At 41.6% G+C, this 144179-nt stretch overlaps 1 protein-coding gene across 1 annotated transcript; it reads left to right on the forward strand.

Moving 5' to 3' along the window:
* Window positions 1-25837: 25837 nt before the first annotated feature.
* LOC128659698 (zinc finger protein 783) lies at window positions 25838-97870 on the forward strand. Its single transcript, XM_053713269.1, has 5 exons — window positions 25838-25977; window positions 40155-40281; window positions 77229-77330; window positions 91780-91854; window positions 97723-97870. The coding sequence occupies exons 1-5, from the start codon at window positions 25963-25965 to the stop codon at window positions 97806-97808; spliced, it is 405 nt and encodes a 134-aa protein (XP_053569244.1). The 5' UTR covers window positions 25838-25962; the 3' UTR covers window positions 97809-97870.
* Window positions 97871-144179: the final 46309 nt, after the last annotated feature.

A 144179-nucleotide genomic window follows, 5' to 3' on the forward strand; every position in this document is an offset into this window, starting at 1 on the left:
TGCTGACCTTGAAAACCATACAAAGACATGTTCACATGGTAAGTGCAAACTATTTGATAGAATAAGGCTGTGGAGACATCCTATTGGAGACACTTAGATGATTTTCTATTTTGTAGATGGTATTTCCCAGTCCTCTATTTAATGAACTGATGAATAAGACACCTATTGAAGATCAACTGTTTACCCCTGAATTGACATTCAAAGACCATGCATTGTCCAGGTTGGTGTACCAATGCATGCTAGTGAAGACTGTAGAATATTAGTAGCTTACATACATTAGTCATATTTAGTTCTTAATTAGATATTTAGGGATCACAATCAGACACTTAGATGATTTTCCTTTTTAGATGGTATTTCCCAGTCCTCTATTTAATGAACTGATGAATAAGACACCTATTGAAGATCAACTGTTTACCCCTGAATTGACATTCAAAGACCATGCATTGTCCAGGTTGGTGTACCAATGCATGCTAGTGAAGACTGTAGAATATTAGTAGCTTACATACATTAGTCATATTTAGTTCTTAATTAGATATTTAGGGATCACAATCAGACACTTAGATGATTTTCCTTTTTAGATGGTATTTCCCAGTCCTCTATTTAATGAACTGATGAATAAGACACCTATTGAAGATCAACTGTTTACCCCTGAATTGACATTCAAAGACCATGCATTGTCCAGGTTGGTGTACCAATGCATGCTAGTGAAGACTGTAGAATATTAGTAGCTTACATACATTAGTCATATTTAGTTCTTAATTAGATATTTAGGGATCACAATCAGACACTTAGATGATTTTCCTTTTTAGATGGTATTTCCCAGTCCTCTATTTAATGAACTGATGAATAAGACACCTATTGAAGATCAACTGTTTACCCCTGAATTGACATTCAAAGACCATGCATTGTCCAGGTTGGTGTACCAATGCATGCTAGTGAAGACTGTAGAATATTAGTAGCTTACATACATTAGTCATATTTAGTTCTTAATTAGATATTTAGGGATCACAATCAGAAAAAGGAATACATATTATAGTTGATATAGAGGTATTTGAATGGACATGAAATATTACATTTATGTTCAGCATACATATATTGTTTACATGTGATATACATTATTATGTATAAATTTAATTTTTGAAATTTAAATATTATTTTTAATCAACAATATAATGGTGTATGTATTTCATTAATTTAAAATGAATGTAATGATTATCTTTAAAAAATGTTGATCAAAGTTAGAGCATAGACACCATATGATTTTAAATGTATTTTATGAATATTTTACAACGTGTGTATTAACTTTGTTCCATTTTTATTATTTGTCATTTCAGATTGGCATCTGATGAGTTCATGGAATATTTAATTATTTTCTATTAAATATATATTTTTTTTTAGCAGATTCTAATATATATCAATATAATCTGTAAATAAATAAAACTTGGACTCCCATGACTGATAGTTGGCTATTTGACAAGCACATGCATAAGAGAAAATAATGCATTAATAGTAGAAAATAAAATTCTTCAGAGAATATTAAAAGATATATTTTAACATTAATTGGGGAGTCATATTCTTCAATGCTTTTATATTGAAAAAGTATATATTAAAAATATTTAGGATATGTATTAATATTATGATTGTTTTAACATTTAATAAGGTGAAGTGGTTCAATTACATGAAAGTGACAGTGTTGTTGAATGTAAAAAGAATTGTATAAGATCATGTATCTTCCTTAGGTATCTCAAAACATTATTAGAAAATATTTTACAATTATTACATTTATAAATGGTAGGTCATTTAAATTTATAATTTTTAATAATTAGTTATTGGATGCCAGGTTAATCTATGTAATTTTCTAGTGGAGTCATTTAACTATACTTAGTAATATTATGTATTTATTACAATCTTACCTCTTGGGTTAGACATCAAATATCTATATAGAATGTAATTTCCCCTTTAGTTTATTTTGTCAATGTTAAATCAAAATACAATATGTTTGGGTCCTTAAAGGGGTCATTCAAAATGTATATTTTGTATACATTGTTACAAATATCATACAAGAATTTAAACATATTTAGAATGTACTATAGAATTACATTCAGTCTTTAAATATACTTGTTAAAATAAAAATAAATGCACATATCTTAGTCAATGATATAAGGCATCTATATGCAAACAACAATCAGCATCAAAATAGCCTATGTAGAGATGTATTTAATCCACGAATATATATAATTACAATATAATAATTGAATAACAAAACATATTAAGTTGGTCAAATATAAGATTATGATACAAAATGCATACATAACATATAGCTTAATGTCCCTCTACGCTGAAGGCTAAAAAAGACCTCATTTAATAAATATATTTCAGTCAGTGTGTAAAACAATCTAGAAGTTAATCTAAATTTGCTTTACTCATATGTTAGACTCATTTAGCAAAAGGAAGGTGCCTAGGTTTATGATATATTAAGCATTATTGTGAAATGTTTATTTAAAGGGACATGAACTCAAAATATACTTAAAGGTAGCCATTTAAAAAAACAATGATTTATACATTCTGAATGAGTATTCTATTTTAATCAACTTTAAAACTTGTCTCATATTATGAATGCTCATTGTGATGTTGCTATCATTACTTTAGAAATAAGGCAGTAAATAGCTAATTTATTTGCTTCAGTACTCTGGACAGAACTTGATTGTTTGGAATAATTGATGCAACAATCGTCAAGGACAACCCAGGTTTTTATTAAACAATTGTCCGTAATATAAAATATCATTATTGATTTTCAAAGAAACATAACAAGATAACTTAACATTTGATAATCGTATTAAATAATAAAGTTGATTAACATTTAATGCTCAATCACCAATGGTAAATTTGTTTGGACAGTGTCCCTTTAAGAGCTTGAAATAGTGTATTTACTTCTCTTCCTATCTTGACATACTTTGCTTGAAAAGCATATCGAGATAGGCTCAGTAGATGAAGATTGGTGGATGCACAGAGATGCCTTATGTGATTGGCTCAACCATGTGCATTTAAATTTCTTATGTTGAGGATATATAAATACTAAGAGAAAATGATTTACATTTTAAAGTCTAAACAATCTTCTATCTCTACAGATCATTTGATACAATTGTTTGTAATGTCTCTTTAAAACTAAAGACGCCATTGCACAATAACATATATGAGCACTTCAGAGAAATACAAGCTCGAGGTTTATTTGCGAATAACAAAGCTGTAGTTTAACATTTATAAACAGATTATCAAAGTTACTGACATTCTTCCCGGAATTTTAACATTAATAAATATTGCGTGGGAAACGCATCTTCAAACACCAGATTAGCATATTTAAACATTAGTGTAATGTCACGCAATAGCACACAATCAATGTGCATTATAAATACATTTAATAGAGCAATGTCAATACTTCACAATAAATTTATTTAAAGAACAATAAAGACATACAATATTAAATGTGTATTTGTATTAAAGAAACAGACCGTTATTAAACCGAGAAATGTCTACAACATTAATAATGTGACAGTATTAGATTTTAAAGAGTATTTAATCATTAATATTTCACGGATCACGGATATTAAATCTGCGTCACACATATCCGCATGACAGGCCCATGAGTTACAAATAAGTCTACATGAAAAATGAAGTTACAGCACCACCAAGCGGTATGTGTAAGGAAGTTACTAAGATATGAAACATTAAGGAACGGCCAATCAGAGTTCATCACACAAACACAACTTGAGTCAGGATGGTCTCACAGACATTATAACAATATTTCAAACTTTTATCCAATCAGATGTACAGATAAATTGTCCCATGGTGCATCTCATGTTTACTTCACCATATAAAAGTCCATTACACGTTGCCATCTTTGTCAGTTCTCTAATGCCTGCAGGCAATATATATTATTATTATACAACCCAGCAGGCATGTCAGTTCCCAGGTTCACCAAGGAGGAGAGCGCTGCACTGGTCCACGCCGTCAAGGACTTTTATCCCCAGCTGTTTGGGAACAAGAGGAGCTCGACAGATGCGCCTGTTAAGAAGGCCCTCTGGGAGTCTATCACCAATGCGGTTAGATTGGTGTGTGACGTCCAGAGGACCCAGGATCAGATCATGAGGAGATTCGGAGATATGAGGTTGCGTTTATCGAAAAAAGTCAACCTCATAAGGGACTGGGTACAAGCCCGTAAAAGAGGGGGCCAAAGAAAGGCCCCGCGGAAACTGTACCTACTCCCTTATGAGGTGACTTTATGCGAGCTCCTCAATCTCCGGGTCCCCAAAAGATTTAGATCCTCGCCATCCTCGGCCTCCTCTTCTTCCCTCCCAGCTGCGGGATCTGAAAGTCCTGACGCGGGGGACAGGGCAGATGCTTCTCCGTCCGGTGGCCTGGGAGGACCCGATAGAGAATCTGAACCAGGTAATTATCCAACTTCATATAATATTTATAATGTTAAAAATCCAAAATGTGTATTTAGTCAGATACTAAACCTATACAGATCTCACAACATACACTACATATGATGTTTAGATATCTGATTTTACATTAGTGATACATGAAATTGGAATGATGTTTCTTGCGCTCTACAGAATATGCGTCAGAGCGGAAATGTAATTTCGCATCCACGTTAACATGGGTTTGCGGAAAGTGGCATTGCTTTATACATGTTGGTCAAATGACGGATGCGTAATTCCGCTTGGAATCATTGCGCAATGATCGCGAAAATGGCATTTCTCATCCACGTTAACATGGGTTTGCGGAAAGTGGCATTGCTTTATACATGTTGTTAAAAATTAAATGGAAAATCTTAGATTAGTGAAGAATACAGTATTCTTATTTTAAATATTATATCTAATAAAAAACGAATAATACTAATAAATTATAACATATGGCCATCAATTGATGATTATGTAATAACAAGCATATATTCTTAAAGATAAAGTAAACAACACAACTGATTGAAAATAAGAGTCCAGGATATATTTATCATTCATTTAATTGCGGAAACTATTAACTCATGGGACTACCAAAGGATTAATATTTTTCTATTGATTTGTTATTAATGTAAATATTTTAAACATGGCATGATTAGTATTAATGATATGCAATCCTCATTTAATATATTACAGATATGGATGTGGCTGCTGGATCCTCAAGCCAGGGCTTGTCACAGTATGGTATGTCTCATTTTAATTGACATTTGTCTTAGAAACATGGAATGAACATTACATACTAAATACACATTGTTCTATATTTATATGTAATGTCTATTTAATAGATGAAAATTATATAATTATTCGGATATACTTAAATAACATATTTGATTTTAATTGCATGCTCAATACCATTCATTACATCAACATATGGAGTAGATAATTCATTAACAAACAACAACATTGTGGAATCTATTTAATTTTAGATTAAAGGGATACTGAACTACAATTATTAATATTGTCTTTCACATACAGTATGCAATATTAATAAACATAAAATATAATACTATCATCATATGTGACATATTCTATTGCTAAATGTATTTTAAAATAAAGAAAGTACGTTTATGTGCATCTAAATATTTGTTGACCAACCTGGGTTTATATTGATGATTGGTGGATACCTTCAACAAACAATATTTATTGAATCCAATATTCCTTATCTGCCTTTAAGATTAATATCGAACAACATTCGAATTATAATAGGAGTCAATGTTAAATCATTTTTTACAGTTTGAACATAGAAATCAATTATTTAAATTAATCATGTCAGTGTCCCTTTAAGACAAAATAGATTCATTCATCATTACATTATTTTTATTAAAAACTATTGATATATAAATCTAATTATCTGTTGGAGTTACTTTATATATATCTGCATACTCTAACAGCACCATGATTACATATTAGTAATAATAAAGTTTGTTATGTATTGTGATAAATATGTGTTGTGTCCTAAACAAGATTACTGTACATTGAAAAAATGGCTCGATGTGACACATGTTTGTTTAGATTTGTCAACAGATGCTCCTCAATATGTGGTTTGTGTGTATTCTTGTAACTTCTTAAGGACATGTGACGGAATTATTCCGTCATAAAACAATTGAGCTAAGTGAAAGCTGTGTCCTTAAAGGGTTAAGAACATTGATCATTGGGTATATTTAGATATGCAATAGCAGCATCTGAGATGAATTTGATGTCTAATGTAGTCTGACATTAAACATATGTTGAATACAGATATGTTTACAGAATCCCCTTGATTCAATCAAGCATTTTCTGGTGTAATGACTGCTCTATTATTCACATTTTAAAGTTGATTAATGTTAAAATTCTAGACAGATGTGATTTAGTGATATCCAAAATGTGTTTAATAATATATATCTATATCATTCATAGAGAGAGTTGGTGTGGGGAGCCCACAGGAATCCAGCAGTGACATAGAGCCGCCTTTGCGGTCTCCTGGTAAGTCCATTGACTCATTTATATGTAATTGAAGGTGTATTGCTAATCAATATTATGATCATGATTCCGATGAAGCATAACATTATAAAAAATCATAGAATTTATCTTCTGATTATATATTTATTTTTTATATTGAGCGATTAATAATTTCTACTTTATTATTCTACACATTTGTTATTCATAAGATGTCTAACATATGTTTTTTTCATTTTTTTTTTTTTTTAACAACAGTCATCAAGTGATACACACATGAGAAATCTTAAATGTTCTATGTACTATGCTTTTATGAATTTAACATTAAGACAAACAATACATTAAGATTCTGATTTATTGACAATAACAAATCTATTGTCATTTGTATGCTCCATCAAAATGATGTAAATCATAACTTTGTGTGTGTATATCTTTAATGCAACATTGATGTGCGTATTTGAGCAACAGTAACATATGTTATAATATCTGATCTTAAGGTGTACACAACATGTTATGTTTTACAGAGATTGATGTCACATGTGGGATGGAGGAGGAAGAGGCTGCCTTGGAGTCTGATGGTATGTGAAATATATCTATCATGTTTCCAACATGTTTCTTTTTTTGAAATCATTTTATTGAAGACATTCAAAGTCTACAGCTTTTTCCCTTTAAAAAGGAATATTATTTGTCTGTTCAAATACACTACTGCCCCCTTTCTATATCAGGCAGCATGAAAATCTGCTTGTATATATTTTGTTAAGAATATATAATTCATGCCATCATTATGTCACATGCATATTCCATGCCAAAACACAATAATAAGTTTCACATTGTACAGACAGTCATTGAGATTCATCTGAGTGCCTATATAGATACCATATCCTCATTTCAGAATAGTTTACAGATTCAAACACACTTCGAGGTATATTGAAAACATAATCAATTTTAAATGCGTTGATTTGATGTCAGGATGTATGAGATGTTAATATATTTCTTTAACATTTTCAGATGGATCCACCACTTCTGGTCATCTGGATTCCGCCCCTGCCCAGTCACAGACCCCTCCCCGTGCACACACCCCTGACCATGGCCACACCTCTGCACACACCCAGAGCCCTTCCCATCACCAAACCCATGACCATGCCCCGACCACTGCCAGCCCTTCCCATATTTCATATCCTGTCCCTCCCAAAAAACGCCCATACACCCCCCTTCGCCGCTCTCCCCGTATTCTGGCCCGTACAGCTGCCCAGACCCAAACTCCCCACTCCCCAGCTGTACGGCCTACCCTGGAGCAGCAGCTCACCACTCCCCAAGCCATTCCCATCCCTCCCCGAGCCAATCCCATCTCTCCCCCCTGTTTCAACCTTCATTGTCCTGGGTGTCAGATTGTCCTTCCCAGGCACAGCTGTAAGTATCATTCTAAATACACTTTATAAGATACTTAAAGGTACAGTGAAGTTAAATTGGTTAAATTGTGATTCAAATCCAGCATGCAATGTTAAGCCAATGTATAATAGAATACTCTTATGAATTATTCGTCATTCTCTTGATATATTTATTGAAAACAACTTATTCCTATAATTAGTTTAAACAATAAAATAAATGTGGCCATCATTTCTTTATTGTTGGATGAATGTATCCATCAACCAGCATGCACAAACAAGGTTCATCAACAAATATTGGCTTCCATAAAAACCAACATTCTTGCATTCAAAATATAGCTTGACAATTAAAACATATAATGAATATGTGTAATTTCTAAAGATTTGTCATGTCATGCTCTATCTGAATCAGTCCATTAAATATTTAGGTTCAGTGTCCCTTTAATTGGATATCACTACATATACCAAACACCACTACTTGGATCCAAAATTTTATGTCCAAATGTGGATACATTATCTCTTGTCTAACCCAGTGGGAATGTAATTTCTTCTGGTTGCTATGTTTACACAGCTTGTCCTCAATGCCAAAATGTTTAAGGATAGGTGTGCCTACCACAGTCTAAATTGAATTTTTAAATTGCTGATGTAAGTACAATGTAAATCCTTTAACAAGATTTGATACACTCAAGCTGTATAAGTGGATCATCTAAAACCAATTAAAGGGTTCAACATGTTTGAGTAACATGAGCCTTTAATGATTTCTGTCTGTCTGAATAACCTAATTCATGTGTAAAGAATATATGAAAAATAATTGATGTAAATAATTATTTGTCTTTATGATGACAATGTATGTATTAAAATCTTTTATTCTGTTGTGTAATTATCCTTAATATTAATTTTTATTTTATTTTAGGCTGTGACTCAGCATGGCTCATGCTAGAAGGGATAGCAAGAGTAGAGCAGGCCGTGTTGAGGAACGCAGCTGTCCTGAGAGGGATGAACGACACCATGCAGGCCCAGCTCCGGGTTCAGGACTTGACTCTGCGTGAAATTATGCAATTACGTTCAAGGCCTGAATCTGGAGCTGGACATGCACAGGACAATGAAGAGGATGACCAGTAAGTGGAGGATCTGGATATGCTCCATGGTGGCAGATAATAATCCTCCGTCCACATGTTGAATTTGTATTTATATTGTTGCCCTTTGGCCTTTTTATCAGTTTTTTGTTGTGCCTGTTGCACTCTTTTACCTTGTCATGTGTCTCCAATGAGGCTATGCTGGCCCTTGGCAACTCTCTTCATGGACTGTGATGCACTGTGTTACCTTGTCATGTGTCTCCAATGAGGCTATGCTGGCCCTTGGCAACTCTCTTCATGGACTGTGATGCACTGTGTTACCTTGCCATGTGTCTCCAATGGGGCTATGCTGGCCCTTGGCAACTCTCTTCATGGACTGTGATGCACTGTGTTACCTTGCCATGTGTCTCCAATGAGGCTATGCTGGCCCTTGGCAACTCTCTTCATGGACTGTGATGCACTGTGTTACCTTGTCATGTGTCTCCAATGAGGCTATGCTGGCCCTTGGCAACTCTCTTCATGGACTGTGATGCACTGTGTTACCTTGTCATGTGTCTCCAATGGGGCTATGCTGGCCCTTGGCAACTCTCTTCATGGACTGTGATGCACTGTGTTACCTTGCCATGTGTCTCCAATGAGGCTATGCTGGCCCTTGGCAACTCTCTTCATGGACTGTGATGCACTGTGTTACCTTGTCATGTGTCTCCAATGGGGCTATGCTGGCCCTTGGCAACTCTCTTCATGGACTGTGATGCACTGTGTTACCTTGTCATGTGTCTCCAATGGGGCTATGCTGGCCCTTGGCAACTCTCTTCATGGACTGTGATGCACTGTGTTACCTTGCCATGTGTCTCCAATGAGGCTATGCTGGCCCTTGGCAACTCTCTTCATGGACTGTGATGCACTGTGTTACCTTGTCATGTGTCTCCAATGTGGCTATGCTGGCCCTTGGCAACTCTCTTCATGGACTGTGATGCACTGTGTTACCTTGTCATGTGTCTCCAATGGGGCTATGCTGGCCCTTGGCAACTCTCTTCATGGACTGTGATGCACTGTGTTACCTTGCCATGTGTCTCCAATGAGGCTATGCTGGCCCTTGGCAACTCTCTTCATGGACTGTGATGCACTGTGTTACCTTGTCATGTGTCTCCAATGGGGCTATGCTGGCCCTTGGCAACTCTCTTCATGGACTGTGATGCACTGTGTTACCTTGCCATGTGTCTCCAATGAGGCTATGCTGGCCCTTGGCAACTCTCTTCATGGACTGTGATGCACTGTGTTACCTTGTCATGTGTCTCCAATGAGGCTATGCTGGCCCTTGGCAACTCTCTTCATGGACTGTGATGCACTGTGTTACCTTGTCATGTGTCTCCAATGGGGCTATGCTGGCCCTTGGCAACTCTCTTCATGGACTGTGATGCACTGTGTTACCTTGCCATGTGTCTCCAATGAGGCTATGCTGGCCCTTGGCAACTCTCTTCATGGACTGTGATGCACTGTGTTACCTTGTCATGTGTCTCCAATGGGGCTATGCTGGCCCTTGGCAACTCTCTTCATGGACTGTGATGCACTGTGTTACCTTGTCATGTGTCTCCAATGGGGCTATGCTGGCCCTTGGCAACTCTCTTCATGGACTGTGATGCACTGTGTTACCTTGACATGTGTCTCCAATGAGGCTATGCTGGCCCTTGGCAACTCTCTTCATGGACTGTGATGCACTGTGTTACCTTGTCATGTGTCTCCAATGGGGCTATGCTGGCCCTTGGCAACTCTCTTCATGGACTGTGATGCACTGTGTTACCTTGTCATGTGTCTCCAATGGGGCTATGCTGGCCCTTGGCAACTCTCTTCATGGACTGTGATGCACTGTGTTACCTTGCCATGTGTCTCCAATGAGGCTATGCTGGCCCTTGGCAACTCTCTTCATGGACTGTGATGCACTGTGTTACCTTGTCATGTGTCTCCAATGGGGCTATGCTGGCCCTTGGCAACTCTCTTCATGGACTGTGATGCACTGTGTTACCTTGTCATGTGTCTCCAATGGGGCTATGCTGGCCCTTGGCAACTCTCTTCATGGACTGTGATGCACTGTGTTACCTTGTCATATGGCTCATATATTCCTTATTTTTACAAGATTATTTATAAACGTTGTGTATGTTTTCTTACATACTAATAAAATAAATTTTATTTCACAAATCTTTGTCCTCATTCTTCCTGTTATTTTTTGCAAGCTCTAGTTTATGTTGTTTATCCTTAAAGGGACCTAACAAATCTATTTGTTATAATGAAATCATATATGTAAGACAATAGTAAATGACTTTAAGATTAACATCTCCAATGTAATCTTATTATTTGTGTTTATATTATTTTCTCTTAGCTCTATCATTGCCTGATTATGATTAGCAGAGTAATTTCTTTATATATGTATATATATTTTTGTATTTGTGTATATATGTATATTTAAATGTTCATATCCATGTGTGTATTTATAAACTCTGCATGAATTGATGCACCTTTACAAAATGATCTGAGTATTGATACAATGATATAATCCCTGTAAAGTGTTCATTTTATTTAAATAGTATTGACTATGTGTATGCTCTTTTTAAAAACAAAATAATGTCCCTTTAAGTGATGTTGATCACTATTGTAAATGAATGTATTTCCATTTGTAAAGCGTTTTTGTCCTTTTTACAAGAACAAGGACATATAATTTTATTAATAAACAATCTTATTGTAATGTTGACAGCACCTGTATTTCATTTTCAAATCTATATTATTGTCAAAGTGTAACCAAATCAATCTCTGTGTGTAATACAAATAATGTAGATGATGAATATTAGTTAACTAATATGTTAACAAAATACATCTCCTCCCATATATGGCTATAGGTAGGCTGACCATAATTAAACTTGAATAAATGACACGTTTAATCAATACATGTATAACTATTGTTATTCAACAACAATCCAAACATATCTTAAAACATCAATGGCATATGTATTTCTCATGTGTATCTTTTAAATGTTAAAGATATACACCATAGCTATAGTTCAAGGGACAGTCAAGTCCGAAAAGATGATTCATGATTTGGTGACATTCCTAGATAGCAATCTACACACATACTAGTTCCTAAAATATAAATACGTTTCTTAATGATATGCCAAGATGTCACTGAGTCCTTGTATTGTCTGCGGTTTTTCAGCGATCTCGGATGCGCCATGTTGCTTAAGACGTCACCTGCCAGGCTGTCCAATGATTCCTTGTATTGACTGACGTTCTTACGTGATCAGGAATATGCCTTTTATTGGATTGCGTTTTGACGCGATCAAGGATGCGCCTTTTTTTTTTGTGCGTTCTTACGTGATCAATAATGTGCCTTTCATTGGATGGCGTTCTTACGTGATCAAGGAAGCGCCATGTTAAGACGGCACATGTAAAGTTAAAAAAACGTGTGATTGGATTGCGTAGTCCCGCAATATTTGTGCACGTTAAAAACGTTTGTGACTGCATGCAATTTTAAAAAGCTTGCGAATATGTATTATTTGCATCATGTTACATTGTTGACCCGTAGCTGATAAAGACCAACACATTCTCTTTTGCTGGATGTCTGGTTGAATCAACGAACGAAAGCAAAATGTTTTCATGCATAGGATATTTCTAGGCAAGTGCAAATCTCTACAGTCCATGTTTAATATGTTTGTCAACAATGTTCCTTTTTCTTAAAAATTAATGTTGTGTTTAATGTTGAACATATCTAATTAATAAATATGCGCTATTGTGTTTGAATAAAGTAATCAATATGCATTTATCATATGCTAAATATATGATGCCGACTTCTTCTAAATGTAATTTCGTTGTATATTTTATGAAAGGTTCATTAGACACTCACATTATAAATAAAAATATTTGATTTTGTCTCTAGTTAGATAGTCCATTGTTTAACCAATAGGTTTATTTTGTCTTGTGTTGTAAGAAAATGTAAGTTATTTTCTTACTCCTCGCAAAGCCAATGAGTTTCATGTGAGTACCATCTCCAGCTTTGTCCAGTTTGTGTAAAGGTTCTTTTCATATGTTAATGATGGGGTATTGTGTTTTACGGTTGTAATGGTGGTTCATCTATATTTAAAATATAGCTAACCCTATTTTATTTGCAAGTGTTTGAAGCTTTTTAATATTGCTATCAGTATATGTTAATCTTGTTGTTTGTAGTAGTGTCTATTACATACAGTTATGTAAAAAATATAGGATACTGTCCCTTGAATGCAAATGTTGTTTTTTTGTATCATGTATGAGATCCACATAGTTTAATCTTCAAATATATTTTTGTTAGCATATTTCACCCCCCCACTCCTAAAAGGAATTTAAACCATATTCATTGTTAAAATAAAAATAGTTACAATAAAATATTAACACAATAATGTCTCTTAAAGAAAATAGACTTTATTTAACACGTCAATATAAATGTGATTTTCAAATTTTTTTTTTGAAAAAGTACATGTAGATATAGCAACAAGCTTAAAATGTGTTAGCATATGTAATGTTGTTAAAGGGACAGTTTCGAAAAAAAATTTTTTAACATTATTCGAAAAGTCAATTCTGTAATAACAAGGATATCAAATGTTTCTCAACAATTGAACATTTGTCTGGGTTTATTTAAATTTGCTATCTAAACCTATGAGGTTGGTGTGCTCATTTCTTAAATCTTGAAGAGTGCTTGTAATCATTATACAATTTGAGCACTAGAGGGCATTTGGATAGCATTTGTATATGTAAAACCTTGTGCTCATACAGCATATTATTGACCATGTATTGATCATTGATATCTAAAATGTTGTTATGTCAGAACAACAAATAAGTGGTCATTTTTCATAGTCATAGATACAAGGGTAAGCACATAAGTCACACATGTATTTCTCCATGTTTTGTTGTTTCAAACTTTATAATGCGTAATACAGTGTTTTCTTTGTAATCAATAATTTTCTGACTGTCCCTTTAAGCTGTGTTATTGGCATTCAAACAGTAATATGCCATCATGGATAATTGTTATGGTAATTTAGTTAGCGATTCGGGAAACAGTTTGGACATCACATCACAGAAACCAATCAATATCATGAACAAGGATAGGTATGTGATGATGTGGTTTTCACACACTTATAACCCACACTCTGCAAAGAATCTTCCTCCATGGACCCGGTCCCATAGAAGTCGATTATATACAGAGTGTGGTCCACAAGTGTATGAAAACCACATCATCACATACCTATCCATTACCCAAAAAAAATAATTTAAGATGGAAAAAAATACTTACTTCCTCTTCCTTCCCCTCTTCCCACGGGGCTGAGGCTCTGGGAGAGGCAACTGCCGACTCCGAAGAGTCCTCCTTGGAGCTGTTGTGGGAGGAGTGGAAGGAAGAGTACTGGGACGACCAAGGTGAGGAGTAGATGGCTGAGGAGGAGGAGGAGAAGATGGATGAGGAGGAGAAGATGGCTGAGGAGGAGGAGGAGTAGATGGCTGAGGAGGAGGATGAGATGGGCCGGCAGGAGGAGATGGCCCAGCAGCAAGAGGCCCAGCAACAAGAGGCCCAGCAACAGGAGGTAGACCAGCATGCGCCTCCCGGAAAAATGTGAACATTTCCTGATGAAGATTGAACATTCTTGTTTGTCCTTCTTGTATTGTATTCAGTATACTGATTATTTCATTTTGGCCTTGAATTATTTGATTCTGCCCATCAAGTATTCTGCGTCGTCCTTCTATGTTTTCTATCCGGGAGGTACGCATCTGGTCTATGTACTCCAGTAGAACCCGCACCTCCGCTATTTCTTCTTGTTGTGCCTGTTGAACCCGTGCACGGCGGGGTGCCCGTGCACGGCGGAGTGCGGGTCTTTGAGGGACCTCGGGTTCCGCGGGTTCAGCGGGATCCTCCTGTGCTTCCGGGGCCTCTTGATCATCTCCCGTGCGCTGTTCGTCACGGGGGGCCTCTTCCCTCCGAAGTGGGAATTCCTCACCACCACTCTCATCCCGGGGAGATGCAGGAGGCTGTGCTGCCTCGTCCCCAGACTCTGTATATTAAAAAAAAAAGAAAAAAAGAAATGTATATATTAGCATATTTGCAAATAAAGGTTTAAATGACTTAGCTTACGATACAATTACAAATGCAGAATCATTAATCCACTTTGAAATCTAACAAACAATCAATTCTATTTCCGCTTTTTCTAAACAGTGTTTGTGATATCTGGTCAATGTGAATGTTTTTGCGTTTGTTTTCAGTCTGTTTAAATGCACACCTAACCTATAGCCTAGATACTGATGTAACCGCTAAGTAATAGAATGCGTGTAAACAGCGTAATAGCATTAATCTGATCCTTAACACATGAAACCCAATGTTTTATCTTTCATGATTTATAAGCATACATTTAGTATCAACTTTCGAATGTACTTTTGTTATCTAATTAGCTTCATTCTCTGGATATTCTTTGCTGAAAAGCATATCTAAATATGTTTATAAGATTCTGATTGTTAGCTGAATATAGCTGCCTCCTGTGATTGTTTCACCGTGTGCATGGCTATTTCTTCATTAAAATATATCTCAAGAATGAATCAAATTATGTAATATAAGTACATTTGAATGTTTTGTCAAATTGTATTCGCTACCTCAATCATGAAAGTAAATGTTTGCGTATAGTGTCCATTGAAATACATTCGTATGTGAAATTATTGTTCAATGAGCTTACCGTCAGATGAGAGTGGCAGGTTCCCGGTATCGATTCCTCCGATACCGACTACTTCCACCTCGGAGATGCTGGGCCGCAACATTTCCTCCCATCTGCAGTACTCCATTTCAAGGGCAGGGCCGCCACCGGTCCCTGCGGCATGTCGGGCCTCCAGGCTTAACTTTTTTTTAAGTTCAACTTTACAGTCCCGGTACCGATGTTTGATGGAATCCATATCCCGGTTACGGCCACCCACTGCATTGACTGCATTCCGAATCTCGTTCCAGAGCCTCCTCCTGTCAGTCGGGGTAGTCTTCTGGTGCTGCAGCATCCTATACCTGGCCATATAGGCCTCTACGAGGGCCTCCTTCTCCTCCATCGTAAACCTCGCCTCCCTAGTCGCCTTGGCCTTCCCCTGTGACGATGCCCTCTGTTTCCCGGACTGTGAAGCCCTACTCTGACCGCCACTGGGCCCAGCCACTTGGTCATCTTGAACCAAGTGGCTGGGTCCACCCACCGCTTCCACCCCCGCTTCCTGCCCCCCTTCCTGCCCTGTTCCTCTCCCCCTCCCTCTACTCCCCCCTCTACCTGTCCCCTGACTGGCCTCCATCTCCTCCCTAAACTAAACCCCAAATAATAAAAAAAAAGTGAGTGTGATGAAATGAAAGGGGGTCAAAATAAAGAACTAAAAAGACAAAAAAGGTGCTTAAAGTGTGAGGGATGTAAAAAAAAAAAAGAGGGTAAGGAGTATTTAAATAAACGAAAAGAATAAGACTAAAAGGAGGATATGTAAACTAAATGTAACTAGGGGATGGGTATGGGATGGGTATGGGATAAGAGTAAATGGGATGAAAGGGAATGGGACTACAAGGAATGGGGTATGGAGTGTAGTATGAGGGGGTAGGGGGTATGGAGTGTATGTAGTGTTATTGATAAGTGTATGTATGTATTGAATGTGTTTGCGTGTAAATGTGTTAAGTGTACAGATAAATCACTCGCTCGCTAACTCACACTACTTCTAATTCTCAATAACAAACACTCCCACTAACGCTCACTAACTACCACTAACTGACGCTCACACTAACAACTATCACTAATAACTCCCACTAACTCACTCACGCTCCCACTAACAGACTCTCTCCCACTCCCGCTAACTCCCACTAACTCACTCACTCTCTCACGCTAACACTACCAACTGACTCTCTCACGCTAACACTACCAACTGACTATCTCACGCTAACACTACCAACTGACTCTCTCACGCTAACACTACCAACTGACTCTCTCACACTAACACTAACTCACTCTCAAAAATTCGCAAAATCTCTATTCTTAAATCTCCAAAGACCCACCAGCAACACAGTCAAAGAAGCCCTGCTTGTGTGGTGCTTATATACCCTGTGTAAATGTTTAATGATGTCCCAATTTCCATTGTAATTAGTGTTCAGGTGTGCTTTATTAGCAATTAATATTATTGCAATGTGTATTAGGTGTGTTAATTTGCGCATGCTCATTTTGAGTTGGTATTTGTGGAATGTGTAGAATGCGATGATGTCATAGTGGTCGTTTTCTCTAACATTGTCCAATAGTATTCTTTTTAAATGTGAATTTGCGATGGTGTGTTCTTCGTGAAGTGTTGTATATGTATGTTTTTCATAATATATAATGATATTGAATGCGATTTTTTTTTTAGTGTATGTATATATTTTTTAATCCTTGTTGTTATTGTGCGATTTTCCGCATCTTAAAGTATATGCGTATTCCCCGTATAAATAGTATTAAAACTTCCCCCGCTTGTGAATGTGTAATGCTTGTGTGCTTTGTTGATTGATTGATGTTGTGACATTTGCGGCGTGTTATTGTTGTGCATGATGTGGTATGCGTCATATGACCGAGCTGTGCGTATTCTCGCGAGATCGAGTGTTAGGTAAAAAAAGCTATTTTTTGACTTTCCCATTGATCTCTATGGGAGACTGTCTAACGCGGGCAGGATTACGCGTGTGACATACACGCGTTAGGAGCATCGTTAGATGGTCTTATATTAACTCTAAATACCGGAGTCAAACAATGACGTGCGTTAGACATAAAACACGCGTGGCGTTAACAGCCCATCTACCGCCGAACTCTAAATCTAGCCGTAAATGTCCGTGTGCCAGGATTTATATAGGTGAAACTAGCAGGGAGGTAAGAACAAGAATCACTGAACACAAATCCAACATCAGAAATAAAAATACAGAGGCACCTGTTTCCTGTCACTTCCTCTCCATGGGCCATAACATCAGTCAACTGAGATTTCAAGTCATTGAACAAGTTGACAGACCCAGGAGGGGAGGTGACAGGGACCAATTGCTTAAAAGAAGGGAGATGTATTGGATTAATAAGTTAAATACTATGATACCTGAAGGTTTGAATAAAGAATTTGAATGGTCATTATTTTTCTAATTGATAATTGCAGCATTTATCTGTAGTAGCAAATTTGATTCCAACTTTTTATGTGTATAGGTTTTATTTGTAGATGTATTAGTATTTGGTTTTAATGTTGCATGTGATAAACACACATAAAAATCAAGAAGAAGATGGCAACTAACTTAAAAATTTAATTTGAGATGTATAAGAAGTTGTATAACTGAAGATTTTTATTTATCACTTGTAATTTTAAATTTTGACCACATGATGGCACTGTTGTGCAATCTTATAGGAAATGGACAGGTATAAAAGACACACCTGTACACTATTCTATAAACATGATTAAGAACCTGGTATAGGTTTGAAACGTCGTTGTTATAATGGACCCTGTAAGAAACTAATAAAGGTCTTTTAAAATTTACTGGAGGCTGGAAAATTACCTTTTTGAGATTGACATTGGGGTTTGGCTAACCCTTTCCTGTGCCCCTGTTTGAAAAGGTGCTGTCTCTCACCATTTATTGTTATATTAGACCACAGCTACTGACATCACTATGTAAAACCTTATTGCTAATGACATCACTATGTGAGACCTTATAGCTACTGACATCACTATGCGAGACCTTATAGCTAATGACATCACTATGCGAGACCTTAGCTACTGACATCACTATGTGAGACCTTATAGCTAATGACATCACTATGCGAGACCTTATTGCTAATTACATCACTATGTGAGACCTTATAGCTACTGACATCACTATGTGAGACCTTATAGCTACTGACATTGCTATGTGAAACCTTATAGCTAATGACATCACTATGTGAGACCTTATAGCTACTGACATTGCTATGTGAGACCTTATAGCTAATAACATCACTATGTGAGTCCTTATAGCTAATGACATCACTATGTGAGTCCTTATAGCTAATGACATGACTATGTGAGACCTTATAGCTAATGACATGACTATGTGAGACCTTAGCTACTGACATCACTATGTAAGACCTTATAGCTAATGACATCACTATGTGAGACCTGATTGCTAATGACATCACTATGTGAGACCACAGCTACTGACATCACTATGTGAGACCTTATAGCTAATTACATCACTATGTGAGACCTTATTGCTAATGACATCACTATGCGAGACCTTATAGCTAATGACATCACTATGCGAGACCTTATAGCTAATGACATCACTATGCGAGACCTTAGCTACTGACATCACTATGCGAGACCTTATTGCTAATGACATCACTATGTGAGACCTTATTGCTAATGACATCACTATGTGAGACCTTATAGCTAATGACATCACTATGTGAGACCTTATTGCTAATGACATCACTATGCGAGACCTTATAGCTACTGACATCACTATGTGAGACCTTATAGCTACTGGCATCACTATGTGAGACCTTATAGCTAATGACATCACTATGTGAGACCTTATAGCTACTGGCATCACTATGTGAGACCTTATAGCTACTGACATCACTATGCGAGACCTTATAGCTAATGACATCACTATGTGAGACCTTATAGCTACTGACATCACTATGTGAGTCCTTATAGCTAGTGACATCACTATGTGAGACCTTATAGCTAGTGACATCACTATGTGAGACCTTATAGCTAATGACATCACTATGTGAGAACTTATAGCTACTGACAACACTATGTGAGACCTTATAGCTAATGACATCACTATGTGAGACCTTATAGCTAATGACATCACTATGTGAGACCTTAAATCTACTGACAACACTATGTGAGACCATCAAGCAAATGACATCACTATGTGAGTCCTTAGCTACTGACATCACTATGTGAGACCATATAGCTACTGACATCACTATGAGACCTTATAGCTAATGACATCACTATGTGAGACCTTATAGCTACTGATATCACTATGTGAGACCTTACTGCAACTGACATCACTATGCGAGACCTTATAGCTAATGACATCACTATGTGAGACCTTATAGCTACTGATATCACTATGCGAGACCTTATAGCTACTGACATCACTATGCGAGACCTTATAGCTAATGACATGGCTATGTGAGACCTTAGCTACTGACATCACTATGTGAGTCCTTATAGCTACTGACATCACTATGTGAGACCTTATTGCTAATGACATCACTATGTGAGACCTTATAGCTAATGACATCACTATGTGAGACCTTATAGCTACTGACATCACTATGCGAGACCTTATAGCTAATGACATCACTATGCGAGACCTTAGCTACTGACATCACTATGTGAGACCTTATAGCTAATGACATCACTATGCGAGACCTTATTGCTAATGACATCACTATGCGAGACCTTATAGCTAATTACATCACTATGCGAGACCTTATAGCTAATGACATCACTATGCGAGACCTTAGCTACTGACATCACTATGCGAGACCTTATTGCTAATGACATCACTATGTGAGACCTTATAGCTAATTACATCACTATGTGAGACCTTATTGCTAATGACATCACTATGCGAGACCTTATAGCTACTGACATCACTATGAGACCTTATAGCTACTGACATCACTATGAGACCTTATAGCTACTGGCATCACTATGTGAGACCTTATAGCTACTGGCATCACTATGTGAGACCTTATAGCTACTGACATCACTATGTGAGACCTTATAGCTAGTGACATCACTATGTGAGACCATCAAGCATATGACATCACTATGTGAGTCCTTAGCTACTGGCATTACTATGTGAGACCTTAGCTACTGGCATCACTATGTGAGTCCTTATAGCTACTGGCATCACTATGTGAGACCTTATAGCTACTGGCATCACTATGTGAGACCTTATAGCTACTGACATCACTATGTGAGTCCTTATAGCTAGTGACATCACTATGTGAGACCTTATAGCTACTGGCATCACTATGTGAGACCTTATAGCTACTGGCATCACTATAAGAGACCTTAGCTACTGACATCACTATGTGAGTCCTTATAGCTAGTGACATCATTATGTGAGACTTTATAGCTACTGGCATCACTATGTGAGACCTTAGCTACTGACATCACTATGTGAGTCCTTATAGCTACTGACATCACTATGTGAGACCTTATAGCTAGTGACATCACTATGTGAGACCTTATAGCTAGTGACATCACTATGTGAGACCTTAGCTACTGATATCACTATGTGAGACCTTATTGCTAATGACATCACTTTATGAGACCTTATAGCTACTGACATCACTATGTGAGACCTTATAGCTAGTGACATCACTATGTGAGACCACAGCTACTGACATCACTATGTGAGACCTTATTGCTAATGACATCACTATGTGAGACCTTATAGCTAATGACATCACTATGTGAGACCTTATAGCTACTGACATCACTATGCGAGACCTTAGCTACTGACATCACTATGCGAGACCTTATAGCTAATGACATCACTATGCGAGACCTTATAGCTACTGACATCACTATGTGAGACCTTATAGCTACTGGCCTCACTATGTGAGACCTTAGCTAATGACATCACTATGTGAGACCTTAGCTACTGACATCACTATGTGAGACCTTATAGCTAATGACATCACTATGTGAGACCTTATAGCTAATGACATCACTATGTGAGTGTCATGTTCTGTCTCAGGATATCATGTGAGAGCCTCATTGTCTGGAACAGTTGCTTTAAAGGAAGATTAGTAGAAGCCATACTGATTGAAAATGAAAACAAATTTATTTAAACAAAATACTTTGTTTAAGCAATTACTTGCAGAATATTTAAATATGCTACTCAGGTATGTTAAGACCACATACAGCAGGAGTGAAAATAAAGGAAACTAGTAAGCAGAGATGCAGATTCAAAAAGGAAAGTCTTTCTCTTGGTAATAACTGAAATGTAAGATTTGCACAAGGCAGAAAACAACTTGTAAACAGGTAGCAGGTTTAAAGGTAAAGTCTTTCTCCTTGTAATTGCTGAGTGCAGGAATTGCACAATGCAGGAAACAACTTGCAAACTGGTAACAGGTTTAAAGGTAAAGTCTCTCTCCTTGTAATTGCTGAGTGCAGGAATTGCACAATGCAGGAAACAACTTGCAAACTGGTAACAGGTTTAAAGGTAAAGTGTCTCTCCTTGTAATTGCTGAGTGCAGGAATTGCACAATGCAGGAAACAAACTTGAAGATTGGTAACAGGTTTAAAGGTAAAGGCTTTCTCCTGGTAATACCTTGTAAACAGGTGCAAAGGAAATCTTTCTCCAAAGAAATACAGGAAACAGGTTCTGACTTGACAAAACAGATCCAATGTGAAGACAAAAATGCAGACTAAAAGCCATCCTTAAATAGGGAGGTTTTGCACAGGGTTGGGTCTGATTAATTCCAGAATTGAGAACACCTGTGTGTTGCACAGGTGTAATAACAAGTAAGGCAAATAGTTATTTATCAGATCTTTTAAGATCCATGCTATTGCTAGAACTGGCTGTGGCTCAACATGTAAGCAAACAGAAATAGCAACCACAGAGCCACAGGTTCAAATCCCCACACAGCCCTTCTTAGCAGAATGCCTCCCAGACCTTTTCTTTTTCGTCTGGAGGCTTGGTTCATGACAGTGAGACCTTATAGCTAGTGACATCACTATGTGAGACCTTATAGCTAGTGACATCACTATGTGAGTCCTTATAGCTAGTGACATCACTATGTGAGACCTTATAGCTACTGGCATCACTATGTGAGACCTTATAGCTACTGGTATCACTATGTGAGACCTTATAGCTACTGGCATCACTATAAGAGACCTTAGCTAGTGACATCACTATGTGAGTCCTTATAGCTAGTGACATCATTATGTGAGTCCTTATAGCTACTGACATCACTATGTGAGACCTTATAGCTAATGACATCACTATGTGAGACCTTATAGCTACTGACATCACTATGTGAGACCTTATAGCTAATGACATCACTATGTGAGACCTTATAGCTACTGACATCACTATGTGAGACCTTATAGCTAGTGACATCACTATGTGAGACCTTATAGCTAATGGCATCATTATGTGAGACCTTATAGCTAATGGCATCACTATGTGAGACCTTAAAGCTAGTGACATTTTTATGTGAGACCTTAGCTACTGACATCACTATGTGAGACCTTATAGCTAATGACATCACTATGCGAGACCTAAGCTACTGACATCACTATGTGAGACCTTATAGCTAATGACATCACTATGCGAGACCTTATTGTTAATGACATCACTATGTGAGACCTTATAGCTAATTACATCACTATGTGAGACCTTATAACTACTGGCATCACTATGTGAGACCTTATCTAATGACATCACTATGTGAGACCTTATAGCTAATGACATCATTATGTGAGACCTTATAGCTAATGACATCACTATGTGACACCTTATAGCTAATGGCATCACTATGTGAGACCTTATAGCTAATGGCATCACTATGTGAGACCTTATAGCTACTGACATCACTATGTGAGACCTTATAGCTAGTGACATCATTATATGAGACCTTAGCTACTGACATCACTATATGAGACCTTATAGCTAATGACATCACTATGTGAGACCTTAGCTAATGACATCACTATGTGAGTCCTTATAGCTAGTGACATCACTATGTGAGACCTTATAGCTACTGGCATCACTATGTGAGACCTTATAGCTACTGGTATCACTATGTGAGACCTTATAGCTACTGTCATCACTATAAGAGACCTTAGCTAGTGACATCACTATGTGAGTCCTTATAGCTAGTGACATCATTATGTGAGTCCTTATAGCTACTGACATCACTATGTGAGACCTTATAGCTAATGACATCACTATGTGAGACCTTATAGCTACTGACATCATTATGTGAGACCTTATAGCTACTGACATCACTATGTGAGACCTTATAGCTACTGACATCACTATGTGAGACCTTATAGCTAATGACATCACTATGTGAGACCTTATAGCTACTGACATCATTATGTGAGACCTTATAGCTACTGACATCACTATGTGAGACCTTATAGCTACTGACATCACTATGTGAGACCATATAGCTACTGACATCACTATGTGAGACCTTATAGCTAGTGACATCACTATGTGAGACCTTATAGCTAATGGCATCATTATGTGAGACCTTATAGCTAATGGCATCACTATGTGAGACCTTAAAGCTAGTGACATTTTTATGTGAGACCTTAGCTACTGACATCACTATGTGAGACCTTATAGCTAATGACATCACTATGCGAGACCTAAGCTACTGACATCACTATGTGAGACCTTATAGCTAATGACATCACTATGCGAGACCTTATTGCTAATGACATCACTATGTGAGACCTTATAGCTAATTACATCACTATGTGAGACCTTATAGCTAATTACATCACTATGTGAGACCTTATAGCTAATGGCATCACTATGTGAGACCTTATAGCTACCGACATCACTATGTGAGACCTTATAGCTAGTGACATCACTATATGAGACCTTAGCTACTGACATCACTATATGAGACCTTAGCTACTGACATCACTATGTGAGACCTTATAGCTAATGACATCACTATGTGAGACCTTATAGCTAGTGACATCACTATATGAGACCTTAGCTACTGACATCACTATGTGAGACCTTATAGCTACTGGCATCACTATGTGAGACCTTATAGCTACTGGTATCACTATGTGAGACCTTATAGCTACTGGCATCACTATAAGAGACCTTAGCTAGTGACATCACTATATGAGACCTTAGCTACTGACATCACTATATGAGACCTTAGCTACTGACATCACTATATGAGACCTTAGCTACTGACATCACTATGTGAGACCTTATAGCTAATGACATCACTATGTGACCTTATAGCTAGTGACATCACTATATGAGACCTTAGCTACTGACATCACTATGTGAGACCTTATAGCTACTGGCATCACTATGTGAGACCTTATAGCTACTGGTATCACTATGTGAGACCTTATAGCTACTGGCATCACTATAAGAGACCTTAGCTAGTGACATCACTATATGAGACCTTATAGCTAGTGACATCACTATGTGAGTCCTTATAGCTACTGACATCACTATGTGAGACCTTAGCTAGTGACATCACTATATGAGACCTTATAGCTAGTGACATCATTATGTGAGTCCTTATAGCTAGTGACATCACTATATGAGACCTTAGCTACTGACATCACTATATGAGACCTTAGCTACTGACATCACTATATGAGACCTTAGCTACTGACATCACTATGTGAGACCTTATAGCTAATGACATCACTATGTGAGATACTACATTACAGTGGTGTCAGTATTTGAAAGCAAGCATCACGATGGCGTCATTATGTGAAACCCTATAGCTAACTACATCACTATGAAATAGCTACATCAGTAACGTCATTGTTTTAAGCCTAGCAACATGATGACATCATTGTGTGAAACAGTATATCTACTTACAACACGATATAACATAGCTACGTCAGTGACGTCATTAATTTAAGCCTAGCATAATGATGACGCTATTGCGACCTCTTCAACTATAAACATCACAATGACGTAACCAGATGTAATACAACAACTTAGAATAAAAGCTTTTTATCGAAATGCCGGATTAAGGTTGTATAACTAGACTTCTCACACCGAGACATAAATACACCGTCCGGAACACCCCGAGCACCAGGCAGACGGCGATATCGCTACCACACGGGAGCCATTACTAACAATGCGCGCGCTGCTTGCCGGGACTTGTTGTTGTCAAATGCGTGTTTACAACTGTGGATTATTGAACAGGGACAACATTTCCCAGAATGCATTGTGGAGTAAGGATTCAGGCCGCAATATTATGGTAGCCTGAGAGTCCGTGCGGCTCAGCCTCAGAGCCGGACATGCTGCAGTGCCAGGTGAGCAGGGGGCACTGTGTGTGAGTGCCAGGTGAGCAGAGGGCACTGTGTGTGAGTGCCAGGTGAGCAGTGGGCACTGTGTGTGTGAGTGCCAGGTGAGCAATGGGCACTGTGTGTGTGTGAGTGCCAGGTGAGCAGGGGGCACTGTGTGTGAGTGCCAGGTGAGCAGGGGGCACTGTGTGTGAGTGCCAGGTGAGCAGTGGGCACTGTGTGTGTGTGCCAGGTGAGCAGGGGGCACGGGGTGTGAGTGCCAGGTGAACAGGGGGCACTGTGTGTGTATGTGAGTGCCAGGTGAGCAGGGGGCACTGTGTGTGAGTGCCAGGTGAGCAGGGGGCACGGGGTGTGTGTGAGTGCCAGGTGAGCAGGGGGCACTGTGTGTGTGTGAGTGCCAGGTGAGCAGGGGGCACTGTGTGTGTGTGAGTGCCAGGTGAGCAGGGGGCACTGTGTGTGTGAGTGCCAGGTGAGCAGGGGGCACTGTGTGTGTGAGTGCCAGGTGAGCAGGGGGCACTGTGTGTGTGAGTGCCAGGTGAGCAGGGGGCACTGTGTGTGTGAGTGCCAAGTGAGCAATGGGCACTGTGTGTGTGTGAGTGCCAGGTGAGCAGGGGGCACTGTGTGTGAGTGCCAGGTGAGCAGTGGGCACTGTGTGTGTGTGCCAGGTGAGCAGGGGGCACGGGGTGTGAGTGCCAGGTGAACAGGGGGCACTGTGTGTGTATGTGAGTGCCAGGTGAGCAGGGGGCACTGTGTGTGAGTGCCAGGTGAGCAGGGGGCACGGGGTGTGTGTGTGAGTGCCAGGTGAGCAGGGGGCACTGTGTGTGTGTGAGTGCCAGGTGAGCAGGGGGCACTGTGTGTGTGAGTGCCAGGTGAGCAGGGGGCACTGTGTGTGTGAGTGCCAGGTGAGCAGGGGGCACTGTGTGTGTGAGTGCCAGGTGAGCAGGGGGCACTGTGTGTGTGAGTGCCAGGTGAGCAGGGGGCACTGTGTGTGTGAGTGCCAGGTGAGCAGGGGGCACTGTGTGTGTGAGTGCCAGGTGAGCAGGGGGCACTGTGTGTGTGAGTGCCAGGTGAGCAGGGGGCACTGTGTGTATGCGAGTGCCAGGTGAGCAGGGGGCACTGTGTGTATGTGAGTGCCAGGTGAGCAGGGGGCACTGTGTGTGTGAGTGCCAGGTGAGCAGGGGGTACTGTGTGTGAGTGCCAGGTGAGCAGGGGGCACTGTGTGTGTGAGTGCCAGGTGAGCAGGGGGCACTGTGTGTGTGAGTGCCAGGTGAGCAGGGGGCACTGTGTGTGTGAGTGCCAGGTGAGCAGGGGGCACTGTGTGTGTGTGAGTGCCAGGTGAGCAGGGGACACTGTGTGTGTGTGTGTGTGAGTGCCAGGTGAGCAGGGGCACTGTGTGTGTGTGTGTGTGCCAGATAGGCAGGGGGCACTGTGTGTGGGTGCCAGGTGAGCAGGGGACACTGTGTGTGTGGGTGCCAGGTGAGCAGGGGGCACTGTGTGTGTGTGAGTGCCAGGTGAGCAGGGGGCACTGTGTGTGTGTGAGTGCCAGGTGAGCAGGGGGCACTGTGTGTGAGTGCCAGGTGAGCAGGGGGCACTGTGTGTGTGTGTGCCAGATAGGCAGGGGGCACTGTGTGTGGGTGCCAGGTGAGCAGGGGACACTGTGTGTGTGGGTGCCAGGTGAGCAGGGGACACTGTGTGTGTGAGTGCCAGGTGAGCAGGGGGCACTGTGTGTGTGTGAGTGCCAGGTGAGCAGGGGGCACTGTGTGTGTGTGAGTGCCAGGTGAGCAGGGGGCACTGTGTGTGAGTGCCAGGTGAGCAGGGGGCACTGTGTGTGAGTGCCAGGTGAACAGGGGGCACTGTGTGTGTATGTGAGTGCCAGGTGAGCAGGGGGCACTGTGTGTGTGAGTGCCAGGTGAACAGGGGGCACTGTGTGTTTATGTGAGTGCCAGGTGAGCAGTGGGCACTGTGTGTGTGTGAGTGCCAGGTGAGCAGGGGGCACTGTGTGTGTATGTGAGTGCCAGGTGAGCAGGGGGCACTGTGTGTGTATGTGAGTGCCAGGTGAGCAGGGGGCACTGTGTGTGTATGCGGGTGCCAGGTGAGCAGGGGGCACTGTGTGTATGCGAGTGCCAGGTGAGCAGGGGGCACTGTGTGTGAGTGCCAGGTGAGCAGGGGACACTGTGTGTGTGTGTGTGTGTGAGTGCCAGGTGAGCAGGGGCACTGTGTGTGTGTGTGTGCCAGATAGGCAGGGGGCACTGTGTGTGGGTGCCAGGTGAGCAGGGGACACTGTGTGTGTGGGTGCCAGGTGAGCAGGGGGCACTGTGTGTGTGTGAGTGCCAGGTGAGCAGGGGGCACTGTGTGTGTGTGAGTGCCAGGTGAGCAGGGGGCACTGTGTGTGAGTGCCAGGTGAGCAGGGGGCACTGTGTGTGTGTGTGCCAGATAGGCAGGGGGCACTGTGTGTGGGTGCCAGGTGAGCAGGGGACACTGTGTGTGTGGGTGCCAGGTGAGCAGGGGACACTGTGTGTGTGAGTGCCAGGTGAGCAGGGGGCACTGTGTGTGTGTGAGTGCCAGGTGAGCAGGGGGCACTGTGTGTGTGTGAGTGCCAGGTGAGCAGGGGGCACTGTGTGTGAGTGCCAGGTGAGCAGGGGGCACTGTGTGTGAGTGCCAGGTGAACAGGGGGCACTGTGTGTGTGAGTGCCAGGTGAGCAGGGGGCACTGTGTGTGTGAGTGCCAGGTGAACAGGGGGCACTGTGTGTTTATGTGAGTGCCAGGTGAGCAGTGGGCACTGTGTGTGTGTGAGTGCCAGGTGAGCAGGGGGCACTGTGTGTGTATGTGAGTGCCAGGTGAGCAGGGGGCACTGTGTGTGTATGTGAGTGCCAGGTGAGCAGGGGGCACTGTGTGTGTATGCGGGTGCCAGGTGAGCAGGGGGCACTGTGTGTATGCGAGTGCCAGGTGAGCAGGGGGCACTGTGTGTGAGTGCCAGGTGAGCAGGGGGCACTGTGTGTGAGTGCCAGGTGAGCAGGGGGCACTGTGTGTGAGTGCCAGGTGAGCAGGGGGCACTGTGTGTGAGTGCCAGGTGAGCAGGGGGCACTGTGTGTGTGAGTGCCAGGTGAGCAGGGGGCACTGTGTGTATGCGAGTGCCAGGTGAGCAGGGGGCACTGTGTGTATGCGAGTGCCAGGTGAGCAGGGGGCACTGTGTGTGTGAGTGCCAGGTGAGCAGGGGGCACTGTGTGTGTGAGTGCCAGGTGAGCAGGGGGCACTGTGTGTGTGAGTGCCAGGTGAGCAGGGGGCACTGTGTGTGTGAGTGCCAGGCGAGCAGGGGGCACTGTGTGTGTGTGTGAGTGCCAGGCGAGCAGGGGGCATGGTGGGTGTGTGAGTGCCAGGCGAGCAGGGGGCACTGTGTGTGAGTGCCAGGCGAGCAGGGGGCACTGTATGTGAGTGCCAGGCGAGCAGGGGGCACTGTGTGTGAGTGCCAGGTGAGCAGGGGGCACTGTGTGTGAGTGCCAGGTGAGCAGGGGCACTGTGTGTGAGTGCCAGGTGAGCAGGGGCACTGTGTGTGAGTGCCAGGTAAGCAGGGGGCACTGTGTGTGAGTGTCAGGTGAGCAGGGGGCACGGGGGGTGTGTGTTAGTGTCAGGTGAGCAGGGGGCACTGTGTGTGTATGTGAGTGCTAGGTGAGCAGGGGGCACTGTGTGTGTGAGTGCCAGGTGAGCAGGGGGCACTGTGTGTGTGAGTGCCAGGTGAGCAGGGGGCACTGTGTGTGCGTGTGAGTGCCAGGTGAGCAGGGGCACTGTGTGTGCGTGAGTGCCAGGTGCGCAGGGGGCACTGTGTGTGTGTGTGAGTGCCAGGTGAGCAGGGGGCACTGTGTGTGCGTGTGAGTGCCAGGTGAGCAGGGGGCACTGTGTGTGTGTGTGAGTGCCAGGTAGGCAGGGGGCACTGTGTGTGTGAGTGCCAGGTAGGCAGGGGGCACTGTGTGTGGGTGCCAGGTGAGCAGGGGACACTGTGTATGTGAGTGCTAGGTGAGCAGGGGGCACTGTGTGTGTGAGTGCCACGTGAGCAGGGGGCACTGTGTGTGTGAGTGCCAGGTGAGCAGGGGGCACTGTGTGTGCGTGTGAGTGCCAGGTGAGCAGGGGGCACTGTGTGTGTGTGTGAGTGCCAGGTAGGCAGGGGGCACTGTGTGTGTGAGTGCCAGGTAGGCAGGGGGCACTGTGTGTGGGTGCCAGGTGAGCAGGGGACACTGTGTATGTGAGTGCTAGGTGAGCAGGGGGCACTGTGTGTGTGAGTGCCACGTGAGCAGGGGGCACTGTGTGTGTGAGTGCCAGGTGAGCAGGGGGCACTGTGTGTGTGTGTGAGTGCCAGGTGAGCAGGGGCACTGTGTGTATGTGAGTGCCAGGTGAGCAGGGGGCACTGTGTGTGTGTGTGAGTGCCAGGTGAGCAGAGGGCATTGTGTGAGTGCCAGGTGAGCAGGGGGCATTGTGTGTATGTTAGTGCCAGGTGAGTAGGGGGCACTGTGTGTGTTAGTGCCAGGTGAGAAGGGGGCACTGTGTATGTATGTGAGTGCCAAGTGAGCAGGGGGCACTGTGTGTGTTAGTGCCAGGTGAGAAGGGGGCACTGTGTATGTTAGTGCCAAGTGAGCAGTGGGAACTGTATGTATGTGAGTGCCAAGTGAGCAGGGGGCATGGTGTGTATGTGAGTGCCAGCTGATGAGGGCATGAGCTTTATATGTGATATTGAGCAGGAGAGGACTGGATAGTGTGTGAGTGCCACTGTCTCAGCACCATCTACACCCAGTAACAGAGGGCATAAGGTTTATATGTGAGAGTGATCAGGAGAGGGCTGGATAGTGTGTGAGTGTCACTCTCAGTACCATCTACACCCAGTAACAGAGGGCATGAGCTTTATATGTGAGATTGAGCAGGAGAGGACTGGATAGTGTGTGAGTGCCACTGTCTCAGCACCATCTACACCCAGTAACAGAGGGCATAAGGTTTATATGTGAGAGTGAGCAGGAGAGGGCTGGATAGTATGTGAGTGCCACTGTCTCAGCACCATCTACACCCAGTAACAGAGGGCATGAGGTTTATATGTGAGAGTGATCAGGAGAGGGCTGGATAGTGTGTGAGTGTCACTGTCTCAGTACCACCTACACCCAGTAACAGAGGGCATGAGGTTTATATGTGAGAGTGATCAGGAGAGGGCTGGATAGTGTGTGAGTGTCACTGTCTCAGTACCACCTACACCCAGTAACAGAGGGCATGAGGTTTATATGTGAGAGTGATCAGGAGAGGGCTGGATAGTGTGTGAGTGCCACTGTCTCAGTACCATCTACACCCAGTAACAGAGGGCATGAGGTTTATATGTGAGAGTGATCAGGAGAGGGCTGGATAGTGTGTGAGTGTCACTGTCTCAGTACCACCTACACCCAGTAACAGAGGGCATGAGGTTTATATGTGAGAGTGATCAGGAGAGGGCTGGATAGTGTGTGAGTGCCACTGTCTCAGTACCATCTACACCCAGTAACAGAGGGCATGAGGTTTATATGTGAGAGTGATCAGGAGAGGGCTGGATAGTGTGTGAGTGCCACTCAGTACCATCTACACCCAGTAACAGAGGGTATGAGGTTTATATGTGAGAGTGATCAGGAGAGGGCTGGATAGTGAGTGAGTGTCACTGTCTCAGTACCACCTACACCCAGTAACAGAGGGCATGAGGTTTATATGTGAGAGTGATCAGGAGAGGGCTGGATAGTGTGTGAGTGCCACTCTCAGCACCATCTACACCCAGTAACAGAGGGCATGAGGTTTATATGTGAGAGTGATCAGGTGAGGGCTGGATAGTGTGTGAGTGCCACTGTCTCAGTACCACCTACACCCAGTAACAGAGGGCATGAGGTTTATATGTGAGAGTGATCAGGAGAGGGCTGGATAGTGTGTGAGTGTCACTCAGTACCACCTACACCCAGTAACAGAGGGCATGAGGTTTATATGTGAGAGTGATCAGGAGAGGGCTGGATAGTGTGTGAGTGTCACTGTCTCAGTACCATCTACACCCAGTAACAGAGGGCATGAGGTTTATATGTGAGAGTGATCAGGAGAGGGCTGGATAGTGAGTGAGTGTCACTCAGTACCACCTACACCCAGTAACAGAGGGCATGAGTTTTATATGTGAGAGTGATCAGGAGAGGGCTGGATAGTGTGTGAGTGCCACTGTCTCAGTACCATCTACACCCAGTAACAGAGGGCATGAGGTTTATATGTGAGAGTGATCACGGGAGGGCTGGATAGTGTGTGAGTGTCACTGTCTCAGTACCACCTACACCCAGTAACAGAGGGCATGAGGTTTATATGTGAGAGTGAGCAGGAGAGGGCTGGATAGTGTGTGAGTGCCACTGTCTCAGTACCATCTACACCCAGTAACAGAGGGCATGAGGTTTACATGTGAGAGTGATCAGGAGAGGGCTGGATAGTGTGTGAGTGTCACTGTCTCAGTACCACCTACACCCAGTAACAGAGGGCATGAGGTTTATATGTGAGAGTGATCAGGAGAGGGCTGGATAGTGTGTGAGTGCCACTGTCTCAGTACCACCTACACCCAGTAACAGAGGGCATGAGGTTTATATGTGAGAGTGATCAGGAGAGGGCTGGATAGTGTGTGAGTGCCACTGTCTCAGTACCACCTACACCCAGTAACAGAGGGCATGAGGTTTATATGTGAGAGTGATCAGGAGAGGGCTGGATAGTGTGTGAGTGTCACTTTCAGTACCAGCGACCAGTGAGCAGGGGGCACTGTGTGTGTGTGTGTGAGTGCCAGGTGAACAGGGGGCACTGTGTGTGTGAGTGCCAGGTGAGTAGGGGGCACTGTGTGTGTGAGCGCCAGGTGAGCAGGGGGCACTGTGTGTGTGAGTGCCAGGTGAGCAGGGGGCATTGTGTGAGTGCCAGGTGAGTAGGGGGCACTGTGTGTGTTAGTGCCAGGTGAGAAGGGGGCACTGTGTATGTATGTGAGTGCCAAGTGAGCAGGGGGCACTGTGTGTGTTAGTGCCAGGTGAGAAGGGGGCACTGTGTATGTTAGTGCCAAGTGAGCAGTGGGAACTGTATGTATGTGAGTGCCAAGTGAGCAGGGGGCATGGTGTGTATGTGAGTGCCAGCTGATGAGGGCATGAGCTTTATATGTGAGATTGAGCAGGAGAGGACTGGATAGTGTGTGAGTGCCACTGTCTCAGCACCATCTACACCCAGTAACAGAGGGCATAAGGTTTATATGTGAGAGTGAGCAGGAGAGGGCTGGATAGTGTGTGAGTGCCACTCTCAGTACCATCTACACCCAGTAACAGAGGGCATAAGGTTTATATGTGAGAGTGAGCAGGAGAGGGCTGGATAGTATGTGAGTGCCACTGTCTCAGCACCATCTACACCCAGTAACAGAGGGCATGAGGTTTATATGTGAGAGTGATCAGGAGAGGGCTGGATAGTGTGTGAGTGTCACTCTCAGTACCATCTACACCCAGTAACAGAGGGCATGAGGTTTATATGTGAGAGTGATCAGGAGGGGGCTGGATAGTGTGTGAGTGTCACTGTCTCAGTACCACCTACACCCAGTAACAGAGGGCATGAGGTTTATATGTGAGAGTGATCAGGAGAGGGCTGGATAGTGTGTGAGTGTCACTGTCTCAGTACCACCTACACCCAGTAACAGAGGGCATGAGGTTTATATGTGAGAGTGATCAGGAGAGGGCTGGATAGTGTGTGAGTGCCACTGTCTCAGTACCATCTACACCCAGTAACAGAGGGCATGAGGTTTATATGTGAGAGTGATCAGGAGAGGGCTGGATAGTGTGTGAGTGTCACTGTCTCAGTACCACCTACACCCAGTAACAGAGGGCATGAGGTTTATATGTGAGAGTGATCAGGAGAGGGCTGGATAGTGTGTGAGTGCCACTGTCTCAGTACCATCTACACCCAGTAACAGAGGGCATGAGGTTTATATGTGAGAGTGATCAGGAGAGGGCTGGATAGTGTGTGAGTGCCACTGTCTCAGTACCATCTACACCCAGTAACAGAGGGCATGAGGTTTATATGTGTGAGTGATCAGGAGAGGGCTGGATAGTGTGTGAGTGCCACTCAGTACCATCTACACCCAGTAACAGAGGGCATGAGGTTTATATGTGAGAGTGATCAGGAGAGGGCTGGATAGTGAGTGAGTGTCACTGTCTCAGTACCACCTACACCCAGTAACAGAGGGCATGAGGTTTATATGTGAGAGTGATCAGGTGAGGGCTGGATAGTGTGTGAGTGCCACTGTCTCAGTACCATCTACACCCAGTAACAGAGGGCATGAGGTTTATATGTGAGAGTGATCACGGGAGGGCTGGATAGTGTGTGAGTGTCACTGTCTCAGTACCACCTACACCCAGTAACAGAGGGCATGAGGTTTATATGTGAGAGTGAGCAGGAGAGGGCTGGATAGTGTGTGAGTGTCACTCAGTACCATCTAAACCCAGTAACAGAGGGCATGAGGTTTATATGTGAGAGTGAGCAGGAGAGGGCTGGATAGTGTGTGAGTGCCACTGTCTCAGTACCATCTACACCCAGTAACAGAGGGCATGAGGTTTATATGTGAGAGTGATCAGGAGAGGGCTGGATAGTGTGTGAGTGCCACTGTCTCAGTACCACCTACACCCAGTAACAGAGGGCATGAGGTTTACATGTGAGAGTGATCAGGAGAGGGCTGGATAGTGTGTGAGTGTCAATCAGTACCATCTACACCTAATAACAGAGGGCATGAGGTTTATATGTGAGAGTGAGCAGGAGAGGGCTGGATAGTGTGTGAGTGTCACTGTCTCAGTACCAGCTACACCCAGTAACAGAGGGCATGAGGTTTATATGTGAGAGTGATCAGGAGAGGGCTGGATAGTGTGTGAGTGTCACTCAGTACCATCTACACCCAGTAACAGAGGGCATGAGGTTTATATGTGAGAGTGATCAGGAGAGGGCTGGATAGTGTGTGAGTGTCACTCTCAGTACCATCTACACCCAGTAACAGAGGGCATGAGGTTTATATGTGAGAGTGATCAGGAGAGGGCTGGATAGTGTGTGAGTGTCACTCAGTACCATCTACACCCAGTAACAGAGGGCATGAGGTTTATATGTGAGAGTGATCAGGAGAGGGCTGGATAGTGTGTGAGTGCCACTGTCTCAGTACCATCTACACCCAGTAACAGAGGGCATGAGGTTTATATGTGAGAGTGATCAGGAGAGGGCTGGATAGTGTGTGAGTGCCACTGTCTCAGTACCATCTACACCCAGTAACAGAGGGCATGAGGTTTATATGTGTGAGTGATCAGGAGAGGGCTGGATAGTGTGTGAGTGCCACTCAGTACCATCTACACCCAGTAACAGAGGGCATGAGGTTTATATGTGAGAGTGATCAGGAGAGGGCTGGATAGTGAGTGAGTGTCACTGTCTCAGTACCACCTACACCCAGTAACAGAGGGCATGAGGTTTATATGTGAGAGTGATCAGGTGAGGGCTGGATAGTGTGTGAGTGTCACTCTCAGTACCATCTACACCCAGTAACAGAGGGCATGAGGTTTATATGTGAGAGTGATCAGGAGAGGGCTGGATAGTGTGTGAGTGCCACTGTCTCAGTACCATCTACACCCAGTAACAGAGGGCATGAGGTTTATATGTGAGAGTGATCACGGGAGGGCTGGATAGTGTGTGAGTGTCACTGTCTCAGTACCACCTACACCCAGTAACAGAGGGCATAAGGTTTATATGTGAGAGTGAGCAGGAGAGGGCTGGATAGTGTGTGAGTGTCACTCAGTACCATCTACACCCAGTAACAGAGGGCATGAGGTTTATATGTGAGAGTGAGCAGGAGAGGGCTGGATAGTGTGTGAGTGCCACTGTCTCAGTACCATCTACACCCAGTAACAGAGGGCATGAGGTTTACATGTGAGAGTGATCAGGAGAGGGCTGGATAGTGTGTGAGTGTCACTGTCTCAGTACCATCTACACCCAGTAACAGAGGGCATGAGGTTTATATGTGAGAGTGATCAGGAGAGGGCCGGATAGTGTGTGAGTGTCACTGTCTCAGTACCATCTACACCCAGTAACAGAGGGCATGAGGTTTATATGTGAGAGTGAGCAGGAGAGGGCTGGATAGTGTGTGAGTGTCACTCTCAGTACCATCTACACCCAGTAACAGAGGGCATGAGGTTTATATGTGAGAGTGATCAGGAGAGGGCTGGATAGTGTGTGAGTGCCACTGTCTCAGTACCACCTACACCCAGTAACAGAGGGCATGAGGTTTATATGTGAGAGTGAGCAGGAGAGGGCTGGATAGTGTGTGAGTGTCACTCTCAGTACCATCTACACCCAGTAACAGAGGGCATGAGGTTTACATGTGAGAGTGATCAGGAGAGGGCTGGATAGTGTGTGAGTGCCACTGTCTCAGTACCATCTACACCCAGTAACAGAGGGCATGAGGTTTATATGTGAGAGTGAGCAGGAGAGGGCTGGATAGTGTGTGAGTGTCACTCAGTACCACCTACACCCAGTAACAGAGGGCATGAGGTTTATATGTGAGAGTGATCAGGAGAGGGCTGGATAGTGTGTGAGTGCCACTGTCTCAGTACCACCTACACCCAGTAACAGAGGGCATGAGGTTTATATGTGAGAGTGATCAGGAGAGGGCTGGATAGTGTGTGAGTGTCAATCAGTACCATCTACACCTAATAACAGAGGGCATGAGGTTTATATGTGAGAGTGAGCAGGAGAGGGCTGGATAGTGTGTGAGTGTCACTGTCTCAGTACCAGCTACACCCAGTAACAGAGGGCATGAGGTTTATATGTGAGAGTGATCAGGAGAGGGCTGGATAGTGTGTGAGTGTCACTCAGTACCATCTACACCCAGTAACAGAGGGCATGAGGTTTATATGTGAGAGTGATCAGGAGAGGGCTGGATAGTGTGTGAGTGTCACTGTCTCAGTACCATCTACACCCAGTAACAGAGGGCATGAGGTTTATATGTGTGAGTGATCAGGAGAGGGCTGGATAGTGTGTGAGTGTCACTCTCAGTACCATCTACACCCAGTAACAGAGGGCATGAGGTTTATATGTGAGAGTGATCAGGAGAGGGCTGGATAGTGTGTGAGTGTCACTCTCAGTACCATCTACACCCAGTAACAGAGGGCATGAGGTTTATATGTGAGAGTGATCAGGAGAGGGCTGGATAGTGTGTGAGTGTCACTCAGTACCACCTACACCCAGTAACAGAGGGCATGAGGTTTATATGTGAGAGTGATCAGGAGAGGGCTGGATAGTGTGTGAGTGTCACTGTCTCAGTACCACCTACACCCAGTAACAGAGGGCATGAGGTTTATATGTGAGAGTGATCAGGAGAGGGCTGGATAGTGTGTGAGTGTCACTCAGTACCACCTACACCCAGTAACAGAGGGCATGAGGTTTATATGTGAGAGTGATCAGGAGAGGGCTGGATAGTGTGTGAGTGCCACTGTCTCAGTACCATCTACACCCAGTAACAGAGGGCATGAGGTTTATATGTGAGAGTGAGCAGGAGAGGGCTGGATAGTGTGTGAGTGTCACTCAGTACCATCTACACCCAGTAACAGAGGGCATGAGGTTTATATGTGAGAGTGATCAGGAGAGGGCTGGATAGTGTGTGAGTGTCACTGTCTCAGTACCACCTACACCCAGTAACAGAGGGCATGAGCTTTATATGTGAGAGTGATCAGGAGAGGGCTGGATAGTGTGTGAGTGCCACTGTCTCAGTACCATCTACACCCAGTAACAGAGGGCATGAGGTTTATATGTGTGAGTGATCAGGAGAGGGCTGGATAGTGTGTGAGTGCCACTCAGTACCATCTACACCCAGTAACAGAGGGCATGAGGTTTATATGTGAGAGTGATCAGGAGAGGGCTGGATAGTGAGTGAGTGTCACTGTCTCAGTACCACCTACACCCAGTAACAGAGGGCATGAGGTTTATATGTGAGAGTGATCAGGTGAGGGCTGGATAGTGTGTGAGTGCCACTGTCTCAGTACCATCTACACCCAGTAACAGAGGGCATGAGGTTTATATGTGAGAGTGATCACGGGAGGGCTGGATAGTGTGTGAGTGTCACTGTCTCAGTACCACCTACACCCAGTAACAGAGGGCATGAGGTTTATATGTGAGAGTGAGCAGGAGAGGGCTGGATAGTGTGTGAGTGTCACTCAGTACCATCTACACCCAGTAACAGAGGGCATGAGGTTTATATGTGAGAGTGATCAGGAGAGGGCTGGATAGTGTGTGAGTGTCACTGTCTCAGTACCATCTACACCCAGTAACAGAGGGCATGAGGTTTACATGTGAGAGTGATCAGGAGAGGGCTGGATAGTGTGTGAGTGTCACTGTCTCAGTACCACCTACACCCAGTAACAGAGGGCATGAGGTTTATATGTGAGAGTGATCAGGAGAGGGCTGGATAGTGTGTGAGTGTCACTGTCTCAGTACCACCTACACCCAGTAACAGAGGGCATGAGGTTTATATGTGAGAGTGATCAGGAGAGGGCTGGATAGTGTGTGAGTGTCACTCTCAGTACCATCTACACCCAGTAACAGAGGGCATGAGGTTTATATGTGAGAGTGAGCAGGAGAGGGCTGGATAGTGTGTGAGTGTCACTGTCTCAGTACCAGCTACACCCAGTAACAGAGGGCATGAGGTTTATATGTGAGAGTGATCAGGAGAGGGCTGGATAGTGTGTGAGTGTCACTCTCAGTACCATCTACACCCAGTAACAGAGGGCATGAGGTTTATATGTGAGAGTGAGCAGGAGAGGGCTGGATAGTGTGTGAGTGTCACTGTCTCAGTACCACCTACACCCAGTAACAGAGGGCATGAGGTTTATATGTGAGAGTGATCAGGAGAGGGCTGGATAGTGTGTGAGTGTCACTCTCAGTACCATCTACACCCAGTAACAGAGGGCATGAGGTTTATATGTGAGAGTGAGCAGGAGAGGGCTGGATAGTGTGTGAGTGTCACTGTCTCAGTACCAGCTACACCCAGTAACAGAGGGCATGAGGTTTATATGTGAGAGTGATCAGGAGAGGGCTGGGTAGTGTGTGAGTGTCACTCTCAGTACCACCTACACCCAGTAACAGAGGGCATGAGGTTTATATGTGAGAGTGATCAGGTGAGGGCTGGATAGTGTGTGAGTGTCACTGTCTCAGTACCACCTACACCCAGTAACAGAGGGCATGAGGTTTATATGTGAGAGTGAGCAGGAGAGGGCTGGATAGTGAGTGAGTGCCGCTGTCTCAGTACCAGCTACACCCAGTAACAGAGGGCATGAGGTTTATATGTGAGAGTGATCAGGAGAGGGCTGGATAGTGTGTGAGTGCCACTGTCTCAGTACCATCTACACCCAGTAACAGAGGGCATGAGGTTTATATGTGAGAGTGATCAGGAGAGGGCTGGGTAGTGTGTGAGTGTCACTCTCAGTACCATCTACACCCAGTAACAGAGGGCATGAGGTTTATATGTGAGAGTGATCAGGAGAGGGCTGGATAGTGTGTGAGTGCCACTGTCTCAGTACCATCTACACCCAGTAACAGAGGGCATGAGGTTTATATGTGAGAGTGAGCAGGAGAGGGCTGGATAGTGTGTGAGTGTCACTCAGTACCACCTACACCCAGTAACAGAGGGCATGAGGTTTATATGTGAGAGTGATCAGGAGAGGGCTGGATAGTGTGTGAGTGTCACTGTCTCAGTACCATCTACACCCAGTAACAGAGGGCATGAGGTTTATATGTGAGAGTGAGCAGGAGAGGGCTGGATAGTGTGTGAGTGTCACTCAGTACCACCTACACCCAGTAACAGAGGGCATGAGGTTTATATGTGAGAGTGATCAGGAGAGGGCTGGATAGTGAGTGAGTGCCGCTGTCTCAGTACCACCTACACCCAGTAACAGAGGGCATGAGGTTTATATGTGAGAGTGATCAGGAGAGGGCTGGATAGTGTGTGAGTGCCACTCTCAGCACCATCTATGCCCAGTAGCAGAGGCTTGGCACTGTTTGGGGTACAGAAGGCTAAGCTTGTGCTGTTGCTGGGATAGCTCACAACCTTTCCCTATCATCATGGTGCTAAGCCTCGGCTGTACCACCAGATGGTGAGCGACTCCTCTCTGTTTCAGATGCCGGTTCAGTTTGATGATGTTGCAGTATATTTCTCGGAGGAGGAGTGGGATTCTCTTGAAGAATGGCAGAAGGAGCTGTATAAGGACGTGATGAAGGAGAACTATCAGACGCTGGTATTTGTGGGTAAGGTTTATTTGCCTTTGCCTTGTTGTATAAAATGACAACACAAACACTTTATATCTAAATTCCTATTAGCTTGTCTGAGCTGTAATGTTCCTCATAGTGAATATGTTTAGCTCTGAGTAATTCAAAACAAACATCCGCCAGCACACGCTGCTCATGTCAGCGCATGCGCTACCTGCATCAGAAGAGAGTAGCTCTGTTATACACTGCCCAGTGCTTATGTCAGTGCATGCGCATCAGATGAGAATAGCTCTGTTATACACTGCCCAGTGCTTATGTCGGTGCATGCGCATCAGATGAGAATAGCTCTGTTATACACTGCCCAGTGCTTATGTCAGTGCATGCGCTACCTGCATCAGAAGAGAGTAGCTCTGTTATACACTGCTCAGTGCTTATGTCAGTGCATGCGCTACCTGCATCAGAAGAGAGTAGCTCTGTTATACACTGCCCAGTGCTTATGTCGGTGCATGCTCATCAGATGAGAATAGCTCTGTTATACACTGCTCAGTGCTTATGTCAGTGCATGCGCTATCTGCATCAGAAGAGAATAGCTCTGTTATACACTGCTCAGTGCTTATGTCAGTGCATGCGCTACCTGCATCAGAAGAGAGTAGCTCTGTTATACACTGCCCAGTGCTTATGTCAGTGCATGTGCATCAGATGAGAATAGCTCTGTTATACACTGCTCAGTGCTTATGTCAGTGCATGCGCTACCTGCATCAGATGAGAATAGCTCTGTTATACACTGCTCAGTGCTTATGTCAGTGCATGCGCTACCTGCATCAGATGAGAATAGCGCTGTTATACACTGCTCAGTGCTTATGTCAGCCTATACGCTACCTGCTTCAGAATCATGGAAACGCTCACTTATGCTCATTAAACAGCAAGTTTATCTGGAGGTGACACTGGCATGAAAGTGAATCAAAAGGACAGTAACACCTTGAGATTTTTATTTAAAATATTTAGCAGTAACCCTGCTACATGTATGTCCCTAACTTGCATTATCAGATAACAGCAAAACTAACATAATGACTGTGGCTTGCCTTCTGTTCTCTAGAACCAAGTATGGACTGACTCTTGCAAAAAAGGCAAATAGTGCTTGGCTATTGAAATATAACTGCAGTAAAAAGGATGTTATTTTGCTTTAAGAATGATCTGATATGTTATTCTATAGCAACACCACAGAAGTGTATTATAATTAGTGTTTACTGACCCTGTAAAGTGCTATAAGTAAATGTTACAAAGTCACAAAGCACAGTTGCTTCAGTGCCTGGAACCAGTAATAAAACTCCATCATATACATATATGATCACCTATGTATTCATCAAGATATGGCCAGAAAAATTTACAGACAGGGAACCTGACCCCCAACAATTGCCACCAGCAGTGCAAGATCAGCTGGCGAAATTCTGTGTAATCTGCACTAGAAGATCGAGGATCACACAGAATCCCTCTTCCCCTGAGGAGATCCGATATACAACTAGACTGGGACCTCCCCCTCTGACCTCCTGTGTAATCTGCACTAGAAGATCGAGGAGCACACAGAATCCCTCATCTCCTGAGGAGATCTGATACACAACTAGACTGGGACCTCCCCCTCTGACTTCCTGTATCTGTGTAATCTGCACAGGAAGATTGAGGAGCACACAGAATCCCTTCTCCCCTGAGGAGATCTGATGTGTAACTAGCCTGGTACCTCCCCCTCTGACCCCCTGTATCTGTGTAATCTACAAAGGAAGATTGAGGAGCACACGGAATCCCTTCTCCCCTGAGGAGATCTGATGTGCAACTAGCCTGGGACCTCCCCTCTGACCTCCTCTATCTGTGTAATCTGCACTGGGAGATTGAGGAGCACACAGACTCCCCCCTCCCATGAGGAGATCTGATATACAACTAGACTGGGACCTCTCCCTCTGACCTACTGTGTAATCTGCACATGTAGATCAAGTAGCACACAGACTCCCCCTCCCCTGAGGAGATCTGGGAGGGACCTCCCCCTCTGATCTTCTGTATCTGTGTAATCTGCACTGGAAGATTGAGGAGCACACAGAATCCCTTCTCCCCTGAGGAGATCTGATGTGTAACTAGACTGGGACCTCTCCCTCTGACCTACTGTGTAATCTGCACATGTAGATCAAGTAGCACACAGACTCCCCCTCCCCTGAGGAGATCTGGGAGGGACCTCCCCTCTGACCTCCTCTATCTGTGTAATCTGCACTGGGAGATTGAGGAGCACACAGACTCTCCCCTCCCATGAGGAGATCTGATATACAACTAGACTGGGATCTCCCCCTCTGACCTCCTGTGTAATCTTTACTGGGAGATAGAGAACACAGACTCTCCCTTCCCCTGAGGAGATATAAATGTGCAACTAGATTGGGACCTTCCCCTCTGACCTCCTGTGTAATCTGCACAGATAGATTGAGGAGAACACAGACTCACCTCCCCTAAGGAGATGATGTAATGTAGAGCTAAACTAAGCTGCAAAGTAACAGTAACCCCATATCTGTTATTCAAAACCCTGGATTTTTTATATAAAAGTGTTGGCAGCAACAAACCAGTGCAGTGTTAACGGTTTTCAGTGACAGGCATTTTGAGCTTTTAACCCTTAGCTGCCATTACACTGTTACTACCCTGCTCATACTCATGGTTAGTGTTGGCTAGTATTTAGAAAGGAAGCTTTTGCTTGTAAGTAATGGCTGTATTTACCGTTATTTTGTCATATTTAATATCTATTTTTGCTTGCTGAAACCACCGCCATTACTGACCTTATAAATTCTGCAGTATCAGCTTTAAGATGACAAAGAGAAGAGTGATGTCCTTCCAGCTTCCTGCTTTCTCTCTGATTGGAATTCCTTTTAGTTCTTCCAGAGATAGATGGGATGAGGTTTGCAAGGGAAATACATGTGTACACACAAAGGAAAATAGTCCTTACAATTAAAGCGCTGATGAATCATTTGGCGCTCTACAAATAACAGATAATAATAATAATATAAGGTGTTTGTGAAACATCTTGTAGTAGGATAAGCCCAATTTCTTTATTTTATACACCAATAGTATGTGCAGTCTGTTTTTCTATGTTTTTGTCTGTATGTCTATCATTATTATTATTATTACTATTATCAGGTATTTGTAGAGAGCCAACAGATTCTGCAGCATTAGTTTATAGTCAGCAGGTCAGATTCTCTGCAGAATGCTTACCTGTGCAAGTTAATGTATTTGCTGCAGATTCAATCTTACCAGTTTCATCCCAAAGTACAAGGTGACCTGCTTTGCTTTCAGTGTTACTGTGCTCTCATGCCTCCTGCTTTCTCTGCCAGTGTTACTTGCTTCACATTTACTTATTATACATGTTAATAGTAAAAGAAAATTACACTGACGCCTTTTGGCAATAATTTTAATTTAAATCACATTATCATGAGTAGATGCTAAGATTGTTAAGTGGGTAGAATGCTGGCTTAAAGATAGTTGACAGAGGGTTTCAATTAATGGAGTACATTCAAATTAGGCGTCAGTTACTAGTGGTGTTCCCCAAGGGTCAGTTCTTGGGCCTGTTTTGTTTAACATGTTCATAAGTGATATTGGAAGTGGGCCTAAGTGGAAGGTTTGCTTGTTTGTGGCTGATACAAAAATTTGTAACAGAGTTAATGTTCTAGGAGGGGTCGATCAAATGAACTATGATATTAAAAAAACAAGTGGACTGGTCAAATAAATGGGATCTGAAATGTAATATTACCAAGAGCAAAATTATGCATATAGGATCCAAAAACCCAAAGGCCGATTATAGTCTCAATGGTACATTACTGACTGTAACTAAAGGAGAAAGAGACTTGGGAATTATTATTTCAGATGATTTAAAAATTTGTACACAATGCAGTAGTGCAGCCAGTAAGGCCAGGCTGTCAGGGTGCCAGGAATCAGACTGAGACGAGAAGTGCAAAAATAATCACACCTTTATTAATAGCAAAAAATAATAAAAGTCCACAAGTCAAATAACAAGCCAGGAGTCAAAACCAGAGCTTGTAGTCAGACGAGCAGAGTCAGGAGCCAAAGCGAATAGTCAGACGAGCCGGAATCAGGAATAAGGAAAACAGCAGAGTCAGGAACAAGCCAGGGATTAGGAACCAGGAAGGACGTCAGGCAGCCAGGTAATACACAGGAACTCTCACAAACAGGTCTGAGACAATGCAAAGGCAAAGCATACTGAACAGATGCCCTTTAAATAAGTGATGACATCACAATTCTGAGACTGCATCCTGTCTCACATGGATGATGCACACCAGTCTGGCCATTAAAGGAAGTGTAGGAAATGAGCAGCATCCCCCACAATGCACCACAGTCAGGAAGAGAGGTGACTAAAATAGCTGCCAGCAGCACATGGCTAACACAACACGGAAAAAACCCTGACAGTACCCTCCCCTCAACGACCCCTCCCCCGCGGGAGGACAAAAGGCTTATTGGGGAAACGGGCATGGAAGGCACGGAGGAGGGCGGGAGCATGAACATCAGAGGAGGGAACCCAAGAATGCTCCTCCGGACCATAGCCCCTCCAGTGAACCAAATACTGTACACGGCCCCCGGACATACAAGAGTCAATAATACTGCTGACCTCATACTCATGGTTGTCAACAAAGATAGGACGGGGACGAGGCAACACAGTGGTAAACCGATTACAAACCAATGGTTTCAAGAGGGAGACATGAAAAACATTGGAAATGTGCATAGCAGGAGGAAGGTCAAGAGCGTAGGCCACAGGATTAACCCGTCAGAGTATTCGAAAAGGACCAACATAACGGGGAGCCAATTTATTGGAAGGCACACGAAAGTTCAAGTTGCGGGAGGACAGCCAAACTCTCTCACCAACCTGGTAGGAAGGTGCGGGCAGACGCATACAATCAGCCTGGAACTGTTGGCGCTGCATAGAACGATGAAGGCAATCCTGAATCTCCACCCACGTGGAACGGAGTTGCCAGACATGCTCCTCCAAAGCCGGAATACCCTGAGACATGAATGAATCGAGCAACAAAAATTGAAGGAAGCATTAATAGCACTATTACGAGCAAACTCTGCCCAAGGTAACAGTTCAGACCAATTATTGTGGTGATCTGAGACATAGCAACGGAGGAACTGTTCCAGAGTTTGATTAGACCGTTCCGCAGCCCTATTGGATTGAGGGTGATATGCCGAGGAGAAGGAAAGCTGGATCCCCATTTGAGCACAAAAGGAACGCCAAAATCTGGAGACAAACTGGCTACCCCGGTCCGACACTATCTCCTTGGGTAACCCATGTAAACGGAAGACCTCCCGGGCAAAAATTGAAGCAAGCTACTGAGCGGTAGGCAGCTTCGTCAAGGGAATGCAATGTGACATTTTAGAAAAACGGTCAACCACCATAAGGATAACAGTATTGCCATTGGAAACGGGGAGCTCGACAATGAAGTCCATGGAAAGATGTGTCCAAGGACGCTCACCATTAGCAATAGGTTGAAGAAGACTCACAAGAAGACGTTGAGGAGTCTTATTCTGTGCACAAACTGAGCAGGAGGCAACATACGCAGCAACATCAGAACGAAGACCTGGCCACCAGAATTGTCGAGTGACAGACCAAATCATTTGGTTCTTGCCTGGGTGACCTACGGCTTTAGGATAGTGGTAAGTATGCAAAAGTTTAGTTCGAAGATTCTCAGGAACAAAACACTTACCACTAGGTTTCTCAGGAGGTGCATTGGTTTGTGCAGCCAGGATCTCCTCCCCCAAGGGAGAAGTCAAATTAGTATGTATGGTAGCCAAAATATGGTCAGGAGGTATAACAGGAGTAGGTACAGACTCCTCCTTGGACAGAGGCGAAAATTGTTGAGAAAGGGTATCAGCCTTAACATTCTTACTACCAGGCAGGTAGGAGACCACATAATTAAACCGAGACAAAAATAGCGCCCATCTGGCCTGTCGGGGCGACAAACGTTTTGCTTCAGATAGATAAGTTAAATTCTTGTGGTCAGTAAGAATGAGCACTGGCACGCTAGTACCCTCAAGAAGATGCCTCCATTCCTTAAGTGCCAAAATTATGGCCAGTAATTCCCTGTCTCCAATTTCATAATTGCATTCCGCTGGAGACAATTTCTTAGAGAAGAAACCACACGGATGCAAGGAACCGTCAGGCGTAGGACGTTGAGACAAGAAGGCACCTACTCCAGTCTCAGACGCATCAACCTCAAGAATGAAAGACAGGACAGGGTTAGGAACTGGAGCGGCAGCAAAGGCAGTCTTAAGACTATCAAAGGCCTTAATGGCAGTAGATGACTAATGGAGTGGATCATTCTCTTTACGGGTCATGTCTGTGATAGGTTTGACCAAGGAAGAAATGTATTTAATAAACTTTCTATAGTAATTGGCGAACCCCAAAAAACGTTGAATAGACCGAAGACCAACTGGACGAGGCCACTGCAGATAACTGGTCAGGATCCATGGAGAACCCTGCAACGGAGATAACATAACCTAGGAAGGTTACTTGAGTCTGATGGAACTCACATTTCTTGAGTTTACAAAGCAGGCCGTTCTCACGTAGTCTCTGAAGAACCCGTGTAACATCAGAACGATGAGCCTCAAGTGTGGGCGAGTGTATGAGGATGTCGTCTAAGTACACCATAACACACTGTTGCAACATATCTCGTAGGACATCATTAATAAATTCCTAGAAAACAGCAGGAGCATTACATAGGCCAAAGGGCATTACAAGATACTCATAATGCCCGCTCCTGGTGTTAAATGCTGTTTTCCATTCGTGGCCCTCCTTAATCCTAACGAGATTGTACGCTCCTCTAAAATCAAGTTTAGTAAAGACCGTAGCTCCCTTAAGGCGGTCAAAGAGTTCCATAATAAGTGGAATATGGTAAGCATTCTTAATGGTAAGATGATTAAGACCCCTATAATCGATACATGGTCTTAACTCGCCACCCTTTTTCTTCACAAAGAAGAAGCCAGCCCCTGCAGGAGAGCAGGATTTGCGGATGATCCCCCGCGACAGAGCATCGGCAACATACTCCTCGATAGCACAATTCTCTGCAACAGACAGATGGTACACCCGGCCCCGAGGAGGAATGGCTCCGGGTTGCAGGTCTATGGCACAATCGTAAGACCGGTGAGGAGGCAACGTACCGGCACGCACCTTGTCAGACACGTCTAGGAACTCTCGGTACTCCTCTGGCAATTGAGATACCGAAGAAGTGCACAAGACTTTAACTGGTTTCCGAAGACAAGTGGAAATACATTGCGGGGACCACAACAAAATTTCGGACCTGCACCAGTCGAGACTGGGATTGTGCTTTTGGAGCCAGGGATAACCCAGAAAAAACTGAAAATGCGGAGAGTTTATCACCTGGAACTGGAGGGTTTCAAAATGGAGAGCCCCAACAGCCATGGACAACGGAGCAGTTTCGTGAGTAACGAGTGCGGGCTGAAGGAGCCTGCCATCAATGGCTTCAATAGCAAGCGGAACGGACCGAGGCAAAACAGGAATGGAGTGCTTTAATACAAAAGCACTGTCAATGAAATAGCCCGCAGCACCGGAGTCAACAAGAGCCTGAGTGACTATGGAGGAGTCCACCCAGGAAAGGACAACCGTGACCAAAGATTTCTCCTTAAGTGGTTCCGGGGACGAGGATAAACCACCCAAGGTCTGCCCCCGACAGGACCTTAGGTGTGAGCGTTTCCCGGCCGTGTAGGACAAGACTTCAAAAGGTGACCCTGTAACCCACAATAGAGCCCCTCCCTCCTCCTAATGGCCCTCTCCGTCGCGAAGAGACGCGTGAATTCCAGCTGCATCGGCTCAGCTGTACCTGGTGACTCGGGACCAGGAGGCATGGGAGGAGAGGGAGGCATGGGTGGGAACGAACACGTAGGAGACAACGGAACAGGAGGCTTCCGCAAGCGCTCCTTGAAAGAGGACCTCTCTCTGAGTCTGATGTCAATTAGGATCAAAAAAGACACCAATGCCTCGAGATCCTCTGGTAAATCTCTGGCAGCAACTTCATCTTTAATCGCATCAGAGAGCCCATGAAAGAAGGCGGCAACAAGGGCTTCATTGTTCCAACCTACCTCTGCGGCAAGCATACGGAACTCAATAGCATACTGAGCAACGGATCTTGTACCTTGCTGAATGGACATGAGTCGTTTAGCAGCAGAGGAGGAGCGAGCCGGAACATCAAATACCCTTCGAAAGGAGGCCATAAATTCAGGGTAATTTGAAATCACAGGTTTATTATTCTCCCACAAGGGATTAGCCCAGGCAAGAGCTGTGTCAGAGAGTAACGAGATTAGAAATCCCACCTTAGCTCTGTCAGAGGGAAACGCCTGAGGTAACATCTCAAAGTAAATGCCCACCTGGTTCAAAAACCCTCTGCACTGAATAGGATTGCCTCCATATCGCTGAGGTAGAGGTGCAGAACCGGACATGCTCCTGGTAGGCATAGGTGCAGCAGCAGAAACAGGAGCAGCCAAAACTTGCGGGACACTTTGGTCCTAATGTGCAGGGCTAGTGCAAATTGATCCAAGCGGTGATGCTGTTCATCCATCATGGAAATTATGGCAGGTAAAGGTGGATTATTAGCACCATCAGGATTCATGGCCTTTGCGTAATGTCAGGGTAACAAGCCAGGAGTCAAAACCAGAGCTGGTAGTGAGACAAGCCGAGTCAGGAGCCAAAGCGAATAGTCAGACGAGCCGGAATCAGGAACAAGGAAAACAGCAGAGTCAGGAACAAGCCAGGGATCAGGAACCAGGAAGGACGTCAGGCAGCCAGGTAATACACAGGAACTCTCACAAACAGGTCTGAGACAACGCAAAGGCAAAGCATACTGAACAGAGGCCCTTTAAATAATAAGTGATGACATCACAATTCTGAGACTGCATCCTGTCTCACATGGATGATGCACACCAGTCTGGCCATAAAAGGAAGTGTAGGAAATGAGCAGCATCCCCCACAATGCACCACAGTCAGGAAGAGAGGTGAGTAAAATGGCTGCCAGCAGCACATGGCAAACGCAACAGGGAAAAAACCCTGACACAGGCGAATACTTGTTTGCATTTGAAGAGGTATTAGTAGCAGAAAAAGCAAGGTTTTTATGCCACTTTACAGATCATTAGTTAGACCAAATCTGGAATACTGTGTAATGTTCTGGAGACCATATCTTCAGAAAGATATAAATAAACTAGAAGCTGTCTAAAAGAGGCCTACAAAAATGGTACATGGTCTAAAATATAAAACGTACAAAGAAAGACTTTATGATCTAAATATGTATAGTTTAGAGGATAAAAAGGAAAAGTAACATGATAGAAACCTTCAAATATATGAAGGGACTTAAAGGGACACTAAACCCAGAAAAAACGTATCTTCAATCAAAATATCGATATATTTTCAATAGTTATGTAATTATCATTGTTTGGCAAAGTATTACCGTTTATTAGTAATCCGTTATTAAAAATCGATTTATTTCCAAACACAGACGGCTTATTATTTTCTATCTTCCAATCCTGAACGATAACCCAGGTTATCAAAATGGCAATTTTTGGACGCTGTGCGCATGCGCGATATCCCAGCACGTCATACTCTACGTCACTCACAGCAGACAGGCAGACCCGCTGTATCGAAATCAGACGGAGCTGATGAATACGCTGAACATAGCAGGTAAGAGCTGAGCGCTGCGCTGCGAGAATCTCCCTAACAATAACGAGCATTCATTTTTTATAGCACATTATGAAAAGTTATGAATGAAACACATATTCATTTCATTAGAATAGATATATTATATAACTTTTATTTTAATCTTGGCACTTTGTGGATATTATAACGATTACTCTGATACTATTAGGAAGATCATTATAGACAGCTATGTTATGGACACTTTCTATGTGCCTGCCATCATATACCTCTATCATATACCACAGTCCTGCATACACAAATATGTATCTAAAGTTAAAAAACCTCATTTGCAAATAAATCAGGTATAAATTTACTAAATTGATATTCTAATTTCTCCTAAGCTTACACTACTGCATACACAAATGAGTAAAGTTAAGAAACATCATTTGCAAATAAGACTCAAGTATAAAGTTACTAATTTGATTAATTATATTATCATTAATCCTAAGACTACAATGCTGCATACACAAATATGTATCAAAAGTTAAAAAAACATAATTTATCTGGGAACTTACCTGATAAATTAATTTCTTTCAATTTGGCAAGAGTCCATGAGCTAGTGACGTATGGGATATACATTCCTACCAGGAGGGGCAAAGTTTCCCAAACCTCAAAATGCCTATAAATACACCCCCCACCACACCCACAATTCAATTTAACGAATAGCCAAGAAGTGGGGTGATAAGAAAGGAGCAAAAGCATCAACAAGGAATTGGAATAATTGTGCTTTATACAAAAAAATCATAACCACCACAAAAAGGGTGGGCCTCATGGACTCTTGCCAATATGAAAGAAATGAATTTATCAGGTAAGTTCCCACATAAATTATGTTTTCTTTCATGTATTTGGCAAGAGTCCATGAGCTAGTGACATATGAGATACAAGGGAGGGATAAAAATAAAGACAGCCAATTCCGCTGAAAAAATAATCCACAACCCAAATCAAAAAGTTTTAATCTTATAATGAAAAAAACTGAAATTATAAACAGAAGAATCAAACTGAAACAGCTGCCTGAAGAACTTTTCTACCAAAAACTGCTTCTGAAGAAGAGAAAACATCAAAATGGTAGAATTTAGTAAAAGTATGCAAAGAAGACCAAGTTGCTGCTTTGCAAATCTGATCAACAGAAGCTTCATTCTTAAAAGCCCAGGAAGTAGAAACTGACCTAGTAGAATGAGCCGTAATCCTCTGAGGCGGGGATTTACCCGACTCCAAATAAGCATGATGAATCAAAAGCTTTAACCAAGATGCCAAAGAAATGGCAGAAGCCTTCTGACCTTTCCTAGAACCAGAAAAGATAACAAATAGACTAGAAGTCTTTCTGAAATCTTTAGTAGCTTCAACATAATATTTCAAAGCTTTTACCACGTCCAAAGAATGTAAAGATCTTTCCAAAGAATTCTTAGGATTAGGACACAACGAAGGGACAACAATTTATCTACTAATGTTGTTGGAATTCACAACTTTAGGTAAAAATTTAAATGAAGTCCGCAAAACCGCCTTATCCTGATGAAAAATCAGAAAAGGAGACTCACAAGAAAGAGCAGATAATTCAGAAACTCTTCTAGCAGAAGAGATGGCCAAAAGAAACAATACTTTCCAAGAAAGTAATTTAATGTCCAGAAAATGCATAGGCTCAAACGGAGGAGCCTGTAAAGCCCTCAAAACCAAATTAAGACTCCAAGGAGGAGAAATTGGCTTAATGACAGGCTTGATACGAACCAAAGCCTGTACAAAACAATGAATGTCAGGAAGATTAGCAATTTTTCTGTGAAACAGAACAGAAAGAGCAGAGATTTGTCCTTTCAAGGAACTTGCAGACAAACCCTTATCCAAACCATCCTGAAGAAACTGTAAAATTCTAGGAATTCTAAAAGAATGCCAAGAGAATTTATGAGAAGCACACCATGAAATGTAAGTCTTCCAAACTCGGTAATAAATCTTTCTAGACACAGATTTGCAAGCGTGCAACATAGTATTAATCACTGAGTCAGAGAAACCTCTATGACTAAGCACTAAACGATCAATCTCCATACCTTCAAATTTAATGATTTGAGATCCTGATGGAAAAACGGACCTTGAGATAGTAGGTCCGGCCTTAACGGAAGTGGCCAAGGTTGGCAACTGGACATCCGAACAAGATCCGCATACCAAAACCTGTGTGGCCATGCTGGAGCCACCAGCAGTACAAATGAACTCTCCATTATGATTTTGGAAATCACTCTTGGAAGAAGAACTAGAGGCGGAAAGATATAAGCAGGTTGATAATTCCAAGGAAGTGACAACGCATCCACTGCTTCCGCCTGAGGATCCCTGGACCTGGACAGATACCTGGGAAGTTTCCTGTTTAGATGAGAAGCCATCATATCTATTTCTGGAAGCCCCCACATCTGAACCATCTGAAGAAACACATCTGGTTGAAGAGACCATTCTCCCGGATGTAAAGTCTGGCGACTGAGATAATCCGCTTCCCAATTGTCTATACCTGGGATATGGACCGCAGAGATTAGACAGGAGCTGGATTCCGCCCATGCAAGTATCCAAGATACTTCTTTCATAGCTTGAGGACTGTGAGTCCCACCTTGATGATTGACATACGCCACGGTTGTGACAAATAAATGGTTCTCTCTTCAGAAGAGGCCAAAACTGAAGAGCTCTGAGAATCGCACGGAGTTCCAAAATATTGATTGGTAATCTCGCCTCTTGAGATTTCCAAACCCCCTGTGCTATCAGAGATCCCCAGACAGCTCCCCAACCTGAAAGACTTGCATCTGTTGAAATCACAGTCCAGGTTGGACGAACAAAAGAGGCCCCTGAACCAAACGGTGGTGATCTAACCACCGAGTCAGAGATAGTCGAATACTGGGATTTAAGGATATTAATTGTGATATCTTTGTATAATCCCTGCACCATTGGTTCAGCATACAAAGCTGGAGAGGTCTCATGTGAAAACGAGCAAAGGGGATCGCGTCCGATGCTGCAGTCATGAGACCTAAAACCTCCATGCACATAGCTACTGAAGGGAATGACTGAGACTGAAGGTTCCGACAAGCTGAAACCAATTTCAGACGTCTTTTGTCTGTTAGAGACAAAGTCATGGATACTGAATCTATTTGGAATCCTAAAAAGGTTACCCTTGTCTGAGGAATCAAGGAACTTTTTGGTAAATTGATCCTCCAACCATGTCTTTGAAGAAACAACACTAGTTGATTTGTGTGAGATTCTGCAGAATGTAAAGACTGAGCAAGTACCAAGATATCGTCCAAATAAGGAAACACTGGAATACCCCGCTCTCTTATTTACAGAGAGTAGGGCACCGAGAACCTTTGAAAAGATCCTTGGAGCTGTTGCTAGGCCAAACGGAAGGGCAACAAACTGGTAATGCTTGTCTAGAAAAGAGAATCTCAGGAACTGATAGTGATCTGGATGAATCGGAATATGAAGATAAGCATCCTGTAAGTCTATTGTGGACATATAATGCCCTTGCTGAACAAAAGGCAGAATAGTCCTTATAGTCACCATTTTGAATGTTGGTATTCTTACATAACGATTCAAAATTTTTAGATCCAGAACTGGTCTGAAAGAATTCTCTTTCTTTGGAACAATGAACAGATTTGAATAAAACCCCAGACCCTGTTCCAGATATGGAACTGGCACAATTACCCCGGATAACTCCAGGTCTGAAACACACTTCAATAAAGCCTGAGCCTTTACTAGGTTCACTGGAATGCGTGAAAGAAACTTCTCACAGGCGGTCTTACCTTGAAACCTATTCTGTACCCTTGAGAAACAATATTCTGAATCCAATGATTTTGGATTGAATTGATCCAAACATCTTTGAAAAATCGTAATCTGCCCCCTACCAGCTGCGCTGGAATGAGGGCCGCACCTTCATGCGGACTTGGGGGCTGGTTTTGATTTTCTAAAAGGCTTGGATTTATTCCAGACTGGAGAAGGCTTCCAATTGGAAACCGTTCCTTTAGGGGAAGGGTCAGGTTTCTGTTCCTTATTCTGACGAAAGGAACGAAAACGGTTAGCAGCCCTAAATTTACCCTTAGATGTTTTATCCTGAGGCAAAAAGGCTCCCTTCCCCCCAGTGACAGTTGAAATGATAGAATCCAACTGAGAACCAAATAATGTATTACCTTGGAAAGATAGAGATAGCAACGTTGACTTAAAAGTCATATCCGCATTCCAAGATTTAAGCCACAAAGCTCTTTTGGCTAAAATAGCTAAAGACATATACCTGACATCAATTCTAATGATATCAAAAATGGCATCACAAATGAAATTATTAGCATGTTGAATTAGCTTAACAATGCTATACACATTAGGATCTGGTACTTGTTGCGCTAAAGTTTCCAACCAGAAAGTTGAAGCCGCAGCAACATCAGCCAAAGAAATAGCAGGCCTAAGAAGATGACCTGAACATAAATAAGCCTTCCTTAGATAAGATTCAAGCTTCCTATCTAAAGGATCTTTAAAAGAAGTACTATCTGCCGTAGGAATAGTAGTACGCTTAGCAAGAGTAGAGATAGCCCCATCAACTTTGGGGATCTTTTCCCAAAACTCCAATCTATCAGTCGGCAAAGGGTACAGTCTCTTAAACCTTGAAGAAGGAGTAAATGAAGTACCCAGACTATTCCATTACCTAGAAATTACATCTGAAATAGCACCAGGAACTGGAAAAACCTCTGGAATAACTACATGAGGTTTAAAAAACAAATTTAAACGTTTACTGGTTTTAATATCAAGAGGACTAGTCTCCTCCATATCTAATGCAGTCAACACCTCTTTTAATAAAGAACAAATATACTCCATTTTAAAGTTTATAATAAATATGAAGTTTTGTCAGTGTCAATATCTGAGGTAGAATCTTCAGAACCAGATAGATCCTCATCAGAGATAGATAAATCAGAATGCTGTCGGTCATTTAAAAATTCATCGAATTTATGAAAAGTTTTAAAAGACCTTTTACGTTTATTAGAAGGTGTTATAACAGGGCCTTCTGAATAGAATTAGAAACAAATTCTCTCACATTAACAGGAATATCCTCAACATTAGATGTTGAAGGAACAACAACAGGTAATGGACTACTACTAATGGAAATGTTGTCTGCTTTTGAAAGTTTATCATGGCAACTAACACAAACTACAGCCGGAGGAACAGTTACCACAAGTTTACAACAAATGCACTTAGCTTTGGTAGAACCGACATCAGGCAGCAGCATTCCAGAAGTAGATTCTGAGACAGGGTCAGTCTGAGACATCTTGCAATATGTAATAGAAAATACAACATATAAAGCAAAATTATCAATTTCCTTATATGACAGTTTCAGGAATGGGAAAAAATGCAAACAGAATAAGCCTCTGGAAACCAGAAGCAAAAAGAAATGACGACTTAAATAATGTCAAAAACCTGGTGCCAAGTATGACGCCCACAATTGACAAAATATTTTTTGGCGCCAAGAACGTCTGCCACAAACAGGAGCGTCATAGATGACGCAACTATGTGAAAACTCTTGGTGCCAACTAAGACGCCGGAAATAACGTCATTACGTCAACAAACGTAATTCTCGTGCCAAAAAAGTCTTGCGCCAAGAATGACGCAATAAATTATAGCATTTTGCGCTCCTACGAGCCTAACAGCCCGCAATTTAGAAAGAAAGTCAATTTGAAAAATTTTCAGGTAAGAAAAAAATTTATTCATATGCATTTCCCAAAATGAAACTGACAGTCTGTAAGAAGGAAATATACTGATTAACCTGAATCATGGCAAATATAAGTATAAAACATATATTTAGAACTTTACATATAAAGTGCCAAACCATAGCTGAGAGTGTCATAAAAAAGAAAACATGCTTACCAAAAGACACTCATCTACATAAAGTAGATAGCCAAACCAGTACTGAAACGAGAATCAGTAGAGGTAATGGTATATAAGAGTATATCGTCGATCTGAAAAGGGAGGTAGATGATGAATCTCTACGACCGATAACAGAGAACCTATGAAATAGATCCCTGTTAGGATGACCATTGCATTCAATAGGTGATTCTCCCCTCACATCCCTCTGTCATTCACTGTACTCTGAGAGGAATCGGGCTTCAGCATGCTGAGAAGCGCATATCAACGTAGAAATCTAGCACAAACTTACTTCACCACCTCCATAGGAGGCAAAGTTTGTAAAACTGAATTGTGGGTGTGGTGGGGGGTGTATTTATAGGCATTTTGAGGTTTGGGAAACTTTGCCCCTCCTGGTAGGAATGTATAGCCCATACGTCACTAGCTCATGGACTCTTGCCAGTTACATGAAAGAAACATCATTTTCAAATAAGAGTCAAGTATAAAGTTTATTATATGCAGAAAAAAATGAATGGTATATTTTGTACAAAGACTAAGATATTTTAAATAATACTAAGCTTACACTCCTGCAGCAATATATATATATATATACAGTGTATATATATATAAAAATATATATATATATAAATATATATATATATAATTTAGATTGTGAATAGTATTACAGTTTCATATCTTGAAAAATATAGCAAAATATCGTTAATGAAAAGGCAGACATAATTATTGCACTGTAAAAGTTTATTCATATTACATTATCTGTATAAGACATGCTATTTTACCTTCTAATAGCATATGCCTTTAAATAACAATGGATAAATGTTATTTATATTAGTGATAGTATTTTGAGCAAACACATAAGAATATTGAAAAAGAAATACACACTCTTATGATATATATATTTCAAGCATACAGGCTCTATGAACGATCACTGTGTATAGACAATGGCGAAATATATGCACTAAACAAACAAAATTGTCCAAGGCCCAATATTTCTGTGAAAAACTGAACAATAACATATCAAACCCTAGAAAGTTTTGGAAACTCATAAATAACTTAAAAAATCTACCAATCCACTCCCAACCCCCCACTGTCAATGTGGACAACCAAACCCTGCAACTCCCCTTAGACGTAGCAAATGCCTTTAATAGTTATTTTGTCAGATGCTCCACCACCCTGATTGACAAACTAATAAATGGCATGCATCCTGAAACTACAAATGTGGATCAGGCCCCACTAAATCAGCAAAGACCCAATATAGAGAAGTTCAATTTTAGACCTGTACCCATCAATGTCATTAAGAAACACCTTAATGATCTAAAAATTAAAAACCAGTCTGGACCTGATCAAATCCCAGCAATACTGTTGAAGCTCAGTGCGCCGGCAATTGCTAAACCTGTCACAACCCTAATTAACGAATCCTTGGTATCTGGATACATACCCAAACTTTGGAAAACTGCAATAGTAGTGCCTATCCATAAAAGTGGGGAGTTAACCTTGGTTTCTAATTATCGCCCTATATCTTTGCTCCCAGTATTGTCAAAAATCTTAGAAAAATGCGTCCATACACAACTATGTGAGTATTACCAACAATCTAACTATCTGACCCCTGATCAATCATGTTTTCGCCGAATCACTCCACTACAACTGCCCTCCTAAAAGTTTGCAACGACATCCAAAACTGGCATGGAACAAGGAGACCTAACTGGAGCTATGTTCCTTGATTTTGCAAAGGCCTTTGACATAGTAGACCACGACATACTACTGCTCAAACTAAAAAACTCTGGTATTGCTGATCGTCGGTTAACTTGGTTTCGATCATATGTATCAGATCAATCACAATATGTCTCCATTTCTGACAGCGACTCCCTCCCTCTCCCAGTCATGTGTGGTGTTCCCCAAGGTTCCATTCTCGGCCCCCTACTATTCACATTATTTATAAATGCTCTGCCTAATGTCTGCAAATCCTCAACTGCACACATGTACATAGATGACACGGTAATCTATGCAAACAATTCCAATCTGCCGCAGCTTGAAGCAGTGCTCCAAGACCAGTTCACAGTGGTAGAAAAGTGGATCTCAAAAAACAAACTCTTCCTAAACACTGACAAAACTGTCACAATGATCTTTGGAACGGGACCAAAATTCCCATCTACACATCAAAACAAAATCCAATTGCACGCTGACCGCAGTCCACTCTTTCAAATACTTAGGTATGTTGTTAGACCCCAATCTATCTTTTGGCCTCCACATAGAAAAACTTGCATCTAAACTTTATCCAAAACTAGGTGCCCTGTACAGAAACAAATCCTGCCTCAGCCCTACAGTAAAGGAAAAGATTTACAGCAAATGCTGATGCCTATCATGGATTACGGGGTCGTAGTATATGCATCTGCACCGCAAACTCACCTTAATAAACTTAATACATTGTATAACTCATTCTGCCGCTTTGTGCTACAATGCAACTACAGAACCCACCATTGTGACATGCTAAAAGAACTAAACTGGCTGTCGCTGGAATCCAGGCGCACCCTCCATCTTTCCTGCCTTGTGTTTAAGAGCTTTTCTGGGAAGCTCCCACCCTACCTGAGAAGAATGCTCTCCCCGGCTGTTCCCACCTCCTATAACCTCCGATCCAGTACCAGGACATTATTTAGCTTGCCTCAATACAAAAAGAAAGCAGCTCGATCCTCCTTTTCCTACAGAGCACCACAATTATGGAACGACCTCCCGCACACTTTCAAACCTTCCCCAAGCCTAATATCCTTTAAGAGATCCCTCTCTACATATTAAAACAGAATGCACCTGTCATGTTAAATTTCTTTCATGTAATTGGCAAGAGTTCATGAGCTAGTGACGTATGGGATATACATTCCTACCAGGAGGGGCAAAGTTTCCCAAACCTCAAAATGCCTATAAATACACCCCTCACCACACCCACAATTCAGTTTTACAAACTTTGCCTCCCATGGAGGTGGTGAAGTAAGTTTGTGCTAGATGTCTACGTTGATATGCGCTTCGCAGCAGGCTGAAGCCCGGTTTTCCTCTCAGAGTGCAGTGAATGTCAGAGGGATGTGAAGAGAGTATTGCCTATTTGAATACCATGGTCTTCCTCTAGGAGATCTATTTCATAGGTTCTGTGTTATCGGTTGTAGAGATTTCTTCTCCTACCTCCCTTTTCAGATCGACGATATACTCTTATATACCATTACCTCTACTGATTCTCGTTTCAGTACTGGTTTGGCTATCTACTATATGTAGATGAGTGTCTTAGGGTAAGTAAGTCTTATTTTATTCATGACACTCTAAGCTATGGTTGGGCACTTTATATGTAAAGTTCTAAATATATGTTTTAAACTTATATTTGCCATGATTCAGGATAATCAGTGTTCCTTCTTTCAGACTGTCAGTTTCATTTTTTGGGAAAATGCATATGAATAAATATTTTTCTTACCTTAAAATTTTCAATTGGCTTTTTTCTTCTAAATTGCGGGCTGTTAGGCTCGCGGGTGCAGAAAATTCTACAATTTATTGCGTCATTTTTGGTGCGAGACTTTTATGCCGCAAAAATTTCGGCATTTCCGCCGTCATAGTTGACGCCAGAAGTTTCCACGTGGTTGCGTCTTTTTTTGACGCATGTGTGTTGCAGACGTTTTTGGCGCCAAAAATGTGGGCGTCATTCTTGGCGCCAAAAAATGTGGGCATCATACTTGGCGCCAAAAATGTGGGCGTCATACTTGGCGCCAGTTTTTTTCACATTATTTCAGTCTCACTTTTTAGTTGCTTCTGGTTGCTAGAGGCTTGTTTTGTTTTGCATTTTTTCCCATTCCTGAAACTGTCATTTAAGGAATTTGATAATTTTGCTTTATATGTTGTTTTTTCTATTACATATTGCAAGATGTCACTACCTGACCCTGTATCAGAATCTACTTCTGGAAAGACGCTGCCTGATGTTGGTTCTACCAAAGCTAAGTGCATTTGTTGTAAACTTTTGGTAACTGTTCCTCCGGCTGTAGTTTGTGTTAGTTATCATGATAAACTATCTAACGCAGATAATATTTCCATCCTATATTATAAAAGGCCAAGGCCAAGTGTGTTTGTCTGAAGCCGTCATGCGCAGTAGAGACTGCGCGCGGACAAACACACCTGGCCTTCAGCTGCAGAGTAGTGCGCACTGCGGAAGCTGCCTGGTGGGGGCGTGACCGGCGTCGGGTGTGCCGTGATGGGGGCGTGGCCGGCATGACGGAGGGGCGTGGCCGACGGGCGTGACGAGGGGGCGTGGCCTCGTAGGAGTGCGCGGGAGGGGCGTGGCCGACGGGAGAGACCAAAACAAAGGAAGGAAGGAAAGAAAGCGAGCAGAAGAGGGGTGAAGAGCAAAAGAGGGAGAGAGAGTGCAAGAGAGTGGGAGAGAAAGAGGGGGAGAGAGAGGGGGGAGAGAGAGCTTAAAAGAGGTGGGAGAGAGAGCGCAAGAGAGGGGGAGAGAGCGCACAAAAGAGGGGGAGAGAGCTCAAAAGAGAGGGGGGAGAGAGAGCGCAAAAGAGAGGGGGGAGAGTTTAAAAGAGAGCGCAAAAGAGGGGGGAGGGAGCACAAAAGAAGGGGGAGACAGAGTGCAAAAGAGGGAGAGAGAGAGCGCAAAAGAGAGGGGAGAGAGCACAAAAGAGAGGGGGAGAGAGCGCAAAAAAGAGGGGGAGAGAGCGCAAGGGGGAGAAAGCACAAAAAAGAGGGGGAGAGAGAGAGCTCAAAAGAGAGGGGGGGAGAGAGAGCTCAAAAGAGAGGGGGGGAGAGAGAGTTTAAAAGAGAGGGGGGGGGAGAGAGCTCAAAAGAGGGGGGGAGAGAGAGCTCAAAAGAGAGGGGGGGAGAGAGAGTTTAAAAGAGAGGGGGGAGAGAGAGTGCACAAAAGAGGGAGAGAGAGCAAAAGAGAAGGGGGAGAGAGCGCAAAAGAGGGGAAGAGAGAGCAAAAGAGAGGGGGAGAGAGAGCAAAAGAGGGGGAGAGAGAGCAAAAGAGAGGGGAAGAGAGAGCAAAAGAGAGGGGGAGAGAGAGCAAAAGAGAGGGGGGAGAGAGAGAGCAAAAGAGGGGAGAGAGAGAGCAAAAGAGGGCAAGAGAGAGCAAGAGGGGGGAGAGAGCAGATGAGGGGGGGAAGAGAGAGAGAGAGCAAAAGAGGTGGGAGAGAGAGAGCAAAAGAGGGGGGAGAGTGCAAAATAAGGGGGAGAGAGAGAACTCAAAAGAGAGGGGGGAGAGAGAGGGAGCAAGGGTTGGAACCGCGGTACCTAAAAAATTGGCCTGTGTACACGGGCTTTAGGACTAGTTAGTAATAATCCATTACCTGTTGTTGTTCCTTCAACATCTAATGTTCAGGATGTTCCTGTTAATGTAAGAGAATTTGTTTCTAATTCTATTCGGAAGGCTCTGTCTGTTATTCCTCCTTCTAGTAAACGTAAAAGGTCTTTTAAAACTTCTCATATTTCAGATGAATTTTTAAATGACCGCCATCATTCTGACTTATCTATTTCTGATGAGGATCTATCTGGTTCAGAAGATTCTGCCTCAGATATTGACACTGATAAATCTTCATATTTGTTTAAGATGGAGTTTATTCGTTCTTTACTTAAAGAAGTGTTGATTGCATTAGATATGGAGGAGTCTAGTCCTCTTGATATTAAAACTAATAAGCGTTTAAATTCAGTTTTTAAACCTCATGTAGTTATTCCAGAAGTTTTTCCAGTTCCTGATGCTATTTCAGAAGTAATTTCTAGGGAATGGAATAGTCTGGGTACTTCATTTACTCCTTCTCCAAGGTTTAAGAAATTGTACCCTTTGCCATCTGATAGATTAGAGTTTTGGGGAAAAATCCCCAAAGTTGATGGGGCTATCTCTACTCTTGCTAAACGTACTACTATTCCTACGGCAGATAGTACTTCTTTTAAGGATCCTTTAGATAGGAAGCTTGAATCCTTTCTAAGGAAGGCTTATTTATGTTCAGGTAATCTTCTTAGACCTGCTATTTCTTTGGCTGATGCTGCTGCAGCTTCCACCTTCTGGTTGGAGGCTTTAGCGCAACAAGTGTCAGACCATAATGCTTATAGCATTGTTAAATTTCTTCAACATGCTAATAACTTTGTTTGTGATGCCATTTTTTATATCATTAGGATTGATGTCAGGTATATGTCTTTAGCTATTTTAGCTAGAAGAGCTTTATGGCTTAAGTCTTGGAATGCAGATATGACTTCTAAGTCAACGTTGCTTCCTCTTTCTTTCCAAGGTAATAAATTATTTGGTTCTCAGTTGGATTCAATAATTTCAACTGTTACTGAGGGGAAGGGAGCCTTTTTGCCTCAGGACAAAAAATCTAAAGGTAAATATAGGGCTGCTAAGTGCTAATCGTTTTCGTTCCTTTCGTCAGAATAAGGAACAGAAGCCTGACCCTTCCCCTAAAGGAACAGTTTCCGTTTGGAAACCTTCTCCAGTCTGAAATAAATCCAAGCCTTTTAGAAAGTCAAAACCAGCTCCCAAATCCGCTTGAAGGTGCGGCCCTCATTCCAGCACAGCTGGTAGGGGGCAGGTTACGATTTTTCAAAGATGTTTGGATCAATTCAATTCAAAGTCTTTGGATTCAGAACATTGTTTCACAAGGGTACAGAATAGGTTTCAAGGTAAGACTGCCTGTGAGAAAAAAAATTTCTCTCACGCATTCCAGTAAACCCAGTAAAGGCTCAGGCGTTTCTGAAATGTGTTTCAGACATAGTCAGCTGGGGTAATTGTGCCAGTTCCAGTTCTGGAACGGGGTCTGGGGTTTTACTCAAATCTGTTCATTGTACCAAAGAAGGAGAATTCCTTCAGACCAGTTCTGGATCTAAACATATTGAATCGTTATGTAAGGATACCAACATTCAAAATGGTGACTATAAGGACTATTCTGCCTTTTGTTCAGCAAGGGCATTATATGTCTACAATAGACTTACATGATGCATATCTTCATATTTCAATTCATCCAGATCACTATCAGTTCCTGAGATTCTCTTTTCTAGACAAGCATTACCAGTTTGTTGCTCTTCCGTTTGGCCTAGCAACAGCTCCAAGGATCTTTTCAAAGGTTCTTGGTGCCCTTCTCTCTGTAATCAGAGAACAGGGTATTGCGGTATTTCCTTATTTGGATGATATCTTGGTACTTGCTCAGTCTTTACATTCTGCAGAATCTCATACGAATCAACTTGTGTTGTTTCTTCAAAGACATGGTTGGAGGATCAATTTACCAAAGAGTTCCTTGATTCCTCAGACAAGGGTAACCTTTTTGGGTTTCCAAATAGATTCAGTGTCCATGACTTTGTCTCTAACAGAAAAGAGACGTCTGAAATTGGTTTCAGCTTGTCGAAACCTTCAGTCTCAATCGTTCCCTTCGGTAGCTTTGTGCATGGAAATTCTAGGTCTCATGACTGCTGCATCGGACGCGATCCCTTTTGCTCGTTTTCACATGAGACCTCTCCAGCTTTGTATGCTGAACCAATGGTGCAGGGATTATACAAAGATATCACAATTAATATCCTTAAATCCCAATGTTCGATCTTCTCTGACTTGGTGGTTGGATCACCATCGTTTAATTCAAGGGGCCTCTTTTGTTCATCCAACCTGGACTGTGATCTCAACAGATGGGAGTCTTTCAGGTTGGGGAGCTGTATGGGGATCTCTGACAGCGCAGGGGGTTTGAGAATCTCAGGAGGCGAGATTACCAATCAACATTTTGGAACTCAGTGCGATTTTCAGAGCTCTTCAGTTCTGGCCTCTTCTGAAGAGAGAATCGTTTATTTGTTTTCAGACAGACAATGTCAAAACCGTGGCGTATGTCAATCATCAAGGTGGGACTCACAGTCCTCAGGCTATGAAAGAAGTATCTCGGATACTTGTATGGGCGGAATCCAGCTCCTGTCTAATTTCTGCGGTTCACATCCCAGGTATAGACAATTGGGAAGCGGATTATCTCAGTCGCCAGACGTTACATCCGGGCGAATGGTCTCTTCACCCAGAGGTATATCTTCAGATTGTTCAAATCTGGGGACTTCCAGAAATAGATCTGATGGCTTCTCATCTAAACAAGAAACTTCCCAGGTATCTGTCCAGATCCAGGGATCCTCAGGCGGAAGCGGTGGATGCGTTGTCACTTCCTTGGAATTATCAACCTGCTTATATCTTTCCGCCTCTAGTTCTTCTTCCAAAAGTGATTTCCAAAATCCTAATGGAGCGTTCGTTTGTACTGCTGGTTGCTCCAGCATGGCCACACAGGTTTTGGTATGCGGATCTCGTTCGGATGGCCAGTTGCCAACCTTGGTTACTTCCGTTAAGGCCAGACCTTCTATCTCAAGGCCCATTTTTCCATCAGGATTTCAAATCATTAAATTTGAAGGTATGGAGATTGAACGCTTAATACTTAGTCATAGAGGTTTCTCTGATTCAGTGATTAATACTATGTTACAGGCTTGTAATTCTGTGTCTAGAAAGATTTATTACCGAGTTTGGAAGTCTTACATTTCTTGGTGTTCTTCTCATAAATTCTCTTTGCATACTTTTACTAAATTCTACCATTTTGATGTTTTTTATTCTTCTGAAGCAGTTTTTGGTAGAAAAGTACTTCAGGCAGCTGTTTCAGTTTGATTCTTCTGCTTATAATTTCAGTTTTTTTCATTATGAGATTAAAACTTTTTGATTTGGGTTGTGGATTATTTTTTCAGCGGAATTGGCTGTCTTTATTTTATCCCTCCCTCTCTAGTGACTCTTGCGTGGAAGTTCCACATCTTGGCTATCTGCTATCCCATACGTCACTAGCTCATGGACTCTTGCCAATTACATGAAAGAAAACATAATTTATGTAAGAACCTACCTGATAAATTCATTTCTTTCATATTAGCAAGAGTCCATGAGGCCCACCCTTTTTGTGGTGGTTATGATTTTTTTGTATAAAGCACAATTATTCCAATTCCTTGTTTGATGCTTTCGCTCCTTTCTTATCACCCCACTTCTTGGCTATTCGTTAAACTGAATTGTGGGTGTGGTGAGGGGTGTATTTATAGGCATTTTGAGGTTTGGGAAACTTTGTCCCTCCTGGTAGGAATGTATATCCCATACGTCACTAGCTCATGGACTCTTGCCAATATGACAGAAATGAATTTATCAGGTAAGTTCTTACATAAATTATGTTTTTTACATATATTGTGTATTATTATTGTTTTTGTATTTTATTGTACCCTTTTGTATCAATGCAATGTTTTGTGGACCCAGGACATACTTGAAAACAAGAGAAATCTCAATGTATCCTTCCTGGTAAAATATTTTATAAATAAATAATATATAAATAGAGAGAGAGAGATAAATAATAGACAAATCACTCTCTGGTCTTATCAAGTGTATAACACAATTTTATTACAGTGACGTTTTCGGAGTATTCACCCTTTCATCAGACCAATGTCATTGGTCTGATGAAAGGGTGAATACCCTGAAACGTCACTGTAATAAAATTGTGTTATACACTTGATAAGACCAGAGAGTGATTTGTCTATTAGCTCTATTTACCACTCCTAGCACCCTGGCATATGAAGTTTGTTAGTAGGAGTGCATATATATATATATATATATAACGTCAATAATCACAATAAGTGGATTTAAAACGCTTTGAAATATAAATCTGTACAAATATTTTTTGTATGGTAACCAATGTTAGAATATTTACAGTCTTAACAAAATAAGTATAAAATATATTACGTGTTATACAATGACTTCAAACCGCAAGGTAAATGCAGCAACTAAAGGGTGTAAACCTTAAATATGTCTGTTACACACTCTTTGTAATAAGTCACTTATTCAGTTTGTGATTTAAATGTCCCCATCTTAAACGGCAATAAAAATGGGTTGTAGATAAGAAGTAGTGAAGCCTTATACTCCTTATATTGTCAACAACCCGTAATTATTGAGAACATGACAACCGATTGAATCGTTTGAACCTTCAAAAGCGCATGCGTTATTCCAATACCACTGTATGGGTAAGTGTGATTTCAGGGATATGATATGCGCATGTGCGAGTCAACGGATCGCAGCGCGCATGGTAACGACATTGTCACATAATGATATGCACGAAATAGGAATGCTATTGGAAATTGGGTTTGGTCGTGCACGGCCCATATTAGAGGGTTGGCTATAATGACATCATCTGCAAAAAATATTATTTAATTTGATAGTGTTTCTAAAGATCGTTGGACTGTAAAATTATGTAGGTGATGAAATATACAAGTTATTGATTGGAAATTGATGTTGAGGTTGTGGCCAAAAATGGAAAGTTTTGGAATCCTTTAATAAAGTAGAAGTTGGAAAAAAAATTCCATAAAAAATTAAATGCCAAAACAAGGGGTCACAATCTAAAGTTAGAGGGTAACAGATTCAGGAGAAATTTGAGGAAGCATTTTTTTACAGAAAGGGTGGTGGATTCATGCAATAAACTTCCATTAGAGGTGGTAAACACAAACACTGTAAAGGAATTAAAAAATGCCGGGGACATGCATAAGGCTATCCTAAGGAAAAAGTAACATGTAATATGTGTAGACTTGATGGGACATGCATAAGGCTATACTAAGGTAAAAGTAACGTGTAATATGCGTAGACTTCATGGGACATGCATAAGGCTATCCTAAGGAAACGGTAACATGTAATATGCGTAGACTTGATGGGACATGCATAAGGCTATCCTAAGGTAAAAGTAACGTGTAATATGGGTAGTCTTGATGGGACATGCATAAGGTTATCCTAAGGAAAAAGTAACCTGTAATATGTGTAGACTTGATGGGACATACATAAGGCTATCCTAAGGAAACAGTAACGTGTAATATGGGTAGACTTGATGGGACATGCATAAGGCTATCCTAAGGAAACAGTAACATGTAATATGGGTAGACTTGATGGGACATGCATAAGGCTATCCTAAGGTAAAAGTAACGTGTAATATGGGTAGACTTGATGGGACATGCATAAGGCTATCCTAAGGTAAAAGTAACTGTAATATGGGTAGACTTGATGGGACATGCATAAGGTTATCCTAAGGAAACAGTAACATGTAATATGTGTAGACTTGATGGGACATGCATAAGGCTATCCTAAGGAAACGGTAACATGTAATATGCGTAGACTTGATGGGACATGCATAAGGTTATCCTAAGGTAAAAGTAACGTGTAATATGGGTAGACTTGATGGGACAAGCATAAGGCTATCCTAAGGTAAAAGTAACGTGTAATATGGGTAGACTTGATGGGACATGCATAAGGCTATCCTAAGGTAAAAGTAACGTGTAATATGGGTAGACTTGATGGGACATGCATAAGGCTATACTAAGGTAAAAGTAACATGTAATATGTATAGACTTGATGGGACATGCATAAGGCTATCCTAAGGAAACAGTAACGTGTAATATGGGTAGACTTGATAGGACATGCATAAGGCTATCCTAAGGAAACAGTAACATGTAATATGGGTAGACTTGATGGGACATGCATAAGGCTATCCTAAGGTAAAAGTAACGTGTAATATGGGTAGACTTGATGGGACATGCATAAGGCTATACTAAGGTAAAAGTAACATGTAATATGTATAGACTTGATGGGACATGCATAAGGCTATCCTAAGGAAAAAGTAACATGTAATATGTGTAGACTTGATGGGACATGCATAAGGCTATACTAAGGTAAAAGTAACGTGTAATATGCGTAGACTTCATGGGACATGCATAAGGCTATCCTAAGGAAACGGTAACATGTAATATGCGTAGACTTGATGGGACATGCATAAGGCTATCCTAAGGTAAAAGTAACGTGTAATATGGGTAGTCTTGATGGGACATGCATAAGGTTATCCTAAGGAAAAAGTAACCTGTAATATGTGTAGACTTGATGGGACATACATAAGGCTATCCTAAGGAAACAGTAACGTGTAATATGGGTAGACTTGATGGGACATGCATAAGGCTATCCTAAGGAAACAGTAACATGTAATATGGGTAGACTTGATGGGACATGCATAAGGCTATCCTAAGGTAAAAGTAACGTGTAATATGGGTAGACTTGATGGGACATGCATAAGGCTATCCTAAGGTAAAAGTAACTGTAATATGGGTAGACTTGATGGGACATGCATAAGGTTATCCTAAGGAAACAGTAACATGTAATATGTGTAGACTTGATGGGACATGCATAAGGCTATCCTAAGGAAACGGTAACATGTAATATGCGTAGACTTGATGGGACATGCATAAGGTTATCCTAAGGTAAAAGTAACGTGTAATATGGGTAGACTTGATGGGACAAGCATAAGGCTATCCTAAGGTAAAAGTAACGTGTAATATGGGTAGACTTGATGGGACATGCATAAGGCTATCCTAAGGTAAAAGTAACGTGTAATATGGGTAGACTTGATGGGACATGCATAAGGCTATACTAAGGTAAAAGTAACATGTAATATGTATAGACTTGATGGGACATGCATAAGGCTATCCTAAGGAAACAGTAACGTGTAATATGGGTAGACTTGATAGGACATGCATAAGGCTATCCTAAGGAAACAGTAACATGTAATATGGGTAGACTTGATGGGACATGCATAAGGCTATCCTAAGGTAAAAGTAACGTGTAATATGGGTAGACTTGATGGGACATGCATAAGGCTATCCTAAGGTAAAAGTAACGTGTAATATGGGTAGACTTGATGGGACATGCATAAGGCTATACTAAGGTAAAAGTAACATGTAATATGTATAGACTTGATGGGACATGCATAAGGCTATCCTAAGGAAACAGTAACGTGTAATATGGGTAGACTTGATGGGACATGCATAAGGCTATCCTAAGGTAAAAGTAACGTGTAATATGGGTAGTCTTGATGGGACATGCATAAGGCTATACTAAGGTAAAAGTAACATGTAATATGTATAGACTTGATGGGACATACATAAGGCTATCCTAAGGAAACAGTAACGTGTAATATGGGTAGACTTGATGGGACATGCATAAGGCTATCCTAAGGAAACAGTAACATGTAATATGGGTAGACTTGATGGGACATGCATAAGGCTATCCTAAGGTAAAAGTAACGTGTAATATGGGTAGACTTGATGGGACATGCATAAGGCTATCCTAAGGTAAAAGTAACTGTAATATGGGTAGACTTGATGGGACATGCATAAGGTTATCCTAAGGAAACAGTAACATGTAATATGTGTAGACTTGATGGGACATGCATAAGGCTATCCTAAGGAAACGGTAACATGTAATATGCGTAGACTTGATGGGACATGCATAAGGTTATCCTAAGGTAAAAGTAACGTTTAATATGGGTAGACTTGATGGGACAAGCATAAGGCTATCCTAAGGTAAAAGTAACGTGTAATATGGGTAGACTTGATGGGACATGCATAAGGCTATCCTAAGGTAAAAGTAACGTGTAATATGGGTAGACTTGATGGGACATGCATAAGGCTATACTAAGGTAAAAGTAACATGTAATATGTATAGACTTGATGGGACATGCATAAGGCTATCCTAAGGAAACAGTAACGTGTAATATGGGTAGACTTGATAGGACATGCATAAGGCTATCCTAAGGAAACAGTAACATGTAATATGGGTAGACTTGATGGGACATGCATAAGGCTATCCTAAGGTAAAAGTAACGTGTAATATGGGTAGACTTGATGGGACATGCATAAGGCTATCCTAAGGTAAAAGTAACGTGTAATATGGGTAGACTTGATGGGACATGCATAAGGCTATACTAAGGTAAAAGTAACATGTAATATGTATAGACTTGATGGGACATGCATAAGGCTATCCTAAGGAAACAGTAACGTGTAATATGGGTAGACTTGATGGGACATGCATAAGGCTATCCTAAGGTAAAAGTAACGTGTAATATGGGTAGACTTGATGGGACATGCATAAGGCTATACTAAGGTAAAAGTAACATGTAATATGTATAGACTTGATGGGACATGCATAAGGCTATCCTAAGGAAACAGTAACGTGTAATATGGGTAGACTTGATGGGACATGCATAAGGCTATCCTAAGGAAACAGTAACATGTAATATGGGTAGACTTGATGGGACATGCATAAGGCTATCCTAAGGAAACAGTAACATGTAATATGGGTAGACTTGATGGGACATGCATAAGGCTATCCTAAGGAAAAAGTAACGTGTAATATGTGTAGACTTGATGGGACATACATAAGGCTATCCTAAGGTAAAAGTAACGTGTAATATGGGTAGACTTGATGGGACATGCATAAGGCTATACTAAGTAATAAGTAACATGTTATATGGGTTGACTTGATGGGACATGCATAAGGCTATCCTAAGGAAACAGTAACATGTAATATGCGTAGACTTGATGGGACATGCATAAGGTTATCCTAAGGAAAAAGTAACGTGTAATATGTGTAGACTTGATGGGACATGCATAAGGCTATACTAAGGTAAAAGTAACATGTAATATGGGTAGACTTGATGGGACATGCATAAGGCTATCCTAAGGTAAAAGTAACATGTAATATGGGTAGACTTGATGGGACATGCATAAGGCTATACTAAGGTAAACGTAACGTGTAATATGGGTAGACTTGATGGGACATGCATAAGGCTATACTAAGGTAAAAGTAACATGTAATATGGGTAGACTTGATGGGACATACATAAGGCTATCCTAAGGAAACAGTAACATGTAATATGTGTAGAACTGATGGGACATACATAAGGCTATACTAAGTAATAAGTAACGTGTAATATGGGTAGACTTGATGGGACATGCATAAGGCTATACTAAGGTAAAAGTAACATGTAATATGTATAGACTTGATGGGACATGCATAAGGCTATCCTAAGGAAACAGTAACGTGTAATATGGGTAGACTTGATGGGACATGCATAAGGCTATCCTAAGGAAACAGTAACATGTAATATGGGTAGACTTGATGGGACATGCATAAGGCTATCCTAAGGAAAAAGTAACGTGTAATATGTGTAGACTTGATGGGACATACATAAGGCTATCCTAAGGTAAAAGTAACGTGTAATATGGGTAGACTTGATGGGACATGCATAAGGCTATACTAAGTAATAAGTAACATGTTATATGGGTTGACTTGATGGGACATGCATAAGGCTATCCTAAGGAAACAGTAACATGTAATATGCGTAGACTTGATGGGACATGCATAAGGTTATCCTAAGGAAAAAGTAACGTGTAATATGTGTAGACTTGATGGGACATGCATAAGGCTATCCTAAGGTAAAAGTAACATGTAATATGGGTAGACTTGATGGGACATGCATAAGGCTATACTAAGGTAAACGTAACGTGTAATATGGGTAGACTTGATGGGACATGCATAAGGCTATACTAAGGTAAAAGTAACATGTAATATGGGTAGACTTGATGGGACATACATAAGGCTATCCTAAGGAAACAGTAACATGTAATATGTGTAGAACTGATGGGACATACATAAGGCTATACTAAGTAATAAGTAACATGTAATATGTGTAGACTTGATGGGACATGCATAAGGTTATCCTAAGGAAAAAGTAACCTGTAATATGTGTAGACTTGATGGGACATACATAAGGCTATCCTAAGGAAACAGTAACATGTAATATGGGTAGACTTGATGGGACATGCATAAGGTTATACTAAGGAAACAGTAACGTGTAATATGTGTAGACTTGATGGGACATGCATAAGGCTACCCTAAGGTAAAAGTAACATGTAATATGGGTAGACTTGATGGGACATACATAAGGCTATCCTAAGGAAACAGTAACATGTAATATGTGTAGACTTGATGGGACATGCATAATGTTATACTAAGGAAACAGTAACGTGTAATATGTGTAGACTTGATAGGACATGTGTAGAACTGATGGGACATACATAAGGCTATACTAAGTAATAAGTAACATGTAATATGTGTAGACTTGATGGGACATGCATAAGGTTATCCTAAGGAAAAAGTAACCTGTAATATGTGTAGACTTGATGGGACATACATAAGGCTATCCTAAGGAAACAGTAACATGTAATATGGGTAGACTTGATGGGACATGCATAAGGTTATACTAAGGAAACAGTAACGTGTAATATGGGTAGACTTGATGGGACATGCATAAGGTTATACTAAGTAGTAAGTAACATGTAATATGTGTAGACTTGATGGGACATGCATAAGGCTATAATAAGTAATAAGTAACATGTAATATGTGTGGACTTGATGGGACATGCATAAGGCTATCCTAAGGAAAAAGTAACATGTAATATGGGTAGACTTGATGGGACATGCATAAGGCTATACTAAGGAAACAGTAACATGTAATATGGGTAGTCTTGATGGGACATGCATAAGGTTATCCTAAGTAATAAGTAACATGTAATATGTGTAGACTTGATGGGACATGCATAAGGCTATCCTAAGGAAAGAGTAACATGTAATATGTGTAGAATTGATGGGACATGCATAAGGCTATCCTAAGGAAACAGTAACATGTAATATGTGTAGAACTGATGGGACATGCATAAGGCTATCCTAAGGAAACAGTAACATGTAATATGTGTAGAATTGATGGGACATGCATAAGGCTATCCTAAGGAAACAGTAACATGTAATATGTGTAGAACTGATGGAACATGCATAAGGCTATACTAAGTAATAAGTAACATGTAATATGTGTAGACTTGATGGGACATACATAAGGCTATACTAAGTAATAAGTAACATGTAATATGTGTAGAACTGATGGGACATGCATAAGGCTATCCTAAGGTAAAAGTAACATGTAATATGTGTAGACTTGATGGTACATACATAAGGCTATACTAAGTAATAAGTAACATGTAATATGTGTAGACTTGATGGGACATGCATAAGGTTATACTAAGTAATAAGTAACATGTAATATGTGTAGACTTGATGGGACATGCATAAGGCTATCCTAAGGAAACAGTAACATGTAATATGTGTAGAACTGATGGGACATGCATAAGGCTATCCTAAGGTAAAAGTAACATGTAATATGTGTAGACTTGATGGGACATACATAAGGCTATACTAAGTAATAAGTAACATGTAATATGTGTAGACTTGATGTGACATGCATACGGTTATACTAAGTAATAAGTAACAGTAATATGTGTAGACTTGATGTGACATGCATACGGTTATACTAAGTAATAAGTAACAGTAATATGTGTAGACTTGATGGGACATGCATAAGGTTATACTAAGTAATAAGTAACATGTAATATGTGTAGACTTGATGGGACATGCATAAGGCTATCCTACGTAATAAGTAACATGTAATATGTGTAGACTTGATGTGACATGCATAAGGTTATACTAAGTAATAAGTAACATGTAATATGTGTAGACTTGATGGGACATGCATAAGGCTATCCTAAGTAATAAGTAACATGTAATATGTGTAGACTTGATGTGACATGCATAAGGCTATACTAAGTAATAAGTAACATGTAATATGTGTAGACTTGATGGGACATGCATAAGGCTATACTAAGTATTAAGTAACATGTAATATGTGTAGACTTGATGTGACATGCATAAGGCTATACTAAGTAATAAGTAACAGTAATATGTGTAGACTTGATGGGACATACATAAGGTTATACTAAGTAATAAGTAACATGTAATATGTGTAGACTTGATGGGACATGCATAAGGTTATACTAAGTAATAAGTAACATGTAATATGTGTAGACTTGATGGGACATGCATAAGGCTATACTAAGTAATAAGTAACATGTAATATATGAAGACTTGATGGGACATGCATAAGGAAATCCTAAGGTAAAAGTAACATGTAATATGGGTAGACTTGATGGGACATGCATAAGGCTATCCTAAGGAAACAGTAACATGTAATATGGGTAGACTTGATGGGACATGCATAAGGCTATCCTAAGGAAACAGTAACATGTAATATGTGTAGAATTGATGGGACATGCATAAGGCTATCCTAAGTAATAAGTAACATGTAATATGTGTACACTTGATGGGACATGCATAAGGCTATCCTAAGGAAACAGTAACATGTAATATGTGTAGAACTGATGGGACATGCATAAGGCTATCCTAAGGTAAAAGTAACATGTAATATGGGTAGACTTGATGGGACATGCATAAGGCTATACTAAGTAATAAGTAACATGTAATATGTGTAGACTTGATGGGACATGCATAAGGTTATACTAAGTAAAAAGTAACATGTAATATGTGTAGAACTGATGGGACATGCATAAGGTTATCCTAAGGAAACAGTAACATGTAATATGTGTAGACTTGATGGGACATGCATAAGGCTATCCTAAGGTAAAAGTAACATGTAATATGTGTAGAACTGATGGAACATGCATAAGGTTATCCTAAGGAAACTGTAATATGGGTAGACTTGATGGGACATTCATAAGGCTATCCTAAGGTAAAAGTAACAAGTAATATGTGTAGACTTGATGGGACATGCATAAGGCTATCCTAAGGTAAAAGTAATGTGTAATGTATAGACTTGATGGGACATGCATAAGGTTATACTAAGTAATAAGTAACATGTAATATGTGTAGACTTGATGGGACATGCATAAGGCTATCCTAAGTAATAAGTAACATGTAATATGTGTAGACTTGATGTGACATGCATAAGGTTATACTAAGTAATAAGTAACAGTAATATGTGTAGACTTGATGGGACATACATAAGGCTATACTAAGTAATAAGTAACATGTAATATGTGTAGACTTGATGGGACATGCATAAGGTTATACTAAGTAATAAGTAACATGTAATATGTGTAGACTTGATGGGACATGCATAAGGCTATACTAAGTAATAAGTAACATGTAATATGTGTAGACTTGATGGGACATGCATAAGGCTATACTAAGTAATAAGTAACAGTAATATGTGTAGACTTGATGGGACATGCATAAGGCTATACTAAGTAATAAGTAACATGTAATATATGAAGACTTGATGGGACATGCATAAGGAAATCCTAAGGTAAAAGTAACATGTAATATGGGTAGACTTGATGGGACATGCATAAGGCTATCCTAAGGAAACAGTAACATGTAATATGGGTAGACTTGATGGGACATGCATAAGGCTATCCTAAGGAAACAGTAACATGTAATATGTGTAGAATTGATGGGACATGCATAAGGCTATCCTAAGTAGTAAGTAACATGTAATATGTGTACACTTGATGGGACATGCATAAGGCTATCCTAAGGAAACAGTAACATGTAATATGTGTAGAACTGATGGGACATGCATAAGGCTATCCTAAGGTAAAAGTAACATGTAATATGGGTAGACTTGATAGGACATGCATAAGGCTATACTAAGTAATAAGTAACATGTAATATGTGTAGACTTGATGGGACATGCATAAGGCTATCCTAAGGTAAAAGTAACATGTAATATGTGTAGAACTGATGGGACATACATAAGGCTATACTAAGTAATAAGTAACATGTAATATGTGTAGACTTGATGGGACATGCATAAGGCTATCCTAAGGTAAAAGTAACGTGTAATATGTGTAGACTTGATGGGGCATGCATAAGGCTATCCTAAGGTAAAAGTAACATGTAATATGCGTAGACTTGATTGGACATACATAAGGCTATACTAAGTAATAAGTAACATGTAATATGTGTAGGCTTGATGGGACATGCATAAGGCTATCCTAAGGTAAAAGTAACATGTAATATGCGTAGACTTGATGGGCCTTTTTGGTTCAAATTTAATGTTTCTATCATTGTTTTTACTGCAGAGTGAGTGCACACACAAACCTTATCAAGATCATGATATCAGATGCCTTACGCATCCTGAGAGCCAGGGAATAACATCTCCTAAAATTTGACTAAGGCTCTTAGCTTTTTGGATTATTTAACAACATGTTTATACAAATGCTTTTCATGTGTTCTAAAAAAGTGTGTGTCTGGCTTATCAGTATTCAGTATCAGCTGAATCCTAAATTACAAATAAAAATTTCAACCCTGTCTGTAAAAATGTAACCATGGGGGTGTCCATCCTCGAATCCAAAGGCAACCATTCAGCCCTTCATTGGTTTTAATTTGTTTTCATTAACCAGAGTATATACTTATAAATACAGTGTGTATGTTTGTGTGAGTGTGTATAAAACAATATTAGTTTGTGAGGGGGATGGAAGTCTTTGTGAGTTCCCACCTTTTTTCTTTCTTTGTAGGACTTGTCTTCTGCATCCAACACATTATCCCTCTAGACCTCAGACCCCCACGGCAATAACCCCATCTTATGATTCCTCTAGCACACACAATGCCCTCTTATGTGGCCCGTTGCAGATAGAGGGTGCTGCACTGGGTGGGTCATGTAGAAGTATTCTATGGATATATATGCATAGGGTTTATACAGTGGAATCCTAGTACTGGTTTATTTTGGTGGAGTGGATTTCACTGTGGTATTGTGGTTAAAGTTAACTACATTTGGGGGTCTGGAGGTTATGGGGTTAATTGAGATGGGTTAGTTTAGAGTCTAGACCGTATAGGATAAATTGAGGAGGTGAGGTATTCCATATAGTGTTTATTGTGGTGAAGGGTTGTGTATAGGGTTACCTGCAGCAGATAATCATCTAATAAGCAGCTGGTTTTGGGGTTTACCACTCTGACCACTTTGTCATTTGGTAGCATAGGCATCACTCTCACCATGGCAGGACCTCCTGGCTCCCATTCACAGTGCGACATAAAAGGTGATAAACCTACCCATACTGTGTGTGTAATATTACCAGTAAATGTCCATGTGATAATTGTGGAAGAGGCTAGTGGTTTCCCCACATAAGGCTAATTTGGCTGCACATAAGCCGGGGGTATGTGTCATGGGCGACAATATAGTTGTCCTGTTGTCCATTTAGTAAGTCTGTAATTGGTGAGACTGTGGTTTTTGGGACTTAAACTGTGAATAGGGAGCAATGTAATAAGCGAACACTATGATTGGGAGTTTAGGGGGCGGGGCTCTGGTTGGGAGGCAGATCAGGGGACTCTTGTTGTCAAAGCTGTTCAGATGCTGCAACCTTGGTTGGGAGGGTGTAGTGTGAGGGACACTTTAAATGCTGCAGCCTTCTTTGGGGGGGGGGGGTAGTGTGAGGGGCAGTTTCGATTGAGCTCTAGTCTGGGAAACTGCAGTTAATAAATATGTGATTTTGGGAGTAGGGGTGTCAGGAGTCTGTAGTGTAATAAGGCTGCAGTCTAGTAAGGTGTTAGTGAAGCAGTAGAAGATAGCAGATGGTTAATCATTTTACAGTCTGACCATTTTTATTCCTTCAGAGCAACCAGAGATTGTATCCAGGATAGAGAGAGGAGTTGAGCCCTGTATCAGGATCCACGAGACGTCACAGCAACTACAAGCAGCAAATGCCACCCGTGCAGGTAGGTGGAGAGCATTTGTCTACTTCAGCACCTATCTGGTTTATCATACAGTATGTATTCATCAGCACCTATCTGGTTTTATAATACAGTATGTCTACTTCAGCACCTATCTGGTGTATCATACAGTATGTCTTCTTCAGCTCCTATCTGGTTTATTATACAGTATGTCTTCTTCAGCACCTATCTGGTTTATCATACATTATGTCTTCTTCAGCACCTATCTGGTGTATCATACAGTATGTCTACTTCAGCACCTATCTGGTTTTATAATACAATATGTCTACTTCAGCACCTATCTGGTGTATCATATAGTATGTCTACTTCAGCACCTATCTGGTTTTATAATACAGTATGTCTTTTTCAGCTCCTATCTGGTGTATCATATAGTATGTCTACTTCAGCACCTATCTGGTTTTATCATACAGTATGTCTACTTCGGCACCTATGTGGTTTATCATACAGTATGTCTTCTTCAGCACCTATCTGGTTTATCATACAGTATGTCTACTTCGACACCTATCTGGGGTATCATACAGTATGTCTACTTCAGCACCTATCTGGTTTATCATACAGTATGTCTTCTTCAGCACCTATCTGGTTTATCATAGAGTTTGTCTTCTTCAGCACCTATCTGGTGTATCATATAGTATGTCTACTTCAGCACCTATCTGGTTTTATAATACTGTATGTCTACTTCAGCACCTATCTGGTGTATCATATAGTATGTCTTCTTCAGCACCTATCTGGTTTTATAATACAGTATGTCTTTTTCAGCTCCTATGTATGTCTTCTTCTTTGTGTTCACTTTTCTAAACACCCCTCTAGGTGACCATCCTGTATGTAACATCATTCTAAGTATTCCTTAAATTCACTTACCTGCCTAAGTCTAGAAAAAAACTATTTATGCTTACCTGATAAATTAATTTCTTTTATGATGGTGAGATTCCACGAGCCATAACATGCGGAATTAAAGTTCAGTCCTACAGTAAGAGGAAAAACACCCCCACAACAGAGATTTTATCCCTTTTTCTTTCCCATGATTCCTTAGTCATACATATGGCCAATGGAAAGGAAATAAAAAGAAAGGAAAAACAGGGTAAAAGAAGTGCAAACGGGTTCTGCCCCCAACTGTTGTAAAAAACAAGGGCAGGTATCATGGACTCTGACCATTATAAAATAAATTAACTTATCAGGTAAGCATACATTTTTTCTTTCATAAGATCTTGCAAGAGTCATCACATGTGGAATCCTATAGCCAAGCTGTGAAGTCTGAGACTACCATGAAATAGGGTAGGAAAAACAGTTAAAGGGACAGTATACATCAATTGTCATATAACTGCATGTAATAGACACTACTAAACAGAAAAATATGCACAGGTACTGATCTAAAAATCAATTATTAAAGCTTTTAAAAACTTACTTAGAAGCTCCCAGTTTTGCACTGTTGATGAGGTTAGCCTGAGACACCGAGTGAAAGAGGCTGTGAAATCAAGAAGAGCAGACACATTCCCCCCCTCCCCTGCATATGAAAAGACCCATTACGCAAATAGGAATCTTTAGACTTGAGTATACATCTGATACTTTGGGGCTTGGTTAGGAATCTAAAAATCAGCACAATGTTATTTAAAAAAAAAAAAAAGCTGAACTTTACATTGTTACAAAAACACTCCCAGATGGGCTATATAAATGTATTATCTACAACACATTTATGCAAATAAAAATCTAGTGTACAATGTCCCTTTAAGCGGGGTAAAGACTCTAAACAGGCACTGCAGCCTGCTGAACTTTCTTACCAAAATCAGCCTTAGAAGTGGCACGTTCTCTGTGGATAGGGAGATGCTAGTGGATATCTTTCAAGTGTATGGAAGACATAAGTTGACTCTCCTGCACTATATAATGCGAAAAGTCCCTATTTGAAAGTTGGTCTATTTGAATCGTATTGCGCAGCTGTTACCCTGTTCCTCCCTATTAGCCGCGAGGAGCAGCTGCTTTTACTGAGTGAACAAGTAGTATTACATTAAGAGTTAATAGAAAATATGAGAAGCGCTCTATCTAAAGGCTAAAGACATTTAAAAACCAGTATAAAATTAGAGAATAGAGCTGGTGAATAATCTAATATCTATCCAATATTATGACTGATAAAAAAAATCCCAATTAATTTATACTAATACTTCACAATAATAAGAGATCGTGGCTACTTATATCTCTCAGTCCTGTGTGTAAATAACTCCGTTAGTAATCATCAATTCTAATTTATTATCAACTTCAATATAATTTAAAAAACATAACATAAAACAATATCATAAAATAACAATTGAGTGCGCACTCTTAGCAAAACTAAAAACCAAACGGTTAGACACATTAACAGCAGTGAATGACCATCTATTACGTAGCTTCTCCAATAGTCACGTGTTTTTTTACTGGCCAGTAATATCCTTGGATTATCGTTACAAGGAATTCAAAAGTTGAAGCGGTTACCTTGTATATGCATATAGTAATTTGTTTCCAATATATATGTGTAAACTGTTGCAAATCAAATTTAAAGTCAATTGTTTCCACTTGACGTGTCAGGCTGAGATTATGGTAACAAGAAAGTCTCATTATGTCAACTTCCCAAATAATGTTTTCCTCCACCACTTATTCTCGCCCCTATCCGGCCTAAACAGATCTTTATTACCTTGCCTTCTGATTATACGTTAGGAACTTCTGTAGTGTTCTCAGGTTGTCAGATCCTCTCCACGGTCGGATGGGTTCCCACGGATTCAGCGCTGGTTTTATTCCGGTTTGATTTGTACTCTGATTATACACGTATCTCTTTCTTTACCTTCCAGCGATTTTTTTGGGGTTTCTCTGCAACAATTAATTATTCAACTTTTGCAATCCCAATAAAAATAAATATATTTCTTCTGTTAAGTGTGATCAGTCCACGGGTCATCATTACTTCTGGGATATTAACTGCTCCCCTACAGGAAGTGCAAGAGGATTCACCCAGCAGAGCTGCATATAGCTCCTCCCCTCTACGTCACTCCCAGTCATTCTCTTGCACCCAACGACTAGATAGGATGTGTGAGAGGACTATGGTGATTATACTTAGTTTTATATCTTCAATCAAAAGTTTGTTATTTTAAAATAGCACCGGAGTGTGTTATTACCTCTCTGGCAGAGTTTGAAGAAGAATCTACCAGAGTTTTTGCTATGATTTTAGCCGGAGTAGTTAAGATCATATTGCTGTTTCTCGGCCATCTGAGGAGAGGTAAACTTCAGATCAGGGGACAGCGGGCAGATGAATCTGCATAGAGGTATGTAGCAGCTTTTATTTTCTGACAATGGAATTGATGAGAAAATCCTGCCATACCGATATAATGTCATGTATGTATACTTTACACTTCAGTATTCTGGAAGAATGGTACTTCACTAGAATTACACTGTAAGAAGTACATAAAGCTGTTTAATAACTAGAAATTATGTTTAACGTTTTTGCTGGAATGTAAAATCGTTTTCATTTGCTGAGGTACTGAGTGAATAAATGTTTGGGCACTATTTTTCCACTTGGCAGTTGCTTAATCTTTTTCTGACAGTTTCTGTTCTCTCTCACTGCTGTGTGTGAGGGGGAGGGGCCGTTTTTTGGCGCTTTTGCTACGCATCAGATATTTCAGTCAGCAGCTCATTGTATTTCCTGCATGATCCGGTTCATCTCTACAGAACTCAGGGGTCTTCAAAACTTATTTTGAGGAAGGTAATTTCTCTCAGCAGAGCTGTGAGAATTATAGTTTGACTGATATAAAAAACGTTTATTCTGTAATTGTTTACTGCTTTCAGAATTTGTTATCTTTGCTAATGGGATTAAACCTTTGCTAAAGTTGTGTTGTTTACAAGGATTGAGGCTATAACTGTTTCAATTTATTAATTTTCAACTGTCATAGATCTTCTGTGCTTCTTAAAGGCACAGTACGTTTTTAATATTATTCTAATTGAATTGTATTCCAAGTTGCAAGTTTATTTGCTAGTGTGTTAAACATGTCTGATTCAGAGGAAGATACCTGTGTCATTTGTTGCAATGCCAAAGTGGAGCCCAATAGAAATTTATGTACTAACTGTATTGATGCTACTTTAAATAAAAGTCAATCTGTACAAATTGAACAAATTTCACCAAACAACGAGGGGAGAGTTATGCCGACTAACTCGCCTCACGTGCCAGTACCTGCATCTCCCGCTCGGGAGGTGCGTGATATTGTAGCGCCGAGTACATCTGGGCGGCCATTACAAATCACATTACAGGATATGGCTACTGTTATGACTGAAGTTTTGGCTAAATTACCAGAACTAAGAGGTAAGCGTGATCACTCTGGGGTGAGAACAGAGTGCGCTGATAATATTAGGGCCATGTCAGACACTGCGTCACAGGTGGCAGAACATGAGGACGGAGAACTTCATTCTGTGGGTGACGGTTCTGATCCAAACAGACTGGATTCAGATATTTCAAATTTTAAATTTAAACTGGAAAACCTCCGTGTATTACTAGGGGAGGTGTTAGCGGCTCTGAATGATTGTAACACAGTTGCAATACCAGAGAAAATGTGTAGGTTGGATAAATATTTTGCGGTACCGACGAGTACTGAGGTTTTTCCTATACCTAAGAGACTTACTGAAATTGTTACTAAGGAGTGGGATAGACCCGGTGTGCCGTTCTCACCCCCTCCGATATTTAGAAAAATGTTTCCAATAGACGCCACCACACGGGACTTATGGCAAACGGTCCCTAAGGTGGAGGGAGCAGTTTCTACTTTAGCTAAGCGTACCACTATCCCGGTGGAGGATAGCTGTGCTTTTTCAGATCCAATGGATAAAAAATTAGAGGGTTACCTTAAGAAAATGTTTGTTCAACAAGGTTTTATATTGCAACCCCTTGCATGCATTGCGCCGATCACGGCTGCAGCGGCGTTCTGGATTGAGTCTCTGGAAGAGAACATTAGTTCAGCTACTCTGGACGACATTACGGACAGGCTTAGAGTCCTTAAACTAGCTAATTCATTCATTTCGGAGGCCGTAGTACATCTAACTAAACTTACGGCGAAGAATTCAGGATTCGCCATTCAGGCACGCAGGGCGCTGTGGCTAAAATCCTGGTCAGCTGATGTTACTTCTAAGTCTAAATTGCTTAATATACCTTTCAAAGGGCAGACCTTATTCGGGCCCGGGTTGAAAGAGATTATCGCTGACATTACAGGAGGTAAAGGCCATGCCCTGCCTCAGGACAAAGCCAAAGCTAAGACTAGACAGTCTAATTTTCGTTCCTTTCGTAATTTCAAAACAGGAGCAGCATCAACTTCCTCTGCACCAAAACAGGAAGGAGCTGTTGCTCGCTACAGACAAGGCTGGAAACCTAACCAGTCCTGGAACAAGGGCAAGCAGACCAGGAAACCTGCTGCTGCCCCTAAAACAGCATGAATTGAGGGCCCCCGATCCGGGATCGGATCTAGTGGGGGGCAGACTTTCTCTTTTCGCCCAGGCTTGGGCAAGAGATGTCCAGGATCCCTGGGCGCTAGAGATAATATCTCAGGGATACCTTCTGGACTTCAAATACTCTCCTCCAAGAGAGAGATTTCATCTGTCAAGGTTGTCAACAATCCAGACAAAGAAAGAGGCGTTTCTACGCTGCGTACAAGAGCTCTTGTTAATGGGAGTAATCCATCCAGTTCCACGATCGGAACAGGGACAGGGGTTTTACTCAAATCTGTTTGTGGTTCCCAAAAAAGAGGGAACTTTCAGACCAATCCTGGACTTAAAGATCCTAAACAAATTCCTAAGAGTTCCATCGTTCAAGATGGAGACTATTCGGACAATTTTACCTATGATCCAAGAGGGTCAGTACATGACCACTGTAGATTTAAAGGATGCTTACCTTCACATACCGATTCACAAAGATCATTACCGGTACCTAAGGTTTGCCTTCCTAGACAGGCATTACCAGTTTGTGGCTCTTCCATTCGGATTGGCTACAGCTCCAAGAATCTTCACAAAGGTTCTGGGTGCTCTTCTGGCGGTACTAAGACCGCGGGGAATCTCGGTAGCTCCATACCTAGACGACATTCTGATTCAAGCTTCAAGCTTTCAAACTGCCAAGTCTCATACAGAGTTTGTACTGGCATTTCTAAGGTCACATGGATGGAAGGTGAACGAAAAGAAAAGTTCACTCGTTCCACTCACAAGAGTTCCCTTCCTGGGGACTCTTATAGATTCTGTAAAAATGAAGATTTACCTGACAGAGGACAGGCTAACAAGACTTCAAAGTGCTTGCCGCACCCTTCATTCCATTCAACACCCGTCAGTGGCTCAATGCATGGAGGTAATCGGCTTAATGGTAGCGGCAATGGACATAGTACCCTTTGCACGCCTACACCTCAGACCACTGCAACTGTGCATGCTAAGTCAGTGGAATGGGGATTACTCAGACTTATCCCCTTCTCTGAATCTGGATCAAGAGACCAGAAATTCTCTTCTTTGGTGGCTTTCTCGGCCACATCTGTCCAGGGGGATGCCATTCAGCAGACCAGACTGGACAATTGTAACAACAGACGCCAGCCTTCTAGGTTGGGGTGCCGTCTGGAATTCTCTGAAGGCTCAGGGACAATGGAGTCAGGAGGAGAGTCTCCTGCCAATAAACATTCTGGAATTGAGAGCAGTTCTCAATGCCCTCCTGGCTTGGCCCCAGTTGACAACTCGGGGGTTCATCAGGTTTCAGTCGGACAACATCACGACTGTAGCTTACATCAACCATCAGGGAGGGACAAGAAGCTCCCTAGCTATGATGGAAGTATCAAAGATAATTCGCTGGGCAGAGTCTCACTCTTGCCACCTGTCAGCAATCCACATCCCGGGAGTGGAGAACTGGGAGGCGGATTTCTTAAGTCGTCAGACTTTTCATCCGGGGGAGTGGGAACTTCATCCGGAGGTCTTTGCCCAAATACTTCGACGTTGGGGCAAACCAGAGATAGATCTCATGGCGTCTCGACAGAACGCCAAGCTTCCTCGTTACGGGTCCAGGTCCAGGGATCCAGGAGCAGTCCTGATAGATGCCCTGACAGCACCTTGGGACTTCAGGATGGCTTACGCGTTTCCACCCTTCCCGATGCTTCCTCGATTGATTGCCAGAATCAAACAAGAGAGAGCATCAGTGATTCTAATAGCACCTGCGTGGCCACGCAGGACTTGGTATGCAGACCTGGTGGACATGTCATCCTGTCCACCTTGGTCTCTACCTCTGAAACAGGACCTTCTGATACAGGGTCCCTTCAAACATCAAAGTCTAACTTCTCTGAAGCTGACTGCTTGGAAATTGAACGCTTGATTTTATCAAGACGTGGGTTTTCTGAGTCAGTTATTGATACCTTAATACAGGCTAGGAAACCTGTTACCAGAAAGATTTACCATAAGATATGGCGTAAATACCTATATTGGTGTGAATCCAAAGGTTACTCTTGGAGTAAGGTTAGGATTCCTAGGATATTGTCTTTTCTACAAGAAGGTTTAGAAAAGGGTTTATCTGCTAGTTCATTAAAGGGACAGATCTCAGCTCTGTCCATTCTGTTACACAAACGTCTGTCAGAAGTTCCTGAGGTCCAGGCTTTTTGTCAGGCTTTGGCCAGGATTAAGCCTGTGTTTAAAACTGTTGCTCCACCATGGAGTTTAAACCTTGTTCTTAATGTTTTACAGGGCGTTCCGTTTGAACCCCTTCATTCCATTGATATAAAGTTGTTATCTTGGAAAGTTCTATTTTTAATGGCTATTTCCTCGGCTCGAAGAGTCTCTGAATTATCAGCCTTACATTGTGATTCTCCTTATTTGATTTTTCATTCGGATAAGGTAGTTCTCCGTACTAAACCTGGGTTCTTACCTAAGGTAGTTACTAACAGGAATATCAATCAAGAGATTGTTGTTCCTTCTTTATGCCCAAATCCTTCTTCGAAGAAGGAACGTCTACTGCACAACCTGGATGTAGTCCGTGCTCTAAAATTTTACTTACAGGCAACTAAGGAATTTCGACAAACGTCTTCTCTGTTTGTCGTTTACTCTGGGCAGAGGAGAGGTCAAAAAGCTTCTGCTACCTCTCTTTCTTTTTGGCTTCGTAGCATAATTCGTTTAGCTTATGAGACTGCTGGACAGCAGCCTCCTGAAAGGATTACAGCTCATTCTACTAGAGCTGTGGCTTCCACTTGGGCCTTTAAGAATGAGGCCTCTGTTGAACAGATTTGCAAGGCTGCAACTTGGTCTTCGCTTCATACTTTTTCAAAATTTTACAAATTTGACACTTTTGCTTCATCGGAGGCTATTTTTGGGAGAAAGGTTCTTCAGGCAGTGGTTCCTTCTGTATAAAGAGCCTGCCTATCCCTCCCGTCATCCGTGTACTTTTGCTTTGGTATTGGTATCCCAGAAGTAATGATGACCCGTGGACTGATCACACTTAACAGAAGAAAACATAATTTATGCTTACCTGATAAATTCCTTTCTTCTGTAGTGTGATCAGTCCACGGCCCGCCCTGTTTTAAGGCAGGTAAATATTTTTTAATTTATACTCCAGTCACCACTTCACCCTTGGCTTTTCCTTTCTCGTTGGTCCTTGGTCGAATGACTGGGAGTGACGTAGAGGGGAGGAGCTATATGCAGCTCTGCTGGGTGAATCCTCTTGCACTTCCTGTAGGGGAGCAGTTAATATCCCAGAAGTAATGATGACCCGTGGACTGATCACACTACAGAAGAAAGGAATTTATCAGGTAAGCATAAATTATGTTTTTCTTCTCTTAGCTCATAGTCCAGCACAATAATCTACGCGTTTCAGCTCATATAGAGCCTTTATCAAGATGCTCTCTATGAGTGTGCTTCGTCTTTATAAAGGCTTTCTAATTGGATCAGGTGTTTCTCCTTTATTTTTAACTTTTTCACTTTTAAAGGGATAGTTTCATATGGTCATTCTCTTCCGCAATTCATAAACTTAAAGAGTTCAAAATTGATTACTAAACACAGTTATTCCATACCTACAGGCATACTGTCTAGTAACGCTTCCTAGGAATTATATATTTAATACATTTAATACAGACTTAGATTCTGGACTGATATCCAAAAGTTGTTTCATTTATAAGAGAACATATATGAACACCACGTAAACAATTCTATATAAGTAAGTTAATAACTACAATTTATATTTTTCTTAAAACGATTTTAAAATTCTAAAATTATTAAAATTCTAAAATTATATAAAAAATGAATGGAACACCATTAAAATTACATATGTATAAAAGGATTTAAATCCAGTTCTGCATTTAAACCAAACGGGTGAAGGGTTTTAAAATTATAAATTAATTCAGCTTCACTATATAATAAATTATTTTCAAAATTACCCCCCCCCCCCGCTCCAATTTTTCTTCACTAATTTTATGCCCCAAAATTTAAAACCTCTTGTGCTTTTATTATGCACTTCTTTAAAATGTTTGGATAACATATGGCCCTCAAATCCATTCTTTATATTATTCAAATGTTCACATATCCTATCTTTTAGGGGTCTACTCGTTTGCCCCAAATACTGTTTCAAACATAAACATTGAATAACATAAATAACACCTCTATCCCTACATCTTATGTCTTTTATTATATATTCCTTTTGGGTAGTACAGGCAGTTACTTTCTTGGTTTTACAGCTGTATTTACACGCTGTGCAAAGGTGGCAAGGGAAAAAGCCACTCAAAGTATTTCTATATAGATCCGCTTGTATTTTATTTTCTATTTGTTTAAATTCCCTTGGACATAAAATGTTTTTAAAATGTCTTGCTTTTTTATAAATTATCTGTGGTTTGCTATTTATATTCTTTCCAAGGATGGGGTCCATAGTTAAAATATTCCAATGTTTATAAAATATTTTATTAATCTCTTTATGCTGTTCATTAAAAGTTGTTATAAAAGGTACAAATAACTTATCTTCTTCTTTATTATTCATACTTCTTTCTTTATATAGAATTTCATCTTGGGGTATTTTGCCTACATCTATTTTGATTTTACTAATTTCTTCTTGTCTATATCCTCTTTCTAAACATCTTTCTTCCAATATTTTGGCTTGCTGTTCATAGTCGCTTATATTTGTACAATTCTTTTTCACTCTTAAGAACTGGCCCTTAGGTATGTTTCTCTTCCATCTCCTGTGATGGCAGCTCTCTGCGTGGATATAATTATTAGTATCCACTTTTTTTTTAAAAAGTTTGGGTTACAATTTGATTATCCACAATTTATATTATAATATCTAGGAAGGCCAGTTTTGAAGTGCTAATTTCATGGGTGAATTTTAATCCCAGCTGATTACTATTAATATCCTCAATGAACAGATATAATAATTCCACATCCCCTTTCCAGATGATTATTAAATCATCTATATATCTTTTATACAGCACAAGGTTTGCCTCCCAGCTACCAGTATATATAAACTTTTCCTCAAACATTCCCATATACAAATTTGCATAGCTGGGGGCAAACCTCGTGCCCATTGCTGTACCTTTTTGTTGTAGATACATTTGTCCATTGAATGAGAATGAATTGTTTTTAAGTATGAATTCAATGCAGTTTAAAAGAAATATATGCAATGTGACCTGATCACAACAGAGGGGGCGCTAAAGATAGGACAATGGAATAATAAACATCTATAAAAAATAATAATATTGATAATAAAAACAACAAAAATGTGTATAATAACAACAAAATATGTGGCAAGCAATTATCTTGCAACAAATGAAACCCTTTGGGGAGTGAAAAAGGGTATTAGTGTCCTTTAGATAATGGACGAATTTCTGTGTTGGCTGCCTCCTCCTCGCCGGTTGGTCCAGGTGTAACTATGAAAAATGAAGAAAAACAGAGGGGCGCCTCATGTGTGGTATCGTCAGTGGGAAACAGAAAATCATAAATAATATAGCCAAATGAGTACTCACATACTCCAGTAGCACACTTATGTGCTGGTAGGGACAGGCTGCAGAATAAAAAAGGTGTGACAGCTCACCCGTCCAACAGCGCTCTTAGTGTTGTACTGCTGGTACTACAGTGAAGATACAAAACAAGAGCACTACATGTGCAGACTATTTAAGATGCAACCAATAGTATTTTCTTAATACAAGTGGGTACTCACATACTCCAGGAGCACACCAATGTGCTTGTGGAAACCGGCTGCAGATTTAGGCAGGTGTGGCAGCTCACCCAAACAGATGGTCTCTTGATGGTTTTGGTGTTTGTAAAGCAGAAGGTACAATAATCCAGGTATACTGAATCCAGTGTCAAATTAATCTCTTTGTGTACCAGAAAAAGGCAGAATGTAGGTAGAGAGATCCACTCAAAAAATAAAAGTCCAAAATATTTATTAAAAACAAAGGGTTAAAAATAAACAACACAGTAGTTGTTAATAATAATAATAACAAGTGGATAACAGGGTGACCAGTGTTACCCCAATGATTGCAACGCGTTTCTCGGTTCACAGACCGTTTCATCAGGCAAATTATCATTCCATTTTATTTCTTTTAATAAGTTGAATAAATCAGTAGAATTTTTTAGGTATGCTGGCAATTCTTTCACATATCCTTGTAGATAGGTATCAACATAATGGGACAGATTCGAGGTTACAGAATCTATCCCAGAAATAATAGCGCGACCTGGGGGTTTCAATGGATTTTTATGCAACTTTGACAAGTAATAGAAAACAGGAGTTTTTGGATATGTTATGACTAGGAATTGATATTCACTTTGTGTTATATCTGTTCATTGAGGATATTAATAGTAATCAGCTGGGATTAAAATTCACCCATGAAATTAGCACTTCAAAACTGGCCTTCCTAGATATTATAATATAAATTGTGGATAATCAAATTGTAACCCAAACTTTTTAAAAAAAAAGTGGATACTAATAATTATATCCACGCAGAGAGCTGCCATCACAGGAGATGGAAGAGAAACATACCTAAGGGCCAGTTCTTAAGAGTGAAAAAGAATTGTACAAATATAAGCGACTATGAACAGCAAGCCAAAATATTGGAAGAAAGATGTTTAGAAAGAGGATATAGACAAGAAGAAATTAGTAAAATCAAAATAGATGTAGGCAAAATACCCCAAGATGAAATTCTATATAAAGAAAGAAGTATGAATAATAAAGAAGAAGATAAGTTATTTGTACCTTTTATAACAACTTTTAATGAACAGCATAAAGAGATTAATAAAATATTTTATAAACATTGGAATATTTTAACTATGGACCCCATCCTTGGAAAGAATATAAATAGCAAACCACAGATAATTTATAAAAAAGCAAGACATTTTAAAAACATTTTATGTCCAAGTGAATTTAAACAAATAGAAAATAAAATACAAGTGGATTTATATAGAAATACTTTGAGTGGCTTTTTCCCTTGCCACCTTTGCACAGCGTGTAAATACAGCTGTAAAACCAATAAAGTAACTGCCTGTACTACCCAAAAGGAATATATAATAAAGGACATAAGATGCAGGGATAGAGGTGTTATTTATGTTGTTCAATGTTTATGTTTGAAACAGTATTTGGGGCAAACGAGTAGACCCCTAAAAGATAGGATATGTGAACATTTGAATAATATAAAGAATGGATTTGAGGGCCATATGTTATCCAAACATTTTAAAGTAGTGCATAATAAAAGCACAAGAGGTTTTAAATTTTGGGGCATAAAATTAGTGAAGAAAAATTGGAGCGGGGGGGGGGGGTAATTTTGAAAATAATTTATTATATAGTGAAGCTGAATTAATTTATAATTTTAAAACCCTTCACCCGTTTGGTTTAAATGCAGAACTGGATTTAAATCCTTTTATACATATGTAATTTTAATGGTGTTCCATTCATTTTTTATATAATTTTAGAATTTTAATAATTTTAGAATTTTAAAATCGTTTTAAGAAAAATATAAATTGTAGGTATTAACTTATTTACTTATATAGAATTGTTTACATGGTGTTCATATATGTTCTCTTATAAATGAAACAACTTTTGGATATCAGTCCAGAATCTAAGTCTGTATTAAATGTATTTAATATATAATTCCTAGGAAGCGTTACTAGACAGTATGCCTGTAGGTATAGAATAACTGTGTTTAGTAATCAATTTTGAACTCTTTAAGTTTATGAATTGCGGAAGAGAATGACCATATGATACTATCCCTTTAAAAGTGAAAAAGTTAAAAATAAAGGAGAAACACCTGATCCAATTAGAAAGCCTTTATAAAGACGAAGCACACTCATAGAGAGCATCTTGATAAAGGCTCTATATGAGCTGAAACGCGTAGATTATTGTGCTGGACTATGAGCTAAGAGAAGAAAATATATTTATTTTTTATTGGGATTGCAAAAGTTGAATAATTAATTGTTGCAGAGAAACCCCAAAAAATCGCTGGAAGGTAAAGAAAGAGATACGTTTATAATCAGAATACAAATCAAACCGGAATAAAACCACCGCTGAATCCGTGGGAATCCATCCGACCGTGGAGAGGATCTGACAACCTGAGAACACTACAGAAGTTCCAAACGTATAATCAGAAGGCAAGGTAATAAAGATCTGTTTAGGCCGGATAGGGGCGAGAATAAGTGGTGGAGGAAAACATTATTTGGGAAGTTGACGGGATAAAAACCACCCGGTTGTGGAAACATAATGAGACTTTCTTGTTACCGTCTTTAGGATAAAATGATTATACATAATCTCTGCCTGACACGTCAAGTGGAAACAATTGACTTTAAATTTAATTTGCAACAGTTTACACATATATATTGGAAACAAATTACTATATGCATATACAAGGTAACCGCTTCAACTTTTGAATTCCTTGTAACGATAATCCAAGGATATTACTGGCCAGTAAAAAAAACACGTGACTATTGGAGAAGCTACGTAATAGATGGTCATTCACTGCTGTTAATGTGTCTTACCGTTTGGTTTTTAGTTTTGCTAAGAGTGCGCACTCAATTGTTATTTTATGATATTGTTTTATGTTATGTTTTTTTAAATTATATTGAAGTTGATAATAAATTAGAATTGATGATTACTAACGGAGTTGTTTACACACAGGACTGAGAGATATAAGTAACCACGATCTCTTATTTTTGTGAAGTATTAGTATAAATTAATTGGGATTTTTTTATCAGTCATAATATTGGATAGATATTAGATTATTCACTAGCTCTATTCTCTAATTTTATACTGGTTTTTAAATGTCTTTAGCCTTTAGATAGAGCGCTTCTCATATTTTCTATTAACTATTTATGTAAATTATCTGTTGCACAGGTACAGTATTGAGAAGCTTGACACTATTTCTCTTAGTGTGAGTAATTTCTTTACATTACATAGTATTACATTAAGAAACCGTCTTACAGCACACACACCATATTTCTGTCCCTTATTTTACGCCAGGTACGAATCTTACAGACGCTGGAGCAGTATTACCGGACGAGGAGTTGCATATGGAGCTGCAGGTTCAGTGCCCAGGTACGCTGTGTGGTACCTATATATGAATCAGTGCAGCATCATGTTACTAAATAACTGCTGAATATGTGCAACAAATATATAAAATAAGTAACCCCTTAGCTGCCAGACAAATGTTGTGATTTTAAGAGAGATATTATACACATTTACCGTTTACATGATAAAATAATCGTTTCTTTAAAAAATTATACTGATCTAGCTTTGTGCCATATGAATACATTTTTATGAAGTTTATACCTTAATTTCATAACGCTGAATACCTCCTGCTACAGCCTAAATGCAAGAGCTGTCTCTCAGTAATGGGACAAACGCACAATGCTTACCAGCACTGCAGTATAAACTGCTCTCTGTAACTCACCACAAACACACAATACTTACCAGCACTGCAGTATAAACAGCTCTCTGTGACTAACCACAAACACACAATACTTACCAGCACTGCAGTATAAACAGCTCTCTGTAACTCACCACAAACACACAATACTTACCAGCACTGCAGTATAAACTGCTCTCTGTAACTCACCACAAACACACAATACTTACCAGCACTGCAGTATAAACAGCTCTCTGTGACTAACCACAAACACACAATACTTACCAGCACTGCACTATAAACAGCTCTCTGTGACTAACCACAAACACACAATACTTACCAGCACTGCAGTATAAACAGCTCTCTGTAACTCACCACAAACACACAATACTTACCAGCACTGCAGTATAAACAGCTCTCTGTGACTAACCACAAACACACAATACTTACCAGCACTGCAGTATAAACAGCTCTCTGTGACTAACCACAAACACACAATACTTACCAGCACTGCAGTATAAACAGCTCTCTGTAACTAACCACAAACACACAATACTTACCAGCACTGCAGTATAAACAGCTCTCTGTGACTAACCACAAACACACAATACTTACCAGCACTGCAGTATAAACAGCTCTCTGTAACTAAACACAAACACACAATACTTACCAGCACTGCAGTATAAACAGCTCTCTGTGACTAACCACAAACACACAATACTTACCAGCACTGCAGTATAAACAGCTCTCTGTAACTAACCACAAACACACAATACTTACCAGCACTGCAGTATAAACAGCTCTCTGTGACTAACCACACACACACAATACTTACCAGCACTGCAGTATAAACAGCTCTCTGTAACTAACCACAAACACACAATACTTACCAGCACTGCAGTATAAACAGCTCTCTGTAACTAAACACAAACACACAATACTTACCAGCACTGCAGTATAAACAGCTCTCTGTAACTAACCACAAACACACAATACTTACCAGCACTGCAGTATAAACTGCTCTCTGTGACTAACCACAAACACACAATACTTACCAGCACTGCAGTATAAACAGCTCTGTGACTAACCACAAACACACAATACTTACCAACACTGCACTATAAACTGCTCTCTGTGACTAACCACAAACACACAATACTTACCAGCACTGCAGTATAAACAGCTCTCTGTGATTAACAACAAACATACAATACTTACCAGCACTACAGTATAAACAACTCTCTGTGACTAACCACAAACACACAATACTTACCAGCACTGCAGTATAAACAGCTCTCTGTAACTAAACACAAACACACAATACTTACCAGCACTGCAGTATAAACAGCTCTCTGTAACTAAACACAAACACACAATACTTACCAGTACTGCAGTATAAACATCTCTCTGTAACTAAACACAAACACACAATACTTACCAGTACTGCAGTATAAACAGCTCTCTGTAACTAAACACAAACACACAATACTTACCAGTACTGCAGTATAAACAGCTCTCTGTAACTAAACACAAACACACAATACTTACCAGTACTGCAGTATAAACAGCTCTCTGTAACTAACCACAAACACACAATACTTACCAGTACTGCAGTATAAACAGCTCTCTGTAACTAAACACAAACACACAATACTTACCAGCACTGCAGTATAAACAGCTCTCTGTGACTAACCACAAACACACAGTACTTACCAACACTGCACTATAAACAGCTCTTTGACTAACCACAAACACACAATACTTACCAGCACTGCAGTATTAACAGCTCTGTGACTAACCACAAACACCCAATACTTACCAGCACTACAGTATAAACAGCTCTCTGTGACTAACCACAAACACACAATACTTACCAGCACTGCAGTATAAACAGCTCTCTGTGACTAACCACAAACACACAATACTTACCAGCACTGCAGTATAAACTGCTCTCTGTGACTAACCACAAACACACAATACTTACCAGCACTGCAGTATAAACAGCTCTCTGTGATTAACCACAAACATACAAAACTTACCAGCACTGCAGTATAAACAGCTCTGTGATTAACCACAAACACACCATACTTACCAGCACTGCCGTATAAACAGCTCTCTGTGACTAACCACAAACACGCAATACTTACCAGCACTGCAGTATAAACAGCTCTCTGTGACTAACCACAAACACACAATACTTACCAGCACTGCAGTATAAAATGCTTTCTGTAACTAACCACAAACACACAGTACTTACCAGCAATGCAGTATAAACAGCTCTCTGTGACTAACCACAAACACACAGTACTTACCAGTACTGCAGTATAAACTGCTCTCTGTAACTAACCACAAACACACAATACTTACCAGCAATGCAGTATAAACAGCTCTCTGTGACTAACCACAAACACACAATACTTACCAGCACTGCAGTATAAACAGCTCTCTGTGACTAACCACAAACACACAATACTTACCAGCACTGCAGTATAAAACGCTTTCTGTAACTAACCACAAACACACAGTACTTACCAGCAATGCAGTATAAACAGCTCTCTGTGACTAACCACAAACACACAGTACTTACCAGCACTTCACTATAAACAGCTCTGTGACTAACCACAAACACACAGTACTTACCAGCAATGCAGTATAAACAGCTCTCTGTGACTAACCACAAACACACAGTACTTACCAGTACTGCACTATAAACAGCTCTGTGACTAACCACAAACACGCAGTACTTACCAGCACTGCAGTATACACAGCTCTCTGTAACTAACCACAAACACACAGTACTTACCAGCACTGCAGTATAAACAGCTCTCTGTAACTAACCACAAACACACAGTACTTACCAGCACTGCAGTATAAACAGCTCTCTGTGATTAACCACAAACATACAATACTTACCAGCACTACAGTATAAACAGCTCTGTGATTAACCACAAACACACCATACTTACCAGCACTGCCGTATAAACAGCTCTCTGTGACTAACCACAAACACACAATACTTACCAGCACTGCAGTATAAACAGCTCTCTGTGACTAACCACAAACACACAATACTTACCAGCACTGCAGTATAAAATGCTTTCTGTAACTAACCACAAACACACAGTACTTACCAGCAATGCAGTATAAACAGCTCTCTGTGACTAACCACAAACACACAGTACTTACCAGTACTGCAGTATAAACAGCTCTCTGTAACTAACCACAAACACACAATACTTACCAGCAATGCAGTATAAACAGCTCTCTGTGACTAACCACAAACACACAATACTTACCAGCACTGCAGTATAAACAGCTCTCTGTGACTAACCACAAACACACAATACTTACCAGCACTGCAGTATAAAACGCTTTCTGTAACTAACCACAAACACACAGTACTTACCAGCAATGCAGTATAAACAGCTCTCTGTGACTAACCACAAACACACAGTACTTACCAGCATGTGCAGACATGTTCCCTTGCGGGGGCCATGATAAATGTGCCCCAAACCCTGTGCAGACAGGTTTCCTTGCTGGGACCATAATAAGTGTGCCCTAAATCCTGTGCAGACAGCTTCCCTTGTTGGGACCATGATTAATGTGCCCCAAACCCTGTGCAGACAGCTTCCCTTGTTGGGACCATGATTAATGTGCCCCAAACCCTGTGCAGACAGCTTCCCTTGCTGGGACCATGATAACTGCCCCAAACCCGGTGCAGACAGCTTCCCTTGCTGGGACCATGATAACTGTGCCCCAAACCCCATGCAGACAGCTTCCCTTGCGGGGACCATGATAACTGTGCCCCAAACCCGTGCAGGCAGGTTCCCTTGCTGGGACCATAACTGTGCCCCAAACCCTGTGCAGACAGGTTCCCTTGCTGGGACCATGATTAATGTGCCACAAACCCGTGCAGACAGGTTCCTTTGTTGGGACCGTGATAACTGTGCCCCAAAACCCTGTGCAGGCAGGTTCCCTTGCTGGGACCATGATTAATGTGCCCCAAACCCGTGCAGACAGGTTCCCTTGCTGGGGCCGTGATAAATGTGCCCCAAACCGTGCAGACAGGTTCCCTTGCTGGGACCATAATAAATGTATCCCAAACCCCATGTAGACAGCTTCCCTTGCTGGGACCATGATAAATGTGCCCCAAACCCCATGCAGACAGCTTCTCATGCTGGGACCATGGTAATTGTGCCCCAAACCCCATGCAGACAGCTTCCCTTGCTGGGACCATGATAACTGTGCCCCAAACCCCATGCAGACAGCTTCCCTTGAGGGGACCATAACTGTGCCCCAAACCTGTGCAGGCAGGTTCCCTTGCTGGGACCATAACTGTGCCCCAAACCCTGTGCAGACAGGTTCCCTTGCTGGGACCATGATTAATGTGCCACAAACCCGTGCAGACAGGTTCCTTTGTTGGGACCGTGATAACTGTGCCCCAAAACCCTGTGCAGGCAGGTTCCCTTGCTGGGACCATGATTAATGTGCCCCAAACCCGTGCAGACAGGTTCCCTTGCTGGGGCCGTGATAAATGTGCCCCAAACCCGTGCAGACAGGTTCCCTTGTGGGACCATAATAAATGTATCCCAAACCCCATGTAGACAGCTTCCCTTGCTGGGACCATGATAAATGTGCCTCAAACCCCATGCAGACAGCTTCTCATGCTGGGACCATGGTAATTGTGCCCCAAACCCCATGCAGATTGCTTCCCATGCTCGGACCATGATAATTCTGCCCCAAACCCCATGCAGATTGCTTCCCTTGCTGGGACCATGATAAATGTGCCCCAAACCCTGTGCAGACAAGTTCCCTTGCTGGGGCCATGATAAATGGGAGCCAATGTCCCCTTTTTACATTTTTTTTTTCATGATTCAGGTAGAACGTACAATTTTAAACAACTTTCTAATTTGCTTCATTCTCTTAGGTTCCTTGTTTAAAGGAGCAGTAATGTACTATTGTGAGCTAGCTAAACACATCTGGTGAATCAATGAAAAGAATTTATGTATAGCCACCAATCGGCAGCTAGCTCCCAGTAATGCATTGCTGCTCCTGTGCCTACCTAGGTATGCTTTTCAAATAAGGATTCAAAGAGAATGTAGCAAATTAAATAATAGGAGTAAATTGGAAAGTTGTTTAAAATCACATGCTCTGTCTGAACCACTGATTTTTGGATGTTTATAAGATTAGAATTAATTCAGTTTGGCTCTTTAGTTGGGACTGTGAGTTACTGCAAACCTTGAAAATCTGAAACAACCCGATTCAGTTTTTCTTTTTCTAATTAAGATATGAAAATGTCACTTTTCAGTACAACCACAAGGATATTTAGATGAACCACCTTATTTCCATGACATGAGTGTAGACCTCAAAGTGTATTTACTGATACGGACAGATGTGCTTTACATGTTGCCCTGGCATGTAGGTAGAGGTTGGTGCCACTGTGCAAATGCCATCTTCATTACTTATATATCGGTTATGTAATTCTGAGGTTTAGTGACATTATAAGGTTATGCTTTTCATTTAATAATATATCAACAGCAACATTTCTCTCATTTCAGAAGAGCTTTTGGATGACGTTGGGAGCCAGCCAGAGTGGGACATGCTGGACATCCTAATATTCCTGGATGAATTCTTTGACTTCTAGATCAGATGTTTATTTTCCGTTGTTATTTTTGTTATGTTACTTTTAATAAACATTATTTTTTAGTTTGGTTTCTGTGAGTTTACATTTTACTGTACAAGACTAGAGTTCCAGGAGACAACAGAAGTGATCTTCATCTTTCTAATGGTGTCATCTGTAATGTAACGTGAGATAATCCAAACTGAGGAAGGCTTTATTGTTAAACTTGTCACCAGCTTATGAACGAATCAAAACAAGGCACAAATTTCACTTCACTTGTCATCTCCAGGCACAGACTGCAACAATCCTCCAATGCAATCATAAAATCAGTCCAGTCGAGAAATATATGTAAGGACCTTTATTCTTCCATCAGGGTCCCTAACAAAATAGGCGATTCAAGTCACCACCTGATTCTTACCACCTTGTGACCCACCAGGCTGATATTTCTTATTGCAACCAAATCATAGACACAACAGATAAAAAATAGATTTTTTATTTCTTCTACAAGATATGACGAGTCCACGGATTTCATCCTTACTTGTGGGATTTATCCTCCTGCTAACAGGAAGTGGCAAAGAGCACCACAGCAGAGCTGTATATATAGCTCCCCCCTTCCCTCCACCCCCAGTCATTCTCTTTGCCTGTGTTAGTAATAGGAAGAGGTAAAGTGAGGTGTTAGTTTAGATTCTTCAATCAAGAAGTTTTTTTATTTTAAAATGGTGCCAGTGAGTACTATTTTTCTCAGGGAGAAATAGTCGGTCTGGATTCCTAAGAGGAATGGAGACATTAATTTTTTCTGCCCTGATGTTGATGATCTTAGCAAAACGTTATCTAAGATCCATTCTGGTTCCCTCAGAGCTTCTGAAGGTAGTGCAAGAAAAATCTTCAGTGTGGAGAACGGTGTCATGCTGCAAGCAGCATTGAGGTATGTTCAGTCCTTTACTTCTGGGGAGACTTGTTATATCAGAACTGGCTGACATTATTCCCTACCGGGGAAGGGGTAAGCAGTAGACCTATGTGCTTTATGGTGGTACTGGAATTACCGGGTTTTATATTGAATACTATATGTTATATGTGAGTCAATATGGGCTAAACACTGGGAGATGCGGTTGAGAGTCTGTTCTAATTTCTTTTGCAAGATGTACCGAGTCCACGGTTTCATCCTTACTTGTGGGATATTATCTTTCCTAACAGGAAGTGGCAACGAGAGCACCCACAGCAGAGCTGTCTATATAGCTCCCCCCTTAACGCCACCCCCCAGTCATTCTCTTTGCCGGCTCTAAGCAGGAAGGGTAAAGTGAAAGAGGTTATAAACTGTTAGTTTTTATTTTCTTCAAGCAAGAGTTTGTTATTTTTAAATGGTACCGATGTGTACTATTTACTCTCAGGCAGCAGATGGATGAAGACTTCTGCCTGGAGGATGATGATGTTAGCATTTGTAACTAAGGTCCACTGCTGTTCCCACAGAGGCTGAGGAGTACAGGAAACTTCAGTGTGAGGAACGGTTTCATGCTATACAGCAATGAGGTATGTTCAGTAATTTTTTCTGGAGAGACTGATATTTCAGAAAGGCTGACAGTATCCCCATGAGGGTAAGGGTAATCAGTAATCCTAGACTTATAGTGGCATTACTAAGCTTGCATAAAGGGCTAAACTTATGGTTGACACTCAGTTTGAATGATATTAACATACGGTTGTGTGTACTGGGAGTGCTGTTAATAAACTTTTGAGGGACAACTGTATTGAGGGTACACTTGGCTTTTTGGGGTTTTAGAACCCACATGGCTGGTAAAAACGCTTGGTGTGTTTTTTGGAGGCCTTAGAAACATCAAGTGAGATGGGCGGGGCCTAATTTTGCGCCTCAGTTGCGCAGTTGTTTTCTCTTGACAAGCAGCAAGCTACAACTCCGGAGGGTCCTGGTGAACTTTTTAGGCCAAAACAAAGCTTTATCCCTTCATTTCCAATCCCTAAGGGCAGGTAGGCGCCACAGCAGAGCTGTGGCAAGGTGCTGACAGGGTTTTTTTCCGGTTTTTGGCACTTTGTCAATCCAGTTTCCATATTTAGGGGTTAAATGTTTCATTTGCTTGTGGTGCAATCTTACTAAAGCTTATTGCATCTGCTGTAAAAATTTCGAAAAGTTTGAGGTATTTTTAAGCAGTTTTGCAGATTGTGTATGCCTTTTTTTCTCTTAAAGGCACAGTACCGTTTTTTTAAAATTGTTGTTTTTTCACTGAATAAAGTGTTTTCCAAGCTTGCTTGTCTCATTACTAGCCTGTTCAACATGTCTGACATTGAGGAAACTCCTTGCTCAATATGTTTTGAAGCCATTGTGGAACCCCCTCTTAGAATGTGTCCCACTTGTACTGATATGTCTATAAATTGCAAACAGCATATTTTGACTTATAAGAGTTTGGCACTGGATGATTCTCAGACAGAAGGAAATCAGGTTATGCCATCTAGTTCTCCCCAAGAGTCACAACCAGTAACGCCCTGCACAAGTGACGCTAAGTACCTCTAGTGCGTCTAATTCTTTCACCTTGCAACATATGGCCACAGTTGTGAATTCTACCCTCACAGAGGTTTTATCTAAACTGTCTGGGTTGCAAGGGAAGCGCAGTAGCTCTGGGTTAAGAACAAATGCTGAGCCTTCTGATGCTTTAGTATCCGTATCCGATGTACCCTCACAATGTTCAGAGGTAGGGGTGAGGGATTTGCTGTCTGAGGGAGAGATTTCTGATTCAGGAAAGATGTTCCCTCAGACAGATTCAGATATGACAGCCTTTAAATTTAAGCTAGAACTTCTCCGTTTATTGCTCAGGGAGGTTTTAGTGACTCTGGATGATTGTGACCCTATTGTAGTTCCAGAGAAATTGTATAAAATAGACAAATATTTAGAGGTTCCTGTCTACACTGATGTTTTTCCGGTCCCTAAGAGGATTTCGGACATTGTTACTAAGGAGTGGGATAGAACAGGTATTCCGTTCCCTCCCCCTCCTATTTTTAAGAAGATGTTTCCCATATCTGACACCATTCGGTACTCGTGGCAGACGGTCCCTAAGGTGGAGGGAGCTATTTCTACTCTAGCTAAGCGTACAACTATACCTATTGAGGACAGTTGTGCTTTCAAAGATCCTATGGATAAAAAAATTAGAGGGTCTCCTAAAGAAAATTTTTGTTCATCAGGGTTTTCTTCTCCAGCCTATAGCGTGCATTGCTCCTGTAACCACTGCAGCTGCCTTTTGGTTCGAGGCTCTGGAAGAGGCTCTTCAGGTGGAGACCCCATTAGATGATATTCTGGATAGAATTAGGGCTCTTAAGCTAGCTAATTCTTTCATTACAGATACCGCTTTTCATCTGGCTAAATTAGCGGCAAATAATTCAGGTTTTGCCATTTTAGCGTGTAGAGCGTTATGGCTTAAGTCCTGGTCGGCTGATGTGTCATCAAAATCTAAGCTTTTGACCATCCCTTTCAAGGGTAAGACCCTATTCGGGCCTCAACTGAAAGAGATCATTTCAGATATCACTGGAGGGAAGGGTCATGCCCTCCCTCAGGATAAGTCAAATAAGATGAGGACCAAACAAAATAATTTTTGCTCCTTTCGAAACTTCAAAGGTGGTCCCGCTTCATCTTCCCCTGTTGCAAGGCAAGAGGGGAACTTTGCTCAATCAAAGTCAGTCTGGAGACCTAACCAGGCTTGGAACAAAGGTAAACAGGCCAAGAAGCCTGCTGCTGCCACCAAGACAGCATGAAGGGGTAGCCCCCGATCCGGGAGCGGATCTAGTAGGGGGCAGACTTTCTCTCTTTGCTCAGGCTTGGGCAAGAGACGTTCAGGACTCCTGGGCTTTAGAAATCGTAACCCATGGGTATCTTCTAGATATCAAAGATTCTCCTCCAAGGGGGAGATTCCATCTTTCTCAATTGTCTGTAAACCAGACAAAAAGAGAGGCATTCTTACGCTGTGTAGAAGACCTATTTACCATGGGAGTGATCTGCCCAGTTCCAAAAACGGAACAGGGGCAGGGGTTCTACTCCAATCTGTTTGTGGTTCCCAAAAAAGAGGGAACCGGGGGCGGAGACAACTGCCAAGCAGAGACGACGTACTTCAGAGATCTCCTGCAGAAAATTATTTAATATAAAAGCAAATTGAGATCTATTCTCTTCATTTGCCTCAAAAGTAACTTTGAACAAGCAGGACTGCTTCTACATCATTAGTAGACCGCAACACTACATCTTAATTTCAGCTTTTCACCCTTGCTGGCTCTGTTAGCTAGTGAACACCCAGGACTTTGTGGCCTACTAAAACTATGGCGTCAGATAAGGAAGAAGGTTATCTAGCTATTCATGGAGCTCTGTCGAAGTTTGCCTTGCAATTGTCAGCCAATTTTGCGGATCTATCAGCCAGTTTCAGGTCTATTATGGAGAAACCAGCAATCATACAGCAAGATAGACGGGATATTGTAGAATTTTCGACCCGCAAAGAACACCTTCTTTTACGAGAGGGGCAGATAGGGGAGACTATGGTAGTTTCCACGACCGGAACACCCAGTAACTTTACAGAACCCACTCTTCCCCACAATAACTCTGTTCAGCAGGACATGATCGGCCCTATGCGACCAAAAGCTGCTCATTTGATTTCACAGGGAGAGCACCACGTGGGAACTAGACAGCCGGGTACATTCCATAAGATCCGGAGCCAGAAGGAGCCAATTGACGGCATTGAGATCAGGAACACCGCACTTAGGGGTATGAGAGCAGTCATCATAGAGATCACCATCTTCATCGAGGTCCGGTGGAGGCACAACCGCTCCATACAATGCGGGACACCCTTCCTGGGCAAGTTCATAATGCCTGGACATCACTCCCTGCACAAGAATCAAGCAGGTTTACACTTCTCTAGGTCAGCAGGGTATGCTCTATGCCAGTTGCCTGCTAGACCCCACAGGATTTGCAGTGGTCTGTTAAATGGTACTTTTGATCCAGGAGGTTGCTTCCAGTACTGGGAAATGTCGGAGGTACCTTTGCAACCTTTCCGCCCTGACATGTTTGACAATGGACACGAAAATTGGATCCCAGACTATGCTACTAAGTACTACAGCTCCCTAGGTAAAACAGCATTTTCTCTCCTCTGAGGGAATGACACGTTGGTCTTTAATGGCCCCTTTTACTTTGTCATTGACAGACTGCCATGGGTAATAGCAAAGAGACAGATCCGCTATTGTGTTGGATAACATTAATATGTATTCCTAGATGCTACCGCAACTACACAAGTGTTTAATTAAGTTTATATATTACCACACATTGTTTTGTTTTTTGCTTCAGTACAGGATGTTTTTCTGTAAAACACACTTTTGATATTTTGTCAGGTTATAGGATCAGCAAACCGCAACAAATTATTGATGACTTTACAAACTCTGCAAGTACACAGTGATTGTGTTGGACTACTAAACGCCCCTATGTCCACTACTCTCATGATGATTTTCGATCTTACTAATACATTTACCCAGTTATTTCAACTTAGCTATAACTCTAACTGCACTGCTGATACCCTATACTACTGTCTTAGCTAAGAATAGAACTGTCTAACTGATGGATTTTGCTGATCTGAAGTAACTATAAATATCATATATCTTCTTCCAGTATTAACCCCCCCATATGCTACCTTGAGCCCCTTTGTGAGCTGCAACCAGTTTGGAACTTAAGTGTTCCTTTTATTTCTATTTGATATTCCTTACCCATATTATTGGCCTTGGGCTTTAAGTGGTATTTACCCGCTGTTTGGATTTTCCCTACTGTTGGGATTTTCCCTATTGTATATTAACAGACCCTAGAGGGTCAGAAACTGGGGCTACCTAGGATTACCAGTACTACCAAAATCAATTGGTCCAAAAGTGACCGGCTATTTAGTCCCACAAAAGCTAATCTCATTTCAATTTTAAAATGATAAAATAGAGGTCTCAACTTGACTGATACATTAGACTGAATCTTGTTTATAACTATCTTGTATAATTCAGAGATTTTGAGAGTTTATTTTACCCTGGGTTTGTACTATTTTCTTATGTACAGTGCAATGCTTTTTGATGATGAATTGATGCTAATGACCTAAAAAATAAAAAAAAGGGAACCTTCAGACCAATCCTAGATCTCAAGATCCTAAACCAATTCCTCAAGAGTCCCATCCTTCAAGATGGAGACCATTCGGACTATTTTACCAATGATCCAGGAGGGTCAATATATGACCACCGTGGACTTAAAGGATGCATATCTACACATTCCTATCCACAAAGATCATCACCAGTTCCTCAGGTTTGCCTTTCTGGACAAGCATTACCAGTTTGTGGCTCTTCCCTTTGGGTTGGCCACAGCTCCCAGAATTTTCACAAAGGTGCTAGGGACCCTTCTGGCGCTCCTAAGACCGCGGGGCATAGCAGTGGCTCCTTATCTAGACGACATCCTAATTCAAGCGTCGACTTTCCAACTAGCCAGGTCTCACATGGACATCGTGTTGGCCTTTCTAAGATCTCATGGGTGGAAGGTGAACGTAAAAAAGAGTTCTCTTTCCCCTCTCACAAGAGTTTCATTCCTAGGGACTCTGATAGACTCGGTGGACATGAAAATATTTCTGACGGAGGTCAGGAAATCAAAGATTTTAGACACCTGCCGAGCTCTTCATTCCATTCCTCGGCCGTCAGTTGCTCAGTGTATGGAGGTAATCGGACTAATGGTGGCGGCAATGGACATAGTTCCGTTTGCTCGCTTACATCTCAGACCACTGCAACTATGCATGCTCAGACAGTGGAATGGGGATTATGCAGATTTATCTCCTCAGATAAATCTGGATCAGGAGACCAGAGATTCTCTTCTTTGGTGGTTGTCACAGGATCACCTGTCCCAGGGAATGTGTTTCCGCAGGCCAGCGTGGGTTATAGTGACGACCGACGCGAGCCTACTGGGCTGGGGTGCAGTCTGGAATTCCCTGAAAGCACAGGGTTTGTGGACTCAGGAGGAGGCCCTCCTACGGATAAATATTCTAGAATTAAGAGCGATATTCAATGCTCTTCAGGCGTGGCCTCAGCTGGCTTCGGCCAGATTCATCAGATTTCAATCGGACAACCTCACGACTGTGGCTTATATCAATCATCAGGGGGGAACAAGGAGTTCCTTAGCGATGATAGAAGTTTCCAGAATAATCCAATGGCCAGAGACTCACTCTTGCCATCTATCAGCAATCTATATACCAGGGGTAGAGAACAGGGAGGCGGATTTTCTAAGTCGTCAGACTTTTCATCCGGGGGAGTGGGAACTCCATCCGGAGGTGTTTGCTCAACTGGTTCAGCTATGGGGCACACCAGAATTGGATCTGATGGCGTCTTGTCAGAACGCCAAACTTCCTTGTTACGGGTCCAGGTCAAGGGATCCTCAGGCAGTACTGATAGATGCTCTAGCAGTACCCTGGTCGTTCAACCTGGCTTATGTGTTTCCACCATTCCCTCTTCTTCCGCGTCTGATTGCCAGAATCAAACAGGAGAGAGCTTTGGGGATTTTGATAGCACCTGCGTGGCCACGCAGGACTTGGTATGCAGACCTGGTGGACATGTCATCTCTGCCACCATGGACTCTGCCACTGAGACAGGACCTTTTGATTCAAGGTCCGTTCAAGCATCCAAATCTAATTTCTCTGCAACTGACTGCTTGGAGATTGAACGCTTGATTTTATCAAAGCGGGGTTTCTCTTAATACGGTCATAGATACCTTGATTCAGGCTCGCAAGCCTGTCACCAGGAAAATCTATCATAAGATATGGCGTAAATATCTTTTTTGGTGCGAATCCAAAGGTTACTCATGGAGTAAGATCAGGATTCCTAGGATTTTGTCCTTTCTCCAAGAGGGATTGGAGAAGGAATTGTCAGCTAGTTCCTTAAAAGGACAGATATCTGTTTTGTCTATTCTATTGCACAAGCGTCTAGCAGATGTCCCAGACGTTCGGGCTTTCTGTCAGGCTTTAGTTAGAATCAAGCCTGTGTTTAAACCTGTTGCTCCGCCATGGAGTCTAAATTTAGTTCTTAAAGTTCTTCAGGGGGTTCCGTTTGAACCCATGCATTCCATAGATATTAAGCTTCTATCTTGGAAAGTTGCTATCTCTTCAGCTCGAAGAGTTTCTGAACTATCTGCATTACAATGTGACTCGCCTTATCTTGTTTTCCATGCTGATAAGGTGGTTTTGCGTACCAAACCTGGGTTCCTCCCTAAGGTTGTTACTAACAGGAATATCAATCAGGAAATTGTTGTTCCTTCTCTGTGTCCTAATCCTTCTTCTAAGAAGGAACGTCTGTTGTACAACTTGAACGTGGTTCGTGCTTTGAAGTTTTATTTGCAGGCAACCAAAGATTTTCGTCAAACATCTTCTTTGTTTGTTGTCTATTCTGGAAAGCGTAGAGGCCAAAAGGCTATGGCTACCTCTCTTTCCTTTTGGCTGAAAAGCATCATCCGTTTGGCTTATGAGACTGCTGGACAGCAGCCTCCTGAAAGAATTACAGCTCACTCTACTAGAGCGGTGGCTTCCACATGGGCTTTTAAAAATGATGCTTCTGTTGAACAAATTTGTAAGGCTGCGACTTGGTCTTTGCTTCATACCTTTTACAAATTTTACAAATTTTATACTTTTGCTTCTTCGGAGGCTATTTTTGGGAGAAAGGTTCTGCAAGCAGTGGTGCCTTATGTTACAAACTGCTATTTCTAACTGGCCCTTTAAATGAAAAATTGCCCTGCTTCCATGGATCGTGGAGAAGCCTATTTGCCAGCCTCCTTCCTCATGACTATGGCCCCTGGAAGATTGTGCCCCTGAAAACCTATTAACTTTTATTTAAAGATATGTTTTATTAGTTTTTCAGATAAAATAAACAGGTACAGCATTAGTACGACCAAAGCGTACTATTCCAGCGATAAAACAAAAGTAATGGATACATAGGTAATCACACAACATGCGACAAGAAATCTTAATAACATAAACACCACCGTATCTGATATAAGGGAGTAATAAGATTGTTCACTTGAGTCTATGATGAGTGATAGGGGGTAGAAAAGGGGGGGGGGATCATCCAAGGGGAGAGAGAGGGGGGGGGGAGGGGAAGCGGGTCCTGAGGAAACGGATATGAACCTACAATGGACGTTAGTTAAATCTGAGTAGGTGTGGGATGGCGTACCGATTCTACTGAATAAAGATACTCTGACTTAAGTCTCAAAGCTAGGGAGCCATGTCGTGTCAATCCTATTCTTCCATTCTGCCCAAATTAGTTCAAAGAAGTCAACTCTATCTTTGGAGTAATAGATAGGCTTTTCCATGGTGTAGATATAGGCCATGGTTTGGGAAATGTCAGACCATGATGGGGGGTTAATTCTTTTCCAAGCTTTGGCTATGTTGAGTTTAACAGCTGAGAGGAGATAGATGCTCAATGAAGCATAGTGTCTGGGGAGTTTGCAAGTACCCACGTGGAGTATGGCAACTTCTGGGGTGCGGGGGAGAGAAATACCCATATGCAACAAGGTCGAGAAGCACCTGTCCCAGATGGGCCTCAACTTAGGGCAAGACCACCAAATGTGGGTCATGTCTCCTACAACGCCGCAGCCTCTCAAACAGATTGGGGATGTTTTAGGGAAAATTGTTGCTAATCTAGTAGGCACAAGATACCATTGTGTAAGCAATTTAATGAAGGTCTCGCGCATAGTGACACAATGAAGGGTTTTATTTGTGAGGAGTAGTGTACGGTGCCATTCTTTGGTAGGGACAGTGAACTCAAGTTTCTGCTCCCATTTAGAGATGTGCAGTGCCTTATCTATAGGGACTGCACCCTCCATGATAGAGTAATGGAAAGATAATGGTTTGCCCAGCCTCAGTCCCTGTTGCCACTTGGCTTCCCAGATGGTTAAAGGCCTGGCTAGAGATGGTTTAAATCCCCAGCTGGTCAGAAAGCTGAGAACCCTAACATATTCAAATCGCATGTAAGGCGGAGGGGGTGATGAGTCACCTATTTGGGCCAAAGGTATGAACGAATCCCCGGGAGAAGAGGGCCATAGATCTGCCACTTTCGAGATGCCCAGTCTCAGCCACGTCAAGGGGTGAGAATCCTGAAGGCCAGAGAGAAGGCCAGTTAATGTAGTGATGGGGGAAGGGTGGGGAGCCACCCGGGGGCAGTGTCTTAGTTGCTCCCAGGTAGTTAGGCATTCTTGGATTATCTGATTCTCTATCCCCAAGGATCTCCGACAATGTGGAGGGGTCCATATCAGGTCCCTCAGGGTGAGGTTAAAGGGTAGGGAGGCCTGTTCAATCGACCTCCATCTACTATCGGAGTCCTTTACTCCCCATTGGGTAATGTGTGTTAGCATAGCTGCCTCATAATACCTGGATATAGATGGGGAGGCCACCCCCCATGCATTTTGGGGTACTGCAGGAATTTGTGAGCTACTCGTGGAGGTTTGTTCTGCCAAATATATTTGGTGCAGGCGCCCTGAAACTGGGTGAGGAGGGATCTAGGTACCCTGATAGGGAGGCATCTCATGACATATGTCAATTTTGGGAGGTAGCTCATTTTAAGGGCTGCGACCCGGCCTAGCCAGGAGATACATCGATAGTTCCGCTGCTTGGTCAGAGTATGCAGTTCAGTTAGGAGGGGCTTATAGTTATTCAGAATTAGGTTGGGTATGGAGTTAGATAACTTAACTCCCAAATGTGAGATATATTCATTGTTGATAACAAAATTATATTTGACTCGTAAGGAGTTAGTATCTAGTTCTGAAAAACCTTGCGTGTAGAGCTCCGATTTGGATTGGTTTAGTCTATAGAAAGATAGGCCGCTAAAAGTATCTAATAAGGATAGGAGCCTAGGGAACTCACTTAGGGGATTTGCAGAGAATATGGTAGTGTCATCAGCAAACAGAGCCACTTTGTGAACCGTTCCATGCAGGGTGATTCCAGACAAACCTCTATCTGCTCTGATAGCAGCTGCTAAGGGTTCTATGGCCAGCGCAAATAGAATGGGTGAAAGGGGGCACCCTTGCCGGGTGCCATTTGAGATTGAAAAGGGAGAGGAATGAAATCCCAGACCTCTGACTGAGGCCGTGGGGGCCGAATACAAAGCCCGCACCGCTTGGATGATAGAAGCCGGGAAGCGAAAGGCCGCAAGTGCTTCCCACAGGAAATCCCACCGAACCTGATCGAACGCTTTCTCAGCGTTAAGAGAAAGCACTGCTATCGGTTTGTTAAGTCTTTTGGCTTCTAACAGAATATTGAGGAGTCTTCTCGTATTGTCGGGACCTTCCCTTCCAGGTATGAAGCCAACCTGATCAGGGTTAATAAGAGTGGGGAGAAGTTTTGCAATCCTGTTGGCCAGGATTTTAGCATATATTTTGACGTCGGTGTTAATTAGAGATATGGGCCTATAGCTAGCGCAGAGGGTTGGGTCCTTGTTGGGTTTAAGAATCGTGATGATAGTAGCCTCTAGGAACTCGCCCCGAAATTTACCCTCAGACATAGCCAGGTTATAAAATCTGGTCAGGATAGGGGCAAGTTCCCGCAAGAATGTCTTATAAAAGATAGCTGTGAAGCCATCAGGCCCTGGGGCCTTGAGAGACTTTAAATTTTTGATAACTAATTTAACTTCATGAGGCGTAATGGGGGTATCTAAGCTGTCAGTAATGGCCTCCTCTAGGGCGGGTAGTTTTAAGGAGCGTAGAAAAGGTCCTATAGCCTCCGACGGGATTGGCTGGAATGAGGCGTCTTTTTGGATATTATACAGAGCTGAATAGTACTCGTTAAACTGCTGGCCAATATGTGATGGGAGTTTAAAGGATTGAGCACCCTGTTTAATCTCGTGAATACTAGAGATGCTGGTACGGTGTCTTAATTTGCTAGCTAAGAGTGTGTCTGCTTTGTTACCTTTAGAGTAGAATAACTGTTTCAGCTTAAGTAAGTTATTTTGGGTCTTAGTATATTCTAGTTTGCATATGTGTCTCCTCAAATCCCTAATCTCCTCTTCGAGGTTGCTGCTAACTTCAGAACGTCTTTGTGACTCAAGTTCCCTCAGTTTACGATGGGCTTGGGATAGTGATAGGCCTGCCTGCTTCCTCAAATGGGCTTGTTTTCGGATAAAGAAACCTCTAGTGGTGGCCTTAAAGGCCCCCCACAGAATGTCTTCTCGTATCCCAGGGGTATCGTTAGTTTGTAATGTGAAATTTATTTCTTTCCTAAGATCCTCTCTAAATGGGATGTCGGACAGGAGGGTGTGGGGGAGCTTCCAGTTAGATCTGGGTCTGGTGGTGTCTTGTGACTCCAGATCCATGAGAACCATGTCGTGGTCTGACCATGGACACGCACAGATCTTTGTGGAGAGTACAAGGTCTAGAGAGTCTGGGTGGCAAAACACATAGTCCAGTCTAGAGTGTGTGGAGTGGGGTATGGAGTAGTGTGTGAAGTCTCTGTCTAGAGGGTGAAGAGACCTCCAAACATCGAAAAAGTTAAACTGGGACATAAGTTCCCGAAATCTCTGGCATGTGGTTTCTGGGCCAGAGGGGCTCTATTTAGAAGGCTTCGTCTGTCTATCAAGGCCACCATCCCACACCATGTTCAGATCTCCGGCTAGGATTACTCTACCCTGTCTAACCTGTTCTACTTTACTTAAGATTTTCTTTAAATATCTGGGTTGGAGGGTGTTGGGTAAGTATACAGATACTAAGGTATATGTGATATGGTCCAGTTTACATATCAGGATGAGGTACCTGGCCTGTGGATCTATAAACTCGTGGAGAGGTTCGAAGGCCACTCTTTTGTTAATCAGTATCGCAACGCCTCTAGTCTTCTTAGAGTAAGAGGCAGTTTTTACAATAGAGTATTCCCTGAGTGACGGGCCGGGGGAAGAATCTCTTAGGAGGTGTGTTTCCTGTATGAAGGCCACATCGGCCTTGTGGAATTTTAGTGTTCTAGATAGAAGACTTCGTTTGCCAAAGGTGTTAAGACCTCTCGCATTTAGGGTCAGAAATCTAAGGGGCGCCATGGACAAGCGACAATCAATTGAGGATTAGGGATAGGGAAAAGGGCAGTGGGGAAGGTGGAAGATGTGGGAAGGGGGGTCAAGGGCAGGGGGGGGACTGGTGGAAGTAGTCCACCTAAGTGGGAACCAAGTGTGGGTTCCAAATTCTGGGGGGGAGCTGAACCAAACTAGTAGGGTGGGGCTAATAAACACATAGCCCCGCTCTCAAAAGAAATACAAGGTGGCTAGCCGTCCGGCCGGGTCGCCTCATCAGCCATGGCAATCTGCCATGTGGGTTTTAGTTATTTCTTTTACAACCGTCCGGCCAGAGGCCAGCCAGCCTGCACTGCTCTTATAAGCTAAACAGAACATCTGCCTAAAGAAAAAACATTTGTAAACAAATAAGAAAAGTTAGCAAAAACCAAACAACACACTAGCAAATATAACAGTAATTTATCAAGTAGGTGAAGCTTGAGGCCTCGGGATGTGGTCAGGTGGATTGGGTTTTTGGCGCTTGGGCCTCTGCTCTTTGACCGACCATATTGGTGCTGAGACCCGTAGCTTAGATTGGATTACTTTCTGAGGGTCCACTGCCGGTTGCAATCCCCAAGTAGTCAGGAGGGTGCTGCCAATCGAAGGAGATGAAATGATGTGGGTCTGATTGTCCTTTGACACAATTAATTTAGTGGGGAATCCCCATCTATATTTAATGTTTGCTTTCCTGAGTTGAGTGGTGATTGGGGCATATAGCCTGCGCTGTTGCAGCGTGTGTGATGAGAGATCCGGAAGAAGCTGAATGTCCTTAAAGTTATCAGGGAGGTCGGGTTTATTGTAAGACGCCTGCATCAGACGATCTTTGAATTTGAAATTATGGAAACAAACCACCACATCTCGCGGCTTGTCAGATGACATTGTCCTCGGCCTAAGGGCCCTGTGTGCTCGCTCCATATTGTGACTGTCGCCCTCCAGGGGGACAAGTAGAGCAATGAAGAGTGAAGTGAGGAAATCCTGTAGATCCCCAGGCATCACTGACTCAGATATGCCTCTAAACCTTATATTATTTCTTCTGGCCCTATCTTCCACATCAGCCAGTTTTAACTTAAGCTGGGATATCTGTTCCGCTAGGTTTTCGGCATATGCTAGGATGTTAGAATTATCTGTAGCAAGGTCGTCATGCTGTCTCTCCAGAGTATCTATCCTGTCTCCCATCTCACCTATGTCTTTCCGTAGTTCTGCTGAATTCCGCTGGATCTCTGCTGTAATGGATTTAGTTTGAGCTGCAAGCATCTTCTGTAATGTGCTCTCGGTAATGTAATGGTTTAAATGAGCTCCTGAGTGAGAACTTGATTGGGAGTCCTCATCTTGGGACTCAGGGTCACTTGCTTCTTTCCGCATAGAGTGGGGATCCTTAAGGGGTGGAGAGAAATGGTCGAGCACAGTTTTCTTTATTGCAGCCGGCGTTCTAGGATTTCTACTCGAAGCATGAGGCATGATTGATATCTTTGGAATGCAGAGATTGACTTGATAAATAGACCACCTTGACCACTCCTGTACCTAAAAATGACTGTTAAGGCAGAAGATCTGATATGTAAATTCTACAACATATTAGGTTAATTACATCAATACAATACTGTGATAGAGAGCGAGAGCGGGGCTAGGCATAACCCACCGGTGGTATCAACACTTAGGGCATGAAGGCTTATCACTGAGCCAACGGCTCAAAGGGAATCAGATTCGTAGTTAAATGAGAGGTCAATCAAATAGTAACAATACAGTATCAGCCCAGATTGCTATGAATATGCACAAGGGTTGGATAACGTATAGAATAGGATAGGAGCGGTATAAACCGAGCCTGCTGAGTGGGTCCACCCCACGTCCAGTAGCGACAGTGACCAAGTGTCAGGTCGTCAATAGAATATAAGCACGGGGGAAGAGTCACCCAGCAAACCTCAGAGTGCCCCCCTCTGGACTCAGGAAATAAAGGATACGACTCAAAGGAAGGGGAGAAGGGAGGTGGAAGTGACCAGCCCACTACGTGAGTGGGCCGGAAAGGAGGAGTCCAAAGGGGAGTCCCTACAATAATGTCACCCAAATCATAGCATCAACAATAAGCACAATATGAGTTGTAAAAGGGGGACCAAGCTGTTTAATGTATGAAGCACAGTATATAAATTGTAAATTGTAAGGGGAGTAAAAGCTTTTAACAGCAAAATATGGCACTCCTCTCTAAATCGGATTCTCTGGTGTTTGAATAAGGGCTTAAAGGAGACCAGGTTGGTTGGGTGAGGGTAGAATGGTGTGGAGAAATCACATATGTGGTATGCCACTATAATCTCCCTTACAGCTAATTCAGCAAGAATGATATTCGGGGGGGGGGGGGGGATAAGCAAGTATGTGGATTAGGGGACTGGGCTTTACAACTTAGGTATATAAATCAAAGTGGGAATGTGTGGCCTAGTCAGAGGGATCTAGACCCTAGTCTGGGAGACTCCCAGATAGGAGGGCTGGGTTGAGTGAGTATCGCCAACTAGTTAAATGTATGTGAGAAGTAAACCTGAGATGAGAGATAAAATAAATTATAACACTCCACTCTGAGCCTGGGCTGCAGAGAAACAGAAGCTGACGCAGCAGCACATATAATCACATTTGTATGACAAAATCCCTTGGTATTGAGTTCAACAATGAATATAAGTAAACCAGTCTGAGAGAGGCAAGTGGATTTAACTTTGCAGTCCCAAGCCTGGGGGAGAGGTCTGCTGTATGGGAAAGTGCCACCGCCGTTATTACCAAGTGCTTGGGATCTGCAGATGAGTAGGAAGGTGAAGTAGGCTGCAGGGATATTATATATAAGAGCAGGCCCAGCTTATGAAGTGGTACACAGATAACCTCCTCTTATGTTGTAATTTTTAATACATTCACAGTCTACTATGGTGAGATGCTAAATCTGTGGTCCAGCCATATACAGTCCCCAAAAAACTTTGAAGTTCAATCTAGAAACTGCAGTTGTGGTTATTGCTTTAATAGGCTTCAGTAGTGCAATAGAATGAGTAGTATTTTGTGTTGGCAGGGTTTTAATATTTATTTATTTGTTCTCAGGAGGCCCTCCTGCAGGACTCTTGCTACAACCCACTATAACATAATAGGCCACATGGGAGTGATGTGATGACAAACTGAGGATTAATTGCTTCTTTGTAATGGGGAGCGACTGTTAGAGAATATATATATATATTATGGTGCTCACGGGTTTACCTAACCTCTCCTGGGAGTCGCTGTTTCCTCAATTATAATGCACATGCAGTTAGACCTCTGTACTTATGGGTGTTCTAGAGGTATTAGAGTTAGGCCTCTGCTGCAGGACGTGTGTGTATGTGAATTAAACTGCGCACTTGCGGATCCACTTCTAACACTGTCCTATATGGACAAAACAATTCACTAGCAGCTAGAAGTCCTCTCAAGAACCACTGCTGCTGCGGTACTTCCAAAACACGGCACTCCTAGCTCACAGGCCGCCTTGCTGCTCTGGCATCAGTCCAAGATGGCCGCAATTCGCGCCAAACAGCAGGCAACCTGTATATCAGTATATCCCCCTCAACAGCTCTCTGCGGTCCTCCGTGAGCACTGTCCAGTCACACTCTTACCTCGCTCCCTCTCCTGAAAGAAACACCTCCAACCTCAAACAGGCCCAGTACTGTCTCCTCTGGAGACTGCGTCCGAGCAGTCTCAGTTAGCTCCCTGAGCCCAAAATCAGCCGCTCTGACAGCTGATGCAGCAGCGCTGCACAGTGTGGCTTGGTCTACAGCTCCGGTGTGGGTCCCCGAACCTCCGGAGCTTAGATAGCTCTATGTTGCAGCTTGGGTAACTGGTCTCTCCTATAGCAGGTAGGCTGGATCTGCGTAACGATGTGCAGGGTGCAAGAAGACACGACACCCTCTTGATAGTGAACAGGAGCGATGACAATATAAGTAGAAAGGGAGCTCCTATATATTGCAAAAGAGCGATGTCAATGTCCTACAGGGCAAAACTCTCCTTTGGAACTTAGTATTTCAGCCAGGAAGCTATTTTAACTACTTTTAGCTGCTTTTAATAAAGTTTTGAGCACGGAGTTTCACAAAAATGCTTCCTTCTAGCACGGCAGTTAACTCCGCCCCTCACCTATTAACTTTTATTGGGTGTGTATGGCCCTTTAAGAACCGTCTGGGGACATATTGTGACTTTGGTGAACAATGCCCCTTTAAGACTATGTCCCCAGACCTGTAAAATAACTTGTCCCTGGCTTTCTCCCACTTGGTTCAGTAAATAGGACTTACTGAACCAAGTACCACACAGGCAGAGTGTTCCACAGAAAGGGAGCACTGTTACAAAAGCATTAGTTTTCATTGTGTGCCATTAAGAGTTAATTTTGTTCAGCTTCAAGAAGCTATTCTAAATACAAGTTTGCAGGGATCAGCTCTAATTAAGTTTAGTGATAAGCATTCCCATTGTCTAATCAGACTGCTAGTGATAAGATGGACTGCATTGTTTTCTTGTTATCTGCTGAAGAAATGTAATTCTACTATGGCCTGTTAAAGGGCGTTGTCTCTCTATCTAAATGTATCAAATGTGTGATTGGGGATTTTATGCCTCCCCCTGAGAGTGTCCTTTTTTTTGCATGTAACCTCAATAAAAAGCAGGCTGTGTGTTCCAGCACATCAGACCTATTCTGACCCTCTAACTTGCAGCCTTGACTCATGTTTGTAGGGGACAGCTATAATCACTACAGGGATTGCTATGCTCTATATACTCCCTTAGCTACTGAGCTCTTGTAAGAGCTCTTGTTCCTGATCCTGCTTCGCTGTACAGAAGGAAGAGGTTCACCTACTGGAGCCTGGTCGTAGGTCCAGGGCGCAGAGCAGATGGCGAGATACCAGCCCAGCAGCGGTGGTTCGTAGAGTCTGCATTACTTATGGTGGCTACGCAGCAGTTATAGTGTCTACGGTTCTGATGATCCTTTGGTGAGTGCTAGGAGCATCCTTTTCTACGGTCCAACTTCCAGCCAGCCTGAGGCAACCGTAACACCTTCCGTTTAGGTTCCTGTCTTGTCCCTCCCTTCATCCGTGTCCTAAAGCTTTGGTATTGGTATCCCATAAGTAAGGATGAAACCGTGGACTCGGTACATCTTGCAAAAGAAAACAGAATTTATGCTTACCTGATAAATTTCTTTCTTTTGAGATGTACCGAGTCCACGGCCCGCCCTGTCTATTCAAGACAGATAGTATTGTTTATTGAAAACTTCAGTCACCTCTGCACCTTATAGTTTCTCCTTTTTCTTCCTAAGCCTTCGGTCGAATGACTGGGGGGTGGAGTTAAGGGGGGAGCTATATAGACAGCTCTGCTGTGGGTGCTGTCTTTGCCACTTCCTGTTAGGAAGGATAATATCCCACAAGTAAGGATGAAACCGTGGACTCGGTACATTACAAAAGAAAGAAATTTATTAGATAAGCATAAATTTAGTTTTTTAATACTTGGCCTAGAAAGATGGCTGTTTAGGTAGTCACTTTGGCTATACGTTAGGGGACCACATGGCTTCACTAAATCTTCTTCCCATGCGGTTATGGGAACAGTTAATGCGACACCCATGGTGGGCGGGGCCTATTTCACACTCTCAGACGCGTAGTTTTGTCTTCCCTATAAGGCAGCAAAGCCCGAGCTCCGGTGGGGCCCAAGTTACTTTTTCAATCACCGGATCGTTATTGGCACAGAATTGAGTACCCTGGGGGCAGGTAGGCGCCACAGCAGAGCTGTGGCGAGGTGCAGGGGCTGATATTGTTTTCAAACTTGGTTATATCGAATAAAGATGATATAAGATATGACTTAGCATTTTCTACAAAATTGTGCAATATTAATTAGCTAATTTGAGCTACTTATTTTAGTTTTTATTGCTAAAAAAATCGTTTTTTGTGAGATACAGAAAAATAGTTGCGTTTTTATTATTTAAAGGTGCAGTACATTTTTTTTTTTTTTGAAAATTTTTTGAGTCCCTAAATAAGGTTAAAAACGTCTATTGTTGCTATTGCTAGTCTGCTTAACATGTCTGAACTTGAGGAAACTCCTTGTTCTATGTGTTTGGATGCCATTGTGGAACCCCCTCTTATTTTGTGTACCTCTTGTACTGAAAGAGCCTTACAATGTAAAAAGCATATTTTATCTAAAGAAAGTGTGCCTAAGGATTATTCTCAGTCTGAAGAGAATCAGGATATGCCGCCAAATTCTCCCCAAGTGTCACAACCTTTAACGCCCACCCAAGCGACACCAGGTTCCTCAACCGCGTCTAATTCATTTACTCTGCAGGATATGGCTGCAGTTATGTCAACTACCCTTACAGAGGTATTATCTAAGTTACCAGTGTTACAGGGCAAACGCAGTAGGACAGGTATCAATGTAAATACTGAGTCCTCTGACACCTTGTTGGCTATTTCCGATGTACCCTCACAGGGATCTGAATTGGGGGTCAGGGAACTTTTGTCTGAGGGAGAACTTTCGGAATCGGGAAGTGTGTTACCTCAGACAGACTCGGACGTCATGTCCTTTAGATTTAAGCTGGAACACCTCCGCCTGTTACTTCGGGAGGTTTTAGCGACTGGATGACTGTGATTCTATTGTAGTACCACCATAGAAATTGTGTAAAATGGACAAATACTTAGAGGTACCTGTTTACACAGATGTTTTTCCGGTTCCTAAGAGAATGTCGGTGATTATTAAAAGGGAATGGGACAGACCGGGTATACCGTTCTCTTCTTCTCCTAATTTTAAGAAAATGTATCCCATATCTGACACTGTCATGGATTCTTGGCAGACAGTCCCTAAAGTGGAGGGAGCTATATCTACCCTAGCTAAGCGTACAACTATTCCTATTGAGGACAGCTGTGCTTTCAAAGACCCTATGGATAAGAAATTGGAGGGTCTTCTAAAGAAGTTATTTATTCATCAGGGTTTCCTTTTACAACCGATAGCCTGCATTGTACCAGTTACCACTGTGGCAGCTTTCTGGTTTGATGCCTTAGAAGAGTCTCTTAAGACTGAGACTCCTTTAGAGGATATTTTAGATAGAATTAAGGCCCTCAAGCTGGCTAATTCTTTTATCACAGATGCCGCCTTTCAAATTGCTAAGTTGGTGGCTAAGAATGCTGGATTTGCCATTTTAGCACGTAGAGCGTCATGGTTAAAATCTTGGTCTGCTGATGTGTCATCTAAGTCAAAGCTTTTGGCTATTCCTTTCAAGGGTAAGACCCTATTCGGGCCTGACTTGAAGGAAATCATTATTGACATTACTGGAGGTAAGGGTCATCTCCTACCTCAGGATAAGACTGCTAAATTGAGGGGTAAACAGAATAATTTTCGTTCCTTTGGGAACTTTAAAGGAGTACCCTCTTCTTCCTCTTCTTCCAAGAAACAAGAAGGGAATTTTGTTAAGGCCAAGTCCGTCTGGAGACCCAACCAGGCTTGGAACAAGGGTAAACAACCCAAGAAGCCCGCTGCTGCTACCAAGACAGCATGAAGAGGCGGCCCCCGATCCGGGACCGGATCTAGTAGGGGGCAGACTTTCTCTCTTTGCCCAGGCTTGGGTAAGAGATCTTCAGGATCCTTGGACACTGGAAATTGTGTCCCAAGGGTATCAGCTGGAATTAGAAAGTTCTCTCCCAAGGGGGAGGTTTCTTCTTTCACGATTGCCTGCAGACCAGACAAAAAGAGAGGCGTTCTTACGTTGTGTAAAAGACCTCTCTACTATGGGAGTAATTTGTCCCATTCCAAGACTGGAGCAGGGACAGGGGTTTTACTCAAATCTTTTTGTGGTTCTCAAAAAAGAGGGGACGTTTCGACCCATTTTAGATCTAAAGAGTCTAAACAAGTTTCTCAGAGTCCCTTCCTTCAAAATGGAGACTATTCGAACAATTCTGCCATTGATCCAGGAGGGTCAATATATGACTACCGTGGACTTGAAGGATGCATACCTTTATATTCCTATCCACAAGGATCATCATCAGTTCATAAGGTTTGCCTTCCTGGACAAACATTTTCAGTTTGTGGCTCTTTCCTTCGGGTTGGCCACAGCACCCAGGATCTTCACAAGGTCCTAGGGTCCCTTCTGGCAGTTCTCAGGCCGCGGGGCATTGCAGTAGCACCTTATCTGGACGATATTCTAATCCGAGCGTCGACTTATCATCTGACAAGATCTCATACAGACACGGTGCTGTCCTTTCTGAGAACTCACGGATGGAAAGTGAATCTAAAAAGGAGTTCACTAATTCCACAGACAAAGGTTCCCTTCTTGGGAACTCTGATAGATTCCATATCCATGAAGATTTTTCTGACGGAGGTCAGAAAGTCAAAGATTCTAAATACATGCCGAGCCCTTCAGTCTAATCCTCGACCATCAGTGGCTCAGTGCATGGAGGTAATTGGATTGATGGTGGCGGCAATGGACATCATTCCATTTGCTCGTTTTCATCTCAGACCACTGCAACTGTGCATGCTCGGACAGTGGAATGGGGATTATGCAAATTTATCTCCTCAGATAAATCTGGACCAGGAGACCACAGACTCTCTTCTTTGGTGGTTGTCGCCGGATCATTTGTCCCAAGGAACGTGCTTCCTCAAACCTTCGTGAGTGATAGTGACAATGGATGCCAGTCTACTAGGCTTTGGGCGGTCTGGAATTCCCTGAAGGCTCAGGGTGTGTGGACTCAGGTGGAGTCTCTACTTCCAATCAACATTCTGGAATTGAGAGCAATATTCAATGCTCTTCAGGCTTGGCCTCAATTGGCTTCGGCAAAATGTATCCGTTTTCAGTCAGACAACATAACGACTGTGGCTTACATCAATCAGGGAGGAACGAGAAGTTCCTTAGCGATGACAGAAGTATTCAAGATAATTTGATGGGCGGAGGCTCACTCTTGTTATCTGTCAGCAATCTACATCCCAGGAGTGGACAACTGGGAAGCGGACTTTTTAAGCCGACAGGAATTTCATCCGGGGGAGTGGGAACTCCATCCGGAGGTCTTTGCCTCCCTGATTCTCCAATGGGGCAGACCGGAATTGGATCTGATGGCGTCTCGACAGAATGCCAAGCTCCCAAGATACAGATCCAGGTCGAGGGATCCTCAGGCTGAACTGATAGATGCCTTGGCAGTTCAACCTAGCTTATGTGTTTCCACCGTTTCCTCTCCTTCCCCGGGTGATTGCTCGGATCTAACAGGAGAGAGCTTCAGTAATTCTAATCGCGGACTTGGTATGCAGACCTAGTGGACATGTCCTCTCTGACTCCGTGGAAACTTCCATTGAGACAGAACCTCCTCATTCAAGGTCCTTTCCAACATCCAAATCTAATTTCTCTGCAGCTGACTGCTTGGAGATTGAATGCTTGATTTTATCTAAGCGGGGGTTCTCTGATTCGGTCATCGATACTTTGATTCAGGCACGTAAGCCTGTCACTAGAAAGATCTATCATAAGATATGGCGTAAATATCTTTTTTGGTGTGAATCCAAGGGCTACTCATGGAGTAAAGTTAGGATTCTCAGGATTCTGTCTTTTCACCAAGAAGGACTGGAGAAAGGGTTATCAGCGAGTTCCTTAAAGGGACACATTTCTGCTTTGTCAATATTGCTACACAAACGTTTGGCAGAGGTTCCAGACGTTCAGTCTTTTTGTCAGGCTCTGACTAGAATCAAGCCTGTGTTTAGACCAATTGCTCCACCCTGGAGTTTGAATTTAGTTCTTAATGTTCTTGAAGGGGTTCTGTTTGAACCCATGCATTCCATAGATATTAAGTTGTTATCCTGGAAAGTTTTGTTTTTGGTTGCTATTTCTTCTGCTCGTAGAGTTTCTGAGCTTTCAGCGTTACAATGTGATTCGCCTTATCTTCCATTCTGATAAGGTAGTTTTACGTACCAAACCTGGTTTCCTTTCTAAGGTTGTTTCTAATAAGAATATTAATCAGGAAATTGTTGTTCCTTCATTATGTCCTAACCCTTCTTCTAAGAAGGAGCATATGTTGCTTAACCTGGACGTGGTCCGTGCCCTGAAGTTTTACTTGCATCCGACTAAGGATTTCCGTCAATCATCTTCATCTTCATTATTCATTGTCTTTTCTGGAAAGCGTAGGGGTCAGAAAGCTACGGCTACCTCTCTTTCTTTTTGGCTGAAGAGTATCATCCGTCTGGCGTATGAGACTGCTGGACAGCAGCCTCCTGAAATAATTACGGCTCATTCTACTAGGGCTGTGGCTTCCTCATGGGCATTTAAAAACTATGCTTTTGTTGAACAAATTTGCAAGGCTGCGATTTCACACTTTTTCCAAATTTTCCAAATTTGATACTTTTGCTTCTTCTGAGGCTGGTTTTGGAAGAAAAGTTCTTCAAGCAGTAGTGCCTTCCGTTTAGGTTCATGTCTTGTCCCTCCCTTTCATCCGTGTCCTGTAGCTTTGGTATTGTATCCCACAAGTAAGGATGAAATTTGTGGACTCGTAATATCTTGTAGAAGAAAAGGAAATTTATGCTTACCTTATAAATTTATTTCTTCTACGATTATGACGAGTCCACGGCCCACCCTGTCATTTTTTAGACAGGTTTAGCTTATATTATTTTTTATAAACTTCAGTCACCTCTGCACCTTTCCTTTTTCACAATTTAAAGTTTTGTACAGTGCAAAGTAAACAGCTGTCAAATTCACATTGTTTTAATAAAAGGAACAAAACAACAAACAGCAGCCTCAGGAATAACTGACTGAGCGACACCTTAGTCTGTTCACTGAAACCTCAGAACCAATGAGAAATAGGATTCCAGACACCTGCCCTGGTACAGAGAGGACATCTCTATTATAGAATAGGATTCCAGACACCTGCCCTGGTACAGAGAGGACATCTCTATTATAGATTAGATTACAAGTGGAGCACATACACTTTAGCGCTATTGAGCACTAACACTGCTCATGTTAAATCAATAGTGCTCCTAATCTTGCGCTCATATTACAGCTTAAAAATAAAAAGATATCGTCGAGCGAAGCCACAATGAGCGCTAACATCTAAGGTCAAAGAGTGCAGTTGTGATAACTCAGTTTCGCCATAGACTTCCATGGGGCTCACTAGAAGACCCTGTTCTGGCTTTTGCGTGGGCACTAAACTGAAAATGCACTAGGCCAATTGCGCTAAAGCTGCATTACTTTAAATAGCATTCTTCTTCGCTCTGAAGAAAATATTTTTAATTTTAAATATATACATATACACACACATATATATATGTGTGTGTGTAAAATATATATAGCTATATAGAGATACATACAATATATATATATATATATTTTTTTTTTTTTTTTAATACAAATGTTAATTTAAAAAAACAAGGTGCATATACATGTGCATGTATGTATACACTCACCAGCCACCTTATTAGGTACACCTGTTTAACCCTTTAAGGACACAGCTTTCAGTTTGCTCAATTGTTTTCTGACCGAAAAATTCCGTCATATGTCCTTAAGAGGTTAATTGCCTCGTAACACATTGCTAATCAGCCAATAGTGATGTCGCGAACCTTAAAATTTCGGTTCGCGAATGGCGGACTCTAACTTCCGCTACTGTTCGCGAATCACCATTGACTTCAATAGGCAGGCGAACTTTAAAACCCACAAGGACTCTTTCTGGCCACAATAGTGATGGAAAAGTTGCTTCAAGGGGACTAACACCTGGACTGTGGCATTCCGGATGGGGATCCATGGCAAAACTCCCACGGAAAATTACATAGTTGATGCAGAGTCTGGCTTTAAGCAATAAAGTGCCTTAATCACCTAACATTCCTAAAAATTTTTTGAATAACGTGCTTTAAAACATCAGGCATGATGTAGTATCGATCAGGTAGTGTAAGAGTTACGCCCGCTTCACAGTGACAGACCAAACTCCCCGTGTAACGCACCGCAAACAACTGCAAACAGTCCATTTGCACAACCACAAGTTAGATAGATTTGATATTTAGATACATACATTACATAGATCAATAGATGCAATATACATATGATAGATACAAATTACATAGATCAATATATGCAATATACATTTGATAGATACGAATTACATAGATCAAAAGATGCAATATACATTTGATAGATACGAATTACATCAATCAATAGATGCAATTTATATTTAATAGATACGATTGATGGTTAGATTTGATAGATAAATAGATAGATTTGATAGATATATGATTTCCCTGACAGAGTATAACAATAAGACATGCGGTCTGGGACCCGTGGTGTGTTAAAGGGCCATAATACCCAAATGTTTAAACACTTGAAAGTGATGCAGCATAGCTGTAAAAAGCTGTCTAGAAAATATCACCTGAACATCTCTATGTAAAAAAGAAAGATATTTTACCTCAAAAGTTCCTCAGTAGCCACCTCCCCATTGTAAAGGATTTCTAAGCAGCATTTTAGTGTGTCTGTCCTGGGACAGCTGAAAGGATGAGCATCCTGCACTCTCATATTATTTCACCAATCAGGTAAAGGAAGCTTACTATGAAATCTCATGAGAGTTAAGTCAAATCTCATGAGATCACAGTAAAAGAGTTCATGACCTCAGCACTGCTGATGCTGATTGGCTGCTGTTCATTTCTTCATTTTTATTTTTTTTCCCTGCAGCTGGGAGCAGCTGAGTATAACTTTTTACACAGAACTTACTCTGCTGAGCTGAGGAGATTGTGAGGTAAAATATCTTCTTTTTTTACATAGAGATGCTCAGATGATATTTTCCTGTCAGCTTTTTACAGTTATACTGCATCAGTTTCAAGTGATTTAGCATATGAGTATTATGTCCCTTTAAGTAGTATTATTCTTAGCAGTTTACTACCTGTTACTCCCCCTATCGGGGGAGGTCTACATGGGCTGCATTTTTGGAACAGGGAGATGGAAGAAGATGATTGGTCTGTCCTCCCACTTCAAATTTGGCCTAAACACAAGTGGCTGTCTCAAATCAGTCCGGCCACGAGATAGATAGATTTGATAGATAGATATATATAGATTGATAGTTAGATAGAATCAATAGAAGATAAATAGATCGATTTGATAGATATATAATTACCCTTACAAAGTATAATAATAAAACATGCGGTCTGGGACCCATGGTAACTAGGTTGTGTTAAGTAGTACTATTCTTAGCACTTTAATCCCTGTAACTCCCCCTATCTGTGTAGGTCTATATGGCCTGCATGATTACCCTGAGAAAGTATAACAACAAGACATACGGTCTGGGACCAATGGTAATTAGGTTGTGTTAAGTAGTACTGCTCTTAGCACTTTAATACCTGTTAGTCTCGATATCGGGGGAGGTCTATATGGCCTGCATGATCACCCTGACAAATTATAACAACAAGACATGCGGTCTGGGACCCATGGTAACTAGGTTTTGTTTATATTAGTACTATTCTTAGCACTTTAATCCATGTTACTCCCCCTATCTGTGTAGGTCTATATGGCCTGCATGATTACCCTGAGAAAGTATAACAACAAGACATACGGTCTGGGACCAATGGTAATTAGGTTGTGTTAAGTAGTACTGCTCTTAGCACTTTAATACCTGTTAGTCCCGATATCGGGGGAGGTCTATATGGCCTGCATGATTACCCTGACAAAGTATAATAATAAAACATGCGGTCTGGGAGCCATGGTAACTATGTTGTGTGAAGTAGTACTATTCTTAGCACTTTAATCCCTGTAACTCCCCCGATCGGGTGAGGTCTATATGGCCTGCCTGATTACCCTGACAAAATATAACAATAAGACATGCGGTCTGGGAGCCATGGTAACTAGGTTGTGTTAAGTAGTAGTATTCTTAGCAGTTTAATACCTGTTACTCCCCATATCGGGGGAGGTCTATATGGCCTGCCTGATTACCCTGACAAAGTATCACAACAAGACATGCGGTCTGTGACCCATGGTAACTAGGTTGTGTTAAGTAGTACTGTTCTTAGCCGTTTAATACCTGTTACTCCCCATATCGGGGGAGGTCTATATGGCCTGCCTGATTACCCTGACAAAGTATCACAACAAGACATGCGGTCAGGGACCCATGGTAACTAGGTTGTGTTAAGTAGTACTGTTCTTAGCAGTTTAATACCTGTTACTCCCCATATCGGGGGAGGTCTATATGGCCTACATGATTACCCTGACAAAGTATAATAATAAAACATGGAGTCTGGGACCCATCATAATTAGGTTGTGTTTAGTAGTACTATTCTTAGCACTTTAATCCCTGTAACTCCCCCTATCGGGGGAGGTCTATATGGCCTGCATGATTACCCTGACAAAATATAACAACAAGACATGCGGTCTGGTACCCATGATAACTAGGTTGTGTTAAGTAGTACTATTATTAGCACTTTAATACCTGTTACTCCCCCTATCTGGGGAGGTCTATATGGCCTGCATGATTACCCTGACAAAATAAAACAATAAGACATGCGGTGTGGGACCCATGGTAAGGTTGTGTTAAGTAGTATTATTCTTAGCACTTTAATCCCTGTAACTCCCCCTATCTGGGGAGGTCTATATGGCCTGCATGATTACCCTGACAAAATATAACAATAAGACATGCGGTCTGTGACCCATGTAAAGGTTGTGTTAAGTAGTACTATTCTTAGCACTTTAATCCCTGTAACTCCCCCTATCGGGGGAGGTCTATACGGCCTGCCTGATTACCCTGACCAAATATAACAACAAGACATGCGGTCTGGGACCCATGGTAACTAGGTTGTGTTTATATTAGTACTATTCTTAGCACTTTAATCCCTGTAACTCCCCCTATCGGGGGAGATCTATACGGCCTGCCTGATTACCCTGACCAAATATAACAACAAGACATGCGGTCTGGGACCCATGGTAACTAGGTTGTGTTAAGTAGTACTATTCTTAGCACTTTAATCCCTGTAACTCCCCCTATCGGGGGAGGTCTATACGGCCTGCCTGATTACCCTGACCAAATATAACAACAAGACATGCGGTCTGGGACCCATGGTAACTAGGTTGTGTTTATATTAGTACTATTCTTAGTACTTTAATCCCTGTAACTCCCCCTATCGGGGGAGGTCTATACGTCCTGCCTGATTACCCTGACCAAATATAACAACAAGACATGCGGTCTGTGACCCATGTAAAGGTTGTGTTAAGTAGTACTATTCTTAGCACTTTAATCCCTGTAACTCCCCCTATCGGGGGAGGTCTATATGGCCTGCATGATTACCCTGACAAAATATAACAACAAGACATACGGTCTGGTACCCATGGTAACTAGGTTGTGTTAAGTAGTACTATTCTTAGCACTTTAATCCCTGTAACTCCCCCTATCTGGGGAGGTCTATATGGCCTGCATGATTACCCTGACAAAATAAAACAATAAGACATGCGGTGTGGGACCCATGGTAAGGTTGTGTTAAGTAGTACTATTCTTAGCACTTTAATCCCTGTAACTCCCCCTATCGGGGGAGGTCTGTATGGCCTGCCTGATTACCCTGACCAAATATAACAACAAGACATGCGGTCTGGGACCCATGGTAACTATGTTGTGTTTATATTAGTACTATTCTTAGCACTTTAATCCCTGTAACTCCTCCTATCGGGGGAGGTCTAAACGGCCTGCCTGATTACCCTGACCAAATATAACAACAAGACATGTGGTCTGGGACCCATGGTAACTAGGTTGTGTTTATATTAGTACTATTTTTAGAACTTTAATCCCTGTAACTCCCCCTATCGGGGGAGGTCTATACGTCCTGCCTGATTACCCTGACCAAATATATCAACAAGACATGCGGTCTGGGACCCATGGTAACTAGGTTGTGTTAAGTAGTACTTAATCCCTGTAACTCCCCCTATCGGGGGAGATCTATACGGCCTGCCTGATTAACCTGACCAAATATAACAACAAGACATGCGGTCTGGGACCCATGGTAACTAGGTTGTGTTAAGTAGTACTTAATCCCTGTAACTCCCCCTATCGGGGGAGGTCTATACGGCCTGCCTGATTACCCTGACCAAATATAACAACAAGACATGCGGTCTGGGACCCATGGTAACTAGGTTGTGTTAAGTAGTACTATTCTTAGCACTTTAATCCCTGTAACTCCCCCTATCGGGGGAGGTCTATACGGCCTGCCTGATTACCCTGACCAAATATAACAACAAGACATGCGGTCTGGGACCCATGGTAACTAGGTTGTGTTAAGTAGTACTATTCTTAGCACTTTAATCCCTTTTACTCCCCCTATCGGGGGAGGTCTATATGGTCTGCCCGATTACCCTGACAAAATATAACAACAAGACATGCGGTGTGGGACCCATGGTAAGGTTACTTCCTTTTGCACAATAGAGTACAGGTATGGCATCGATTTTAGGAACCCGGAGATAATTTTTAGGAACCGGGAGATGGAAAAAAATGCTTGGACACCCAGTACAGGTTGTTCTCCTTCAGCCTTTTTAGACGAGGGTCAAGGACCCTCAACAGAAACAACAGCATGAAACACCACATATGCCATCCTTTTGCACAATAGAGTACAGGTATGGCATCCATTTTAGGAACCCAGAGATAATTTTTAGGAACCAGGAGATGTAAAAAGATGCTTGGACAACAAGTACACTTTTTTCTCCTTCAGCCTTTTTATACGAGGGTCCCGGACCCTCAACAGAAACAACAGCAGGAAACACCACATATGCCATCCTTTTGAACAATCCATTACAGGTATGGCATTGATTTTAGGAACCCGGAGATAATTTTTAGGAACCAGGAGATGTAAAAAGATGCTTGGACAACAAGTACACTTTTTTCTCCTTCAGCCTTTTTATAAGAGGGTCCCGGACCCTCAACAGAAACAACAGCAGGAAACACCACATATGCCATCCTTTTGAACAATCCATTACAGGTATGGCATTGACTTTAGGAACCCAGAGATAATTTTTAGGAACCAGGAGATGTAAAAAGATGCTTGGACAACAAGTACACTTTTTTCTCCTTCAGCCTTTTTAGACGAGGGTCCAGGACCCTCAACAGAAACAACAGCATGAAACACCAAATATGCCATACTTTTTAACAATAGAGTACAGGTATGGCATCCATTTTAGGAACCCGGAGATAATTTTTAGGAACCGGGAGATGGAAAAAGATGCTTGGACACCCAGTACAGGCAGGTCGTTCTCCTTCAGCCTTTTTAGACGAGGGTCCAAGACCCTCAACAGAAACAACAGCATGAAACACCACATATGCCATCCTTTTGAACAATAGAGTACAGGTATGGCATCGATTTTAGGAACCCGGAGATAATTTTTAGGAACCGGGAGATGGAAAAAGATGCTTGTACACCCAGTACAGCTCGTTCTCCTTCAGCCTTTTTAGACGAGGGTCCAGGACCCTCAACAGAAACAACAGCATGAAACACCACATATGCCATCCTTTTGAACAATCCAGTACAGGCATGGCATCCATTTTTGGAACCCGGAGATAATTTTTAGGAACCGGGAGATGGAAAAAAATGCTTGGACACCCAGTACAGGTCGTTCTCCTTCAGCCTTTTTTGACGAGGGTCCAAGACCCTCAACAGAAACAACAGCATGAAACACCACATATGCCATCCTTTTGAACAATAGAGTACAGGTATGGCATCCATTTTAGGAACCCGGAGATAATTTTTAGGAACCCGGAGATGGAAAAATATGCTTGGACACCCAGTACAGCTCGTTCTCCTTCAGCCTTTTTAGACGAGGGTCCAGGACCCTCAACAGAAACAACAGCATGAAACACCACATATGCCATCCTTTTGAACAATCCAGTACAGGCATGGCATCCATTTTAGGAACCCGGAGATAATTTTTAGGAACCGGGAGATGGAAAAAGATGCTTGGACAACCAGTACAGGTAGTTCTCCTTCAGCCTTTTTATACGATGGTCCACGACCCTCAACAGGTACAACAGCATGAAACACCACATATGCCATCCTTTTGAACAATAGAGAACAGGTATGGCATCGATTTTAGGAACCCGGAGATAATTTTTAGGAACCGGGAGATGGAAAAAGATGCTTGGACACCCAGTACAGCTCGTTCTCCTTCACCCTTTTAAGACGAGTGTCCAGGACCCTCAACAGAAACAACAGCATGAAACACCACATATGCCATCCTTTTGCACAATAGATTACAGATATTGCATTGATTTTAGGAACCCGGAGATCATTTTTAGGAACCGGGAAATTGAACAAAAAACCATGCTTGGACACCCAGTACAGGTCGTTCTCCTTCAGCCTTTTTATACGATGGTCCACGACCCCCAACAGGCACAACAGCATGAAACACCACATATGCCATCCTTTTGCACAATAGATTACAGATATGGCATTGATTTTAGGAACCCGGAGATAATTTTTAGGAACCGGGAAATTGAACAAAAAACCATGCTTGGACACCCAGTACAGGTCGTTCTCCTTCAGCCTTTTTATACGATGGTCCACGACCCCCAACAGGCACAACAGCATGAAACACCACATATGCCATCCTTTTGCCCAATAGATTACAGATATGGCATTGATTTTAGGAACCCGGAGATAATTTTTAGGAACCGGGAAATTGAACAAAAAAACATGCTTGGACACCCAGTACAGGTCGTTCTCCTTCAGCCTTTTTATACGATGGTCCACGACCCTCAACAGGCACAACAGCATGAAACACCACATATGACATCCTTTTGCACAATCGAGTACAGGTATGGCATCGTTTTTAGTAACCAATAGATCATTTTTCGGAACCGTGATATGGAAAAGATCCTCCTACTTCAAATTTGGGGCACTGCGCGTGCAATCTACTGTGCCACCAGATATGAGTGGTGTGTTAATGACTGAGTACTATTCTTAACAGTTTCATCACTGTTATGTGCCGTTTTTTGGTTTGGGTTTTGTAGCCACAGTGCAGCACCAGAGGCCAGAAAAATTAGGCATGTCCAAATGCCTGAAAAATTTGGTATTGTTGCAGCCGCTGCTGTAGCTGCGGTCAGAAAAATTTATATTTGTAAAACAGTTAGAAAGTGCCCTAAAACCTTGCGGCTTGAACACTAGTTGTTGGCGGATAAGTCACGCAAGTCATCCTGCATTCTAAGAAAAAATACTCCAGCGTGTACACCCATTTGTAGTCCAAGGCAACTCATCTCATCATCAGGCCTTTTTTACTCAAATGTATCGCCCAATGTCAGTCCCTTCAGGATCCATCCCTCATTCATTTTAATAAAGGTGAGATAATCAAGACTTTTTTGACCTAGGCGACTTCTCTTCTCAGTGACAAAACCTCCTGCTGCACTGAAGGTCCTTTCTGACAGGACACTTGAAGCGGGGCAGGCCAGAAGTTCGATTGCAAATTGGGATAGCTCAGGCCACAGGTCAAGCCTGCACACCCAGTAGTCAAGGGGTCCATCGCTCCTCAGAGTGTCGAGATCCACAGTTAATGCTAGGTAGTCTGCTACCTGTCGGTTGAGTCATTTTTATCTGAGGCTGGATCCCGAAAGGCTCTGGCGATGCATAGGAGTTAAAAAGGTCCGCATGTCCTCCATCAACAACACGTCAGGAAAGCGTCCTGTCCTTGCCGCCGTGGTCGTGGGAGGAGGATTACTTTTATCTCTTCCCCTGTTAGATTCCCGTTGTGCTGTGACATCACCCTTATACGCTGTGTAAAGCATAGTTTTTAATTTATTTTTGAACTGCTCCATCCTTTCCGACTTGCGGGAATTTGGTAACATTTCAGTCACTTTATGCTTATACCGGGGGTCTAGTAGCGTGGACACCCAGTACAGGTCGTTCTACTTCAGCTTTTTTATACGAGGGTCCCTCAACAGGCACGACAGCATGAAAAACCCCATTTGCACAAGGTTGGATGCCGAGCTAATCATGTCCCGTTCCTCGTCCTCACTGATGTCACTGAAGGTATCTTCTTCCCCCCAGCCACGTACAACACCACGGGTACCAGATAGGTGACAACAACGAGCACCCTGGGATGCCTGTTGTGATTGGTCTTCCTCCTCCTCCTCCTCAAAGCCACATTCCTCCTCTGACTCCTCTTCCTCACAATCCTCTTCCTGCATTGCCGCAGGTCCAGCAAGCGATGCTGATAAGGCTGTTTCTGGTGGTGATGGACACCACAACTCTTCCTCTTCACGCTCATCTATGGCTTGATCCAGCACTCTTCGCAGGGCACGCTCCAGGAAGAAAACAAATGGTATGATGTCGCTGATGGTGCCTTCGGTGCGACTGACAAGGTTTGTCACCTCCTCAAAAGGATGCATGAGCCTACAGGCATTGCGCATGAGCGTCGAGTAATTTGGCAAAAAAATCCCCAGCTCCCCAGAGGCTGTCCTAGCACCCCGATCATACAAATACTCATTAACAGCTTTTTCTTTTTGGAGCAGGCGGTCGAACATTCAGAGTGTTGAATTCCAACGTGTCAGGCTGTCGCAAATCAAGCGCCTCACTGGCAGGTTGTTTCGACGCTGGATATCGGACAAGTGCGCCATGGCCATGTAGGAACGCCTGAAATGGTCACACACCTTCCTGGCCTGCTTCAGGACGTCCTGTAAGCCTGGGTACTTATGCACAAAGCGTTGTACAATCAGATTACACACATGTGCAATGCACGGCACATGTGTCAACTTGCCCAATTTCAATGCCGTCACCAAATTACTTCCATTGTCAGAAACAACCTTGCCAATCTCCAGTTGGTGCAGAGTCAGCCACTGATCCACCTGTGCGTTCAGGGCGGACAGGAGTGCTGGTGCAGTGTGACTCTCGGCTTTCAGGCAAGTCAACCCCAAGACGGCGTGACACTGCCGTATCCGGGATGTTGAATAGTACCTGGGGAGCTAGGGGGGGTGCCGTTGATGTGGAGCAAGACGCAGCAGCAGAAGAGGACTCAGCCGAGGAAGAGGTTATGGAAGAGGATGGAGTAGGAGGAGTAGAGGAGGTAGCAGCAGGCCTGCCTGCAAGTCATGGTGGAGTCACCAACTCCTCTGCAGAGCCACGCATTCCATGCTTGTCAGCCGTGAGCAGGTTTACCCAATGCGCAGTGTAGGTGATATACCTGCCCTGACCATGCTTTGCAGACCAGCTATCAGTGGTCATATGGACCCTTGCCCCAACGCTGTGTGCCAGACATGCCATTACTTCCTTTCGCACAATCGAGTACAGGTTTGGGATTGCCTTTTGTGAAAAGAAATTTCGGCCAGGTACCTTCCACTGTGGTGTCCCAATAGATACAATTTTTTTGAAAGCCTCAGACTCCACCAGCTTGTATGGTAAAAGCTGCCGGGCTTTCAGAGTTCAGACAAGCCAGCTGTCAGACGCCGGGCAAGGGGGTGACTTTGGGAAATTGGCTTCTTACGCTCAAACATGTCCTTGACAGACACCTGACTGTGGGCAGATGACCAGGAACTTCTACGTAAGAGAGACTGAGTGGAGGATGGTTGAGAGGGGGCAAGGAGGACAGCAGTGGTTGACGTGGCTGAAGATGCTGGACCAGGAGGAGGAGGGCGGCTTTGAGTTTGTGTGCTGCTTCTACTCATGTGTTCTTCCCATCGGCGTTTGTTATGTGAGACCATGTGCCTTCGCACAGCAGTTGTACCTAGGTGGGTGTTGGACTTCCCACGACTCAGTTTCTTTTGGCACAGGTTGCAAATGGCATCGCTGATGTCAGAGGCAGACACACACAAAAAAATGCCACACTGCTGAGCTCTGCGATGATGGCATTCTGGTGGTGTCAACAGCATGCGTTGATTGGCGTCGGCGTGCTGTCTGGCTGACCCCGGGTGCCGATGCATGCTGTCTGACTGTGCCACTAGCTCCTTGCGACGACCTCCCCCTGCTTCCAACTCGTCTCCTCCTCTCTGTCTCCCCATCTGAACTTTCCCCCTCTTCTTCTTCTCTTCTAGCGGGCACCCACGTGACATCCACGGACACATCATCAACCGCTTCACTTGTATCTGACACATCAACAAAGGAAGCAGCAGCGGGTACAACATCATCATCACACCGTACCTCCATGTCTGTAATGCTGCCTGACTGAGACATATCACTGTTATCTACATCCTCTGTCAATGATGGTTGCGCATCACTCATTTCTTCCAACTGATGTGTCAATAACTCCTCTGACAGATCAAGTGAAGCGGCTGTGGTGCTAGTGTTGGTGGTGGCGACAGGCGGGGGAGTGGCACTGGTCACTTGAGAGGTGCCCAAAGCACAGCCGGAGGTGGATGGTGCGTCAAGGTTAGGACTAGGAGCGGAAGCTGTAGAAGATTGGGTGTCCTGTGTTAGCCATTCAACTAGGTCCTCCTCAGAACTTTTCGCGTCCCTGGCACCTGGCCTCTGAACAATGTGCATATTTGTAGGGTCTAAAGGAATCACAGCACCACGACCATGACGGCACCTGCGGGGTGGCCTGCCTCTGCCTGTCATTTTTTTTAAATGTACACTTACAATACTATTAAACAAATTATGAGTTGTGGCACTGGGCAAGTGGGCACAGTATACGCTGTGAGCCTGACACAAAAAAGCAGACTGATGTTTCAAAGTAAAAAATGTTTATTTTTTAAATATTAAAAGTACTGTGACAACAAATATGATTGGTGGCACTAGTTGGCTAGTGGGCCTGGCACACACGCTGGAAGGCAGGCAACTGCAATTCAATTGCATGAGCAGACTGATGATTCACAGTCAAAAAAGTTTTTATTTTAAATATTTTCAAAACTGTTATAACAAATATGATTGGTGGCACTAGTTGGCAAGTGGGCCTGGCACACACGCTGGGAGGAAGGCAACTGCAATTAGATTACACTAGATGACTGATGTTTCACAGTCAAAAAAGTTTTTATTTTAAATATTTACAATACTGTTATAACAAATATGATTGGTGGCAGTAGTTGGCAAGTGGACCTGGCACACACGCTGGCAGGCAGGCAACTGCAATTCAATGGCACTAGCAGACTGATGATTCACAGTCAAAAAAGTTTTTATTTAAAATATTTACAATACTGTTAGAACAAATATGATTGGTGGCACTAGTTGGCAAGTGGGCCTGGCACACACGCTGGGAGGAAGGCAACTGCAATTAGATTACACTAGATGACTGATGTTTCTCAGTCAAAAAAGTTTTTATTTTAAATATTTACAATACTGTTATAACAAATATGATTGGTGGCACTAGTTGGCAAGTGGGCCTGGCACACACGCTGGCAGGCAGGCAGGCAACTGCAATTCAATTGCACTAGCAGACTGATGATTCACAGTCAAAAAAGTTTTTATTTTAAATATTTACACTACTGTTACAACAAATATTATTCGTGGCACTAGTTGGAAAGTGGGCCTGGCACACACGCTGGCAGACAGGCAACTGCAATTAAATAACAATAGCAGACTGCTGTAATAGTTTTTTTTTAAAAAAGTTACACTAATGTTACAACAGATAGGAGTGATGGCACTCAGGATAGAAGTAGGCACAGTATGTGCTGGCACTAGTGGCAGGATGGCCTGGCAACTAAAATTAAATAACACTAGAAGACTGATGTAAAAGTTTTTTTTTGTACAAAATTTAAACTGTTACACCAGATAGGAGTGGTGGACTGGCACTGAGGATGGAAGTAGGCACAGTATATACTGTCAGCCTGACACACAGGCTGGCACTAATGGCAGCCAGGCTGGCCTGGCAACTAAAATTAAATAACACTAGAAGAGGACTGACGTAAAAATTTTTTTTTTTACAAATTTACACTAATGTTACACCAGATATAAGTGGTGGAAAAAAGAGCTATTAATCACACTATATGATGTGGGCCTGACACACAGGCCTGATGGAAAATGAAATTAGATTACACTAGCAAAATGATTTTAAAGTTTTTTTTTTTTTAAATTTACACTAATGTTAAGCAGATATGAGTTGTGGCCTGATAGAAAATGAAATTAGATTACACTAGCAAAATGATTTTAAAGTTTTTTTAAAAAAATTTACACTAATGATTGTTAAGCAGATATCAGTGGTGGCACAGAGCAATTAACCACAGTCTATGCTGCGTGAGCCTGACACACAGGCCTGATAGAAAATGAAATTAGATTACACTAGCAAAATGATTTAAAAGTTTTTTATTTAAATTTACACTAATGTTAAGTAGATATGAGTGGTGGCTGGCACAGAGCAATTAACCACAGTATATGCTGTGTGAGTTTTTATTTAAAATATTTACAATACTGTTAGAACAAATATGATTGGTGGCACTAGTTGGCAAGTGGACCTGGCACACACGCTGGGAGGAAGGCAACTGCAATTAGATTACACTAGATGACTGATGTTTCTCAGTCAAAAAAGTTTTTATTTTAAATATTTACAATACTGTTATAACAAATATGATTGGTGGCACTAGTTGGCAAGTGGGCCTGGCACACACGCTGGCAGGCAGGCAGGCCACTGCAATTCAATTGCACTAGCAGACTGATGATTCACAGTCAAAAAAGTTTTTATTTTAAATATTTACACTACTGTTATAACAAATATTATTCGTGGCACTAGTTGGAAAGTGGGCCTGGCACACACGCTGGCAGACAGGCAACTGCAATTAAATAACAATAGCAGACTGATGTAATAGTTTTTTTTTTTAAAAGTTACACTAATGTTACAACAGATAGGAGTGATGGCACTCAGGATAGAAGTAGGCACAGTATGTGCTGGCAGCCTGACACACAGGCTGGCACTAGTGGCAGGCTGGCCAGGCAACTAAAATTAAATAACACTAGAAGACTGATGTAAACGTTTTTTTTTTACAAAATTTAAACTGTTACACCAGATAGGAGTGGTGGACTGGCACTGAGGATGGAAGTAGGCACAGTATATACTGGCAGCCTGACACACAGGCTGGCACTAATGGCAGCCAGGCTGGCCTGGCAACTAAAATTAAATAACACTAGAAGAGGACTGACGTAAAAATTTTTTTTTTTACAAATTTACACTAATGTTACACCAGATATAAGTGGTGGAAAAAAGAGCTATTAATCACACTATATGATGTGGGCCTGACACACAGGCCTGATGGAAAATGAAATTAGATTACACTAGCAAAATGAATTTAAAGTTTTGTTTTTTTACATTTACACTAATGTTAAGCAGATATGAGTTGTGGCTGGCACAGCAATTAACCACAGTATATGCTGTGTGAGACTGACACACAGGCCTGATAGAAAATGACATTAGATTACACTAGCAAAATGATTTGAATTTTTTTTTTTTAAATTTACACTAATGATTGTTAAGCAGATATCAGTGGTGGCACAGAGCAATTAACCACAGTCTATGCTGCGTGAGCCTGACACACAGGCCTGATAGAAAATGAAATTAGATTACACTAGCAAAATGATTTAAAAGTTTTTTATTTAAATTTACACTAATGTTAAGTAGATATGAGTGGTGGCTGGCACAGAGCAATTAACCACAGTATATGCTGTGTGAGCCTGACACACAGGCCTGATAGAAAATGAAATTAGATTACACTAGCAAAATGATTTAAAAGATTTTTTGTTTAAATTTACACTAATGTTAAGCAGATATGAGTGGTGGCTGGCACAGAGCAATTAACCACAGTATATGCTGTGTGAACCTGACACACAGGCCTGATAGAAAATTAAATTAGATTACACTAGCAAAATTATTTAAAAGTTTTTTTTTTTTTTAAATTTACAATAATGTTAAGCAGATATGAGTGGTGGCTGGCACAGCAATTAACCACAGTATATGCTGTGTAAGCCTGACACACAGGCCTGATAGAAAATTAAATTAGATTACACTAGCAAAATGATTTAAAAGTTTTTTTGTTTAAATTTACACTAATGTTAAGCAGATATCAGTGGTGGCACTAATCACAGTATATGCTGTGAGCCTCACACACAAGCTGACAGCCAGGCAAATGCAAATAAAAAAAAAAAACCCCACTGAAGTTCTAGCCCTAAAAAGGGCTTTTTGGGCTGAAGTTCTAGCCCTAAAAAGGGCTTTTTGGGGTGCTGTCCTTACAGCAGAGATTAGATGAGTCCATCAGGACTGTAGTGGACACTAAATACACTAGCCTAGCTATCTATTTCCCTATAATGTCAGCAGCAGCAGCACTAAACCTCATCTCACTAAGAAAGCAGGATCTTAATGAATCTAAAATGGCTGCTGCCCAGGAGCTGCTGCTGATTGGCTCAAATGTGTCTGAATAGGGGGCGGAATGAACATTGCATATGTTCGCCCACAGCGGCGAACGCGAACAAGCTATGTTCGCCGGGAACTGTTCTCTGGCGAACTGTTCGCGACATCACTATCAGCCAATCACATGGCAGCAATCATTTAGGCATCTAAAGGGGATTTAAGTGACTTTGAACGTGACATTGTTGTTGGTGCCAGATGGACTGGTTTGAGTATTTCAAAAAATGCTGATCTACTGGGATTTTCACACACAACCATCTCTAGGATTTACAGAGAATAGACCGAAAAAGAGATATCCAGTGAGCGGCCGTTGTGTGGACAATAATATCTTGTTGAGGTGAATGGGTACGAGATAATAGAATGGCAGTAGTAAATTAAATAACCACTTGTTACAACCAAGTTATGCAGAATACATTGAACCTTGAAGCAGATGGACTACAGCATCAGAAGACCCCACCGGGTGCCACTCCTATCAGCTAAGAACAGGAAACTTAGGCTACAATTCTCACGGGCTCTCCAAAATTGGACAATTGAAGATTGGAAAAACATTGCCTGGTCTGATAAGTCTCGATTTCAGCTACGACATTCAGATGGTAGGGTCAGAATTTGATGTAAACAATATGAAAGCATGGATCCATCCTGCCTTGTATCAACGGTTCAGGCTGGTGGTGGTGGTGTAATGGTGTGGGGAGTATTTTCTTGGCACACTTTGGGCCTATTAGTACCAATTGAGCATCGTTTAAACGCCACAGCCTACCTGAGTATTGTTGCTGACTATGTCTAGACCTTTATGACTAGTGTACCCATCTTCTGATCGCTACTTCCAGCAGGATAATGCACCATGTCACAAAGCTTAAATTATCTCAAACTGGTTTCTTGACCATGATAATGAGTTCACTGTACTCCAATGGCTTCCACAGTCACCAGATCTCAGTCCAATAGAGCACATTTGGTATGTGGTGGAATGGGAGAATTTGCATCATGGATGTGCAGCCGACAAATCTGCAGCAACTACGAGATGCCATCATGTCAATATGGACCAAAATTTCTGAGGAATGTTTCCAACACCTTGTTGAATCTATGCCATGAAGAATTAAGGCAGTTCTGAAGGCAAAAGGGGGTCCAACCCGGTACTAGCAAGGTGTACCTAATAAAGTGGCCGGTGAATGTATGTGTGTACACATACAAATACACACACTTTTATTGTAGCCCTAACACTTCAAGTCTCAAGTTGCATTACATTTTTTTTAGTACCGTAGTGACTCACAACTTGTAATATGAACGTTGTTTAGCACAGCAGCTTTATCCATAAAGTATAGAGGGCGCTAGAGATGTTGGCCGAGGCTAAACATTCTCTGGTTATTCTGTTTTGCCATAGACTTTGTGCTAATCTTAGCACAGTCTTGTGATATTGATAGTGCACCCTGCTCTATTACCAGCACTCCACTTGTAATCTAGGTCAGTTTTGTGAAGGGGCCATAAGGTGTATATATTTAGTGTAACATAAACATGTTATTCTTGTAACCCAACTCTTTACTGAACTGATATAGCTGACTTTGGGAAAAGTCGTCTAAATACAAATTAGCTTTGTAGTCTTGAACCAACTTGGAATATACATATAACCCGTTAGATTTAACCACAAATAACTTACTTGCAACCAACTTGCTGTCATTAGATTTTATGTTGCGTACTCTTCACCTGCCATCTTGCTATGCGTAGGACTTTAGAGCACATCAAGTCTTGGTGCAAAATGTTTAGCGAACCCATCTGCCAATCTTTCCTTATAGAAATAATTCAATACAACAGAGTTTTGTTATATATATATATATATATATATATATATATATATATATATACACACAGGTGGCCCTCGGTTTACGCCGGTTCATTTTGCGCCGTTTCAGAATAACAACCTTTTTTTTCAGTCATGTAACTGCTATTGAAAAGCTTTGGAAATCAATGCACTAATTAAAATAACCAGTAGGTGGAGCTGTCCGCTTGTTTTGCAGCAAAGTTATGCAACTTAACAGCCTTAAATTGATCTGTGTACACAGATCAGACCAGATCTATCGAGCAAAATTTAGCAGGCACTTCCCTATTATCTTCCTGTCCAGCAGCTTGAGGTGAGGGTGCCTAACTGCTTATTAATCACTGCAGATTGAAATGCATAGAATAGGTGCAGACCCAATATTATCTAACATGCTAACAATGCAGAGAACTGATTGCAGAAAAATGCAAGTAAAAAAAAAATGTTTTTGTTCATTAAACTTAGTTTGATGATGATGCAGTCTGTTGTGTGATTATTTAATTAGGTGCTGTTTAGCAAATGTTTTTGTTCATTAAACTTAGTTTGATGATGATACAATCTATATTATTAGGTTTATAATGCTGTTTAGCATTTAAAGTCTTCATTTCAAACCTTTAAAAATAATGTATTAGGTGTTACTTATAACAATTTTGAGAGTGGCCTGGAACCTAACCCCCTCACTTCCCATTGACTTACATTATAAACTGGGTTTCAATTTACAACGGTTTCGATTTACAACCATTCCTCCTGGAACCTAACCCCGGCGTAAACTGAGGGCTACCTGTATGTGTATGTGTGTATATATATATATATATATATATATATATATATATATATATATATATATAAAAATATAAATACAGCATTTCATTTTTGTAATATGTTCCTGTTTTAAACACATTTAATTGACTATAGTTTTTAAAAAAAAATACACATATTAATTTAAATATTTCCCCTACAATTATCTTTAGTAGTTTTAAAAATGAATTACTGTACTAAGTTTACAAATTTCAGCCAATCACCTAGTATTGTGTGAAGTTCCTTTACTAAGTCAACGTTAAACTGATTTGATGCAGCAAAGTTTCACTTTCTAGTAAGTCAGATGGACAGTTGAAGATAAGTGAATTGACCCTAATGTAATCTGCAGTCTTTACAATTATAAAGACCAGGGCTTGACTAAGAAGTGGGAAACAGGTATCTGTTTATCTTTCTGTAACTGTTGAATGCTCAGGATGACCTCTATTCCTCACATAATTGTCTACATGAAAAAACATTTAAACTATCTGTATATCTTCCTTCACCAACAGATTTGCTTTATAAAGGACCACTAAACACATAATAGCAAAATCAATAAATGCACAATAAAAAGACAATGCAAAATCACTTTTTATATATCAAATAAGTAGATTTTTTTCTGACAAATGTCAGTTACCTTTTCCTTCCTTATGCATCATGTGACAGCCATCAGCCAATCGCAAACTGCATATACGTATATCCTATATTTGCTAATTAGGAGCTGGTGCCTCAGAAAGTGTGTATATAAACAGATTGTGCATATTTAGATAATGGTTGTGAATTATAAAGTTGTTTACAATTGTGTTCTATCTGACTCATGAAAGTTTAACCTAACTTGACTGTCTCTTTAAGCAAAAGCCGGAAACCTATGAGGTGGTTATAGGACTCCTCCTCCTTTCATACAGTATATTTGTCATACTCTTCCGACTAGGTTGACAGAAATAATGTTATGTAATATTTTATATCCCCTGCATGTTCCATGTGTTATCAATGAAAGAAGATGACATTTTTTTTATTGTTCTTGATAAATTAGCACAATTATATCCTATACCAAGTGTGATATAACTTGTGGGTCAGTGGAAGCGCAAATTACACACAGACCTCAGTTACACAATACTCACTGGCTGACAACCACAAAATGTCTTGATTACTTGTCTCCTTTTAAATTTACAGTCAAGGGTTTAGCTACTAGTAATAAAATAAATATTGTCCTACTGGAATTATAGAACAGATATGTGTGAAGTTTAAAAGTTTAATATCATATATTATTCTTTGCACAATAAAAAATGTAATAACATATATTACTTTAACACAATATTACATGGATCCATGTTATAACAATTAAAACATGATAGATAAAATCAGAATTATAAAATAAAATGATGGTAGTGGGGTTAGATAAAGGCAGGGGAACAAATAGTAACTACTCTACAGTGTACAATAAAAATAAATAAATAGGTTATAAATAGGTAAGTACAATACAGATTGTGATCAATAAAATTAAGTACAATACAAATTGTGATCAATAAAATTAAATATAAATAGTAATGATAAAATAGTTCATAGTGGTAGCTGTGTATTATCAGAACTATTTTATCATTACCATTTATATTTAATTTTATTGATCACAATTTGTATTGTACTTAATTTTATTGATCACAATCTGTATTGTACTTACCTATTTATAACCTATTTATTTATTTTTATTGTACACTGTAGAGTAGTTACTATTTGTTCCCCTGCCTTTATCTAACCCCACTACCATCATTTTATTTTATAATTCTGATTTTATCTATCATGTTTTAATTGTTATAACATGGATCCATGTAATATTGTGTTAAAGTAATATATGTTATTACATTTTTTATTGTGCAAAGAATAATATATGATATTAAACTTTTAAACTTCACACATATCTGTTCTATAATTCCAGTTTATGATTCTAATTGTGTTTTATAATTCTATCAGACCTGGCCTTAGATAAGGCACTCCTATAACTCTATATTTTTGCTTTATCCACTCACCTATGGGTAACTAGGGACCCATTTGTTTTAGGAGCTGGAGGTCTACTTTTAAAAGCGCTGTTGGATACAACAAATTACCCAATTGTAAATATTGTCCTACACCGATCTCGGCTGGATTTAGCTACTAGTAATAAAATAAATATTGTCTTACGCAGATCTCGGCTGAGTTTAGCTACTAGTAATAAAATAAATATTGTCCTACGCCGATCTCGGCTGGATTTAGCTACTAGTAATAAAATAAATATTGTCTTATGCCGATCTCGGCTGGGTTTAGCTACTAGTAATAAAATAAATATTGTCCTACGCCAATCTCGGCTGGGTTTAGATACTAGTAATAAAATAAATATTGTCCTATGCCAATCTCGGCTGGGTTTAGCTGCTAGTAATAAAATAAATATTGTCCTACGCCGATCTCGGCTGGGTTTAGCTACTAGTAATAAAATAAATATTGTCCTATGCCAATCTCGGCTGGGTTTATCTGCTAGTAATAAAATAAATATTGTCCTACGCCGATCTCGGCTGGGTTTAGCTACTAGTAATAAAATAAATATTGTCCTACGCCGATCTCGGCTGAGTTTAGCTACTAGTAATAAAATAAATATTGTCCTACGCCGATCTCGGCTGAGTTTAGCTACTAGTAATAAAATAAATATTGTCCTACGCCAATCTCGGCTGGGTTTAGCTACTAGTAATAAAATAAAATATTGTCCTACGCCGATCTCGGCTGAGTTTAGCTACTAGTAATAAAATAAATATTGTCCTATGCCAATCTCGGCTGGGTTTAGCTACTAGTAATAAAATAAATATTGTCCTACGCCGATCTCGGCTGAGTTTAGCTACTAGTAATAAAATAAATATTCTCCTACGCTGATCTCGGCTGAGTTTAGCTACTAGTAATAAAATAAATATTCTCCTACGCCGATCTCGGCTGGGTTTAGCTACTAGTAATAAAATAAATATTGTCCTACGCCGATCTTGGCTGGGTTTAGCTACTAGTAATAAAATAAATATTGTCCTACGCCGATCTCGGCTGGGTTTAGCTATTAGTAATAAAATAAATATTGTCCTACACCGATCTCGGCTGGGTTTAGCTCCTAGTAATAAAATAAATATTGTCCTACGCCAATCTCGTCTGGGTTTAGCTCCTAGTAATAAAATAAATATTGTCCTACGCCGATCTCGGCTGGGTTTAGCTCCTAGTAATAAAATAAATATTGTCCTACGCCGATCTCGGCTGGGTTTAGCTCCTAGTAATAAAATAAATATTGTCCTACACCGATCTCAGCTGGGTTTAGCTCCTAGTAATAAAATAAATATTGTCCTACGCCGATCGCGGCTGAGTTTAGCTCCTAGTAATAAAATAAATATTGTCCTACGCCTATCTCGGCTGGATTTAGCTACTAGTAATAAAATAAATATTGTCCTACGCCGATTTCGGCTGGGTTTAGCTACTAGTAATAAAATAAATATTGTCCTACGCCGATCTCGGCTGGGTTTAGCTATTAGTAATAAAATAAATATTGTCCTACGCCAATCTCGGCTGGGTTTAGCTAATAGTAATAAAATAAATATTGTCCTACGCCAATCTTGGCTGGGTTTAGCTACTAGTAATAAAATAAATATTGTCCTACGCCGATCTCGGCTGGGTTTAGCTATTAGTAATAAAATAAATATTGTCCTACGCCAATCTCGGCTGGGTTTAGCTAATAGTAATAAAATAAATATTGTCCTACGCCGATCTCAGCTGGGTTTAGCTATTAGTAATAAAATAAATATTGTCCTACGCCGATCTCGGCTGGGTTTAGCTATTAGTAATAAAATAAATATTGTCCTACGCCGATCTCGGCTGGGTTTAGCTCCTAGTAATAAAATAAATATTGTCCTACGCCAATCTCGTCTGGGTTTAGCTCCTAGTAATAAAATAAATATTGTCCTACGCCGATCTCGGCTGGGTTTAGCTCCTAGTAATAAAATAAATATTGTCCTACGCCGATCTCGGCTGGGTTTAGCTCCTAGTAATAAAATAAATATTGTCCTACGCCGATCTCAGCTGGGTTTAGCTCCTAGTAATAAAATAAATATTGTCCTACGCCGATCTCGGCTGAGTTTAGCTCCTAGTAATAAAATAAATATTGTCCTACGCCGATCTCGGCTGGATTTAGCTACTAGTAATAAAATAAATATTGTCCTACGCCGATTTCGGCTGGGTTTAGCTACTAGAAATAAAATAAATATTGTCCTACACCGATCTCGGCTGAGTTTAGCTCCTAGTAATAAAATAAATATTGTCCTACGCCGATCTCGGTTGGGTTTAGCTACTAGTAATAAAATAAATATTGTCCTACGCCAATCTCGGCTGGGTTTAGCTGCTAGTAATAAAATAAATATTGTTCTATCCCGATCTCCGCTGGGTTTAGCTACAGGTAATAAAATATTGTCCTACCCCGATCTCGGCTGGGTTTAGCTGCTAGTAATAAAATAAATATTGTCCT

This window comes from Bombina bombina, chromosome 5 (assembly GCF_027579735.1).
Source record: "Bombina bombina isolate aBomBom1 chromosome 5, aBomBom1.pri, whole genome shotgun sequence".
In the NCBI taxonomy this organism is placed as follows: Eukaryota; Metazoa; Chordata; class Amphibia; order Anura; family Bombinatoridae; genus Bombina; species Bombina bombina.

Excerpts from the sequence above, each read along its gene's own strand:
- LOC128659698 (XM_053713269.1), top strand. Across the intron at positions 40,282-77,228 it reads TCAGACGCTGGTATTTGTGG|AGCAACCAGAGATTGTATCC; the intron begins GTAAGGTTTATT and ends TTATTCCTTCAG. Across the intron at positions 77,331-91,779 it reads AGCAAATGCCACCCGTGCAG|GTACGAATCTTACAGACGCT; the intron begins GTAGGTGGAGAG and ends ATTTTACGCCAG.